Source organism: Symphalangus syndactylus, chromosome 20, assembly GCF_028878055.3.
Source record: "Symphalangus syndactylus isolate Jambi chromosome 20, NHGRI_mSymSyn1-v2.1_pri, whole genome shotgun sequence".
NCBI classification, from domain to species: domain Eukaryota; kingdom Metazoa; phylum Chordata; class Mammalia; order Primates; family Hylobatidae; genus Symphalangus; species Symphalangus syndactylus.
Window position 1 is genome coordinate 14875591 of NC_072442.2, and position 114359 is coordinate 14989949.

Consider the following 114359-nt stretch of genomic DNA (forward strand, 5'->3'; position numbering starts at 1 on the left):
TTTAATGTGCATAGAAGTCACCTGAAGAGCTTGTTAAAATGCAAATTCTGATCCAGTGAGGCTGGGGCAGAGCCTGAGATTCTGTTTCTAACAAGCTCCCGGTAATAATGAATGTTGCTGGTCCATAGACCGAGCTGTGAGTAGTCAGATTGTGGAACTGTGGTTCTCAAATTTGAGCATGTATCAGAATGATCTGAAGGGCTTGTTAAAATGCACGCCAGTTTCAGATTCAGATCTGGAATGGGGCCTGATAATATGCATTCCTAACAAGCTCGCAGGGGATGGCGATGCTGCTGGTCCACAGAGCACACTTTGAGCAGCAGGGGTGTAGAGGAGGCAACACAAGTTTTGGAGTCAGGCAGCCCTCGGCCTCCTTTTCTGGCCTCATGACATTCTAGCTCTGTGATCTTGGATAAGTTACTTAACCTCTCTGAACTGTAATTGTACTATCTGTAAAGTGATCATTATTGGGCAAGATCAAATGGGCTAAAACACCTAACACATTGCCAAGTGGGCTGGTCCTCAAGCTTGACGGCAAATTTAATTACTTAGGAGCTTTTAAAAAAAAAACAAAAAACCCATAGTTGATTTAATTGGTCTAGGGTACTGAACATCAGGACTTTTTTTCTTTAATAGAGATGAGGTCTTGCTCTGTCACCCAGGCTGGAGTGCGGTGGCTCAATTATAGCTCACTGTAATGTCAAATTCCTGACCTCAAACAATCCTCCCACTTTGGCCTCCCAAAATGCTGGGATTACAGGCATGAACCACAAGGGCTGGCCAAGATCTATTTTTTTAATTGAGACAGGGTCTTGCTTTGTCACCCAGGCTGGAGTGCAGTGGCATGATCACAGCTCACTGCAGCCTTGACCTCCTGGGCTCAAGCGATCCTCCCACCTCAGCCTCCCGTGTAGCTTGGATTACATGTGTGCCACCAACCCAGCTATTTTTTTTTTTTTTTTTTTTTTTTTTTGTAGAGATGCGGGGGTTTGGGGTATGGGTCTCACTTCGTTGCCCAGGCTGGTCTTGAACTCCTGCGCTCAAGCGATCCTGCTGCCTCGACCTGTCAAAGTGCTGGGATTATAAGTGTGAGCCACCGAGCCTGGTCTTGGCCAGGATTTTTTTGAAGCTACTCAAGTAATTCTGTGCAGCCAGTGCTAGGTACTAGCCTGGTACCATGGTTCCCAAACTGTGGTGTGCATCAGAATCACAGGTTGCTGGGCTGTACCTCCAGAGTTTCTGACTCAGTAGGTCTCGGATGGGACTAAGAATTGGCATTTGGAACAGCTTCCCAGGCAATGAATACCATGCAGAGAACCAGGGCTGGAGGATAATCCTGGTTTGCTCAGGACAGCTCATGTGGAGCGTCACCCTGTCCCAGGTGTGCCACTTTACAAGCCCCCCTGGGTCTGACTGGGAGTGGGGCCAGACCTTGATGGGTGGGGAGGCCCCTGCAGGGAGTGCAGGAGGCACAGGAGTTGTCAGGGAAGAGAGACGGTGAGGTCACTGAGCTGAAACATGGCATCAGGGGCAAGAGAGGCAGCCTTGGCAACAGTGACCCGGAGCCCAGGAGCAAGATGTGTGGTTGGAAGCCCTAGGAGGCCGTTGGCTCAACACAAGGAAAAACTTCGACCTTGAGAACTGCCCTGTCTGGAAACGGCACCAGCTTCCTCTTCTGGCAGCAAGGGCCCTGTCCCTGTGGCGGAGGGCGGGGGAAGGGTGTGGGTGGGGGGAGAGGTAGTCCGGCTGAGCTGGAGGAGGAGGAGGAAAGAGAGATGTATTAACTGGGGCGATCTCTGAGTTCCCTTTGAAGTCTGAAATTGTACTTCCCTGCAACCTCCAGTCTGCCTTTAATCCAGAAGCTGTTTATTTAGGGAGGTGGCGGTCTGGAGCTTTCGCAACAGACTGGCTTTCCCATGGTGTTTCCCTTGCCTATCAGCAAGCGGTTTACCGTCCTGGGCCAAACAGGAAGGCGACAGCGCTAGACACAGCCGGCAGGTCCGCAAGGTTGCGGTGCAGCGGTGCCGCAGGTGTCACGTCGAGAGTGCAGTCGGAGAGCGCTGCGGGTGAATGGGCCAGGCTAGGCAGGGGTACCCTAGGGATGCGACGCGGGGCTCCTGGGAACAAACCCTGCCCCAGGCCGGGAGGGAGGAGGGAGCAGAAGGGTCCGTCCCACGCCGCTGGCCACATCAGAGCACCAAGAGAACACCAACTCTTTATTACAGGAATTCCTATGAAACAGCTCCAAGAAAAAACCCACACATAGGAGGAAAAAAGATAACAAAGCAACACTCACAGACGTGGGGCTGGGGCTTCCCCGACGGTGCGCCCGGTCCTGGCGCGGGGAAGCCTCAGAGACCCGTCGGGAACTCGAGCTGGGGGACTGAGGCACTCCTCGGAGACCTCCCCCTCCCTCCAGGGCCCCAGGCCTGGCGCGGGGAGCAGCGGAGGGGGCGGCCGCTCCTTGACAGGCCCCCCGAGCCAGTGTCCCGGCCCCGCGCGCGTTTCCAAACTTGGTCACGCTCGGCGGCGGCGGCGGCGGCGCGTCCCGGCCCTCCCCAGCGAGGGGAAGCTCGGCGTCGGGAGTCCGGGCAGGGTGGGCGGGACGAGGTGCGATCGCCGGCTCGCCTTCGCTACGCCCTTGTGATGTTGGGGCCACGGAGGCCACCAGGGCCCGGCCAAGGCTCAGATGCCACTCCCAACCTCCCAAAGCCGCGCCGAAGCCTCGTGCCTGCCCAGGCTTCCCGGCTCTCCGGAAGGTCTGCACGCTCCCATGTCCAGGGCGGGGCCACGGGCTGGGCAGCCTCCCTCCCCGTGGCAGTGATCAGTGCCATGTAAGCGTTCCTAGAATCAGAGTTCTCCTGAGATCACCCCCTCTTCTCAGGGGCACCCAGCAAGCCCTTCTGCCCTAGGCGCTCCCACCCAGGCTGGCGGCCTTTCCGCCTTGCTCTTCAGCCCTGCACCTGCTCAAAGGGGTCACTCCAGGGCCCACCGCTGCCCACCCTCGGACAGCAGGGCTTCCAGTCCAGCTGGGGAGTCAGAGCCCCTGTGAGCCCCCACTGTGGTGTGACTCCAGAACTGGCTTTTGTCTGCTGCCAAATGAAAGACCCTGCCTCCCCAAAGTCCTCCAGCTCCGGGGTGGCCACCCTCTCCATCCCTGCTGGGTGATGGGGAGCTGCTGGGAGTGAGCCCATCCCTAACAGCAGCAGCCTGATGAGGCCAGACGGGGCAGCGGGCAGATGCTCTTTGCAGTAGCCCATAGCTCCTCAGAGTGCCTGGAGGACTGGCCAGGGACCTCCCACCCAGGCTGGGTGCAGGGCTTGTGTGCTGGGCCAGCAGCCCCAGGGGAAGGCTGAGATACAGGAGGCCATGGAAAGGAAGGGCACAAGTGCCCAGAGGGAGCTGAGGAAGGGGGACCAGAAGGGAGCTGAGGAAGGAGGGTCAGGCAGAGTCTGTGACAGGAGAGATAGGGAACAGAGGGAGGCAGGGACTCCACCTTCAGGCCAAAGAGCCTCGGGTGGGGTCATCATGCCCTTTTCCATATTCCAACTTTCATCTGCTTTCTGGAATTTTTTTTTTTTAAAGGGAGATTGGTTCCTGCATTTCCACTCTTTGACCATAGGAACGCCTGGCTACAAAAGGGGCTGTAACTGGCTGCTGCCTATAGGGGCCTCAGGTCCTTCCTCCAATTGCAAGGCAGCAACTCCGAAGTTCTAAGTCCCATGGAAAGTGGCAGTGGTTGGGCTGGACTGTGGCTGGAGGATCACTGGGCCTCGGTTCTCAAGCACCATCTGTCCGGCTGCAGCTGGGCCCTTCAGCTGGGGCCAGTGTTGCTTTCCAGCTGCCCCCACTGGGTCAGATCATCTCTGGCAAGGAAGAGCTGCTGGCATCTGGTAGGGGAAAAAAGGGGGTGGGAGGAGTCTTTTTCAAAGGAGCCCGGTGGTCTTTCCTGGTCACTGGTTCCTGGAGAGACAGTTTTGGGAGAAGTTACCAAAGACCTAAGCCCTCTCCTTTCTCCAGGGACTCGAGGTCAGCCATAGAACTCTGCTTGGGTCATCCCCCCAAATTCCTAGAACCATTCCAGCTTGCCCAGCTGCAGGGACTCTGGCAGCAGGAGATGGAATGGAGGAATGGAATCCCGGGGGGAAGCAGCTGTAGGGGAGGGCTTCAAGGTGGGAGGGTACCTGGCCCATTCTAATATGTCATAGCTCAGGGGAGCTAGGCCACAGAGACCTGTTGTAGGTGGAGAAAAGTAAACTGGGGGCAGAACTTGGTAGGAGTCAGACACCAGGCTGAAGACTTTACTCAGAAGACTAATTCAGGCCGGGCGCTGTGGCTCACGCCTGTAATCTCAGCACTTTGGGAGGCTGAGGCGGGCCGAGGTCAGGGGTTCAAGACCAGCCTAACCAGCATGGTGAAACCCCGTCTCTACTAAAAATACAAAAATTAGCGGGGCGGGGTGGCACGTGCCTGTAATCCCAGCTACTCGGGAGGCTGAGGCAGGAGAATGGCTTGAACTTGGGAGGGGGAGGTTGCAGTGAGCAGAGTTTGCACCACTGCACTCCAGCCTGGGCAACAGAGCGAGACTCCATCTCAAAAAAAAAAAAAAAAAAAAAGAGAAAAAAAAGATTCATTCAAAGAGCACAGGAGAAATGGAACTAAAGTGGTGTTTTGGTGGTGGGATAATCAGAGTAGGTAGGGGCAGTGAAGAGAACAGGGCTGTGACCTAGGTGATGAGCATCTATCAGGGTGGTAATGGAAGGAACAGAAAAGAGAATGAAAGGGGGCAGTCAGGAGGAGAGACTGAGTTGCCATCCAAGGCTGAAAAGAAAATCTTGGGTGCAGCTGGGGACACGAAGCAGCTCTGGAAGCCTAACTGCGATGGAGATTCAGATGTAGGAGCCAGATGCGCAGAAGTGTTGCTGGTGCTATAAAAGTGGGCAGAGGCACTGCCAGAGTGGGCAGCAAGAAGACTTCGAAGAGGGTCAAGGGCAGAGCAACAAGGAGAGCCAGTATTTAGGGAGTGGGTGGAGCAACAGGAGCCGGGAGAGAGTAAGGAGAACCAGGCTTCCTGGGGTCACAGGAGCCAAGGGAGGGCAGCTTCAGGAGAGATCAGGGGAGTCCGTGTGGAAGAACAGCAGAAGAATGCAGAAGAGGCTAAGGCCCCGAGCTGCTGGGTGACCTCTGAGTCAATCTGGGTGATGGGAGGGGCTGTCAGCCTGTAGTGGATGAAGGAGGATGGCAAGGAAGACTCAAGGACCCTTGGTGTTTAAGGGGAGGAGGAGGAGGATGTCAGCTTGCAGAAGGAGCTGGAAAGGGATAAGCTGGAAGTCACAGGACAGAAGTAAATGATGAGGTGTGGGTGCGGTGGCCCACACCTGTAATCCTAGCACTTTGGGAGGTCCAGGCGGGCAGGTCACCTGGGGTCAGATGTTCGAAACCAGCCTGGCCAACATGGCAAAAATCCATCTCTACTAAAAATACAAAAACAAATTAGCCAGGCACGATAGTGGGTGCCTATAATCCCGGCTACTCGGGAGGCTGAGGCAGGAGAATCACTTGAACCTGAGAGGTGGAGGTTGCAATGAGCCGAGATTGTGCCACTGCACTCCAGCCTGGGCAACAGAGAGAGACTGTCTCAAAATAAATAAATGAATGCATGAATGAATGATGAGCAAGGTTCTGATATAGGGGTGGTTTGGACAGGACCCGTTTTCCCTGGGGTCCAGTAGGAAGGAGAAGGGCGTGGAGACAGTAGCAGCATGGGGTGACAGTGGAGGCGATTCCCTGGCAGGCTCTATCTGGGCATTCCAGGACAGTGGGAAGTGGGCTGCAGCTCTGTGTTTGAGGAAAGCCTGAGGGGAATGGAAGGGACTGCAGTGCCTGGTGGGAGATGTGGTAGGGAGTCAGGTGAAGCAGGTGTGGGGGCCAGCTGCCCAGGCAGAGGGGAGAGCGCACTTGTGTTTACTTGTTCCCGGTTTCCCTCCATTGTGACTCTTCTGAGGCAGGCGAGTATTTCTCCATGGTCTCACACAGGGCCATACCTGGCACACCATCAACTCAAGAAAGCCTTGTAGATGCTGCCCACTGGGACCAGACCAGTGTCTGGGGAAGGCCAGGCAGCTTCCCCTCTCCTATGGGAAAGGGGGGCTGGAAAAGGGACAGCTGTCTTGGCCAAGTCCTGGAGGAGGCCTTGGTATTTTCTCTTTCTCCCCAAGGGGTGCACAGGAAGCGAGGAGGAGAAATGGCTTGGAGGCCCGGGGCTTCAGCCAGAAACCGCTGCCTCAGGAGGGTTTCCTCATCCTGGTGTGGCAGATCCCAGCCCACCCAACCCAGGCAGGGGGCTGGAGAGAGCTCTGTGTGTGCACAGCCGGGTTGAGACCACCTCAGTTTTCCTTTGGCTTTTTTTTTTTTTTTTTTTTTTGAGATGAAGTTTCACTCCTGTCGCCCAGGCTGGTGTGCAATGGTGTGATCTCTGCTCACTGCCACCTCTGCCTCCCAGATTCAAGTGATTCTCCTGCCTCAGCCTCCCAAGTAGCTGGGATTACAGGCGCTTGCCACCACGCCAGGCTAATTTTTGTATTTTTAGCAGAGACAGGGTTTCACCATGTTGGCCAAGCTGGTCTCGAACTCCTGACCTCAGGTGATCCACCCACCTTGGCCTCCCAAAGTGCTGGGATTACAGGCATGGGACACCGTGCCCAGCCAGTTTTTCTTAAATCGTCCTCTCAGTGTGCTATGTGTGTCCTGGACTGTCTTCTCAACTGGACTGTAAACTCTTCAAGGTCAAAGCTGATTTTGTTTTCCTGTTCTCAGCATCTGTCATAGGCAGGTGTGCTTATCTTTTGTCAAATGAATAAATAACCAAAAAAGACATGCAATGGACTAGTTCCCACGCCCGTGTCCCTGCCGCAACTATGAGGGAAGACACGCGGGGCCTGTGCTACCCAGATGCCTGAGCCCAGCGCCTCTGGACACCTGGGAGGACACACGGGGTGCACAGTGTTGGGGGCCCAGGCCTTGGGCAGTCCCTGGGTAACTATGGCTCCAGGCCTTACCTCTTACTGTCCTTCTCGAAGGCCTTCCTCCACCTTGGGCACCTCCTGACGCCTGCCCCGGAAGTCTTCATCTGAAAAGGAGAGGGAAGCTGCCTCATCCTCTACCCTGCAGGGCCTCGCTCAGGCACGGCCCCCAGACTGGGCAAGAGAGCTGACCCGACTCTCTCTGCCCCCTTCATTTGGGGCCCATGCAGATCCCCCCAGGTGGACGATGCATGGGTCCAGGGAGAGCGGCAGCAGGACCCTCAGGTGCTGGCCAGGGTCCACCACTCAGCTCTGAGACCTTGGACAAGTTCTCCCCTCGTCTTTGGGCCTCAATTTCCTCATCTATAAAATGGGATGGAAAAGCTGGACTATCTAGATGGCCTCTGAGGCCCTTCCAATCCTTGTTTCTGGATGCCTCCTGACCCTCAAATGTGGCATGAAGATCAGGGTTCAGCTGCGGGCCCAGTAGGGTCTGAGGCAGAGTCTTCTGGCCCACGTGGCCTTTGGAAGGGACTGGGTGAAGTTGAGAAGCCTCTGGGCCCACAGACTGAAGCTGCCCAGTGCTTGGTTCTCAGGCCGAGGGTCCCCCATGGGGGTAGGCCTCTCTGCCACCTCACACCCAAAAGAATATTCCCCAGAAACAGTACCTGGCACTTCATGCTACAGGTACACATCTAGGTGGAAGCAAGGCTAGGGCCCCCTTTCAGGGGTTGCAGGAAGGGGGAGGCAATGGTGGCCAAGTCAGGGGGATCCATTTCTTTGAGTCACCTGCCCACCAACCCTCAGTGTGTTCCTCCAGGGACAGGGCGGGTGCTCCCATGAAACACCCAGCAACTCCGCTGGGAGATCACCGATCATAGAGAAGTTGGAGCTTACGGCTCCCCTCCAGCCTCACCACACGCGTGGCCCTCCACATCATCCAGGAGGTTGGCTGTTGACGCGGCAGCCCCCAGCCTGCCAGGCCATTCAGGAAAACCATCCCAGGGATGAGGTGACACTGCCCTAGTCCTCCCAGTCCCACTGACTCTCTGCCCCACCCCTCAAAGCTCTGGAGGTATCTGACACACCCACCTGACCCCCCACACCCCTAGTACTATCCCCCAGGCTCCTTTTCCTGAGGTCAGTGGTGTGGCCAGGCCCTGACACTCTCACCCCGCTTACATCTCTGGGGATGGAGAAACAGCTTCCTCCCTGTTTCCCTCTGGCTGCTGAGCCTCTGCTATCCTAGGCCCTGTTTGAGAAGCATGAATAGGAGTTCGGATAAAACTGTGGAAAGCCGTATTTCTACTCGAGGAAGGGAGGGCCAACATGCTTGGAGTGAGAAGGACTCGTGCACCGGTTCAACTACAGAAATGAGGGGAAGCTTTGATTTTGATGGAAGAACCACTTTTTCTCCCAAGAAGTACATGACCTCAGACCAAAAAAAAAGTTATAGGACAACTTCTGGGCCTACAGAAGGGAGATAGGAGCTGCTGCCCTGCTCTCTAGGCCTTGTCCCCGGTTGGCAACGAGAGATGGGCAGTAGACTGGTGGCCAAGCTCATGGAGGAGAGGGGAGGAGGAAGGGAAGGCCACAGAGCCCAGTTCCACTCCCAGGGGAGGGCACAGCTGCAGGGAGTCCAGCAGGGGTCTTGCTCCGTGGCCCTTGGCTTCCACCACCCCCACCAGTGCCAGGCTGGAAAGGATACGACTGATGCTTCAACAAGTGTTTCCTCTTTGACTTCCTCATTTTGGTCTTCTCTGAGAAGGCTCGGGCAAGTTCAAACAGTTTCCTCCGGGTGGCTGGGGGCAGAGAGACCTGTGAGTCATTCTCTCAGCCGCCAGCACACCACATGGCCTCCTCCCAGGTGTGGGAAAGGCCAGGGGAGGACCAAGACCCCCCGGAGTGGGAGCAGGGGGCAGGCAAGGGTAGGAGCTGGGGAGGGAGAGGTGACAGGAATCGCAGACCCCTGAGGACGCCACCCCAGGAGCGAGAGGCTGCATCCTGGGCCAGCCTGCAGGGGCAGCACAGGACACCCTGAGCCAGGCCCAGGGACCGCAGGCGGCTCAAGATCTGAGTATTCCCTCCCCGGCTGCAACACACTGCAACGCATCTTGGCTTGCTTTCCCACCGCCACCGCCTTCCCGCCCCTCCCCTAGCCACCTCCAAAGTTGGTTCTGGGATTTCCATGACTAATCCGAGATTTTCCCTGAAATGGAGCCTGAAAGGATCGCAGCCTCATTCACACATGGCTGTGGGTCTGTGTGGCGGGGAGGTGAGGGGGAGGGAAGGGGCATTCAAGGCTGGTAGGACTTTGTGGAAAGAGGTCCCCCACGCCAAAAGAGGCTTAGCAAGGGCCTCTCTGTGCAGTCAGCTCCGGCCAAGCCTCCTCAAGCCACAGAGAACGTGAACACGAGGATTGCGGTGAGGGCATGTGTTGCACGTTATTTTTCTGCAGACATCTGGCTCAAGAGGATTTAAAACTTAATTTGTATCTAGACTCAGCTGTAGAGGGAAGTGAGGCAGGAAGGCTGAGGGAGCCAGCCTGCGATGAAAATGTCACTGGTTCACCAAGAGTCAGCTGCATCACACATGCTGAGGGGCTCCCTCGCTCCTGGGAGGCCACAGGGCCTGTCTCAGAAAAGCCTGGGAGGGAAGGGGCCGGAGCAGGACTCACACTTTCCCATGTGTTTCAGCTTGTCCCTGAATAAGGCATCTTCAGACACAGCGGGGTTAGCGTCGCCAGTTCCTGGAAGGAGACACCTGCTGAAGGCTGGCCACTGTGGCCAGCCATGGCCACTGTCCCAGCCCTACCCACCCATCTGAGGACAAATGCAAAGAAAGTGCAGGCTGCTTCCCTGGCCAGGAGGGAGTTTAAAGCAAGGAGGATGTGGAGTTCCAGGAGCTCCTCCTTCCTCTTGTGGACTTTGTTTCCTCCTCTGTAAAAATGGGGAGGGTTCAGTGGTCTATGGTGTGTGCGGACAGCCAGCTCGTGTGTGCGCCCAACTGTCCACGCCTCTGACCAACTCCATGTTTCATGACATCACCTTGGTAGCCTGGGAGTATTTCCACCACGGAGGTCACCAAGCACTACATATCAGGCTCCCGCTGCACCCAGAGTTGGCTGTGAAACATTCACCAGCACACCAAGGGCCTCCTGCACCCCAACATTCATGTGACAGTCAAATGAGGTGCTGGCTCAGAGCCGGCATTCACCTGTAGCAAGTCCCTTGTCCTTCCTGCCAGGTAAGCCCATCCATTGCTCCCTCCCAGCCACAGGGTTTCTGGCTATTAGACAATGAGTAGGAATAGAATGGGACTAGTCCTGGAGTCAGAACCCCACCGGCCACCCAGAGTCTCCCGGGCTCGCTCAGCATCCACTTGGGTCTTTTGCTGCCTTTCTGAAGCCCCTGCTCCCTGTCCTGCAACTTGGTTAATCCCCAGTCACCTTGCCTGCTAAGTCCCCTTTGAGTCACTCTGATCCATCTCAGCAGCCCTGGTATCTCTAGTTAATTCAGGATCAAGGACAAGAGGCTCCTGCTTAAAACTCCCAGCTGCACATCTGCTGAGCCCTAAGCTCCCAGCCTGCTGCTTATGAGTCAGTTCCACAGGATTGTCTCCCTTCAAGCTGGGATCAGCTCAGCTCCCCATCCCTCTGCTCCTCCACCCCCAACTCCACTGCATGATGCAAGGTCTATTCCAGGCAAGAGCCTTTCTCCGAGGCGGGCAGTTTGTGTACGTGTGGGGCAGGGGGCACTGACTGATGAGGGGCCACTGTTCGCACACAGGCACCAGGTCATCGTTCCCAGCTGTGGCTCAACCCAGTAGTCTGTGCATCCCAGGAGCACTGCTGCCCCCTCACCCCCATCCAACCCTCCTTCAGCCATTAGAGCTGCGGAGCAGAAGGGCCTGGCCCTCTTGACAGGCAATTCCTACTTCCCAACACCTTGAACACAAAGCTAGAAATTCCTCTTCCTCCAACACCTAGGGCAGGGCCCAACAGAAGGCAGATATTCTCCAGCTATGTCATGAATGAATGAGTCAACTCCCCAGATTAATCCTGCCCTCCTTTTTTTCCATGCATTTGCTAAAATCAGTAAGTCCTCAGCTTTGCTAGTTTGTTCTACCTGGGCATTTTTCCTTACAAGGAAAAATGGGCATTTCTCCTTACAAGGAAAAATGGGCATTTCTCCTTACAAGGAAAAATGGGCATTTCTCCTTACAAGGAAAAATGGGCATTTCTCCTTACAAGACCATAAGCTTCCCCAGGACACAGACCAAGACTTATTAGTCTCTGAGTCCCACCATGGGGCATTTTGGGGTCCTTTTCTTCCTCTTCTTTTTTTTTTTTTTTTTTTGGAGACAGGGTCTCACTCTGTCACCCAAGCTGGAGTGCAGTGGCATAATCACAGCTCACTGCAGCCTCAACCTCCTGGGCTCAAGTGATCCTCCCACCTCAGCCTCCTGAGTAGCTGGGACTACAAGTACATGCCAATGTGCCCAGCTAATTTTTGGTACTTTTTTGGTAGAGATAGGGGGTCTCATTTTGTTACCCAGGCTGGTCTTGAACTCTTGGGCTCAAGCAATCCACTCGCCTCGGCCTCTCAAAGTGCTGGGATTACAGGCGTGAGCCACCGCACCTGGCCATGTGTCCTTGACTAGCCTACACTCGAGGCATGGGTTGAGAGTTCAGCCAGCCTATGTTACTTGATCACAACTGTGGGCTCTGAAGCCCAGCAGTGGCTGGATTGGAAGACCCCAGAGCTGCTAAATGGAGTGGATATGGAGGTGGGGACAGAAGTGGCCCCGTCAGCCTGCTGAGGAGGCCCAGGCCCCCTCCCATAATCTGTTTTTTCACCCTCCTCCCAAACTCCAAATATGCAAAGCAAAGTTGGGTGTGAGCACCCCCATGCCTCTAGGTTTTCTTCCCCGGAAGGCAAAGTTACCTGGGACAGGAGAGGGAAAGCCAAAGTCGTTTCCGACAGCCACGCTGCTGGATTTAGATTTCTGGGATTCGTATTTCAATCGATCTGGAAAAGGACCATATTCACAGGTCAGGGAGGTTAGCTCCTGGGCTCCCAGGAGCAGGCTGGGCTGGGACATGGTAGTTTGCTAGAGGCTGAGTCCCCAGAATCACACCTGAGCACACACGGGCACCCAAAATATGAGTGCACGCAACATTTACCAGCTCTCAAAGAACCAGCAGTAAAAGAAACTACCTCCTGACGGCCATCTCAAATGTCAGAATTAAAAGGACTCAGAGAGATTGTAGAGTCCAAACCCCCTCATTTAAAAAGAAAGGCACGGCCAGGGATGGTGGCTCATGCCTGTAATTCCAGCACACCGGAAGGCTAAGGCAGGCAGATCACCTGAGGTCAGGAGTTCGAGACCAGCCTGGCCAACATGGTGAAACCCCGTCTCTACTAAAAATATAAAAAATCAGCCAGGTGCGGTGGCGTGTGCCTATAATCCCAGCTACTTGAAAGACTGAGGCAGGAGAAACACTTGAATCTGGGAGGCGGAAGTTGCAGTGAGCCGAGATTGAGCCACTGCACTTCAACCTGGGTGACAAGAGCGAGACTATGTCTCAAAAAATAAAAAATAAATGGAAAGGCCTTGAGGCTTCCAGCACCTTTGCTGCAGAGCTGGGGCTAACCTTGGGCTTCAGCCCAGCCTTCTCCCTCCACAACTTGCTCCTCCCCCACCAACACATCATCGGTTACACACACAAGCTCTCATGCTGTGGCCGTCACAGGGACAGAGCTCCACAGCCCTCTCATCTCCTCTACCCCAAACGCACTCCCACCCTGCAGGGGAAAGGCAGCCAGGCTGGGGAGCAGGGTCTCCCACCCAGAGACAACCCAAATACCTCAAAGTTCCAGAGCCCCTGCTCTAAGGTCTTCCACTCAAGAGCCTCCCCTGCCCTGGTATTCACGAACCCAGTCGTTCTGTTTCCAGAGCTCGACACATCACGCCTGCTTTGCAGCTGGGGCTCTGTGAGGAGGGGCAGTGCTCTTCTCCCTGCTGCCTTGTGCCAAGGCCAGTGAAGGCACAGAGCAGGTGTGCAAAGGGAAGAAGGCCTAAGAGTGCACACCCTTCTTCCTCTGAGTCCCAAGGGAGAAAGGGGTGGGCTAGTGACCCAGGTCCCCATAGGCAGAATTCTGAGGCTCCCATGGGATAACTTGGTGGGAGTCATGCCTCAGTAGGACAGAAAGCACCTGGCCCCCTCAGCCCCCAGCTCAGTGTCTTCCTGAGCCCGAAGGCTAAAGCCAGCATCGCCTCCCTTCTTCAGCCAGGGAGAAGTGGCTGCAGGCACTGCCCACCTCTCTCCAGAGCGAGGAGGAAGTCGCGGTTCCGTTGCAGCTCCTTCATGAACTCCTCATTCTGCAGGAAAAGCGCGATCCTCTCGTCCTCCAGGTACTGCTTCCAGCGACTCTCCTGGTCTCGGGGCCCTGGCCCAGCCATGGCAGGTGGACCTCCCTCTCCACTCCCAGGCTTGGGGCCCCCAGCATTACCCTGAGGAGGAGAGCGAGCATGTCGAATGTGTACACACAAGGGTACATGTTGCACAAACGTCCACATCCCTCGGGTTGCACACACGCCCTGTCCAACATCCTCCAGCCCTCACCTGAGGCTCACGCCTCCTAATGGAACCTGGTTGTGAGTCAAAATCCAGCGGACAGGTCAGAGCCATTGCTGCAGGGGACACAGCAGTAGCCTAAAAACTATTTTTCCTCCACGCCACGGACCACCTCATACCTTCATCTACAACCTGAACAGTCCTGAAAAGAAATCTGCAAACTGTGGAACAGCCTATACGTCGATTCCCAAACTCAACCCTCTCCCTGCACCAGCAGCCTCAGGGTGGACCTGCCCCGCTGTAGGGCACATTGGGGCATGCCAACATCCAGCAAGAAGCAGCCTCTGGCCCTTTCCCAAGGGAGGAAGGGGGTGCTCTGGCCCTCCACCATTGGCCACCCCATGCCCGCCTCTCTCCAGCCTGAGGTGACTGCTGCAGCAGACAGCCTCCTTAGGCTGTCACCTTCCCTGGACAGGACAGGAAACCTCCAGGCCCAGGCAGGAAGTGAGGCTTTCAGTTCAGCATTCCTGCCCTACGAACCCAGGGCAACAGAAATAGCTCAGCCTGGGTTTAAACATCAGGAAGTAAAACTGGCTGGCACAAATTGTGTGGGCAAAGAGAGATGCTGGACAAGCAGGTGGGAGTGGAAGTCAGGGGCGGCCCCCGTTACCTGTATGCTGTCCAGCTGCTGGGGCAGGATTCGGAGAAAGTCATCCGGGAGGTTGCCCAGCAGTGGTGGGTTCCAGTTCCGATAGCGTCTCTGGCTTGTAGGGGCTCCAGAGCCCAGTGCATCGGTACTAGGGGATGGGAGGTGACAGGGAAGAGGGAGTCATTAAGCCCAACCCCAGGTGTCCTGGCCCCATCACACCAGGTCCTCAGGCAGGTCGGATCCTGCTCAGAGATTCCCATGGCCTCCACTGCCTCCAGAACAAAGGCCCGTCACTCTGTCTCATCACTGAAGATGTCTCCACCAGCCTCAGCGAACCCCCCAGCCATTCATGCTCTGCAGTCACTCAGTGCCCTTCAAGGTCTCTGGACCTACAGAGCTGTCTGTCCACGGTGCACATGTGGAACTCTGTGGATTTAGCCACAGATGTTTACAAATGTCCCCTAAAGACGACAGGGATCGTATCCTTTCATGCTTCTATCCTAGCACCTACACAGTGCCAGGCTCATGGTGCTGACTGACAGGTATGGTCCAAAGGAACAGACGCATAAGCCACCAACAGCACAGCCTGCTGCATGTTGGTTTGCTGAGGAGGGGGCATATGGGGACGCCAGGATCCCTACAGAGGGTAACGCAGATCCGAGCTCCAGTTCTGGCTCAACCACCAGCCGGCAGGGTAGTCAGGTGGGCCCCTGTTCCCTCTAGGGCTCGGTTTCCTTATCTAGAAACTGCTGCCTCCCTGCCCAGGTGCTGGGGAGCCCCTCAGGAGGTTGTGTCCTAGCAGTGTTCTGAAAAGGTGCGTGGAGATGTGAGTGTGGAAGGGATCTCGCTCTCAGGGTGCTCTGGGGCCGCTCTTTCCAGGCCCCTTGTGTGTGTGGCAGGAGCTCTGTGCCATGGCAGAGCCAACAGCTGGGCAAGGCAGTAGAGGAAGAGGGGGTGGCACACACCCTCGCTGACCCCCAGGCTCCCGCCCTACCGCCCTGGGCCTGAGGGCAGCTCGGAGCCTGGCCAGGAGCTCCCCACAGCTCCATGGCAGCCTGCAGCGTGGCAACCGCAGGACACGTGTTCCGCTGAATCAGGGAAACGGCACACTGAGAAGGCAGCCGAGGGCCGGGCGGTGGGGGCCGCTCTCGCTCTGGGCCTGGCTTTGATTTGGTCTCCAGCTCTAGGAATCCCGCCCGCCCCCTCACTGGAGGGGAGCTTTTCCGGGCTGCCGCTGACTGTGGAAATAACTTCCTTTCCTTTTCTATTTTGGGCGGGTGGCCGGCGGCGGGGGCGAGGGGAAGGGGCGGGGGCGGCAGCAGACGGGATAACCAGCTGCTAAGTGCCTGGTGGGAGCTCAGCTCTTGCAGACTGGAGCCAAGGGAACCCCAGCACGCCTCGTCCACCCTCTCGCTGCACAGACACGGGGAGAGGGAATGGTCTGGAGAGCAGCTTGCATCACAACCCGGGACTCCCATTCCTAGGCCAAATTCTTTTCTACATCACTGCCACCTTCTGTCACTGTTGGAGGCTTCATTTTTCTCCAAAGGCCAGAGATGGGGAGAGAGGAAGCCTCATCCCTCAGGGACTCGCAGACCACCCCAGGCTACAGCAGAGAGGGACCCTCGCCAGGGGTATTACCCGTTCTTGGGGTCTCAGGGTCTTCATCTGGGACATGGGTGCCCACCCCCAACTTAACCACACCTCGGAGCCACCCAGGAGAGCAGCGGAGGGAGAACCTCAGAGGTGCATCTGGACCCCTCTAGCCATGAAGACTCCAAGTGGAGAAGGGGACAGGTGGAGGAGGCCCCTGTTCTCAGCTGAGTTTCCTTGCTGCTGGGCCTGTGGTCCTGAAGGAAGGCCAGGCCCAGCCCCCTCCTGGCCCCTTGGCTGGCACTGGTAGAGATGAGGTCAGCCCACAGCTGCGTGAGCCAGGGGGCCCTGAGCACAGGCAGCCCAGGCAACTCCATTGTGGTCGGAAAGGAATGTCAGAAATGAGCTGAGACGCAAATCAAAAAAAAACTTCCAAGGCTGTAATTTTAACGGAAAAACAGCAGGCGGCCTGTGTGGAAGGGTCCCCTGGGTTTCAGAGACTGTCTTTCTTTCAGACAGATGGAGGGAAGGACAGACTGGGGGAGGGGAAGGACAGAGATGCTGGGGAGGATTTCCCAGCCCAGAGCCTCTGCCTCTGGACCCCAAAACTGCAACTTCAAGCCCCATCGGACCCCCAGGTTTACCCATGGAACATCAGACCTGATGGAAATGGATTTCAGAGACAGGACTTCCAGGTAAAATTTTTGGTAAGAATTGGACATTGCGGTCCAGAGGGGGTTCAAGCCATGTCCCAGGACACACACATCATCCAGGCAAAACTTGGGCCCAGGGATTGTGACATTTGAAGCATGCTCCCCAGGGTGGCCCTGCCTCTCTGTGCCCTAGCAGGCCAATACCCACACTCCCAAGCTCTGCCCCATCTGCAGGTTCTCAGCACCCCAGTGACTGGAGGTAGCAGAAGGGGGCCAGGCCATTCCCCCGCTCAAATCTGATCTCCCTCAGCAGCCAAAGGAAGTTTCCTACAACACGAACTTGATGGAACCTGATCGTGTTGCTCTCCAGCTTAAGGCCCTTGAATGGCTCCCCGCTGGCTGCAAGAGATGAAGCTCCCTGGAGGGCCACAGGGCCTTTGATCTGCTTGCCTCTCCAGCCCCACCCGCCATTAGATACTTCCAGGAGGTCCCCAGATGAGCCCTCTTTCCTGCCTCCCGGCCTCTGCAAGTGCTCCTTCCTTTGAGCGCCTCCCTGTCCTCTGCTTCTCCACATTACTGCTAATGTGGCCTTCAGGTCACAGCCTGGACATCAGTTTCTCCTGGCAGCCTTCCCTGCCCCCGTGTCTTCAGCTTCCCTAGACCCTGATCTCCTTGGCAGTGTGTGGGCAAACAGGCAGCACCGTATTCACCTCCACATCACACACACGGCTCAGCACATGTTCACACACATGGTTCAGCAGTGCCGTATTCACCTCCACATCACACACACAGCTCAGCACATGTTCACACACATGGTTCAGGAGTGCCGTGTTCACCTCCACATCACACACACGGCTCAGCACATGTTCACACACATGGTTCAGCAGTGCTGTACTCACCACCTCATCATACACATGGCTCAGCACCTGCATACGGCAGGCAACTCAGTAAATGCTGGAAATGAATGTTCTGGATGGAGGGACTGGACAAGGCACTGGAGATGGCCTAGAGGCCCAGGTCTAGCAGAGCCATCCTGGGACAAAGGGACCTGTGCCTCTACTAACACTGGCCTCTGGGGGAAGCCTCGCCCCTGGTCTCAATGTTCAATGTTAGAGCTGAACTCAGAGGCCAGCCAGTGTAGCTGGGGGCAGGAAGGAGAGTAAACCACTGATTATAGGTCTGCTCTATACCTGGGTCTGTGCTAACTGCTCCACACACATCTCATTCAATCCTCCTAACAGTGCTAAGGTGGAAATTACTATTCCCGTTTCAGGTGAGGCATACGAAGCTCAGAGAGGTTAAGCAATGAGCCAGAGGCCACACTGCAAAGGTGCCTGAAGAATTCTAAGCTAGGCAGCTGAAGGAAGGGGTGGGGAGCACAGACCGCTTCTGTCTGACTCCACAAGTTGAGTTCTCCTCAGTGCATCCACTCCCAGCCCAGCAAAGCCTTCATTTCCTGAGTTAGGCTCCAGAACCTTAAGCAAGAGCAGTAACTTGTCTAAAGCCCACAGGGTCTCCTGAGCCTTGGTGTAGTGCTGAGGTTACCTTGCCCCCAAGTGGGGCTCCCATCACCACCCTGGCCCCCACCCACAGCAGGCTGAACGCCCAGCCAGAGTATGGAGGGAGGATGTGGCATGGATATCCATACCACATTTCTACTGGGATTTTCAGCCAAGCATGATGGTATGCCCTGTAGTCCCAGCTATTTGGGAGGCTGAAGTGGGAGGACTGCTAGAGCCCAGGAGTTCAAATTCACCATGGGCAACATAGTGAGACCCTGTTTCTATTTAAAGAAAAAAAAAATCCTTTCTCTTATGGCCTCAGTTTTCCCTTCTGAAAAATAGGTGGAACCACTCTGCCTAGCAGAAACTGAACTTTTTGCAAAAGTGTATTGGAATATTAAAAAAAAAAAGGTGGGGGTGGGGGTAGGCCCAGTGGCTTACATCTGCAATCCCAGCACTTTGGGAGGCCAAGGTGGGCGAATCACCTGAGATCAGGAATTCGAGACCACCCTGGCAACATGGTGAAACCCCATCTCTACTAAAAATACAAAAGTTAGCCGGGGGTGGTGGCACACATCTGTAATCCCAGCTACTCGGGAGGCTGAGGCAGGAGAATCGCTTGAACCTGGGAGGTGGAGGTTGCAGTGAACAGAGATCATGCCAATGCACTCCAGCCTGGATGACAGAGTGAGACTCCGACTCCAAAAAAAAAAAAAAAAGTCAAAGAAAGGAAAATCATTTAGCCCGGGGCTCTGTGATCCATCCCAGGCTGCAAGTCCTGCCTAGGTCTCACCCAGACCCACCCACTCATTCCCCACCTCCCACTCCAGTACAGCCTGCCAGCTCCTGGTACCACTCGTGACAAAGATCCCAGCTGTGTTCCTGCCCCTGACTCAAAACACTTCCCTCCCTCCTCCCCTCAGTAACTTTCTAGGACTCTATGAGCTCCATAAGCTTCAATCACAGAGATTTTTCTCATTCGGGAGGTGACAGGACACAGCAGTGATGAGTGATTAGCTTTAAGTCAGAATGACCTGGATTCGAACTCCAGCTCTTAGTCTTGGGGAAGTTATGAAATCTCTCAAGGCTCAGTTTCCTCGTCCATAAATAGGGGTGATGACCACAGTGCCCGCCTCTGCATTCAGTGTCATGTTGTAGATAAAGAACCTGCTCGGTTTCTGGCATTGGAAGGGTGCTTAGTCAATCCCAGCTATACCTGTATGATAACAGAGTTCACCACTGCTCTGGGGCTGTTCTGGGGAGAAGGGAAGACCTAACCGGGGCAGGTGCCCTGTCCCATCATCTCCCCACCCCCTCACCACTCCAGGCCTGAGCCAGTCTAAGAAACAGCAGCTCTAGGGCAAAGAGGCCACACCCCAGCTCCAGCAGCCCCAGCACAAATGTGGAGCCCAGAGAAACAAGCACCCCAGAGACCCGTGGGACCTTGTTGGCAACTAGCTTGATTATTTATTTATTTATTTATTTATTTATTTATTTATTGAGACAGAGTCTCACTCTGTTGCCCAGGCTGGAGTGCAGTGGCACCATCTCGGCTCACTGCAACCTCCGCCTCCGGGGTTCAAGTTGTTCTCCTGCCTCAGCCTCCCAAGTAGATGGAATTACAGGCATGCGCCACCACCCCTGGCTAATCTTTGTATTTTTAGTAGAGACGGGGTTTCACCATGTTGGCCAGACTGGTCTTGATCTCCTGACCTCAAGTGATCCACCCACCTTGGCCTCCCAAAGTGCTGGGATTACAGATGTGAGCCACTGTGCCCAGCCTAGCTTCATTTTAAGCTTCCAAATTACAGCGTCTTTAACCTGGAAGAAGTTTCCAGGGACCTTGCAGTCTACCTCCCTGCCTCCAGTTATCAAACTACCTTAATGAAAGAGACTTGGTCTCGTTGCTTAAAAATCCTCACAATATTCCTAGCCCAAGGATGGCAGCTAGCCATTCCATGAATTACTGATGACTGGCTGGGAATGCTGTGTTCTGTGTTAAGGAGGATGTGAGGCTCTGTCGTGACGCAGCAGGAAAGAGCACAGTGATGAATCAGCCATGTTTGCTGTGGCCTTGGGAGGGGAAGTGTCAATACACATTCCCTGTTTGTCATTCCTACTCTGGCATCTCCCTTGACTATAAGCTCCCAGAAAGCAGAGGCTGAGCTTTACTTAACTCTGTGTCCCATATGGTACGAGACACACCAGCTAGCCTAGAGTAGGAATTTAGGAAATGTTTGCTCTTGAAATCCTTACATTTTGCAAGTTCTCCTTGGTATCTAGCTAAAATGTCTCTTGCTGCAGTAGAAGCCTGTTCTTTGAGAATATACTGAGGGGTCCAGCCAAGTTTCCTGTTGTTTGTACACAGCCCCAACCACTGATCCTCTTCCCTACCACCCTGTGCTCTGAGACACGACAGATTCTCACCGGGGAGGCGGAGTCGGGGGAGCCAGAGGGTAGGGCCGGTCGAACACGTGCATGTGGTAGGCTGGCGGGGAGTACACAGGCGGGGGCTCTTCATCCGAGCTATCGGGTTCCAAAGTCCTTTCCAAGATCTAAATCAGAGGAAACAGAGAAAGAAATATTAATCATCCCTCCTTGAATTTAAATACCATTCAGACCAAATCAAGTGTGGGAGGGCAGGTGTAATAAAGGAACTCTGTGTGTTGCTAGTGGGAGCGTAAATCGATCCAATCACCACTTTAGAAAACTGCCTTTTTGAAAAAGCTAAACACATGGCTACCTCTGACCCTCCAGTTCTGGCAACTCCACAGACATCAAAGTATATGTCCCCAAAAGAATGTTCACAGCAGCATTCTCCCTCCATGTGCAGTTCAAATACAGGCAGAAACAAACACACAGTGGTAAGGGTCAGGGCGGTGTGCCCTCTATGGAGCGGGTAAGGGTGGGAACGGATACCAGGGGCACTCCAGGTTCTGGGGATGATGGTTCTTGAGCTGGTGCTGATAATGTGGAATATTCGCACTGTGAAACTCCACCGAGCTGCACGCGTGTGACTCATGTGCTCCTGTACCCACGCTATTCTTTGATGATAACATCATTCATACCTTCTCTCAAAGTACCTCCACGTCTCTGATCTCATCTTAACCTCGAACAACCTGGCGCTGTAGGATATGTCTCATTACCCCATTTGACGCAGAAGGAAACTGAGGCCAAGGCTAAGTGACATGGCAAAAGCCACACGCTTTTTAGAACTGAGTCTTCAACTTGGACCACAAGGATCCCTCCTTCAGGCACACTGGCTGCACACTCAGGTTGGACTCTCAGGGCGGAGAATAGCAAGGGGAGTGCCCGGGATGCCTGCTCTCCTTCCCAAGCTCTTGTCTTTATCCAGGAGCCAAGAAGAGGGCCAGGGAGAGGCTGAGGACTGGGCAAAGTCTGGGGTCCTGCCCCACTGACCGACCTAGATTCTTCCCCAGAAGCCCAGAGAGGAGTTTGGGGCAGCTAAACACATGGCTACCTCTGACCCTCCAGTTCTGGCACACTCCACAAACATCAAAGTATATGTTCTCCTGCCTCAGCCTCCCAAGTAGATGGAATTACAGGCATGCGCCACCACCCCTGGCTCATCTTTGTATTTTTAGTAGAGATGGGGTTTCACCATGTTGGCCAGGCTGGTCTTGAACTCCTGACCTCAAGTGATCCACCATAGGAGACGGTCCCTGACTGGGAGATCCCTCAACACACAGCCCAACCTGGCCTACACCTTCACCTCCCACTCACTCCCCACAACTCTGTTCCCATCTCCTCCAAGATCAAAGAACATGGGAGGAGCTCAGAGGCTGTGAATCTCAGGTGCCCCAGAGCCCCCAGACCTCAAGTGAGTTTGCAGAAGTCACCATAATAATGCTGCCTGTATAAGCCTGGGCTGGGCCAGGCTGCACTGGTACATCTCTGCTCTGAGACCAGCCATGCCCAGCACATACAGCCTCCCAGGGGCACCTGGTGGGTAGGGAAGTGAGCCTGTGCATGTGAGCACACATACACACATACACACACGTGCACATGCACACACGCACTCTGCAGTGCTCTGCGCATACATAGCTAGCTTAACCCAAGGAGGCCTCCCGCCCTGGAATGCACTAACATTCTTTCCTTTGAGGCCAAAAGTATTTAAACAGATGCTTTTGCAGGAAAGGAAGAATGCAGCGCTTGGCAGGCCACTGCTCTGCTTACCCCAAATTTCCACAAGAAAGGAAAAAAGAGAGAGAACACTGTAAGCGCTGCTCCTGTTCCCTGGCCAATCTCTGGTGCCTGGCACAGGACAGTGACCCAGCAAGTACCTCATGCATTCTGAGAACTTGCTGCTGCTGTCCCCCAGCCCAGGCACCCTGTTTCCCAGACCCTTCTTCTCTGAGGGATAGGGCTCTGGGCTGCGGCCTTGAGGCCAGCAGTGGTGGGTCTCAGTGGCTGGCCTGGGCTGTTCCCACTGATGTGGGTCAGAGTGAGGTGGGTGAGGAGGGGAGGAGAGCTCAGTAGAAACTGTCCCCTAAAGGAAGCTGCTTGGGGTTTCCTCTGACCGTGGCCAGCAGCAGTCAGCCCCCCAGACTCAGGGCAATCAGGCCTCCCCAGCCACACCAGGAGGCCCCCTCCTGCTCCTCCGTGCAGCCTCCCAGGGCAGCAAGACCAGACAGACGTTCATCAGAGCCTCCTGGAGAGGACTTGGGAAACACAGAGAAGGCAGGCGGCCGGCCAGGCAAGCTCCAGCATGCAGGGCCCCAGTCCCAAGGAGAGTAACCCCAGCAGCGCTGCCGGCCTCCCTGGCCTCTCCCTCCCACTGCCACCAGCCACAAAGAGGTTGTTCTTCTGGCTGTGAAGGTGCTGGAGTTTTGGGCTCTGCAGGCTCCTGGCTTAACTCACTGTGGGTGATGGATGCCTGCCAGGTGCTCCAGGGGGCAGGGTCTAGGCCATTTATCTGACAGGAGATATTTCTCCATGGCCAGCCCACCATCCATCAGCCCCCAGAAAGGGTTTTTTTTCCAGTCAGCAGTTACTGTCATTCCAGCTGTGGCTCATAAATTTTCCGAAGCACTTTCCGCTGGCTCAGGAGCTGCCCGCCTATGGGCCCAGGCAGAGTTCCAAAGGTGGGAGGTTGGGGAGACTGCCAAGGGAGGGGAGGGGCACCAGGAGGGGGCTCAATTTGGAAAGCAAGATTCTTAGAACTACAGAAGTGCACACACAGCAAGGGCCTACCTAGGGCGTGGTGAAGCCTTGCAGAGGTTTATAGGACTGTGGGGGCCGTGGACAAAGAGGAAATACTACCCTACCTGCCAGACTGTCAGGGCAAATCAGACCGCAGAAAGGGTCAGAGCTTGCAGAGAGCTTTCTTTCCAGTTCACAATTAAAGCATACACAGTTGACTCTCGAATAACAAGAGTCTGAACTGCATAGGTCCACTTATAGGCAGATTTTCTTCCACCTCCACCACCCCTGAGACAGCAAGACCAACCCCTCCTCTCCCTCCTCCTCAGCCTACTCAATGTGAGAAGATGAGGATGAAGCCCTTTACGATGATCTACTTCCACTTAATGAATAGAAAATATATTTTGTCTTGCTTATGATTTTCTTAACATTTTCTTTTCTCTAGCTTACTTTATTGTAGGAATACAGTATATGATACATACAACACACAAAATATATGTTAATCGACTGTTTATGTTAACAGTTAAGGCTTGAGGTCAACAATAGGCTATTAGTAGTCAATTTCTGGGGAAATCAAAAGTTATATTAAAAAGTGGATTTTTGACTGCATGGGGGGATTCACTGCCCCTAACCCGTGCATTGTTCAATGGTCAACTGTATCTGCAGACACACACATACACACGTATACTCTCACTCTCTCTCTCTCTCCTTTCTACAAAGAGGATCCATATTTTCCAATATTCCTTCCACCACCTATGCCAAGTAGATCAAAGGAGTAGTCTCCCAAGGAGAGAGGCAATAGAAAACTGTACAAAGACAGCAGCAACATGTATTCATTCAACAAACACTCCCCGAGTGCTTGCTATGTGCGTGGATTGTCCTGGGTGCTGCAGATGACACAGGGATGAGCCAGATGTCTTTGCCAACAGAGCTTCTCCACCTCCAGGGGAAGTCTCAGCAGCACCCACTAAGGAGGAAAAGCAAGGAGACTTCGCCCTGCAGGATGGCTGATGAACAAGGGTAATAATAATGCCACAGCACAAAGTTTGTGAGGATTAGAAGAGATGACACATCGGGTCAGGTGCAGTGGCTCGTGCCTGTAATCCCAATACTTTGGGAGGCTGCGGCGGGCAGATCACCTGAGGTCAGGAGTTCGACACCAGCCTGGCCAACATGGTGAAACCCCGTCTCTACTAAAACTACAAAATTAGCTGGCCATGGTGGCACATGCATGTAGTCCCAGCTACTCGAGAGGCTGAGGCAGGAGAAGCGCTTGAACCTGGGAGGTGGAGGTTGCAGTGAGCCGAGATCACGCCATTGCACTCCAGCCTGGGCGACAGAGCAAGACTCTGTCTCAAAAAAACAAAAAAAGAAGAGATGATACATCTAAAGCACTTAGGATGATGCCTGGCACGGGTCGGGACTCAATAAAGAGTGGAGTTAAATCCTGCTGGGTCCGGGTCTTGTCCATGGCCGCATGTCCCAGATGGCCCTGTGGACAACACCCCTCTGATTAACAGGCTCTGTGTGCCTCACTCTTCTGCACCAAGCACCTCAGGCTCTGCTGATACTGGGGGGCCAGATGTCCACTGAACTCGAGTGGGACTGGGAAGGACTCACAACCTCCAGCAGGTGGGTACTGATGCAGTACGCAGGTCCCCTCTCTCCAGCCACTTCCCTGGAGAGACTGCTTGGCTACGGCTCACTACTGTTTCCATCAGGCCACAGTCAGAGGGATTTAACTGGCAAGTCTGATTCCTCACTCCCTTTCCATGGCTATGCTCCCAGGATACAGCCGCACTCTTTTTCTTTCTTTTTTTTTTTTTTTTTTTTGAGACGGAGCCTTGTTCTGTCACCCAGGCTGGAGTGCAGTGTCTCAGCTCACTGCAACCTCCACCTCCCGGGTTCAGGCAATTCTCCTGCCTCAGCCTCCCGAGTAGCTGGGACTACAGGTGTGCACCACCACGCCCAGCTAATTTTTGTATTTTCAGTAGAGATGGGGGTTTCACCATATCGGCCAGGCCGGTCTCGAACTCCTGACCTCGTGATCCACCCGCCTCGGCCTCCCAAAGTGCTGGGATTACAGGCATAAGCCACCTCGCCCGGCCCCAGCCGCACTCTTTTTCTCAGCGTCAGGGCTTTGTCAACCTCACTGATCTCCTCTCACTCTAGGACCCTGACAGATGGTCCTGCTGCCAGTTCCCTAGCCAGTCAGGCACTATTTCACCTCCCAGCCTCTGCACAAGCTGTTCCCTTTGCCTGCAGACGCTTCCCCCGGCTTCACTCTTCCTTTGGGTCTCAGCTTAGCCATCGCTTCCTCTGGGAAGCCACTCCTTTCTGCTGCTTCCACGTCTCCATCGAGCACTTACCACTCTGGCTGTTAGTACCCAACTCGCGCTTCTAGTCCACACTGGACTATGAGCTCCAGGAGGGCAGAAATTTGGTCTGACTTGGCCACTAGTGGACTTTATGCCTGGAAGGGGCGTTCAGTATGTTGGAGTGGGGCCCAGGCACCTGCATTTTTAACAAGCACCTTGATTCTGATGCCTCCTGACTCAGGGTCTAGTGCCACGTCTCGCACACCACTGAGTGGGTGCTCAGTGTTTGTTGAATGACTGCATGATTTCTGCCCATAAAATAAGGTGACTGACGGATGGTACTTTTCCCTAGGGGAAGTAAGGCTGCTTGCTAATGAGAACCCAGACAGCGGAGTAACCCAGGTCCTCTTAGGGGTTCCAATGGTGGTTGGAATTACTCGGGCCGCGCCCCTACCTCCGGGGGGATGCTGTCCTCCGAGTCGGAGCTGTCCTCATAGACGCCGCCGCCGCCGCCGCCACCGCCCTCCAGGTTCATCTGCAGCAGCTGGTCGATGGTGGCGTCCACAGCGCCGCTGTTGGCGCGCAGCACGCATTCGATGATGTCGTAATCCATGTTGGGGAACATGGTCTTGAAGTCATCCATGGCCTGGTTGAACTCCAGGCGGCGCACCTGGCGGGCAGGCCGGCTGTTGTTGAGCTCCTGGGGGGCGGCCGTGCCTCCCCCGCCCCCGCGCGCGCCGGCGGTGCCACCCCCGCCGCTGCCGCTGCTGCTCCGGCGGAACAGGCTGGTCATTTTGCGGAGCCTCTTGGGGAAAATGTTTCTAGCCGGCCGCAAAGCCCCTTCCCCAGGGTCTTTCCGCCGTCAGCCGCTTGCTTGCCCTGTGGTCTCGGGCAGCTCACTCCTGCGCCTCCTCCGCCCCGGGTGGCCAGGCAGGAATGGGCTGCCGAGGGCTCCGGCTTAGGAGAGTACGGGCGCGGGGCCCCAGGCGGCCCTTGGAGAGCGGTCCTCGCGGGGCGGTGGCATGCGGGACCGGGCCGTGCTGGGGCTGGGCGGCCAGTCATCCACACCCCCGGTGCATCCTGGCACCGGCTTCACGGATGGTCCCACCTGAAACTGAAGGAGATGGAGTCAGGGCCGAGGCTAACAAAACATGAGCTCAGGGTGGCGGCCAAGGGCTATTAAGAAATGAGGGCAGGGAGGCGCGACCCCTACCACGGCCAAGGGAGGCTTGCTTCTTCCTCCTGCTTTCTCTCCAGCTTCAATAATGAAACCCCCACAGTTCTTTACTAGCACAGGACAGCTACCAGTTAGCAAGGGCTTCCTCCGACCCAGGTACCATCCTAAGTGCTCTATGTGGGCCAACTCATGACAATACTGTAGGGTATGTACTAGTATCCCCATGTTGCAGATGGGAAAAGTGAGGTATTGACACTGAGTTAGTGGAGGAGCCAGGATTTGAATCTGGGATATATGGCCCCCAAGCCACTGGTCTCCACCATTACACATACTGCCAAAGACCCCTGAAGACCTGAGTGAGGCAGGAGGGGCTCTTTAAAGATGTCCTGCCTCTCTGATCTCTAGTCCCTGTTCTCCTCATCTTCCCACATCACTGCCCCAACATCGTGGTCCCACCACCAGGGCAGGCATCTTGTGCAGAGCTCCATCGAACCGGGGGGACAGCAGTGATGAGAAACGGGACCCTCCAGTGTCACCGGCAGCTTCCAGCCTGAGAGAGGAAACAGGGTTCCATCCTTGCAGAGCCTCGGGCTAATAGGGGAGGCCCAGTTCCCACTCTTGGAAAAGTCATGTCAGGCCCTAAAACTCAGTCCACTCCCCTGAGAAGCACCAGCCCAAAAGAGAGATGCAAAGCCATTGTCAACTCCTGGACTTCATTTTCCTTACCCCGATGTCAGGCTGACGTGTTTTATTTATATCACAGACACGTTTGTTCTTATGGAACAATCAGTGTCCTTACATATTTTTAAAAATTCTAGAAGTTTTTTCTCAAAGTTGTCTTGAGAAACCATATACATCATAAATTCTGTTCTTTTTTTTTTGAGACGGAGTCTCGCTCCGTCACCCAGGCTGGAGTGCAGTGCTGCGATCTTGGCTCACTGCAAACTCCGCCTCCCGGGTTCACGCCATTCTCCTGCCTCAGCCTCCCGAGTAGCTGGGACTACAGGCGCCCGCCACCACGCCCAGCTAATTTTTTTTTTTTTTTTTTTTTTTGTATTTTTAGTAGAGACAGGTTTCACCGTGTTAGCCAGGATGGTCTCGATCTCCTGACCTCGTGATCTGCCCGCCTCGGCCTCCCAAAGTGCTGGGATTACAGGTGTGAGCCACCGTGCCCGGCCATAAATTCTGTTTTTATCCCCACCAAGCCCAGTTCCCCTGCCCCAGCCAATGTGTGTCCCTCAGCCCCCAGGGTCAGCACAGTGTCCTGACAACATGTATGGGTGGAACTGAAAATCAAGCACAATGAGGGACCTTAATCTGCCACAGAAAACCGCCCGGCCCACTCAAACCCAGGCATGTAAATCGCTGCCAAAGTTGCATTTCTGTTAGCACAGACCACTGGGAATGGAATGCGCCTAAAAACACCAACTTCTGACAGTGGCAGCTTTATTTTAAGGGACAATTCCATCAAATAATATCCTTGAGTTTGATGAAACAGGTGCAAACTTGTTTTCACTTTTCTAGGACTTGGAGTCACAATCTTAACAGCTGATATAGAAATGTTTTTTTTTTTCTTTTTTTAGTCTCGCTTTGTCGCCCAGGCTGGAGTGCAGTGCTGTGATCTTGGTTCACTGCAACCTCTGCCTCCCACGTTCAAGCAATTCTCTCCTGCCTCAGCCTCTCGAGTAGCTGGGACTACAGGTGCACGCCACCACGCCTGGCTTTTTTTTTTTTTTTTTTTTTTTTTTGTATTTTTAATACAGATGGGGTTTTGCCATGTTGGTCAGGCTGTTCTCGAACTCCTGACGTCAGGTGATCTGCCCACCTTGGTCTCCCAAAGTGCTGGGATTACAGGCGTGAGCTTCAACGCCTGGCCAAGATGTTTTTGTGAGCACATCAACCCCTGAGAAGTTCACACTCTAGTGTGTCTACATCTCGATTTTTTCTTTTCTTTTTATTTTATTTTATTTTTTTTTTTTGAGACAGAGTCTGGCTCTAGCCCAGGCCGGAGTGCGGTGATCTTGGCTCACCGCAACCTCCACCTTCCAGGTTCAAGCAATTCTCCCATCTCAGCCTCCTGAGTAGCTGGGACTACAGGCACGTGCCACCACACCTGGGGCAAATTTTTGTATTTTTAATGGAAACAGGGTTTTACCATGTTGGCCAGGCTGGTCTCAACCTCCTGGCCTCAAGTGATCCACCTGCCTTGGCCTCCCAAAGTGCTGGGATTACAGGCGTGAGCCACTGCGCCCGGCATTATTTTTTCTTTGCATATACCACCATAAATGAATTTATTTTACTAAAATGTAATCAAACCATAAATTCTATGCAACCAGTTTTTTCCACATAATAAGATATTGTGGCCATCTTCCCATGTCGGAATACGTAGGGCTATGCCATCATTTTTAGTGCCTGAGTAGCATTCTGTTGACTGAGTGAAGCATGATTTATAATCCAACTCCCTCTACCCCATCTCTTCCCAGATGAGCAAATCAGAGCCCAGAGATGCCCAAGCCATTTCACAAGGAGACACAGAGGGGTGACTTCAAATGATCAGTCCAAGAGTTTTGCTGTGAGAAAGTGGCCAAGTATGACATGGCTTCCCATAGCTGGCTTTAGACACCCCAACACCCCTACACCCATATCTCCCACCAACCCACACACATCAGAAGAGTATGCAGCTTCACCTTGGCCAAAATGCCCTCCGAGGCAGGGCTCCACCCTGACAGCTGCCTTTGTCCTGGGCTCTGGGGACCTGCCCTCAAGCCTCTAACACAGACCTCAGGGCCAGGAGGCCCCAGAAGCTGATGCCTTGGGCTACTGTCTGCTGCCCTAGTGTCATCACACACAGGGGTCAGTGACTTGTGTTAAGGCCTTCTGGAGTAAAGCCATCATCTCTCTGCCCCTCCGGTAATTTACTAAGAGAGATGGAGGGACCCAGGTCTCACTCTGCCAAAGGCAGTGCCTCGGAGAAAGACGACCTGGGCCACCCCCAGGGGAGGAAGAAGGAAGATGGCAAGACCGACATTTTCCCCATTAGCAGCTCTCTGGACAGCTCCCTCGGGTTCTGGGCCTCCCCTGAGTGTTGAGAAGCTCCAGAAGCCTTCTCACACTCTTGCCACTTATAGGAAGCACGCACTGGTTCAGACAGGGCCTCTGCACTCCCCAGCTCTGGGGCCTCAGACAGGTCTCCCATCCTCTCCGTGGCCCTATGCCCTCATCTGGATATACCCCTTAGGGGGTTTCAGTGGGAATGAAATAAGATAATCCTCAAATAAGATAATCCTCAGCACACTCCCTAGAACGTGGCTATGCTGCATTCGAGTTATCACTGCCCCAGGAGGCTGGTAAAGAGCCAGGAGCAGTGGGTAAACTGACCAAGCTGCCCCCGCAGGGGGATGGGGTAGGGAGATTCTAGAGGAGTCTTCCCCAGCACCTGGATGTCAATCCCTGGAATTCTTTCAGCCCTCTGTAAGGAAATATTGATCCTCATGGCCCCAGGGGAGGCTGGGCTGGCCTGGGCAACTGGAGACACAGCAGCTCAAGCAGCCGCTTCCATTTGGCCCAAGTGCAAAGCCTTGAAAGCATCCTTGTGGGGACCACAAAATGTAAAGGACTGACAACTCCAGCCCAGCCCCACACCCTGCCTCACATTACAGGTGAAGAGCCTGAGACCCCAGTCTAGGAGGGAGTTTTCCGAGGACACACAGTGAGTAAAGGCAAAGTCTAGACTGTTCTATCAAAGGGTGGTTCTGTGGATGAGGAGAGTGGCTCAGAAACAGTAATGGGAAACACAAGGAAGCAGTAATGGGAAGCATTTTGATTCACAGAAGTACCATTTCCACAGGACTCTATAAGGTCTCAGAGACTCCCAGGCTGCCTATAGTTAGAACCAGGTGGCTATAGAGGCACCCAATTCTCAGAGCACTGTCCCTCTCACCCCCTGGCTAAGCTCAGGGCAGAGTCTGAGGCCATGGCTGTGGTGTGCCTGGGAGCAGGGTCAGAGTTGTCCATGCCAGGCTGCCTTTTGCAACTAGCACTGCTCAAATGAAAAGCACTTTAAAATACGCGAAAGGATTAAAGCAAGTAGGCGACAGGTTTACGAGCCTGTGCCAGGTGCTTTCACATTTAATCTTTATTACAACTCCATGAGACAGGTGTTGCTGTCTCCATTTCATAACTGTGGGAACCAGTTCAGAGAGGTTAGGTAAATTGCCCAAAGTCACACAGCCAGTATGTGGGAGGCCAGAATTAGGAACCCACTTCCTAAGAGGCAAAAAATGCCAAGTAAGGCTCACAGGGCTATGAGCCAAGGAGCATAAGAAATTCAGCCATGTGTGCCCCAGGCTCAGGAGACTGGGCACAGCCCAGAGGACATTTCAGCAGAGGAAACATGACCCAGACAGCATGGTAGCAAGGTCTCTTGGCTCTGCTCCAGAGTTGGCTCTGTGACCTTGGAGAAACCATACCACCTCTCAGAACCCCAGCTGCTGAGCACTGGCAGGGAAACAGAGGGACATAACCCCTGACTGGCTTCTGAAAAAGGAAGCAAACAACCCACTGGGCTCATCAGACCTCTCGGAGGCTGACTCAAAGGCTCCCCTGAACTCATGGTTGTGGATGACGTGGGGAATGGGAAGCAGAAACCCCACACCTGTCCTCCTCCAGGTCCCAGGGAGCCAGGATCAGAGTGGACCTCCACCTCCCCTGTGAAGGAATCCAGGCCTGGCAGGGGGCGGCAAACAGCCAACCTCCTCTCCTAGCGTGAGCACGCAGCCAAGGCCTGAGTCACTCCCGGCTTGGCCCACGGAGGTGGGCAAGCTGCCCCAGTGCAGTTCATCTGGCCTTGCCCAAGGTCATCCCAGCCAGCCTCCTGCCTGGTACATCAGGGCCAGCGAGGGTCTGCATGGGGGCTGTGAGAGCTGGGGAGCCAGAGTCCTGGGTGCACTTTGTGACCTTAGTAAGGCTGTGTGACTTGGGGAAATTGTTTCATTTCTTTGAACCTCAGCTCCCTCATTTGTAGACATAGGGAAGGAGTATTAATAGAACGTACATGGGTACCTGGCGCATAATAAGCACCAGTGACACAGGCTGCTGTGGCTTGGGGCACAGGCCTGGGACCTTTTCCCAGGCTAGACTCACTCCCTGAGCAATCTCATCCAGCGCCATGGCTTGGAATACCATCTGTATACTGAACACTGGCTCTCATGTGCTCCGACCTCTCCCATGGGCACTCCCCTCAACTCCACACTCATACAGCCTTCCTGCTGCCTCCACTTGGACATCCAACAGCAGCTCCAACAACATGGATCCATCCGACCTGTGATTCCCTCCAACCCCAACCTGCTCCTTCCCTGCCTTCTCCATCTCTGTTAATGGCAACTCTCCCTGGCTCCGGCCAAAACCTTCGGAGTCATCTTGGAGTGCTCTCATTCTCTTATACTCTATGTCCAATCTCTGGCGAAGCCTGTCTTCCCCGTCTTCCAAATGATTTCTGCATCTGGCCACTCCTCACCACCTCCACAGCTACCACGCCTTCCCTAGCTCCCTGCCTCCCACGTGTTGGCCTAGAGACCCCTCATCACAGGGGTCATGCCCTTCCTCTGCTCCACGCCTCCCAATGGCTCCCATGTCCCCAGAATACCCAGAGCTTTACTGTGGCCAACCCACATGGTCTTGCCCATGACACCTTGCTGTCAAATGTGCACGCACACATACAGACAGAGCCTCACTCTCTGCGGCCACCTGGATCCTTGCTAGTCCACCACCGAGCCAAGCACACTCCCACCCAGGGGCCTCTGAACTTACTTTTTCCACCAACTGCTATGTTCTGCTCCCACATATCTGCATGGCTCCCTTCCTTCTGGTTCCTACTCAACCATCACCTTGAGGGGGACCAGAGTGGCAAGTCCACCCCTCAACATCCCAGTGTTCCTAACCCTTTAGGCTTCCCTGTTCTTCTTCATGAAACAGACCACCTTGAATATTATACATTTGTCACTGATATCTTCTCCACTAGAATGTAAGCTCCATGAGGGCAGGGGCTTTGATATACTCACTGTGGTATCCCCAGTGCCCGAATTGGTGCCTGGCATGGTCAATAGACATTTATTAGGTGAATGAGTAAAGAAGGGAAGGAAAGATGGAGGAGTGCAATAACTGTGGATTTCTCTCCCTTTCCTTCCTCCTCTGGCTCACAGCAATGGTGGGAGGGGGCCTTTTCAGTTTCCAAAGCCCTCTCTCCCCTACACACTTATTTACTCCTCACAACAAACCTAGAAGATATATAAGGGAATGTGTTATTATTCTCACTTCACAGACAAGGGGTCTGAGGCCAAGGCAGCCCAGTGACGTGGACACAAGGCTGATGGCAGGCTGCCCCTTTCCAAGCCAGTGCTAGCACCAGGGGGCAGGAGGCTGACCCCCTCCTAGATCTGACTTGACCTTCCATTCTGCCCCCCAGGAGGACCAGGGCCCAACCCTGAAAGGTGGGAGTTAGAACAGGAAGCCACAGGTCCCAATTGTCAGCACCTTCCCGTGCCCCACCCGAAGGTCACTCTTCTGGAAGGAGGGTAGGACTCCTCAGACCAGCTCTGTCTCTGCGCACCCCAGGCTCTCTCCTCTGAAAATCACCAAGGAGCAGACCCTACGTCCATCTGTGACTGCCGTGATGCCTACCTGCAGAGGGATTTGCTTCTTGCCTAAGATCTGGGCCCAGCCCAGTGGCACTGCCAAGCCAGGCCACTAGGTGGTGTCCCAGAGCTCAGGCCCGGGCAGCTCCCAGGGAAAGGGCCAGAGTGGCTTTTCTCTCAGAACCCAAGAATGTGCCCCACCCCCACCCTTGGACTGATTAAAAGAGAGAAGAACCACCCAGTTGCCTCAGGGGTCTTAGTACCCAAGACCCGCAGAGTTGTCAAATCGTTTAGTCCTAGGCGGGAAATCTTTGGCACAGGTGCCGCCACCTTCTAGCCCTCATCCTTGGCAGACATCACTAATCCATCCAGGTATTACTGTCCTACAGAACACGCACAACCTCAGAACCCTCTGCAACACGGCCTCTGTGCAGCCACAACCAAGCGATTAGAACTGGCATGCAAGACAAGCCACTTGCCAGCGCTCTCATTTCCCGTATGGGGAGACGCAGGCCAGGCTCACTCTGTCTCATTAGGAATCCAGGCTGCAAAAGCCAGTGGGGACAGAATGAGGTCATATGACCCTGGGAGGCTTGTGTAACCATGGTCGAGTCCTGCGGAAACCTCAAGTGGGTAATGGCAGAGGCTGCTGGGCTGGGGCAGCTGCATCCTCGGCCAATTGTCACCTCAGAGCGGGTGGGGTGCAGGGAAATCTGTCTGAGCTTCTTGGCTTCAGAGTTAAAGAGGCCCCAAAAGGGGGCGAAAGGAAGGGGAGAGGAGAGCAAGAGACAGAGGCTCTCGGTGTGTGTGTGTGTGTGTGTGTGTGTGTGTGTGTTTCAGGCAGCCCTGACAGAGACGCCTTGTCCTCCTGCCCCTGCACAGGCTTGTTTTCTTCCCAAGCTATTAATGTCGCTGCAGCTTCAAAAGCCGGGTGACCTTTAAACGCTGAGCCTCCTGCTCCTGCCCAAGGCTCGGAAAAGGCTTAATGGAAACTCGACCCAAATGGCCACAGCTGCCGGGGCAACAAAGCCAGCCTCATTCCCGAGGCCCCCAGAGCTGCTGGGCAGCCACACCTGTGCCCGCCCCCAGGCAGCCAGGAAGGGCAAAGAGGACCCTCGGGCACAGCCATTGGAGAAAAGAGGCCACTGGACCTTAGGGGAGGAGGAGGAGGAGCAGGGGAGAGACAGACAATGCTGTCATGCGCTGCTGTGTGACCTTGGGTACCTCTCCGGACCACTCATCTCTTCTACATCTGTAAAACATGAGAATTTGGCAGGGTGCGGTGGCTCACACCTGTAATCCCAGCACTTTGGGAGGCCAAGGCAGGTGGATCACGAGATCAGGAGTTCAAGACCAGCCTGGCCAAAATGGTGAAACACCGTCTCTACTAAAAATACAAAAATTAGCCAGGCATGGTGGCAGGCGCCTGTAATTCCAGCTACTCGGGAGGCTGAGGCAGATAATTGCTTGAACCCAGGAGGTGGAGGTTGCAGTGAGCCAAGATCGTGCCACTGCACCCCAGCCTGGGTGACAGAGCAAGACTCCGTCTCAAAAACAAAACAAAACCATGAGGATTTGATAAAAGGACTCCTAAACCTCTTTGCCAGGAAGAAGCCCCACTGCCACCCAGAGAAGCAGGACACCTGGTTTCCATGCCCACCCAGCAGAGCTGCCGGCAGGGGTGAGGCTGGGGGCAGCCCCTGCCTGCCAAAGGTTACTCCATGAGCTGTGCAGGCTGGGCATGCCATGACGCCTTGGCCACCCCCACCCCTACCACTTAGATCTGTAAGGGTGGGGCATTCCTTTAAAAACTGTTTTTAATCTTTAAAAATCAGAAGAAAGGCCAGGCTTGGTGGCTCATGCCTATAATCCCAGCACTTTGAGAGTTCGAGGCAGGCAGATCATCTGAGGTCAGGAGTTTGAGACCAGCCTGGCCAACATGGTAAAACCCTGTCTCTACTGAAAATACAAAAATTAGCCCAGCGTGGTTGTGCATGCCTGTAATCCCAGCTACTTGGGAGGCTGAGGCACGAGAATCACTTGAACCAGGAGGCAGAGTTTGCAGTGAGCCAAGGTCACACCACTGTACTCCAGCCTGGGCAATGGAGTGAGACTCTGTCTCAAAAAAAATCAGAAGAAAAAACACGATTCAAAAAAGACCTTTTCTTTTCTAATTTTTCTCTCTCATGCTTCAACACTTGTGGCCAAGTCTGTAGCCAATGGGAGATGTGAGGCAGGGACGAGGGCAAGAGGTTTCAGAGGAGGTGAATGAGGTCCCTTATGGACAAATTGGTCCCAGAGCCTCAGTGCTAAGGACATCATCACTCATCTCTGCTCCTGAGGCCCAAATATCAGGTGTAGCTGCCACAAAAGGCACCATCAAGAAGCCAACACTGCCTGCCAGCGAAAAAGATCCAAGATGAGGCTTCTCAGCAGAGAAACATGTCATTTGTTTGGTTCATCTTAGCAAGATAATGGTCATAATAGTCATAATGAGAATAGATAACAGTTATTGCCTGCTTCCTTATATGCTAGCCACTACTCGAAGTGCCTTATTGCATGTTAACTCTCTTCATCCTCTCTACAGCTCTACGAGGTGCATATTACTACTGCTATTTCCACTTTATAGTAGAAAAATGAGGCGTAGAAGGGTTGAGTAACTTGTTCAAGGTCACACAGCTAGGTGGCCAAGCTGAGCCAAGCACAGAGCTGGGCACACAGCAAGAACTCAATAACTGTGAGTTAAATTGAATTCTAAAGGGCAGGGTTGCCCCTAGAGGGGCTGGGGGTGCCTGGGTGCCACTGGAGGTATAAGGGACGGTGCTTATGTCCAGGAAGCAAGGGAGAAGACAAAACTGTAGCAGTTTCCTCACAAAACCTTTTTCCCACCCTACTGAAGTTGTCAAGTTGCCTGAGCAACCAACTGTTTTCCACCACAACCTGGGCTGGCTGGGGACTATTTCCACAACAGTCCCTCACTCCATAAACAAAAGCCACCAGCTCAGCCAAGATATTCAACTCAGGTGCCTGGGAAGAGATCAAACCTCAGTGGACGAAGGAGCCTACTGTCCCCCCCACCCCTCCCAGGTGCCACAGCTCTAGGGGACCCCACTGGGCTGGCAGGAACATGCACGTTCATGCTACCAAGTCAAAGGGCCCACGCTGGAGGAAGGAGGCCACTGGTAACTCAGGTGCAGGGCCAAGGAAGCTGGGCTGGCTCCCGACATGAGCTCATACTGGACCAGGCCCAGCTTCTTGGGAAAAGGGGTCAGCTGCTCCTCCCTAGGCTTCTCCTATAGGCAGTCAGGCTGAAGGTCCCCCAACAGGCTGAGTTCTGAGGTCTGGACAGCTGCAGCAGACACCTCTGGGCCCCCTGGGACAAGCAGCAATCCATGCCCCACAATTTAGCATCTGAACATGCCCAGGTAATCCAGGTCAAGGAACCCATGATTAGAAAGGAGTGCTCGGGATGGGCAGAGGAGGGTCCTGCAAACAGAACTCCCAACCCCTGCCCCTACCCTCCACACTAAGGCACACTTTGCACCTACCTTCTGATTTCAGGAATTCCACTTCTGTGAAATTTACCTACAGATGATATGTTTGCAACTGTGTTGAGTATGGGCATAAGGATATTCCTTGTAATAGTGTAACAGCAGAAGACTGGAAACACTCTACAAGTCTACCGGTAGCAGGCTGATGAAAATATGATACATTATCAGCATCCTCCTCTCTCTATATAATGCTATTCAATAACAAACAAAAATGAGGGATTTCAATATGTCTCTTTAGCCCAAGACCTAAGGGAACAATGCAGGGTATAAAACAATGAGTATAGTCACTCTACTCTAGTGCATTGTGGTGTGTGTGTGTGCGTGTGTGTGTGTGTGTGTGTGTGTGTATGAAATCCAGAAAGATTCCCAAGAAACTGATAATATGTTTCCCCTGGGGAGAACTGGGTCATAAGAGATAGATCAAGGAAATTTTTCCACTATAGATTCTTGTATACCTCTAAAATTTTGATTGATACTCATTTATTAATTTAAAAATAAAATATGCAAATAATCCATTATTATTGGATTACTAAGAACATTAAAGTAATAGCATTGCCAGTGATTTTTATATCTTTTGCTTTTTTTTTTTTTGAGATGGAGTCTCTGTCATCCAGGCTGGAGTGCAGTGGCATGATCTCAGCTTACGCAACCTCTGCCTCCCGGGTTCAAGTGATTCTCCTGCCTCAGCCTCCAGAGTAGCTGAGACTACAGGTGCGTGCCACCATGCCAAACTAATTTTTTGTATTTTTAGTAAAGATGGGGTTTCACCATGTTGGCCAGGCTGGTCTCGAACTCCTGACCTCTGATAATCTGCCTGCCTAGGCCTCCCAAAGTGCTGGGATTACAGGCATGAGCCACCGCACCTGGCCATGTCTTTTGCATATTATATTATCTACAGCAGACATAAGTTGCTATTTAATAATAATTATAGCAAACGTCTATGAGCACTTGGTAGGTACATGCATTTTCTATATACTTGGCATGCATTATCTCATCAAATCCCCACAGTACAGCAATGAATACATTCATTTCACAGGAAAGAAAACTAAGGCTCAGAGAGATAAAATAACTTACACAGGGTCACATAGTCAGTGGCAGAGCCAGATTTGGAATCCAAACAGTCGGCCCTGGAGTCCATGATATTCTTCACTTCCAACCTATAGTGTCTCTAATTAAAAGGCAGGTGGATCACGAGGTCGGGAGATCGAGACCATTCTGGCTAACACGGTGAAACCCCATCTCTACTAAAAATACAAAAAATTAGCCGGGTGTGGTGGCAGGCACCTGTAGTCCCAGCTACTTGGGAGGCTGAGGCAGAAGAATGGCGTGAACCCAGGAGGCGGAGATTGCAGTGAGCCGAGACTGCGCCACTGCACTCCAGCCTGGTCTCAACGAAAAAAAGTTTTTCTAGAATGTCTTTACTCTCTAATTAAAACAAAATTTTTAAAAACCTGAATTATGGCCGGGCGTGGTAGCTCACGCCAGTAATCCCAGCACTTTGGGAGGCTGAGGCAGGCGAATCACGAGGTCAGGAGTTCGAGACCAGCCTGGCCAACATGGTGAAACCCCGTCTCTACTAAAAATATAAAACTTAGCTGGGCGTGGTGGCAGGTGCCTGTAATCCCAGCTACTCGGGAGGCTGGAGCAGGAGAATCGCTTGAAACCGGGAGGCAGAGGTTGCAATGAGCCGAGATTGCACCACTGCACTCCAGCCTGGGCGACAGTGCGAGACTAGGTGTAAAAAAATAAAAACTGAATTATGGTAGAAAAAAATCTTAAGAAAGCAAACCCCAGAGCCTCCAGGGCTTTAAAACCTTTTCAATCCTAAGAATCCCAAACCAATCCTTCCTGCTCTGATCATTTAGGCAGGCTTTCTTCAGTCACTTCACCCCCATGGTGCACCCTCCAACCTTGGTCAGGGACTCACCTGCCTCCTGCTGGGGATGCAGGGAAGGAATGAGGGCCGAGTGGGCAAAGTGCAAGCTCATAGCATAGCTGTTTCAGAGGTAGAACCACGGTGTGGAGGGCCTGTTGGGGCACAGCAGGGCTGGGGGTCTGGCCAGGAAGCTGCCGGTGGAGGGGAGACCACAAGTTGTTTACTGGTGCTATGTCTGGGGTAGGAAGCCATGGAGCAGAGTGGTCAGGAGTGGGGCTTTAGCCTGAGTGGTCAGGAGTTGGGCAGTCCTCTGCTTACCTCCTGATCCTGCAGCTTATGGGGCAAGCAGGACTGCTCTGAGCAATCCGTAATATGGGGATACCTATACCTTCTCAGATGGGGCTCCTGCAGGGGGTTCACTGTGGTGGGCATGCACAGCACCCCACAAGGGAAGCTGTCAGTCAGGGGCAGCTGTTAGTAAGACTATGAGCATGGGCCATTCACACCCCAAGGCCACATAGTTCCAAGGGGCCGATTCTAGAGTCTGGCCCAGGCGTCTGGCCTGGAAACATGACCTTGAATCCAGCCCTGAAGGGAGCGAATGTGGAGCGCAAAGGCCTTCCTACTCAGGGACCTCCAGGACCTCAGGCTGAGAGAGCTCAGCGACCATAAGGGAGGAGCAGGGAGCTGGGCCAGCAGCCCTGTGCCCATTCCTGCCCATACCCTGCCCTCCAGCTAAGCTTCTAAGGGTAGGAAAAGTGATTGGAATAATGCAGGGTGCCCACTCCTACCCAGGGGAAGGAGGTGGCTTGAAGGGGCCTGTCCCCCAAGGGAAGGGCTCCATGGGCCCTGGGCAGCAGAAGCACAGGCAGAGTGGCCCTCTCAGAAATGCCTTCTCCGGCAGCTGAGGAATGTAGGCCCAGGGCAGAGGAACAGAGGCTGGGAGGGAGGGGTGGCTGGCCCAGGGCTGAGCTTCAAAAGAGCAGGCAGCAGCTGCGGCTGCGAGGCCGCCCGCCTCAGGCAGCCGGGACACCATCAGAAATTCCACCCAGAGTGAGAAGGGCCCAGCCCAGACTGCAGATGGGATAATTTAGAGCCACTTACTGCTGGGCCAGCTGCACCCCCCAACCACAGACTGCTCCCTCCACCCGGCCTCAGCCCCTGCTCTGCCTGTGTAGCAGCAGAGATCCCCTTGCACAGTCAGGGGCGCCCAGAACCCAGCTGCCTAGGTCCCCTCTCCTGCCCATCCACATACCCACGTGCCCACCCATATACTCTGGAGCTGCCACGGTTAGGGAGGCAGGAGAAACCTCGTGTTTTCATTTCCAGATGGTATATGTTGCCAAAGGTCACAGAGCTTAGTGGCTGCAGCACTGGGATTCGAACCCAGATCGTGAGACTCCTGGCCAGTGCTCTCTCCTTGTATGGGCACATACAGCAGCACATGCCAGCACACAGCTCACATGCCTGCATGTGCTAACAGGCTCCCACTCACTGCCACACACACCAGCTCACTCAACCCCATTCACTTGCACAGTGCCACATGCTCCTCCCAGGCCCTCGCAGCCATAGGACACAGACAACACTTTAGGATTTTTTTTTAACCACCCCACACAGCCCAGGCACTCAATGTACTACTCCCCTCTTCGCCCAACTCTGAAGCTATGTTTTTTAAATTACAGTCACTCTTCTATACACACTCGCTAGTGCGCGCTGACAGCACCCTCAGCCCTCCCACAGCCCACCCTCCAAGCCACCCCCTTCATTAGGCTGATAGCAGGGCCAGATGAGGCCCTGGGATCCCTCTCTTCCCCCATCTGCACCCAGAATGGGTTTTACAGCATCAGTAAGGTCAGGCTGACCTGACTTGCAGCAAAACTGGCCAGAACCAGGAAGTGGCACACCCTGGCCAAGACACCAGCTTCCTGGTTCCCTGCAGGCCCAGCTCCTAGAAGGCAGTGCAGGGAAGGACCTCAGGTCAGCTGGGACTGGTAGCCTCAGCCTCAAATCTAACAATCAGGGGAAGGGGACAAGAGCTTTTAGGGGGTCCCATAACCAGCCTCCTTTGCCTCCCGAGGGCCTCAATCTCTACTTCTAGAAAATGGAGAGAAACAGTCCCTGTTTGGTCTGATCATTGAAATCTTCCAAGGATATAGGTGGGGGCTGGGGAGTGGGTCAGGACCAGAGAAAGGCACCACTGTTCTAGGTACAAACCAGGATGAGTCCTCTGTAGAAACAGCCTGCTGCATCCTAGTCCCCCAGGGAGAAGGGTCTGTACTCTTTCTTTAGCTACAGAACCAGAACCCCGTTCTTCAAATGAAACCCTCAGCAGAAGTCCATTATGTAAAGGCATTAAACAGAAACCTGCCCTCATCCACCCCCAGCAATTATGCATAATCAGAGAAGCTGCCATTTACCAAGTGCTAGGCAAAGTGCTTCTCATGTATCACATCATTTAATTCTCATGACAATGTAGTACTGTAGGTTATTACCTTCCACCATCATCATGACCATTTTATAGATAGATACACTGGGTCATGTGTGACCTAGAGGTTGTCCAGGACTGCGCCACATTGAAATTGCATGTACATGTCAAGTCTCCTGACATACCAGTTACTTGCAATGCATTTTAAAGCCTGGGTTTAATCCCTCATGCTCTCATCTCTCAAGCTCTTTGCATCTCTGCCTGTTCTGCTCACTGCTACTGATGAGGCTTCAGGAAATGCAATGAGCTTTTCCATCAGTCTAAGAAGTCAAACGTTCTTTGCCCTATAGCGGTGTATCTCAGAGGGTGGTGGCGACCACATTCGTCAGACTCCCCTGAAGTGTTTGCTAAGAACCCATATTCTCTAACCCACTATTAAATCAGAATCTCTGAGAACGCGCTCTGGGGATGTGCTTTCTAACAAGCTCCCTGGGTCATTCTGGTACACGGTAAAGTGTGAGGACCACTCTCTTGCAAGGTGATACAGTTCAGAGACCTGGATGCTGGTTTTGGTCCCATCACTAACTAGCCAAGTGACCTCGGACACATCATTTTACCTCCTGGGCCTCCAGGTTTCCATCTGGAAAATGGGAGGGTAGGACTAAATAATCTCCAAGACTCTTTTCACCTCCAACATCCTCTGTGTCCACTCTAGGTTCCCAGGTGGTCCACAGGTATATAAACTGAGTTTCACAGACTGCTCGGTCCCTGTAGCAGCCAGCACACACTGTAGGCACTCATGACAAACAGTTCCTGTCTGGTTGATTTAAGGAAACCTGCAAAAATACCTTACCTCTGGCTCTAGGCCCTAAACAGATGGCTTTTGGATCATCCATGCCACCTACCCCTCCCCTGAATATTTATTTTCTTCATTCCAGCCCCAGCCGTGAGCCAACCAGGACTCTGTAAACACTGAGTCTGCACACCTGGGCTTAGTCAACAGTTATCAAACAAAGGCACTGCCAAATCACCCCACAAGCCCAAACTTGCACCTACTGTGTCTGTCACAGGGAAGCAGCCACCTGGGAGGTGTGAATGGTGTGCTCCCCTCTCCCAACACAGAATGGGCATGAGGGACTGAGCTGTATAGAGGATGTAGCCGGAATGGCCCCAGCCTACAAACGGATTGCAAGTTTAATCAGACTTAAGGGATACGAGAAAACAGCATGAAAAGCAGCCAGCAGTTGCTAGAATCTTCCAGAAGCAGCTAGACATTTCTCAGTCCCTTGGCTCCTTTGATAATCATCATTAAAACATGATGCACTGGCCGGGCATGGTGGCTCACACCTGTAATCCCAGCATTTTGGGAAGCCAAGGCAGGCTAATCACCTGAGGTCAGGAGTTCAAGACCAGCCTGGTCAACATGGTGAAACCCCATCTCTACTAAAAATACAAAAATTAGCCAGGCGTGGTGGCAGGCACCTGTAATCCCAGCTACTCGGGAGGCTGAGGCAGGAGAATTGCTTGAACCCGGGAGGCAGAGGTTGCAGGGAGGCAGAGGTTGCAGTGAGCCGAGATCACGCCATTGCACTCCAGGCTGGGAGACAAGAGCAAGACTCCACCTCAAAACAACAACAACAACAAAAAAAAAAACATGATGCATTCAGTGCTTGAACCCAGGAGGCGGAGGTTGCAGTGAGCTGAGATCACACCACTGCACTCCAGCCTGGACAACACAGCGAGACTCCATCTCAAAAAGAGAAACCATGATGCATTCAGGTAGTGCTTGAACACTGCTTGCTGGTGGCAAACATATGACTGCCTCGTCCTTCAAGGTCTGTGGATCCCTAACAGTAGAGTTGTGGGGATTAGCAGACCCACAGCCCAGACACGGGATGAATTGAGATTCATGCTACCTTTGTGTATGGTGAACCTGTGTGCATGTGCAAAATAACTAAAGAGGAAGGATGAACAGGAAAGGCAAGGATGAAAACCCAGCTTCCACAGGGGAAACATCTGTGAATTGCAGCCAGGATCTGCTGATACTAGTCATTTGAGAACCCCAAGATAGATCATCCTCTCATTCTGACCACACTGACTGTCCACAATGATTGTGCTTTACGTGTGCACAGCACTCAACAGCTTAAGATGCTGCGGGAAAGTCCCCGAACCCTTTGGAGCCCAGCCAGGCTCCAGGTTGGGCACAAACCCTATAGCAGAGAGCTGGCCCGGGTGCCATGCCATCCTCACAACAATCTTATGAAGTAGGGACTGTTATTCTGCAGAGGAGGGAATTGAGGTACAGAGGAGTTAGATACCTTGCCCCAAGTCTCGCAGCCAGGAGTAACCAGGTCAGGATTCTACCCCAGAGCCCACACTCCAACCCCTCACCACGCTGTCACCCCACTTACAATAATGAACCTCTGCACCTCTGCATGGGACAAAGAGAGAAACTGAGTCTTCCAGGAGGGCTGGGCACATGAGGCCATCCTGTCAATGGTCCCACCTCCAGCCATCCTGGAGCAGGAGCGAAGCCACTGTGTTGAGTGCGTAGGTACAGTGGGCCAGCCAGGGGGCAGGGAGGTAAAAAACCAAGGGGGCACCTCAGCTCTGAGCTGGGCAGGCCAGGCCCCACCACAGGCTTCCTCTGCCACAGCAGTCCCAGGCCAGGAGGGCACCTTGCCAGGCTCCACTGCCACCCACAGCATGGCCTCCCTGTCCCGGTCTGGGCTCTCCTCGAGTTGTATTTCCATGGCAGCCACAACGGGCAGCAGCCAGGGTGAGTCAGGCCAGGCAAGAGGAAGTGGCCACACTTGAAAATTATTAACATGCAGGGCTGAGCTTGAGGCCTTTGTTCTTGAGCAAAGACTGTAGCATTTCACTTTCAGGAAGGAGCTAGGAGGGTGGGGCAGGCTCAGAATTGCACAACCAAAGCACAGGCTCAAACACACACAGGTCCCAGGTGGAAGTCAGCTTAGACAGGCCACCTGCAGAACAGTGCAGGCCAACCCACGGCCCCATACAGCAGGTCCACAGAGAAAGTACAGGCCAACTCATCTCCACCATTTTTTAAATCAGAGGCTGGGCACAGTATATGAAAACCTATATAATCCCAGTGCTTTGGGAGGCTGAGGTGAGAGGACCACTTGAGGCCAGGAGCTTGAGACCAGCTTGAGCAACATAGAGACCCTTTCTCTACACAAAAGGAAAAATTAGCCAGGCATGGTGGTGCGCACCTGTAGTCCTGGCTCTTCAGGAGGGTGAGATGGGAGGATTACTTGAGCCCAAGCGTTCAAGGCTGCAGTGAGCTATGATGGCTCCACTGCACTCCAGCCTGGGTGACAGAGAGAGACCAAAAAAAAAAAAATCAGAGAGGGTTTCCAACAGGGATAAAATCAGGGCTTTGTGGTCAAAAGTGTTCCAAGTCAGGGAGACCAAGCAAAGGAGGCACAAGGCCGGCCACAGAGAGAAGGATGGCACTCTGGGCAGCCAGACCCCAGTGGGAGCCCTGCGTCTGGGAGAGATGAAAGACACCCCCTCGCCCCAGCTGGCAGGGGGCAGCCCCAGCTCTAGGAAGACTGCCTTCCTGCACCCCCTTGCCAAAAGATGGCATCTCTCCTCCAACCATGCAGGTGTCCTGGCCCCCCCACCCCATCACGTCTCCTAGGCGAGAAAAACACCCATAACCGTCCTCACGGGCACCCAGCAACCCTGAAACACTGTGTCTCGGGCAACTTTTCAAGCTGCAGCTGTTCCCTGAAAAAGTCACACATCAGCCACCAGGAGTGGTGGGAAAGGCTGAATTCTGGAGAAGAGGGACGAAGGTTGGAGAGGTGGGAGGGAGGGAAGGGAATATGGTCACCAGAGGAAAAATGTCAGTCAACGAGGAAAAATCTATTTCTAAAAATGTAATGCAAACAGCAAAAAAACAGGCTTTGAGCAAGCCTCACAAGCCCTGGGGCCCAGGCCTGTCCTTAGTTCCCCGGGAATGGGCCTCTGCTCCCCATCCCATTTCACAGGGGTCATCAAGAGGCTAAGATTTCACTCTGCTCCCCTCCTGCACTTCAGGAGAGCTTAACCTTGAGGCCTTTAAGGAAATTGGGAGAAATGGGACCCCTGTCCTTTGGCAATTACAAAGTAAATGGCCCTAGGGGCCAGGTGTGGGGGGGATCGCCCTACCGTGGGGGAGTGGGGGGGCCTCGTTCCCACCCTTCCTCGGCTCTGCAGGGGTGGCTGCAGCAGAGGTGGCTTGTTTAGGGAAGCTGCCTGCTCCATCCGTGCTGGGACCACAGGGGCAGGCCACCTATCCGGTCCAACTCATCCCCCTACCAAAGCAGCTCTTTTTGTAAAGGGCTTTCGGGGACAGGAAGCAATAAACAGAGTCAAGCGGCCAAGATGCAGGGGCTGATTATACAGTTTATGGATTTTCCAGGCCTTTTTGTACTCTCCCACCAGCTGCCCGGGGCTCTGCAGAAAAAGGTGCTGGAGAAAGACCGGCTGGTCCCTGGCTTTACAGGTGGCCTTTTGCCAGGCCTAACTGGGCCTTCCTGAGCGAGTGAGGGGGCTGTACACCTCGAAGGCCCTGCAAGTCACCACGAAGAACACTGCCACCCGGTATCACTAGAGACCAGCAGGCTAATGGCTACAGCTTCTCTCTCTCTCTCTCTGACACACACAAACACACACACACACACACACACACACACACACACACACACTCCAGCCTGCTGCTCAACTCTCCACCCAGCTCTAAGTCACTCCGGTATTCCAGAGGGGAGGGGATGCCTGGCTGCGCTGCCTGCGTGCTGAGGCCAGGTGGGTGGCCCTCCTTCACAAGGAAGCTCACAGCTCAGCTCAGTTTAGCTGCACTGGGGGTGGCAAGCAACTTGGGAAAGACTGAGGCTGGCGGGGATGATGGCTCTGGGCTGGAGGGCCTCCCCAGTGCGTGTTCAGCTCACATTCCCCAAACAGGCTGTGATCTGGTGAAACGTAGGCCCACGCGTGCAAAGCCGTAAATGCAGAGCTAAAATGGGGAACCACCCACTTGTCTCTCAATACCCCATATGCAACAAAAACACAGGGCACATCCGCATGCAGCCGACACATTCCAGTGCCAAATAGAATCGCATGAAAAAAACCAAGTGGCCAGGCCATGTGTACACTATACCATTTTTGTTCAAATGTCTGGATGTCCATGTGTATACTTGGGTACACACAGGAAGACGTCTGGGTGGATATGCACCAAATCCAAAGCAGCAGTTACCTAAGAGGAAGAGTTGCGTGGGGGCAACTCCTGCTCTTTGCTTCATGTACCTCTGCAACCTTTGGTGTTCTTACAAGAAATATGCATTGTTTCTACAGTTTAAAATAAGATATTAAACAAAATAAAGTTCATTGCTGGTGGCAGTGTAAAATGGTGCAGCCACTATGAAAAAGATAGTGAAACACAGTGAAAAACCACAGTTTGGTGGTTCCTCAAAGTTAAACACAGAATTACCATATGCTCCAGTGATTCCATTCATGGGTATATACCCCAACGAATTGGAAACAGGACTCAAATAGGTAATTGTACATCAATGTTCATAGTGGCGTTATTCACAATAGTCCACAGCTGGAAACAATCCAAGTGTCCATCAATAGAAAAATGGATAAACAAAATGTACTCTACATATTTAGAACAATGGAATATTACTCAGCCACAAAAAGGAATGAAATGCTGACATATGCTACAATGTGGATGAACCTTGAAAACATTATACTAAGTGACAGAAGCCAGACATAGAAGTACAAATATGGTATAATTCCACTTATATGAGGAACCTAGAACAGGTAAATTCATGGAGACAGAAAGTAGAATAGAGGTTTCCAAGGACTCAGGGAAGGGGGAGAATTGGGGAGTTATTACTTAATGGGCATAGAGTTTTTGTTTGGGACGGTAAACAAGTTCTGGAAATGGATAGTGGTGATGGTGGCACAATAATGTGGATCTACTAAATGCCACTGAATTATATGCTTAAAAATGGTTAAAATGGTAAGTTTTATATTCAGTATGTTTTACCACAAGAAAGAGAGAGACAAATAAGGCACCAGATTGTAGAAGACACCATGAGTCAGGCCAGGTGCGGTGGCTCATGCCTGTAATCCCAGAACTTTGGGAGGCCAAGATGGGTGGATCACCTGAGGTAGGGAGTTCCGAGACCAGCCTGGCCAACATAGTGAAATCTCGTCTCTACTAAAAATATAAAAATTAGTCGGGCGTGATGGCGGGCGCCTGTAATCCCAGCTACTCGGGAGGCTGAGGCAGGAGAATCACTTGAACCCAGGAGGTGGAGGTTGCAATGAGCCAAGATCGTGCCATTGCACTCCAGCCTGGGCAATAAGAGTGAAACTCTGCCTCACACACAAAAAAAGAAGACACCATGAATCACCATCACCAGGCAGAAGGGGGCACTACTTGGGCTATTTAGAGAGACGGCAGCCAGCACACAGGAAATCCTGGCCTGCACAGAGGGGCTCTGTCCCCATCTGCATGGAGTGGGCTGGGAGACAATGACACCCCTGTTGACGAGGGCTGTTCAGATGGCCTGCAGAGTCACGCATGCCACAAGGCTGGGGGAGACGGCACTGCAGGGATACCTTCTGGACATTTGAAATCCTTGGGTTATGATATGCTAGGAAACAGTATTTTAAAAGGTTAGTGTGCTGGAAAATGAAGCATGCATCAGGGAACCTTGGACAGGAGGGGACTGGGGAAGAGAGATACTGGAGGAAGTGGGCAGGAGAGGCTAGGAGAAGAGGATCAGCAGACAGTCTGTGCTAGAGGGCCCTCAGCCAGGCTGGATCACTCACTCCACAGACAGCAGCATGCTCCCAGGTTCAGGGTAGTGGGAAAGTGGGGGTAAGGGATAAGAGGACGCTATTTACATCTAGTAAATACCTCTGTACATCTTCAGTACCCCCACAAATCTTGTTCAAAAATACATACTGGGCCGGGCGCGGTGGCTCATGCCTGCAATCCCAGAACTTTGGGAGGCCAAGGCAGGCGGATCGCTTGAGGTCAGGAGTTCGATATCAGCTTGGCCAACATGGTGAAACCCTGTCTCTACTAAAAATACAAAAATTAGCTGGGCGTGGAGACAAGCGCCTGTAATCCCAGCTATTCAGGAGGCTGAGGCAGGAAAATCGCTTGAACCTGGGAGGTGAAGCTTGCAGTGAGCCGAGATCACGCCACTGCACTCCAGCCTGGGCAAGAGTGAGACTCTGTCTCAAAAAAAAAAAAAAAAAAAAAAAAAAAATACTGTACCTATCTAAAATGAGAAAGAAAAAGCTGCCAGTGCACCCCACCCCCCCATTCTTGCAGAAGGCCCAAATTCCTGTGACTTGAGGCCAAGCCATAGGATCCAGAATAGGGAATAAGATGAAAACTGCCAGGGTGAGCTGAACACCGTTGTGACTGGAACTTGTTCACACACGCATGCCCACAGGCCAGCCACCAGGCATCGTGTTCTTTTTGAGATGAAATCTCGCTCTGTTTCCCAGGCTGGAGTGCAGTGGCATGATCTCCGCTCACTGCATTCTCCACCTCCCAGGTTCGTGATTCTTCTGCCTCAGCCTCCTGAGCAGCTGGGACTACAGGTGCTCACCACCACACCTGGCAAATTTTTGTATTTTTGGTAGAGACGAGGTTTTGTCATGTTGGCCAGCCTGGTCTCGAACTCCTGACCTCAGGTAATCTGCCTGCCTAGGCCTCCTAAAGTACTGGGATTACAGGTGTGAGCCACCGCACCTGGTCATCAGGTTCTTCTTGAAGGAGAGAAGCACAGAGGAGCTTGGGCGCACCCAAGTAGGACCCCGCATGCTGAGAACTGTGATGCCAAGACAGGCTTCCCAGGGGCACGGTTTCCTGAGGTTTAGCCACTTATCTCCAATCAAGCAAGGACTAAGAGAAGCCTTGTGTGGGGCACATGTGTGGTCAGCGGCAGCTCTGCCTCACTTGAGATAAGGATATTTAAAGAGGAGATTTTTTAATAAAAGGATGTTGTATCCAGGGGCTTCCTGAAACATGCCAGGTATTATTTGTGGCTGTGTGTGTGCATTTGTGTGTGTGCACGCATTAGAAAGAAGACAGGCAGCTTTGAAAGATCATGATGTGACCAGGTGCGGTGACTCACGCCTGTAATCCCAGGACTTTGGGAGGCCGAGGCAGGTGGATCACAAGGTCAGGAGATCGAGACCATCCTGGCTAACACAGTGAAACCCCGTCTCTACTAAAAATAGAAAAAATCAACTGGGTGTGGTGGCTTGCACCTCTATTCCCAGCTACTTGAGAGGCTGAGGCAGGAGAATCGCTTGAACCCAGGAAGCAGAGGTTGCAGTGAGCCAAGATCACGCTACTGCACTCCAGCCTGGGTGACAGAGCGAGACTGTCTCAAAAAAAAAAAAGGAAGATAATAATATAGCCACTACATCTGTCTCAGAGACCTACTTCTTCTAGAACCTACCATCCAATAACGTAGCCGCTGGTCACGTATGACAATAAAATTTTTAATTTTAACTAAAATTAAATAAAATGTATTTATTTGTTAATTTTTTTTTGAGACGAAATCTCGTTCTGTCATGGCGAGACGGGGTTTCACCACGTTGGCCAGGCTGGTCTCGAATTCCTGACCTCAATCTGCCCACCTCAGCCTCCCAAAGTGCTGGGATTACAGGCGTGAGCCACCGCACCTGGCCTAAAATTAAATAAAATTTAAAATGCGGTTCTTTGATCATACCATCACATTTCAAGTGTTCATCAGCCATTATGGTTAATGGCCATCATATTGAACAGGATGTATTTTAGAACATAAGCCCTGATTCACTATAACTGGAAGGGCTTTATTATGACTTTCTGGGGGAGACCGAGGACTATGGATGGTCAATCCCCAGCAGAGGAGCCCTTCCACATCTCCTGGGCAGACACAGCTGGGGTGAGCTCTGTGTCCTCTCATCACTGAGTCCTCAGCCTCATCCAAGATCAAAGCGCTGGCTGTTTCCTGTGAAACTTGACACCCAGGCAGAGAGAAGCAGGGGTCCAGCTGGGAGCCTAAATTCTGATGCTCACACTAGCAGGGCCCAGGCCTCAGAGGACCAGGCTCAGAAAGGCCCTCCCAGTTTGCCTCACCAGGAGGAAGGATGTCTTAGCATCCCCAGGCTCCTCCCCCGTTCCCTGTCCTGGGTGTGCAAATGCAAAACTGCCTCCTTGGGCTTCTCCAGAGCAATGGGGAGGAGTTAGAGAAAAAGGGCAGCTGAGGCGGGGGTATGCATGTGTGTGAGGGTAGACAGCAGGTAAGTGCATATTAAAGAGAACCCAACGGTCAGGCTAAGGAAATAACCGAAAGAGGTTCTAGCAACACAATGACTGGGTGTTTGGTTCTGGTTTTGTTTCGTTTGTTTTGTTTTGTTTTAGAGATGGGGTCTCTCTCTTCTGTTGCCCAGGCTGGAGTGCAGTTGCAGGACCATAGCTCACTGCAGTCTCAAACTCCTGGGCTCAAGCAATCCCCCTGCCTCAGCCTCTTGAGTAGCTGGGATCACAGGCACACGCCACCATGGCTGGCTCCCTCCATCCCTTTCTTTTCCTTACAATTTCTGTGTTGAAGACCACAGGCCATTCAACGGTAGCCTTCTCCATAGACTGGAGTCATGGAGTAAGTTTTTTTTTTCTTGCTAAACCTCAGTGACCCTGCTCAACCCTGCTCAACCCATGGGGCTTGACCCTGCTCAACCCTTGGGGCTTCCGTGACAATAAGAAGAAAAAGTACACCTGAAAGCACATAGGGAAATGCTTACGATAGTTTAAGCAAAGAACACAAGATGCAAACGAGCACAGAATACAAATTAACATACATATGTTATGTTTTCAACTACAGAAAAAAAATGCATAGAAAAAAGGATCAAAAATATATATGCCTAGGGCAGGGCACAGTGGCTCACACCTGTAATCCCAGCACTTTGGGAGGCCGGGGCAGGAGGATCGCTTGAGCCCAGGTGTCTGAGACCACCCTGGGCAACATGATGAGATCCTGTCTCTTAAAAAAAGAAAAGAAAGGAAAGCAAAAGAAAAGGGAAAGGGAAAGAAAGGAAAGGAAAAAGAGAGAAGAAAAGAAAAAAGAAAAGAAATATGCCAAATATATCAATAACTGTCCTGGATGGTGCAACTCTGTGAGCACCCCCTTTTTCTTCCTTTCTTATATTTTTCCACAATTAGCATATCATAATGTGATCATGAGGTGACAAGTCTTCTTTAAAACCTTTCAAAGAAGAGTGCCCTTAAAGTATGGCATGAAGTCTTCTTTAAAACATTTCAAAGAAGAGTGCCCTTAAAGTATGGCATGAGACCCGGTGTGTCACCAGGCCTTCACAGTACCCCCTGGCTTTGCTCTGTTACCATGGCCACCACCAATCCAGCTGAGACCCTCAGTCTCCCAAGCCCACTTCGCTGATGCCTTCAAGCTCCCCTCGCCATCTCCCTCCCATTTTCTCTCTGTGCCACCAACGGAAGAGCAGGCCAGGTCCCTTCCGAACTCCTCAGTCTCTTATGTAAAGATCACATCCCTCCCTCTGCATCAGAGGTCCTCATGCTCAGCGAGCATCACTGTCACCTGGAGGGCTGGTTACACACACATTGCTGGCCTCCACCCCCAGAGTTCCTGATTCCTTGGGTCTGGGGTGAGGTCCAAGAATCTGCTATCTAACAAGTTGTTAGGCGATGCTGACAACCACTGGTCCAGGGACCACACCTATCTCCCTAAATAAGCCCTGTCCATCCTTCAAGATCTTGCTCAAGTTCCCCTGTCCCATGAGGCAATCTCTGAGAACTTCAGCCAATATTGATCTCTCTCTGCCCATCCAGAGCACCTGTTCCTCTTAAGGGTGGTTTGGTAGATGGGGAGAGCACTTAGCGGCCATAATCGGGGCAGTGTAGCACTTCATCATCTGCTGTCTTGTGTGGCTGGCTCTCCTTCATCCTACCAGCTCTCTTTTTTCTTTTCTTTTTTTTTTTTTTTTTCCTTTTTTGAGATGGGGTCTCGCTCTGTCGCCCAGGCTGGAGTGCAGTGGTGCGATCTCAGCTCACTGCAAGCTCTGCCTCCTGGGTTCAAGCAATTCTCCTGCCTCAACCTCCCAAGTAGATGGGATTACAGGCGCACGCCACCACGCCTGGCTAATTTTTGTATTTTCAGTAGAGATGGGATTTCACCACGTTGGCCAGGCCTGACTCAAGTGATCTCCTGATCTCAAGTGATCCGCCCTCCTCGGCCTCCCAAAGTGTTGGGATTACAGGCATGAGCCACCGTGCCCATCCCTATCAGCTCTTAAGGGCAGACTGGGACAGACATTTCTTTAGTGACTCCTCATTACCCAGGAGGCATTCCTTATGTCCCAGGTGAACTGAATCTGTCTCATTCTCAGGCACCCCAGTGACATTCACAAACAGACTTCTAATTATTCACTCGCTCATTCACTGGCAGTCAAAAAAACACTTACTGAGCACCTACTGTATGTCAGGATGCGCAAGATAAAAACCTCTTTTCTTCACAGAGGCCAAGAATTACAACAGCATGAATGGCAGAAGCCTACAGAAGGTGCTCTGTGAGGATCCCTCCCAACTGCAGCCCAACACCCCCACCCCGGCCCTGGAGACCGCTACACACACACAACCTTGGCCCCAGTTGCAGGTGCTGGTGCCTGCCAACAAGCAAACACAGTTGCAGTCACACCCTCACGTAACCATGGTGAGGATTTGGCTGCCCGTCATAGGCTCCATTGTTCCCCGGCTAAGCCACCCTGGACTGGGGGACAGGATTTATGGGCAGACATTGTTAGGAGAACAGATGTTTGGGCAGGTGGGCCTGGGACCCGCTGGAGGGAGTCAAGAAGACACTACTTCCTAATTAATAGGCGGTAAATGTCTGAGGAACAGACTCTTGTTCCATTTCTTCAAACATCTGGGGTTCCGGACACTTAGGCCCTCTGCCAGGTGAGACATTTGGAGCAGGCTGAGGAGATCATAGATTCTGGAAGGTAGATGTTGGTTTCTCTGTGATCTTGGACAACTTTTTACTTCTTTGTGCCTTAGTTTCACTATCTACTAATATTTACTACTCAAAAAAATGTAGTAAAGCCAAAAAAAAAAAAAAAAGATGACAAAGACACCGTTTGGAAGAATAAAGGGAGAGTAAAAAACAAACAGTAATAACGCCACTGTGTAAAAATAAACTGCAAAAAGACCACTCGGGGAAGCTCCATCAATGCCTTGGCAGGAAAATTCTAAATGTATACAGGCCTCCCTGGCGCACTGATTCTCAACTGGAGGGGCGCATCAGAATCTCTGGGGAGCCTTTTTCTTTTTCTTTTTTCAGAGACAGGGTCTCACTCTGTCACCTAGGCTGTATGTAGTACAGTGGTGCGGTCATAGCTTATCGTAGCCTCAACCTCCTGGGCTCAAAAGCGAGCCTCCCACCTCAGCCTCCAGAGTAGCTAGGACTACAGGCTCACATCACCAGGCCCAGCTGATAACGTTAAACAAATTTTTTTGTAGAAACTGGTGTCTCCGGGCACAGTGGCTCACACCTGTAATCCCAGCACTTTGAGAGGCCAAGGCGGGCGGATTACCTGAGGTCAGGGGTTCAAGACCAGCCTGGCCAACATGGTAAAACCCCGCCTCTACTAAAAATACAAAAAAATTAGCTGGGCGTGGTGGCAGGTGCCTGTAATCCCAGCTACTTGGCAGGCTGAGGCAGAAGAATCTCTTGAACCCGGGAAGCGGGGGTTGCAGTGAGCCGAGATCACGCCATTGCACGCCAGCCTGGGCAACAAGACCGAGACTCCATCTCAAAAAAAAAAAAAAAGAAAAGAAACTGGTTCTCACTATGTTGCCCAGACTGATCTCCATCTCCTGGGTTCAAGCACTCCTGCCTCATCCTCCCAAAGTGCTAGGATTACAGGCATGAACCACTGTGCCAGCCTCTGGGGAGCTTTTTAAAGAAAAAGGCCCAGGTGTCTTTGTCAATTCTACTGAATCAGAATTTCCTGAGGTGTACCCAAACCCCATCCCCAAGACCCCAAGCAAGTCAAAAAGGAGTGCAGGGAGGAGCAGAGGCTACAGGGGCTGTAAAGCAGGGACAGGGCCCAGGGAGGAGAGGTCAACATTGAGGAACCCCTCATTTCTGCCCCCAATCCCTGAGATTTCTAGCGAGGAAATATCATCCTTCTCGTCTGAACTGACCAGTCCTCCGGGGACCTGCTGATTCACACAATGCATGGCTGAGTCCTGGGCCACTCCTCCTTCTGGCCACCACTGGCCAGCACCCCACCCCAGCATACTCTCCTGACCCTGGGTTCTAACTCCTTGGCCCCAGAAGGCTCACCCTGGCCAACTGCAACTCTTTATTTCAAGGATTCAGGTTGTAGATCCCCTCCTCCACAAAGTCTTCTCACATGCACTTCTTGGCTCACTCCCACACGGCTTTGGCCTGTTGAACCCTCTCTCTCCTCCACCATCAATGTGGCAGCACTAGTCACATGTTCTCACGATTGCCACTGTGCCCGTTGGTGGCCCCAACAGATGGTGCCCACCTGGAAGGCAGGATTTTTTGGATCTCATTCAGTTCTCGGTCCCTAACACCTTGCTCAGTGCCCAGCATAGCACAGGCAAGGAATATGTCTACTTATGCTGATCAGGAGAAAGGGAGGGGAGGAGATTTTAAATCAAACAGTTATCCTAGGTACATTTTTCAAAACTGTAGGAAAACTATAGCAAATACTTGTATTAGCATGTCCTGTGTGCCAGAGAGAGAAGCCTGAGACACAGCGGGTAAATAAGTCCACAGGGTATCTCTGCTTCAAAGAGAAAAAGAGTTCAACCTTGAGGGGTCGGGAGGAGCTACCTCTGAAGTCCTTGCTCCCTGTGCCTTAGAGGTCACAGTGACTCTATAACGTCACCCTTTGGATAAAGCACATGTTCAGGTTGCTGTGCACAGGGAGGAGCAATTTATCTCTGCAGGAGGTCTCTCTCAGTGAGGTACCAGGGATGCTGTTGCGTCCATTTGGGAGGGTCTGGGAGTCAGCAGTCCCAACTGGGAGCACCTGGAGCTCGATTTAGAAAAGGGACAGGGATAAAGCTATCTGGGGCCTTGGCATGAAAGGGCTTTTCTTTCCCATGTCCAGACTCCCAGGGGAGAGAGAAGGGTTCCAAGTCTCCTAGCCTGATGGTTTGAGAGAAACAGAGGGGTGTGGCCCACACCTGCCCTACCTGGCTTCTCTGGGTCCAGGATCAGGCCGGGGAGGAGGAGGCCCACTAATCCTGGGTGCATTACTCAAGAGAGACTGTGAAGAAAAGCAGGAACTCTGAGTGGCATTAAAGTAGGCAGGAAATAAAATTTATTCAGAGTCAGCTAGTGTAATTGAAAATGAACCATATGCCAGGCACTTGGCAAGGTATGTCCCCACAGTCTTGATTTAATTTTCACACCAACTCAATGAGGCAGCTACTATTCTCCTTGTTTTACCAACAGGAAACTCAGGCATTGTTCTGCTGGAAGGAGAGAAGGCCAGGAGGCAACCCTCAAAACCTGGGTGTGTTTGGCCAAGGCCAAGTAGAGATTTAACAGTCTTCAAGTAAAGCATTAAGGATTCTTACTCTTTATTTGCTATCTTTCTTAAAGACAGAACAAAATAAAATGGGATTTAGGTTGGATTCCAAAAAAAACTTCCTGACTATAAAGAGGTATTAGAAAGTTCATTTCCTAGGACAGATCCCTGAAAGATGCAACCACATCAAATGCCCATTCTGCAGGCAGGAGACTGGACAATTTGACATTTACTACCACAGGCACGCTCAGAGGTCCCCTCAGGCAACTGGGCTCTAGCTCTCATCTCAAGTGAGGCTTGTGGACAACGCAAAATCTAAAGTCAAACACATCCTTTGCTAAATTTAACAAGCAGATAGGCATAGCGTTCAGGCATTAAAATGAAGTCTTTTTTTAATGAATGGGCAGGGTTTGGAGTTTGCCAATGTCATCAATGAGGTTAATGTGGCTATGTTAAAGTTAGCACATGAGTGTCGGATGATGCAGTTTATCAAACCAGCAGGGACTGAGCAACAGCTCAGGCAGAAAGCTGGCGCCTGGCCTTAGGGAGCCCTGTCCTGCCTGGGCACCCTTGCCCACGTGCCACAGCTAAAATGCTGGTAGGACCTCGGGGACTCAAGGCAGGGTTGCTGCTACCCCCGGCTGTTTGGGCCAACACGTGAGCTCCGGCCTGGAACAGAAGGCTCCCTAATAGGTTGTTATGAGCCTGGGAAGGCGGAACAAGCTGGGCAGGGAGGAGGGGCCTCAGGGGGCTGTTATGATAAGCAAGAGCTCAGCCTAAAGACATGCTCCTAAGCTGAAGGTTTCATTTCCTGCCAGGCAACTCACCAGTTTGAATCAAACACAGAATTTAGTATTCACCATAGAACAATCATATGACAAAAACTTTGCAGAGTTTACCCAGATGTAGGTTTTCCTTAAGGTAAAAGAGGAGTCATATTACCGAAGCCTCATCTCACGAGTTCAAAATCTCTCCAACCTCTCAGGAGAAACCAAGGCCCTGAAAGGTTAAAGGCCTCACCCTCAAGGTCCCACCAAAGAATCTGAGCTGGTGCCAGCTCTCCAACTCCTACCCAGCAACCCGCCCCAGGTGGCCAGCAGCTGCCTCTGAGAATGCAGAAGGCCAAGGGGGCTGAGAGTGTTTATAAATCACAGCACACTTGCTCCATCCTGATGGCCTTGTGATGCCCGAGGCATGAGGGCAGGCCAGGACAGGAGCCATGCAGCGGGGTCTCCCACCCCAGGCCCTCCAGACCCCCAAAAGGCTTCCTGTCAGGCCCTGCACTGCCCCCTCCTCCCACTTTGATCCCAGAGAGGGGAGGAGGTGGAGAGTCCAGAGAAGTCCCCACTTGGCATCGATTTGCCCAAAGCAAAGGCAACACAAAGGCTGCACCTGTTTCCATGGAGATGTGACGGGGAAGCAAGGGAACAAAACAGGGAGAAACACAAACCCGTCACCACCTTCCAGGCCAGTGTGATCGATGCTGGCGGACCAGAGCCCTGACAGGAAGACAGGGGAAGGATGAAAGGTAATCAGTGGATCTAGAAGCCACACTGGGAGCCCTTTCAGGCCACAGAGAGGAGGCCAGCAGCCTCCCCCACCCCCAGGCTTGCAAACTCACCTGGGCCCCGCTCTTGAGAACCAGTCCAAGCAAAAAGTCCCAGACAGAAATCCACAGCGAGCACTTACTTTACAAAAGGATTCCTTGCTTGACTAAGAGATTCCTTCAAGCAGCAAAATCCCACCTGGAGTGCACTGTCTGTTTTGTTTCATTATTCACTTCTCTGAGCAGAAGGAGGAGGGGGTCAAGGGAGTAACTTCCAGGGGAAAGTTTGTGAGAAGAGATGAGGGGATGGAGGGGTGGGGACTGGACTCTGTCCATAAAACATCTCCTAGGAGAGGCCCACAAGAAAATGGAGACGTGGCGGCTTTAGAAGGGAAAGGTGAGCAGGCTGAGCGCCTGAGGCCTGTCCAATAGGGAGGACGGGGGACCCTGAACAGCGGAGAAGGATGGGCGGCAAAAGGTGTCCCACTAGGTCCCTGAGGTTGCCACAGGTCCCACCAGGGCACACAGGTGCTCTCAAAACCATTGGGCTATGGGGAAATGTGGGGGTAGCCTCATCTCCCCAAGGGCAACAAGAAGGCCAGTGGCTTGATGCCTCCCAGGTGAATGTTGGAGGAAGATGCCAACAGGAGGCCCAGCAGATGGCAGGGGCTCAGAGGCTGTCATGAGGGCCTCTTGACTGGCACTCATCGTTCATCAGGTGACATATACTAAGTGCCACTTAGCACATGTGGTCATCCTGGGACGAAGGGGCAAGGCCATGCACCAATGCAATCCTGCCCTTGGAGAGTCTCAACCAGGCCTTCACTCCACTGAGTCTCTTCCTGACTATAATTCTTACAGGGAACAAAAACCAAGGATAACAATAATACTTACTGAGCATGCCGTTAGGCCTGACACTAACACTTGCCTCATTGATCCTCTCAACCACCCCTTAAGAGAGAGGCCTTTCTTCTCCCCATTGACTGATGTGGAGACAGGCCCAGAGAGGTAAATAACTCGCCCAAGGTCACACGGCGAGTAAGTGGCAAAGTTAGGATTCAAAAATAGGTCTGCCCAACTTCAGAGCCTGTGAACAGCAGGCTCAACACCGGCCACATCAGCCTCATTTAACAGGCGGAGACACTGAGGCTGAGAGAACGCAGGTGGCGTGCACTGAGCAGAGGCAGAGGCTGAACTCTGAAGGCCACTCCTCCTGACCCACCCCAAGGTGTTTTTGCCTTGTGATGCCTCCTCTAGGAATGCCAGCTGGCCTTCTTGGTGGGGAACGTGGACCGCTCTGTGTAGTCACTCTCCTGTTCTGGACCTCAGTTTACCCCCTGCGACAAGGTGGCATCGTTACAGTGTGATCCCCTGCCGTCTCACTGAGAGGAGCTGAGAAGAAACACGGGGTGTGCATTCAAGGTGTCACCAGGGAGCTGGTGGGAGAAGCAGGCTCAGTCTCAGAGATCCACAAGCTCTGTAATGTCCACAGAGCAAAAACCCTAGGTAGGATCTCCAGGCCGCTACTCAACAGTCTTCCCACCAGAGTACATATGCAAAACCCTCAGGGAACCTGGGGACTTCCCAGGGGTAGTCAGACATGGACGGTTTCCAGGGAATCAACGTCTGAAAGCTCCACTTCCTGTGCTTCTTCCTAAAACTGATCAGCTGGGAACCCTCTGGGTCTGCCAGTTCTCCCCTCACCAAGGCCCTCCTAAACACTTCCCAAAAGAAAGGCCTACCCCCAGTCATCCCAGCCTCACCCTGGTATCCCACCCTGGGTTATAAAAGCCACCAAACAAAGAGACAACGGAAGAATGCAGCCCTCATGGGAGGAGTTCCAGCGGGACAAAGAACTTCCTTCAGACGCTGAGAAGGGGCCTTATCTATCTTACCTACCCATCTGTTTATTTTAGGATTACAATTAGGAAGCTGACACAGGGACACCTGTTTAACCTGTTTAATAAATATTTGAATTAAAAAGAGGAGTCAGAGTTTTCCCGACACAAAGTACGATTTGGCTGGCTGGTCTAACCACAACATCCAGCCTGGCCAATTAGGAATTACGGTGGACATTCTCCACAACTGCCTGGCCTGGGTTTGCTGTTCTAAGGCTTTAACAAAAATAAATTTGAAGCAAGTATATGGCATACAATAGGCCTGGAAATACATTCCACTGAAAGTATGATAAAACATTTTATACGTCAATTTTTATTTTTATTTTTATTTTTCTGAGATGGAGTCTCACTCTGTCACCCAGGCTGGAGTGCAGTGGCATGATCTTGGCTCACCGCAGCCTCCACCTCCCGGGATGAAGCGATTCTTCTGCCTCAGCCTCCCCAGTAGCTGGGATTACAGGCGCCCGCCACCACGCCCAGCTAATTTTTGTATTTTAGTAGAGACAGGGTTTCTCCATGTTGGCCAGGCTGGTCTCGAACTCCTGACCCCAAGTGATCCTCCTGTCCTGGCCTCCCAAACTGCTGAGATTACAGGTGTGAGCCCCTGCACCTGGGAATATATGTCAATTTTTATTTTTTCTTAATTAATTTTTATTTTGTGAGACAGAGTTCTGCTCTTGTCATCCAGGCTGGAGTGCAATGGCGTGATCTTGGCTCACTGCAACCTCCGCTTCCCGGGTTCAAGCAATTCTCCTGCCTCAGCCTCCCAAGTAGCTGGGATTACAGGCATGCACCACCATGCCCGGCTAATTTTTGTATTTTTAGTAGAGACAGGGTTTCACCACGTTGGCCAAGCTGGTCTTGAACTCCTGACTTCAAGTGATCTTCCCTCCCTGGCCTCCCAAAGTGCTGGGATTACAGGCGTGTGCCCGGCAATATATGTCAATTTTTTAATATATGAGGGGACACACAGTTGTTCAAAATTCTTTTGAGGTGTAAAAATGAAAGAAGTTTGAAGCCTGTTGCTTTCCTTCCCTGGAGCCATGACCAAAGGCTTAAGCTCTCACACCGACAAACCCACTAAGCATGCACATAATAAGTTTTCAAGAGAAGGCAGCTACAATGTATACAACAAGCACTAGACCTGAAACCTGGGTGTAACTTCATTTCTGCTACTTCTTAGCTGTGTGGCTCAGAAGGTTAAGCCACCCAGCCTCCTTGAGCCTCATTTGCTCCCTAGGTACATGGAGATAATACCATACAAGATATACTCAAAATCCTGATGACGAGGAGGACATTAAATGAACAAGGGAAAAGTGCATCAGCACAAACAGCCCCCAGTAACAGCCAACCAGCAAGCGTTTTCTGTTTGGCTTGGACAAATTGATGGTATTTGTCTCTAGACAATATTGATAACTAACATTTATCGAGCGCTCACTATGTGCCAGGCACTGGACTAAGTGCTTCAGAGGTCCCGGCTCATTTTGTTTTCACAACAACCCTGCAGGAAAGGTGCCATTCTTATTCCTGATCCACAGGCACGGAAAGCTTAAAGACTTGCTCAACTCACTCGGCTAGCAATTAAGGGCCCGGTAGGTCTTTTTGATTCCAGTGACTGTGCTCTAAAAACCCTCCCTACTCAAAGTGCAGCCCGAGACCAGCAGCATCAACAGAGACTGGTACCTTATTAGCAACGCAGGATCCCAGGAGCTACTCCAAACAAACTGAATCAGTATCTGCATTTTAGCAAAATCTATGAGGGATTCATATGCACATCCAAGTTTGAGAATCACTGCTTTAAACCTCTAGTCTGCCTGATTTTACCATCCTGGTTTTATCTTGCTGAAGGTAATATTACTATGTTTGCTTTCTCCATGCACACACAGCTGGCAATTAAAGCAAGCAAGATGGTTAGGGATTATAATAATCCATCAGCAACACATGCAAAATGCATTTTTAGAAAAGGGCTAGGAGGATCCACATCAGACTGTCATCAGTGGTTACCTCTGAGAAATGGGATGGGATGGGGGAGTTAGGAGGAGCCAAAGAAGGCTTTTTATTATCTGAATTTTCTTTTTCTTTCTTTTTTTTTTTTTTTTTTTTTTTTGAGATGGAGTCTTGCTCTGCCGCCCAGGCTGGAGTGTAGTGGTGCAATCTTGGCTCATTGCAAACTCCACCTCCTGGGTTTGAGTGATTCTCCTGCCTTAGCCTCCCCTAGTAGCTGGGATTACAGGCGACCACCACCACCATGCCGAGTTAATTTTTGTGTTTTTAGTAGAGAACAGAGTTTCACCATGTTGGCCAGGCCAGTCTTGAATTCCTGACCTCAGGTGATCTGCCCGCCTCAGCCTCCCAAAGTGTTGGGATTACAGGTGTGAGCCACCATGCCCAGCTGAAATATTTAATAAACAGAGTATAGTTGTATATAGGTTATACAATTTAAAAGGAAAGTATGTTTTTTTTTCTTTCTTTTTTTTTTTTTTTTTTTGAGACAGAGTCTCTCTCTGTCCCCCAGGTTGGAGTGCAGTGGCGCGAGGAAAGTGTGTTTTAAAACACATGAACAGATCACTGAGAATTAGTTGTACTTTCTGAGCTCTGTCTCCCCGAGGTTATTGTCAGCTATCCAGCCTCTGACCGCGGAAAGCCAAGGCAGGGAGTTAATAGGGAGGTATTGGTGGAACAAAAGGAGTGCCGTGCTCGGAGCTGGAAGACAACAGTCCAGGCTCTGCCCCTGATTTGCTGTGTGATCTTGAGGCTCTCCTCCACGGGCCTGTGTTTCCTCTGCTATAAAATGGGGGAACCCCCTTCCCCTTTCAGGGACCAACAATGCAGTGAAAGGCATAAAATTTCCTTGTGAACTGCAAGGTGCTTGGCAACGCAAGGGCCGAGTGTTTTCTTGAAAAGAGATGAAAAAAAAAAGCAGCGAAACATTCACCCTCACTCATTCCATTCCCCAAACACAGATATCCCATGACTTTATAAGGAAGATATACAGAGTAACCTGGATTTAGATTCCGTGGGAGCCTCAGGCTGATTTTCAAATCCTTATTCGAACTTAGAAGTTAGGCTTGGACGTGGTTCAAAACATGAAAAGAAAGGGCTATTTCTCAATGTCTGGCCCATTTGCTTTGTGCTTCTCTCCCAGTTTCTCTGCAGGCTCACGAGTGCTGCGGAGTTTCTGTCCCAGGGTTCTGTGTGCTTCCTGTCTGGGCGCAGTGGCTGCCCTCTCCTTTGCTGTCATGGCTTTCTACCAGCACCTGTCTCCAGCGCTACCTCTCAGCTGCTCTTAGAGCAAAAGACCTGGGGTCTGTGGTTCGGCTCAATTCTCACCACTGCCTCTGTTTTCCGCTTTTTATCTTAGAAGTCAGATTTGGCCAGGCACAGTGGCTCACACCTGTAATACCAGCACTTTAGGAGGCCAAGATGGACGTATCATTGAGGTCAGGAGTTCAAAACCAGCCTGGCCAACATGGTGAAACCCTGTCTCTACTAAAGATACAAAAATTAGCCAGGCATGGTGGCATGTGCCTGTAGTTCCAGCTATTCGGGAGGCTGAGACAGGAGAATCACTTGAACCCAGGAGGTGGAGGTTGCAGTGAGCCAAGATCACGCCACTGCACTCCAGCCTGGGCAATAGAGAGAGACTCCATCTCAAAAAAACAAAAAGAAATCAGATCTGCAGAAAAAGCAGCAAATGTTACCCCTGGCTCATCTGGAGGGTGTGGAGTTTGGATATGGAGGGATAAAGTGACTTGCTCAAACTCATACAGCTGGCTTAAAACAAACACAGTTGGGTGGGGTTCTGTGGCCCAAAAGTCCAGGCTTCTTTATCCCTGTTTCCTCTATGCCCTTTGGAAATAACCTCCTTTCCTTAAGACTTGTCTATCATTCATTTGCAACTTGTCTGTCACTGACCTCACCCCTCTGTTCATTCTAGGATACATGAATCCGGGGATTAAAAGTTTCTGTGCTTTTCTTCAAACAGAACAATCCTAAAACCACATACTCTGAAAGTATCATTGAAACTGACCCAGAAGAGAATCCCCAGCCAGATTTTCCATGGAGAACCAGACCTGTCTAAATCAGTATGAGCTTTCATTACAGTAAAGTAATGGCAAAAGAAGCCTCAGGGCAGACAATTCCAGACTCACTATTTAAGTGGCCTTAGGTGACTGGATTCACCTCTCTGAGCCTCCATTTTTCTCATATGCAGGAAGAGTGCTACCACTTTTCAGTTTAAAATGAAGATTACAAATAAGGATAAAGCTCTTCATACATAGTAGGAGCTCAATAAACAGCAACTATTACCATCATGATCACTGTCATTCCAGACCATCCATCCCAAAGACAGGGGTCTAAATCAGTTCTCCAATCCAGCTGCACATTAGAATCACCTAGGGAATTTCTCCCTCTCTCTCTCTCTCTCTTTTTTTTTTAAAAATAGGGTCTTGCTCTGCTGCCCAGGCTGGAGTGCAGTGGCATGAACATGGCTCACTGCAGCCTTGACCTCCAGGGCTCAAGCGATTTTCCCACCTCATTTTTTGATTTTTTGTAGAGATGGGGCCTTGCCATGTTGCCCAGGCTGGTCTCAAGCTCCTGAGCTCAAGCAATCCATCCACCTCGGCCTCCCAAAGTGCTAGGATTACAGGCATGAGCCTCTGCATCTGGCTGTGAATTTTATTTTTTGTTTACAATTTCCAACTAGCTCCCAGGTGATGCCAATGCCACTGGTCCATGGCACCCAAAACTCAAGGTGTTGGGCAGATGGCTGGAAAGGTTACATGAATCTCTGTCCAGCAAGGCTAGAGTGCACTGCCTCCTGGAAGCAGACAGTCAACTATATGACCTCAGATTAGGGCATGAAGACTCAGAACCAAAGCTTGTCCTCAGGTGACTCTCTCTCTCTCTTTGGCTTCCTGTTGGCTTTTTGGGTTATACCAAGAGCTGCAGACAAGTGTGGCCACAAGGATGCACTAGCAAATTAACCATGGTGCCACACCCTGCATTCACATAGAGTTGCCGTCTCAAGATCATCCAAGGGAGAGTCAGAAGGCAAGGGCCCTGGTCACTTTCACTCGAATAAGCAGCGTATAGGAGAGCGTGGCCTGCCTTGGCTGGATGTCCCAGCCAGAAGGAGCTGAAACAATGGCAACTCTGGTCAACCAGACTCCTCTGATCAGCCAACCAGGGAAAGCTTCCCACCAGGAGCTGGCAAAGTAAAGGCACAGTTGATGGGCTCCCGTGAAACAAGAGCTGGTGGGGAGCTGGGTGGCAGGCCCTTCTGGCTTTGAGGCTGGTGCATTTTGTGACCCTGAACATCAACAAAACAATACTCACTGGACACCTACTATGTGCCAGGCAACGTTACACAAATATTTTCATTCGATCATCACATCAACTTTGCAAGGCGGGCATTAACATCTTTATTGTACACATCAGGAAACAGGCTCGATGGATAAGCAACGATGGAACTTACACAGGACAGAGTCAGAAATGTAACTCCAGCCTGTCCAGTACTTCCTACTTCTACTCTTTTTTTGAGATGAGGTCTTGCTATATTGCCCAGGCTGGGCTCCTGGGCTCAATCAATCCTCCTGCCTCAGCCTCCCAAGTATCTGGTACTACAGGCACACATCACTGTGCTCCAATTCTACCTGCATTTTGTTTTTGAGACAGCGTCTCACTCTGTTGCCAGGCTGGAGTGCAGTGGCACGATCTCAGCTCACTGCAACCTCCGCCTCCCAGGTTCAAGCGATTTTTATGCCTCAGCCTCCCAAGTAGCTGGGACTACAGGCGGACACCACCAGGCCCAGCTAATCTTTGTATTTTTAGTAGAGACAGGGTTTCACCATGTTGGCCAGGATGGTCTTGATCTCTTGACCTCGTGATCTGCCCGCCTCGGCCTCCCAAAGTGCTGGGATTATAGGCGTGAGCCACCATGCCGGGCCTCTTCCTGCTTCTTTACATTGCTGCTCAAAACTCTGAAGAATCTCTGCGACTCATTTTACCCTTTCATTTGGGGCAGAGAAGAAAGGGAAAAGTGTGTAAATCAATAGAACTGGAAGTGGTGTCTATCCCATGTGTTGCATGGCTAAGCAAGGCACCCAGACCCAGGCCCAGGGAATGAGACTCTATCAATGCACTGATGGGCACCGAGAGCCAATCTGAGCCTGGGTCCCATCACCCCACCCCTGAATAAGCCACAGGAAGCTTCCTGAAGCTGTCAAAGGGCGCTCAAATGAGTGTCCCACTTCTATGGAGCCGAGGGCTGAAGAGGCCATGCTAGAAGCCGCTGTCCCATCAAGGCCCCAGACCTGTACCACAGCCAGGTCCCTCCTGCTAGCAGTTTGGCAAGAAGGGGCCTTGGCAGAGGCCCCACCTCTGGATTAATATTACACCAAAAGAACCCAAACAAATGGCTCCTGACTTTCACGCTCCATAAAGTTCTGAGGCTTAAAATAAAGATGAGTTTGGAAGGGAGGGGGTGTCAACAATAGTCAGCAATGGTAGAGTCACAGGATGAAACACTGTACAGCCACTTAAAAGAGTGTTTTAAAACCACACCATTCCATTAAAAATTCTCATTATGTAGTGTTACACCAAAAAGCTAGATTCAAAGGTATGTAAATCAGTAAGATCACAACTAGTTTTTAAAGCCTGTGCACATTAAAAAAAAAAAAAAAAGAACAGAGGGAAATACAACCAAATGTTTTCATCCATAGTACTGAAATTATCAGAATGATCAACTTTACTAGAAATTAAACATTTTCCAGTTTTTCTTTAACGAGCATGTAAACTACCCAGAGGGCAAGAGGAACACATTCTGTCTAAAATCCATGTGTCTGAGAAGTCAGGATGCAGAGCTGCTGGGATGGAATAAACCCCTCCAGGCAGCCCCCAGCAATGAGATGGGACAGGCACAGCTGTAATCTAGAGGCCCTCGGGCTCTGCTGTGGTCACACCTAAACAAGCAAGCCAGTGGGGTACCCTTCCCAAGGGGCAGAAATTCTCCAGGGAACATAACCAAAAGCCCATTAGCCCTTGGAGTGCTCCAAAGGAGTTTGGCAAAGACACTGCAATGAAACACAGCCTGCTCAGGTGCTCTGCCCCAGGCAAAGAGACAGAAGACAGCTGCCGCTGCAGGGTCCAGTGTCCCTGAGAGACCCCCAGCAGACGAAGATCCCTGCCAGCGCCACCACCCCCAAGCATGAGGATATAAAAGAGATAAGCTTCACCATCTGGGGCACAGGAGCCTCCTGGGAATGCCTGCCTGAATGAGGGAGAATGGCAGGTCCCTAAGCCATGTGCAAATGTGAAGGAGGAAGAGGGTCAAAAGAGAAGGAGCCGCAGCAGCTGTCTCTAAAAGAACACTAATTACAGGGCTGTCCTCCCTTACCCAGGCCTGATACTGCCAGGAAAGATGCTCTCGAGCTCAGCGTTCACCTGGCCGCCTGTCCTCTGCCACCTGTGGTTGGCCCAGGGTGGCAAGGGTGGTCTGGCTGGGGCTGCAGGCCTGATGGCTCCCCAAGCTGGGTGGGGAGGCCCACTTACTGGGAAGCCCTCATCCTAGGGTCAGAGGCCCTGTGCCAGGAGACCCTGGAACATGGGGATAACTAGAGAACTTCCTTCTCTGGAAATGTTAGAGACCCACCAATACTGGAATGGAAAAAGTGACGTATTCATCCCTCAAAGTTGCGGGAGGGGCAGAGTCAAGTGCAGAGGTGAGAAATGCCAGTTCTCCAGGGGTCCCTCACCTGCCACTCATAGCAAGGAGCTCAAGTTCACCATCACCAAAGGTGCCTCTGCATGGCCTCCTGTTGCTGGCATTTTGCTGAGACACTGGAGGGGACCGAAAAAGGCCCGCACCAAGCCAAAAAGGTGGGCAGGAGGAAAGAGCACTGGCCTAGCAATCAGACTAGCCAGATCTTTTCCCCATTCAAGCCCCTTCACCCCCTGAAATAGGTGTGATTCCCATCCTAGATACTACATCAAAACATTTACAGATCGGTGAGAAATGTATGGGATGGGACTTCTAAAAACAACCAAATTCTGGCCGGGTGCAGTGGCTCACAGCTGTGTAATGCCAGCAATTTGGGAGGCTGAGGTGAGTGGATCACTTGAGGCCAAGAGTTCAAGACCAGCCTGGACAACATAGTAAGACCCTGTCTCTATTTACAAATTTTAAAATAAAAAATAAATTTAAAGCTGTCAAATTCTAAACAAATGGAAAGTGTGGTTAAGATGCATGGGAAGTCATTATAAAGTGAAGGCATTTTGCTTCTCTTTCAGGACAATATGCAAATTAGAGGCAAAAATATAACCACATTGTTTTACTTTTCAAAACCACTCATGTATCCACCATAAAACAGAGTTATGCGGCTGCTTCTGGAACATAGGAAATGGGGCTCAGCGGCTGGTGCCACACCGGGCCTCCTGGACCAAAGCGAGAAAGGAATGACTCAGACAGGGAAGGGAAGAGACAAAACCAATGAAACAGGAGGAAAAGCAGGGAGGTTGGAGCCCGGCATCTCTGGGAAGGAGGCCCAGATTAAAGGGAGGCGCAGCTGGGGGGAAACAGGCCGGCAATTGTTCGTAGGGATGGCCGGCCCTGCTGCTTTGTGTGTTAATATAATTAAGGGCTCGATGGGGGCCAATGTTTAGAATCCTTTAACTCCCTGCCATTCTCACAGAATGGCTGGGACAGAGAGTGGGGCTGTTATGGAGGGTGTCAATGGGTTTCTGGGCAGCTCACTTAAAAGGGCATCCAGGGGCAGGAGGGCCTGGGCAGCAGGAGGCGAAGCCCTCATTCCAGGGTGCCTGAGAGGCACTTCCTCCTCCTCCCCACTGCCCCCGGGAGTCTCCAGAAGCCCTGCCACTGCCCTGACCCCGGTTAACACTCCTGGTAATTGCTGGGGCTGCCGCAGAAAGCCCAGGGAGAAAGAAAAAAAAAAAAAAAAAAAAGCCAGAGTTAATTAGAGAGAAAAAAAAGTCTGCTTCTCCAGTGTTCATTGAGGCTTCCCTCCTGCCCACACCCTATGGGTTGGAGCATCCAGTTTTAAGGAAGCTCCCAAGGCAGGGCTCTCCATGCCTGAAGCCAAAATCAACAATAGCACATGGAAATTACTGAATAGGAGCAGCTGGGTTTAGCAGGCTTCTAGGAGCTCTGCTCCAAAGCTCCCAACCCCTCAAATTTCCAAGAGGTATGTCAGGGGATCTAACCCCCAACCCCACTCATCCAAAGAAAACCTCACATTAACCCATAGCCCAATAACCTGTTGCTCTGCAACAAAGACAGTGCAAGTTCTTGCTACCAACATCAGATTCCTCTGGATGGCAATGGACATTCTGTAGGCAAAACAATTCATGCAATGTAAGCATTTAAAAATATTTTCCCATCTAACTTCACAACTACCCTGTGAGGTCAGTACTGTTCTTTCCTCCACTTTATAGATGGGGAAACTGAGGCTTAGAGAGGCTAAATAGCTGTACCCAAGGTCGACAAGCCCACAAGTAGCAAAGGAAGGATTCAAACCCTGGCACCCTGACTCCAAAGCCTGTGTATTTAACCCCTAGTCTATGCCACGGGGCACTCAGGTAGTCACTGGGCAGTGGAAACATGCCTTGTGAAGCTTACAGCCTGGCACAAGGTTCTTAGCGAAGGCTCTGTGAGGTTTCTGTGAGGTCTATGGACCCCCTCGTCCCCAAAATCGAATGCACAGTTTAATGTGTTTGTGTGTGCCTATGCTTTTGGGGAGGGGTGTCAAAGTTCTCTTTAGATTATCCACGGGATCTGGGACCAGAAGAAAGCTTAAGAACCCAGGGCCGCCGGGCGTGGTGGCTCACGCCTATAATCCCAGCACTTTGGGAGGCCGAGGCAGGCGGATCACGAGGTCAGGAGATCGAGACCATCCTGGCTAATACAGTGAAACCCCGTCTCTACTAAAAATGCAAATAATTAGCCAGGCGTGGTGGTGGGCGCCTATAGTCCCAGCTACTCGGGAGGCTGAGGCAGGAGAATGGCATGAACCCGGAAGGCGGAGCTTGCAGTGAGCCGAGATCATGCCACTACACTCCAGCCTGGGCAACAGAGTGAGACCCTGTCTCAAAAAAAAAAAAAAAAAAAAAGAACATAGGGCCAATAAGGTAACAACCCTCCGATGCCTTGTGAAGTACATTCTAGAACACAGATCTTCCAATTTGAGTCCTCTACATTTTCACACCACCTCTTTGCTATCAAGAAATAGTGAAGAGGGCAACTTGAGTTTCTCCAGAAAGGGAGAATATACTGGCATTCGAGAATTAGAGGTACCTGGCACTGGAAGTCCACCCAGCCTGCCTGGGAGAGAGTATCCAGGATATAAACTTGGGGTAGGGGGCGGGAGGGAAAGCGTTAACAGTCAGGTCCTGTGGGATTAAAGGATTTCCTACACTGTGTTTATTACTTCTTTCCATCACTTAAAAACAAGTTCCAACATTGTCCCAATTCTGATCCTGGGTTTTACTTGGATCCACACTGAGAAAAATAATTCATTACGGCAGCCCCAAACTATCAGAAATTAGCAGGCGGGGAAAAAAGTTTCCATTCCATACTAATTTGCTACAGTTTTAAAGGCCGCTGTCTGTCTAAAAACAAGGGTGTTCCTTAACTGAGGCCATTGTCCTCATTTCCAGATGCTCCAAGACAGCAAACAATGACAATGATGCTGCTGCCAACATTTGACACCCAATATTATCCAGCCCAAATTCTGTGTGCTGGGCTCTTAACAATAAGCTTTACCCAAACTTATCTCATTTAATCCTCACCCCAGCCCTGTGAGGCAGGGGCATTATCATCTCCAATTTAGAGATGACAAAATTAGGCCCCAGAGAGGTTAAACAGCTGCCCAAGAACACACCGCAAGTCAGTGACAGTGCCAGGATTCAAACCTGGATCTATCTGACCCCAAAGACAGGGCTCTAGACCAGGGCCACTAAAAGTATGTCCACAGACCACCTACAAACTGTTAGTTGTGGGTCCTTACCAAATAAGTACAGAAAAAGAAAGGAAGGAAGGATTTTAAAACGTTTCTAGAAATCTGACCTTAGCACAATATCCAAGCATGTGATCTGTGGACTTCCCTCTTAGAACAGGGTATAGACCAGTCTGGATGTTCTCAGACTGGCTCAGACTGGTCATGCTCATCGGTCCCTGAACTAAGGAATAGAGCTTGTCCTTCACCTCAGATACTTTGAGAAGCACTATTTTAAAGCACTGCAAAGACGGGGCATACAAGACACTCAAACAAGGTTCAGCATGTCCCCAGCTGTCCCTGCAGCATCCAAAGTCTTCTAGCACAGCGCTTCTCAGTCTGTCTCTCTCTCTCTCTTTCTTTTTCTTTTTTGAGATGGAGTTTCGCTCTTGTTGCCCAGGCTGGAGTGTAGTGGCGCCATCTCGGCTCACTGCAACCTCCGCCTCCCAGGTTCAAGCAATTCTCCTGCCTCAGCCTCCCGAGTAGCTGGGATTACAGGCAGGCGCCACCACGCCCTGCAAATTTTTTTTTTTGTATTTAGTAGAGACAGGGTTTCACCATGTTTGTCGAGCTGGTATCGAACTCCTGGCCTCAGGTGATCCACCCAGCTCAGCCTCCCCAAGTGCTGGGATTACAGGCGTGAGCCACTGCGCCCGGCCACTTCTCAGACTTTAATGTGCACACGAACCACTGGGGACCTTGTTAAAACGTAGATAGATTCAGGAAGTTCAAGGTGGGGCCCGTGATTCTCCATTTCTAACCAGGTGATGTCAGCGCTGCTGGTCTGGGGACCTGACTTTGGGTAGCAAGTCTCCAGCTGCACAAGCAGAACAGAGCCAATGAGGCTGATGCTGTGAACTCCACCTGGCAAACAAATCGGACTCCAGCAAAGGCTCACCAGTTAGCACTGGCTGTGAGGAGGCCAGAAGGTAGCCCCTACAGACACCCTTCCCCAACTCCAGGCTGAGTCTGGGATGCCCAGGGGCCCTTTTATCCCAAGTCAGAAACCAAAGCCCTTTCTGTCCCAGGGGTTTAACAGAAGGCAGAGAAAAGCAGCTCAGAAGCATTTGCAAACATTGCAAGGAACGCTACCCACAACCACAGCCAAGAGGAGGGAACATTTTGAGAAAACTGCCCACTTCTTTGGTTCTGCTCAAGCCAGACTGAAGCTGGGTCTCAGACAGTGATGGCCTGGGAGAATCACGACACACATGTGTTTAGACAGCACTTTCTACTTCTTAAAAAGAAGATATCCATATCTATCGTGAGAGCTGAGAAATCTAAGAGCTGGAAGCCTCAGGGGAAGGGATGTGCTGTGGTCAACACAGGAGGGCAGAAATGACCCCTCTGTGACCACTCCTGTAGCCAGAAAGAGCCACAAACAGTCCAACTCCAAAGGGGGAATGGTCCCCATTTCCTGCAGGTAACCTTCTCATGACCTGCTCTACTCCCTGGAAATTCTTGACACTAAAGACCTTCTTCCTTAGTGCCAACCTCAGTCTCTCCTAGTTCCATTTCTGGCACAAGGACTGAATGACTTATTAAAGGGGCTGGCTGGGTGTGGTGACTCATGTCTGTAATCCTAGCACTTTAGGAAGCCAAGACAGGCAGATTACTCGAGCTCAGGAGTTCGAGACCAGTCTGGGCAACGTGGCAAAAACGTGTCTCTACAAAAAATACAAAAATTAGCTGGAGGTGGTGGCACACACCTATAGTCTCAGCTACTTGGGAGCTAAAGTGTGGGATTGTCTGAGCCTGGGAAGTCGAGGCAGCAGTGAGCTGTGTTCACACTCCAGCCTGGGTAACTAAGTGAGAGCCTGTCTCAAAAAAAAAAAAAAAAAAAAAGAGAAAGAAAGAAAAAAGAAACAAACAAAAAAAGGGGGAGAGGTACAATTCGCAGGAAAAACCCCAGATCTCCCATTCATTCCGGGCAGTCGCTCATTCATTCAAAAACACTGATGAAGCCACTGCCACTTGCCGGGCACTGTCAGGAAGTGGGCATAGAGGCACAGGCTGCGGCCTTCGCCTTACCCTCCTCTAAAGAAGTGGGGAATAAGCAAAAAAGGGGTCACGAGGGCATTAACTAAGTCAAAGGGCACTGCTGTTCCTGCAGTGGTGGGGAAAGAGAGTTCCTGGGCAGAAGCTCTCACATATGCATGGACTCAGGGAAAGCCAGCCCGAGGGTGGGACTGGGTATTGAAGTTGATGGTGGCTGACAGATCTCCTTTGCTTTACTCACACAGGGCCAAGAAAGGCCTGAGGGCTAGTAACACACAAAGGAACACAGTCAGAGGGGCTTCATGTCCCAACCAAAGGTGTCTCAACAAGACACAATCCCGAATCCAGGGAGGATCCGGCTGAAAAGCCTCCTCTGGATTGCAGAGGACTCCCGTGAAACCACGAGCCTCTTTCTCCTTTGCAAAAATCAAATCGTATTCTCCTACCTCCAAACCCTGCCATGTGCTGCTTCCCTACACGATGCCCCCACCCTGCTCCTCTCACCCGCATGTGTCCTTCCCTGTCTCAGAATTCTGCTTAAAACGTATCTCTAGGCTGGGAGTGGTAGCTCACGCCTGTAATCCCAGCACTTTGGCAGGCCGAGGCAGGCACATCGCCTGAGGTTAGGAGTTCGAAACCAGCCTGGCCAACATGGTGAAATCCTGTCTCCACTAAAAATACACACACACACACAAATAGCTGGGTGTTGTGGCGCATGCCTGTAATCCCAGCTACTCGGGAGGCTGAGGCACGAGAATCTCTTGAACCCGGGAGGTGGAGGTTGCAGTGAGCTGAGATCGTGCGACAGCACTCCAGCCTGGGCAACAAAGTGACACTGTGTCTCAAAAAAAAAAAAGGCCAGGCGTGGTGGCTCATGCCTGTAATCCCAGCACTTTGGGAGGCCGAGATGGGCGAATCACAAGGTCAGGAGATTGAGACCATCCTGGCTAACAAGGTGAAACCCCATCTCTACTAAAAATACAAAAAAAATTAGCCGGGCATGGTAGTGGGTGCTGTAGTCCTAGCTACTCGGGAGGCTGAGGCAGAAGAATGGCGTGAACACAGGAGGCGGAGCTTGCAGTGAGCAGAGATCGCACCACTGCACTCCAGCCTGGGCGACAGAGCAAGACTCTGTCTCAAAAAAAAAAAAAAAAAAAGAAGTCTGTTGGAGGGCCAAGGTGGGTGGATCATTTGAGGTCAGGAGTTCCAGATCAGCCTGGCCAACATGGTGAAACCTCATCTCTACTAAAAATACAAAAATTAGCTGCGCATGGTGGCAGGCACCTGTAATCCCAGCTACTTGGGAGGCTGAGGCAGGAGAATTGCTTGAACCCAGGAGGCAGAGTTTGCAGTGAGCCGAGATTGTGCCACTGCACTCTGGCCTGGGCAACAAGAGCGAAACTCTGTCTTAAAAAAAAAAAAAAAAAAAAAAAAAGGCTGGTCCAGGCACTAGAGCAAGGGTTCTCAACCTTAGGCACTACTGACATTTGGGGCTAGAGAGTAAGGGGCTGTCCTGTATATTGGAAGATGTTTAGCAGCATCCCTGGCCTCTACCCACAAATGCCAGTAGCAACATCACCCCCAGTTGTAACACTGCCAATGTCTCCTGGGGGGCCAAATCATCCCCACTTGTGAACCACTGCACTAGATAGATGGTTCTCAACCCTGGCTGCCCAATAGAAACACCTGGGCAACGTATAAAATTGACCCCTGCTTGGGCCCCACCCAGCACTAGCAGAATCAGACAGCCTCACAGGCAGCAAGGTGGAGAACCACTGAACAGAGCTGCTCTGGACATTTCGGATCTCTTAGCCAGTCTAAGATTCTACAAGTAAACAGCAATGTCTGTAACTTTATATAGCCTTGATGTCCTAATGTATTGGTCGGTTCCCCCATTAGACCAAATCTCTCCAGAAGCAAAAAACGTATCTTCTTTTTCCCTGTCTCCACAAAGCTGTATGCAGTGCCTCTTATTTTATACTAATCAAAAAAGCTGGGCAAGTTCATGAGCCCCCCTCCACCCCAACTTCAGATGAAGAAGCCACTTTCATCTCCCCCAGTTCAACAGCATATGACAAGGGAGAATTTGCAAAGGGAGGAAGGGACGGAAGAGATGGGAATCCAGGAGGACCCAGCCACCTGATCTAGCCTTGGAACGAGACTGCTCTCTGCCAGCTGTGGGGAAAGCTTGCTGAGTTGCCGGGATGCAGAGCTAGGTATACTCATACCTCCTCAGCCCCACCTTTCCTGGCCAGACTGGAAGGCACGAAGCTGGGGTCTTCAGCAGTAAACTCTAGTCTACCAGATCGGATGCTGCATTCCCCAGGCCGACAGTGACTCGAGAACAAATGAACGCAGGCTCAGAACAGCTCTATTTGGAGCCCGACTTATGGGCTGGGATCTTTCTCCCTACACCTCCTTCAAGAATCCCCAGGAGCATCTGGGGACCTGGCTGAGAGAGGCCAGCCCAGTGTTAACAGATGCAGTCATGTCTGCCTCCTGCTCCCCTCCCCATCCTGCTCACCACCTCTTCAGACAAGGCAAAGAGGAATGCAGTGTCAAGAAAGAATATTTAAAGCCAAGGTGGGAGGACTGCTTGAGCCCACGAGTTTGAGACCAGCCTGGCCTGGGCAACATAGTGAGACCTCTTCTCTACAATATAAAAATAAAGGCCAGGTGCGGTGGCTCACACCTGTAATCCCAACACTTTGGGAGGCCGAGGCGAGCGGATTATGAGGTCAGGAGTTCAAGACCAGCCTGGCTAGTATGGTGAAAGACCGTCTCTACTAAAAATACAAAAATTAGCCGGGCGTGGTGACACGTGCCTATAGTCCCAGCTACTCGGGAGGCTGAGACAGGAGAATTGCTTGAACCCAGGAGTCGGAGGTTGCAGTGAGCCAAGATCACACCACTGCACTCCAGCCTGGGAAACAGAGCAAGACTCCGTCTCAAAAATAAAAATAAAAATAAAAATAGCCAGGCATGGTGGTGCACACCTGTAGTCTCAGCTACTTGGGAGGCTGAGGCAGGGGTATAGCTTGAGCCCACGAATTCCAGGTTATAGTGAGCCATTATTGTGACACTGTACTCCAGCCTAGGCAATATAGCAAGACCCTGTCTCTCTAAAAAAAAAAAAAAAAAAAAAAGTAAGAAAGACAATATTTGGATATGAACCCCTATCTTTTTTAAGAAGTGGAAGTGCATTTGTTATCTACTCATTCCTTAACAGATACATAGAGAATACTTAGAGAGGCAGACATGCCATCCTTCCCGATTGTTTTTTTTGAGACAGAATCTCACTCTGTTGCCCAGGCTGGCATGCAGTGGTGCGATTTCGGCTCACTGCAGCCTCTGCCTCCCAGATTCAAACAATTCTCATGCCTCAGCCTCCGAGTAGCTGGGATTACAGGCATGCCCCACCATGCCCGGCTAATTTTTGTATTTTTAACAGAGACAGGGTTTCGTCATGTTGGTCAGGCTAGTCTCGAACTCCTGAGCTCAGGTGATCCACCTGCCTCGGCCTCCCAAAGTGCTGGGATTACAGGCCTGAGCCACCACGCCCAGCTCGTTCCCCATTTTTATACTTGGGTTAAGCTTGCAGACAAAATGATGGGGATAGAATCCAAGGACCAAGCTCCCCAAGACAGCAAAGGCTATTCAAGTGCCCGCGATCAGCTTTCTTACTCAAACTCACTGGCTAATACACAAGAATGCAAATTACCAATGTGTTTACCTTACATTTAATGAATGGTTTAGCGTTTTCTCTGAGATTTTACTTATTTGTTATTCCATGACAACAGGATGAGCAATCCTTACAGATCTGCTTCAGGCAGCCCTGGCTGGCTTACTGAAATCAGTGTAGGGCAGTAAAGCCTTCCATCCTGAGTGACCAGCGTGACAGTGCCTTTTTTTTAAGCTTCCCTCCCTTCCATTAGACACACACACACACACACACACCCTGTTGCCTAGAGACTGGACACATTCCTGGTGCTTACTCTTCTTTTCATTCTCCAGAAGCAGGAGCTTTAGAAACTGGGGCCTCCAGGAAATATGCCTGGGGCCGGGGTGAAGGGGGTCCAGGAGTGACATTTCCTCATAGCCAGGCCCGCCCCATCCCCGCTGCCCTCCCTTTCCTCCCGAGGTTTGAAAAGCCCCAGCAGGCTGGAACTGAAAGGCTTCCACAGGGAACAAAACAAGGCCCCCTTTGAAAGCCTGTGTTTACCCCGGGTGCAGCCAGGGGTTGCCATGGCCACGGTCCACCTTGGCCAGCCAGGTCTGCCTGGAGCAGCCTCAGCGCCTGGCCGTCCCACCCCAACTCCTTCCTAGGGGACCCTACTGGCACCCCTCTCCTGGGCCCCCTTGACTGCTGGAAGCATGGATTTTCATCAAGTCCCCCAAGCTGAAAACATAATCCTGGAGAGACTGAAAGAGGATTAAGCCTCCTTCTGGGGCTCCTGAGAGAAAGACCAGGAGACTTGACCAGCCCTGTCCACACCCACCTCCGCTGCTGCTGTCCTGTCTCCTGGGCCAGTGACCCACCCGCTGCTAATGAAAATGACTTATTTATGTCATTCATTATCGCTATGTCCTGGAGCCAAGCAGCATCAGGGGAGGCCAGACCCGGAGCGGGGCAAAGAGGAAAGGGAGGGTCTCTCCTCTCAGCCTCAACCTGAACCTGTCAGGCCCTGTGGGCTACGGGAAACCACGGGGGCCTTGTGACCCAAGGACAAAAGCGGCTGAGGACACGGTGGGACAGTGTGGACTCCCAGGGCCCCTGAGTGCACAAGCTTGGCCAGGGAAGCTCAGCCCTCCCCGGCTCCACATTCCTCCTTTGGCCCTTCCCCAGGAGAAGCCAGAGGGAGCAGAGGCTCTAAATAATTCAGCCCTCAAATTGCTCTGTGGTCAGAGCTTCTTCATTTATTTTTTAACTCTCCAGGCTCCACAGTTTCACAATGGAAGCACTCTAATCCCAGCCCTCACAACCAGGTGCCTCTCAAGCCCCCAGCCCAGGATGGGCAGGGAAGGAGGCACCCAACTTCTAGGATTCTGCAGACTCATCCCTACAGTTCAACACATCTTGAGGCCTCAGGGACAGTGGCTGGTATGCAGATGGGCAGCGGGAGGAGAGGAGGCAGTGCTGGCTCCAGGGCTGTTTCCACAGAGCATGGCACCACTGCGCTGGCAGAACTGGATTAATAGAAAGACCTGAGCCACAACCTGGGTGAGGTTCAGATCCACCTCTGTCAGCAGCTCCACTCTCCTGTGCACTGCTCCTCCAGCCTCCTATCTATCCTTTCTCAGGGCTTCTTCCTGCACCCCCAGCCCATCCCGCCCCCACACAGCCCTCTGTGTTCATTCACACTTTTTTTTTTTTTTTTTTGAAATGGAATCTCGCTGTGTCACCACGCTGGAGTGCAGTGGCGTGGTCTTGGCTCACTGCAACCTCCGCCTTCTAGGTTCAAGCAATTCTCCTGCCTCAGCCTCCCAAGTAGCTGGAACTACAGACACGTGCCACCACGCCCAGCTAATTTTTGTATTTTTAGTAGAAACAGGGTTTCACCATGTTGGCCAGGATGGTCTCCATCTTTTGACCTCGTGATCTGCCCACCTCGGCCTCCCAAAGTGCTGGGATTACAGGCGTGAGCCACTGCACCCAGCCCTCATTCATACTCTTAAAGGGCCTGGGCACCCTGCCATGGGCGCCTGGAATCAGCCTGGCCTCAGCTTCTATTAATAATATTAGTGAACATTTGATTGCACATTCATTTCATATAATCCTCACAATAACCACACAAAGCAGGTACTATGGATATCCTCATTTCACAAATGAGGAAACTGAAACTCAGGGAGGTTTAGAAATCTGCCCAGAGGCCGGGCGCGGTGGCTCACACCTGTCATCCCAACACTTTGGGAAGCCGAGGTGGGAGGATCACTTGAGACCAGGGGTTCAAGACAAGCCTGGGAAACATGGTGAAATCTCATCTCTACAAAAAAATACAAAAATTAGTGAGGTGTGGCAGCATGTACCGGTAGTCCCAGCTACTCAGGAGGCTGAGGCAGGAGGATGCTTGAACCTGGGAGGTCTAGGTTGCAGTAAGCTGAGATTGTGCCACTGCACTCCAGCCTGGGTGACAAAGTGAGACCCTGTCCCAAAAAAAGAAAAAGAAAAAGAAAAAAATCTGCCTAGAGGCTGAGCACAGTGGCTCCTGCCTGTAATCTCAACACTTTAGGAGATTGGTAGGATCACCAGCCTGGGCAACATAGCAAGACCCTGTCTCTACAGATAATTTTTAAAATTAGTCAGGCATGGTGGTGAATGCCTGTAGTCCCAGCTACTCAGGGAAGCTGAGGTGGGAAAACCCCTTGAGCCCAGGCGGTCCAGGCTGCAGTGAGCTGTGGTGGTGCTACTGCACTCCAGCTGGGACGACAGAGAGAGACCTTGTCTCAAGAAAAACTAAAAAATAAATCTAAAAATCTGCCTAGGTAGGAAATAAGCATGAGAAGCCAAAAAATAAAATAAAATAATTGTAATAAAAAATTTGTTATAATCTGCCTAGGTCACACAGAGAGTGAAGAACAAGACTCAAAGCCAGCTGCCTAATCCCAGTCTTCAGGCCTTAACCCCCATGCTATATGGACACAGGCTGCACACACAGGATCCTCAAGCCCAGAGTCACAGGCATACAGCCAGTTGAGACAGTCTGGGGACAAGGACTTTGGTCTAGGGACCAAAGTGCCATATCCGGGCTAACATCCTTTCTCCATTACACAGTTTCAAGTGTAGAAGCATCTGTATTTACACAGGTGATAAATACACATTTACTCTCTGGTTTATGATGTCATGGCCTAACACCCTATAAACCTAGCCTAACCCCAGCAATGCCCTGTGCTGGCCCCGGCCCTGACCACTCCCTCCCATCCCTGCTCCATGGCCTTCCAACAAACAGCTCGTCTGCCTCCACCAAGACTTTTAAATTCTCCCTCACAGCATTATAATCCTTCTCATTCCCCTTTAGGGCAGTACAATCTCCATGATTCCTCATGAGAGAGTTGGCACCACCATACCAGAGCACACGTATGCAATACATGATAGTTCTCAGTGTTCTTACAGACATTACCCAGCCAGCTCAGCAACCCTGAACCAGCTAAACATGGACAACAGCTTTTTATTTTATTTTTTAATTTTATTATGTATTTATTTATTTATTTATTTATTTATTTTTAAGATGGAGTTTTGCTCTTGTTGCACAGGCTGGAGTGCAGCGGTGCCATCTCAGCTCAGCGCAACCTCTGCCTCCTGGGTTCAAGCGATTCTCCTGCCTCAGCCTCCTGAGTAGCTGGGATTACAGGCATGTGCCACCACGCCCGGCTAATTTTATATTTTTAGTAGAGATGGGGTTTCTCCATGTTGGTCAGGCTGGTCTTGAACTTCTGACCTCAGGTGCTCTGCCTGCCTCAGCCTCCCAAAATGCTGGGATTACAGGCATGAGCCACCGTGCCTGGCCTTTTTTTTTTTTTTTTTTGAGAGGGAGTCTCACTCTGTCACCCAAGCAGGAGTGCAGTGGCATGATCTTGGCTCACTGCAACCTCCACATTTTGGGTTCAAGCAATTCTCCTGCCTCAGCCTCCAGAGTAGCTGGGACTACAGGAGTGTGACACCACGCCTGGCTAATTTCTGTATTTTAGTAGAGATAGGCTTTCACCTTGTTGGCCAGGCTGATCTGGAACTCCTGACCTCAAGTGATCTGCCTGCCTTGGCCCCCAAAGTGCTGGGATTGCAGGCGTGAGCCACCACACCCGGCCTAGCTTTTTATTTTTTTGAGACAAGATCTCAGTCTGGGTGAAGACTGGAGTGCAGTGGAGCAATCCCAGCTCACGGCAGCCTTGAACTCCTGGGCTCAGGTGATCCTCCCACCTCAGCCTCCCAAGTAGCTGGGACTACAGGCACACACCACCACATCCAGCTAATTTTTCAAATTATATGTAGAGATGGGGGTCTCACTATGTTGCCCAGGCTGGTCTCAAACTCCTGACCTCAAGTGATCCTCCCACCTTGGCCCCCCAGAGTGCTGACATTACAGGTGTGAACCACTTCGCCTGACCTGAGCAGCTTTTGGAGATGTCTGGTCAGCTCATATCCCTCCTGTGAGGACCGCCTCTACTCCCATTCACAGGGGAAAGCTCCTTCCCCATGGTGCTGCGTGATCATGCCCTCCTGGCCCCAGCTGACTGACCCAGTGGTAGACAGCTGATCCACACGAGCCCATCAGACTCTCTCCTCAGGATTTCACATCAAGGTTCAGACACTATTCAGTAACTAAGGGTTACTGGAAAGCGGATGGGTGTATTTGGGAGCTGAGGGGCCCCACCACCTGGTGCACATCCACAGCAGCAGCGGCGTCCTGCAGGTGCACCATGCAGACTCACTGAGAACAGCTGCGTCAGCCACCCCCACCACCCCCACACGCACACCCGGCACTTGGGAGACCAGGCACTTCCTCCTTTGAGTCTTCAATTCCCCCATGGCTTCAAATAGCTCGAGCTGGTTTCTGTTACTTGCCTTCAGTGGAGTCTGAACTGAGAGACAATCTGGCATTACTATCCTCCCTGTACAGATGAGGAAAGAGGCTCTAGAGGTGACTAAATGAACATAATATAGTCAACATGAATAAAGGAGCCGTTAAAAACTCTGCCATGTGACTCTTCTTCAGTGCCATCCCATGCCTCCTTCCCTGGATTAAAGGAAGTGGCAGGTATCCATTTCTGTCAGTGTTAAAAAAAAAAAAAAAAAAAAAAAAAAAATGGTGGCATAGTAAGCGATTCAGCCAGAGGCACTCCAATGGACTGAAGCTGGAAACAAGAAATTCAAAATCCTCTCCTTTAGGTCTGCAAAGACGGCTCTTCTCTCCTCTACATTCGCCAGCCTTCCTTGCAGTGAGGTTGGCCCCATGTGACCAGCTCTGGACAATGTGAATGGAATTAACAGGTGTCAGTTTCCTCCATCTCTCTCCTCCCCTCCCGCAGTAACCTTGAAGGCCCTATATTCCAGATGATGTGGCTACAGATGGAGGTGGACTGCCTGACCCGCAAGACTTTCCATGAGCAAAAAATAAACCCAGATGGTGTCAAGCCCCTGGGATGTCAGGATTTGATTATTCCTGCAGCATAATCCAGCCTCTCCTGACTAAAGCACAGGAATTTTTCAGCCTGGGCCCTTCAGCAGGATGCTGCATTCATTTATTTAACATTCATCTGTTTAACAAATATTTCTGGAACACCAGTGCCAGGTGCTGTCATGGGTATAATCAAGGGCACAGTAGTTTTTAAAAAAATACAATAGCTACCCTTAGGAAGCACCCTATCTGGTGACTCATAAGCCCCACTTGGGACTAAAAGAAACAGTTCTACAGGTGCAAAGCAGAACTCCCACGCAGCCCCTGGCTTCCCTGAGCCCCAGAGAAGCTAAGCTGCCAGGAGGCAAAGACAGCTTGTCCTAGTGACTCCAGGAGAGTGGCAGCCAAGAGTGAGTTCACACCAGGCTTTCACACCCAAGGGTCTACCAACTCTACTCCTGCCAGCCTTGTGGCTACAGACAAGTGCTTCCCTTGCTCTGGGCACAGACACAGGGGAGAAGGCATCAAGGAGGAGTCATCAAGAGAGCAGCTGGCTGATGGAAAACAGAAGCAGCAAAAGACACCGCTCATCTTCCCCATCCTCCTCTGCAGCAGAAATGTCTCCTCTGGGAATCATCTCCCTGTTTCATTTTAACTGGAAAAGTCCCCCATGACTGAGCCTTTCTCCCCCTAGCCCACATAGCTGAGGACTGAGCAGAGAAGTCATTATTCTGTCAGGAACTGGTGTCTGGGTATAGTCTCCTTTCTTTATGCCAAAAGCTAGATAAGAAGTTAGGTAGACAAGATTGCCATATACAGTTATGCAGGCTGTTCACTACAATGCGCCCATCCACAGGGGCAAATGGAGCTGGAATCCAGCCTACACTCTGCCTACCAAGTTGTGTGCCCTAGAGGAAGGGCACCTTCTTCTGATTCCCAAAGGTGTCTGCTGTATGCCACAGAAGAACTGGAGCCAGGGCTTCTCCATAACAGCAAAGGGAAGTTACTATACTAACCTCTCTACTTTTGTAGATGTTTGGCATTTTTCACAGTAAAACGTTAAAACCGAAACCAAATAAACCCCTCACCAAGTGAGTGGGTGTGTTACTTGGCCAGGTTACTTAACCCTCAGCCTCAGTTCCCACAACCAAAAAGACAATAATCGCTGGCTCCCAGGGTCAGCATAAGGACTAAATTAAATTACATAAGTAGCATGTTTGACATGGAGCAAGTCCTCTTACAAATGGGAACTATTAACAGTGGCCACTGCTGATGGCTGGGGCCAGGAAGGAAAACGAGGTGAATGGGGACAGAAGGACATTGTCTAAAAAAACAAGCCTTTGGGAAATGTGTGCAGAGAAGCCAGAGTCCGAAAATAAGACCACCCTATTCATGTTCCTAAATTGAGCTTGGGGGGCAGGGTTGGTCTGAAGGAGTTCTCATGCAACCCCTGCTTTGTTGGCAGCCTTTACACTTCCCTGGGGACCCCAGGCTCGGCTTAGAATCCAAATTAAGGTCAGTGATCCACAGAAAGGCCACAAAGAGTGGCTTAGAAAAGGATGTGCTCCCAGCCTCCTGGCAAACTCAGAGAAGGGCCCGGCAGCTGGGAGGTGGGGCTGGCTGGGCTGGGAGTGCTCACATCTGAAGTCCTGAAAGAGAACAGGACTTTTCCTAAGATGTTCCAGGAGGTCAGCCATTAGCACAGAGAGGACACCTGCCACCTTCATGGGGTGCGAATGGCCCACTCACATCCCTGTAGGTCAAAAACTATTTTTGAATTGTCTAGTATTTTTGTTTGTTTGGTTTGATTTATTTTTGAGACAGAGTCTCGCTTTGTCGCCCAGGCTGGAGTACAGTGGTGTGCTCTCAGCTCACTGCAACCTCCACCTCCTGGGTTCAAGTGATTCTCCTGCCTCAGCCTCCCAAGTAGCTGACACTACAAGCATGCACCACCACACCCAGCTAATTTTTGTATTTTTACTAGAGATGGGCTTTCACCATGTTGGCCAGGCTGGTCTTGAACTCCTGACCTCAGGTGATCCACCCACCTTGGCCTCCCAAAGTGCTGGTATTACAGGCGTGAGCCACCACACCCAGCCAAATTGTCTAGTTTTATGAGATGAATTTTTATGTTAACGTCTTCAAAATAATCACTGCTGCCGGGCGCGGTGGCTCACGCCTGTAATCCCAGCACTTTGGGAGGCCAAGGTGGGTGGATCACAAGGTCAGGAGATCGAGACCATCCTGGCTAACATGGCGAAACCCCGTCTCTACTAAAAATACAAAAAATTAGCCGGGCGTGGTGGCAGGTGCCTGTACTCCCAGCTACTCGGGAGGCTGAGGCAGGAGAATGGCATGAACCTGGGAGGCGGAGCTTGCCGTGAGCCGAGACCGCACCACTGCACTCCAGCCTGGGTGACAGAGCGAGACTCCGTCTCAAAACAAAACAAAAACAAAAATGATCACTGCTATATGTGAATTTTACCAGTAGTCTATTTTTAACGACATGCCCCCCTATTCATTTCCCTTCAAGGCCTTAGCTTCCAGAGCCTCACTACGATGACAGGGCTGATGGTGATAGTGGCAGTGATGGAAAGCTGGGAGCCCTTCCCAAAGCCCCTGGAGGGAACTCACCACTAGCATGAACCACCAAGGCCCTGGGTGTCAGCCTAGTGCCCGCCCTAGGAGACTGACGTGGAAGGCTTCTGGCTTCAGTCAAATGCCATCTCATTCATTTGCCTCTCCTTTCTTTCTTTTCCAGAATTAAAGCTCATAGGATGATTCATTCTCTTATTAAATCAGCTCATGAGAAAAAGGGAAGGCACCCGAGTTCCCATCCCTCTCTCCACCAAACATAAGCCACCCCGTGGCTCATTCCCCATATGCATTTAATAGAAATGCTACCACAAGGAAGAAATTCCACTAAGAAACCCACCCTTCACCTTTCCTTTCATGTCTCAAGAATTCACCATCCATGGCAGTTTTCTAAGTTTCTTTTTTTTTTTTTTTTTTTTTTTTGAGGCAGAGTCTCGCTCTGTCGCCCAGGCTGGAGTGCAGTGGCGCAATCTCGGCTCACTGCAAGCTCCTCCTCCCGGGTTCACGCCATTCTCCTGCCTCAGCCTCTCCGAGTAGCTGGGACTACAGGCGCCCGCCACCACGCCCGGCTAATTTTTTGTATTTTTAGTAGAGACGGGGTTTCACTGTGGTCTCAATCTCCTGACCTCGTGATCCGCCCACCTCGGCCTCCCAAAGTGCTGGGATTACAAGCGTGAGCCACCGCGCCCGGCCAGTTTTCTAACTTTCTAAGGCTGCCAGTGGGAGAGGTGAGTTGGAATTTAAAGATAAGTTCCCAAATAAAATGGGATAGGAGGGGAAAGAGTCACATGGCTCTTAAATCCACATACATGCAACCCTCAAAGCAGAAAGTAAAAATCCACCCAAAAGAAAATCCTTCTCTATCTCTGCCAGATCTCCTCAGCTCTGCCCCACACTTAGAAACAACTGTTTCCCCAGAACTCCAAAAAAAACTCTCATATACTCCATCCCTCATTCTTTCCAACACTGTGATCTGTACACTTAATCTACCTCTAGGCTCAGTTTATCCCTCCCTGGGATTGTCAAACAAGAACAGTAACAGTCAAAGAATAAGAATCCTAACACTACAATGTTATAAAGCACTTTTGTAAATACATCTATGGACTCAGCCTCTTGGCTTTGGAGCTCAGATCCTGCCTCCTCAGCTAACCAGCAGTGTGACCTTATGCAAGTTAACTTAACCTCTCTGTGCCTCGGTCTCCTTCTGCATAAAGTGATGATACTACTCTCTCATCTAGGATTGATTACATAAATTAATATTCCCAAGATGCTTAGAAAGCTTACTGGCATATGCAGTAAGCATGCAATAAATGTTAGCTATTATTATTTTTTTATATATATATATATATATATATATATTTTGAGACGGAGCTTCGCTCTTGTTGCACAGGCTGGAGTGCAATGGTGTGATCTCGGCTCACTGCAACCTCCGCCTCCCAGGTTCAAGCGATTCTCCTGCCTCAGCCTCCCGAGTAGCTGGGATTACAGGCATGCGCCACCATGTCCTGCTAATTTTGTATTTTTAGTAGAGACAGGGTTTCTCCATATTGGTCAGGCTGGTCTCGAACTCCCGACCTCAGGTGATCTGCCTGCCTTGGCCTCCCAAAGTGCTGAGATTACAGGCGTGAGCCACTGTGCCCAGCCTATTATTTATTTATTTATTTATTTATTTATTTTTTATTTTGAGACAGACTCTCGCTCTGTCACCCAGGCTAGAGTGCAGTGGCATGATCTCACTGCAACCTCCACCTCCCGGGTTCAAGTGATTCTCCTGCTTCAGCCTCCTGAGTAGCTAGGATCACAGGCGCCCACCACCATGCCAGGCTAAGTTTTGTAATTTTAGTAGAGATGGGTTTTCACCATGTTGGCCAGGCTGGTCTCAAACTCCTGCCTTGGCCTCCCAAAGTGCTGGGATTACAGGCGTGAGCCACTGCGCCTGGCCATTAGCTATTATTAGACTATTACAAGAATCTTGTGCCACAGAGATTATTCTTACCAGCTCTATTTAACACATGTAGTCAATAGCCATGTGTTGTTGTGGAGTATAATAATAGATTAGCCTCAAGAATACTACAAATTAACAAGCTAAGTGACCTGCTCAGAATGACACAGCCCACACATGGCAGAGCTAAGGCTGGAACTCCAGTCATCAACTCCAATTTGCACACTCACACATTTCACACTTTAACACACTGTCTCCCTCAGGCATGGAAATTTGAGAAGTCCCACGGATCAGCATCAAAAACAGATTTCAATTCCATAATCTCTACAGAGCGACAGTATCTCCAGGAAGTATTTCAGGATTCACCAAACAAAATTCATTTCCATTCGTCTTCATATTCCACGAAAACACACCAAAGCTGCCTCAGGGAGAGGGTGTCACCCCATCAAAGGTGTCAAGGACCATGCAAGGCCAGGGGTCACACTGGCCTCAACAATGTTTCAGACAAAAACGGCTCCCCTGGGAGGCTCTGAGGCTGTCATCGATCTGCCAAAGGTCAGTACAGATCATTTGGGAATGGATTTGTGTAGGCATGGCCTAAGACACATGGACTTCTGCCAAGCCCGTATATTTTTTCAAAACATCTGCACTGTCTTCACCCTTGATAAATAGCAGCCAGGCTACAGAAATATTTCCATTACACACAAAAGCCTGCTTTGCCACCACAACTCACTGAAATGGATGTTTCCAACTTGAGAAGAACTCTTCAATGAAAACATCTAAAAACACTCCAATCTTCCAGCAGAGGCAACCAATCTGGCATTCAGGAAAACTTTAAACACTAGTAAATAATATTTGTGGAAACAAATTCTTTGGTAGACATATGCCCTCATGCCCAAAGTCTAACGATATCTAATAAATAGGTTAAGCCCATTTCTTCTAGCTGTATTATGAACATTCATTAGAGACATCTGCATAAACATTTTCGTAAAGGCCTTCTCATATTTCCAGACTGTGGCGAAATCTCCTTATGGCCATGCTGAAAAGAATTGGAATAAAAAGAATTTAACATTGTAGCCCTGGCTTTACCACTAAGTAGCTGTATGATTTCACAAAATGAAAATAATAACAATAACAGCAGCAGCTAACATTTAATGAGGACTTATAATACGTAAAACATTGTGCTAGGGGCTTAATAAGTATTTGGTACTAATTAACAATCATTATGTAATATTTTGGCCGGGCGTGGTGGCTCATACCTATAATCCCAGCACTTTGGGAGGCTGAGGTGGGTGGATCAGTTGAGGCCAGGAGTTCGAGACCAGCCTGGCCAACATGGTGAAACACTGTCTCTACTAAAAATACAAAAATTAGCTGGGCATGGGGTAGTGGAGGGTGCCTGTAATCCCAGCTACTCAGGAGGCTGAGACAGGAGAAGTACTTGAACCCCTGCGGGTGGAGGCTGTGGGTGACAGAGCAAGACTCCACCTCAAAAATAAAAAAAAAAAAACCACCACCAAAAAACCATTTGGTAATATTATTACTCCCACTGTATGGATCAGGAAACTAAGACCCAGAGAGATTGAGTAACTTGCCCCAAGAACACGGCAGCAACCAGCAGAGGCTGGGATGAAGCACAGGCATTCTGATTCAGTATTTTTAATTACATACCATCGGTCTTTTCAAAGCACTTAATGACCCACAACCTCAGATTCCTCCAGCAGCCGACCAAGCAAGCCGTCTTCAGAATCCTTTCCAGCTGTAAAATTCAGTGATTCTCTCTTTTCAAAATAAAATGAATTTATAACTTTGAGAAATAAAATGTAATGATGCTCTAGTATTGCTAAGAGGGAAGGAAACATCTGTGTATGTCTCACCCAGAACCAGTCAGGGGAGGAAAACTGCTGATTTTCTAGGGTAATGATGCCCTGTGAACCAACCAGACTGGCTTCAAGCCGTCTCAGGAAAAATGACAACTTGAAGTTCTTAGAGGATCCACCAACATGCAAAGGTCTGCAAGTTCACAACTATCAGTTCTCAAACTTTAATTTGACTTTTTTTTTTTTTTTAAAGGAAACTCATATGCAAGAAAATGCTGCACCGTAGAGGCTGATCTTAAGAATGCCAGTACAAGATGTATGTTGACTCTGTGGCATGCTTACACTTGCTTTCCTCTCAGGTGTACACCTGCTCAGGGAAAATCCACCCGGCCCAGGCAATCTGTTTTAAGACTTCCCTAGCCCGAGGCTCAGTGGTCCTATAATTGGGGGGGGCTTTTGTCCTTTACACATCTGAGATCTTCATATGCTCCCTCCTGCTCATCATCACCAGCCTGGTCTCTGGACACACAAACACACACGTGCTGCCTTCCCCAACTCCATCTCAGACGCATCTTCTTCCTCTCTCTGCTCAGCACAGTTCCCTGTTCACGCACCTTGCCATCGGCTAACACAGCCAATGGTGAAACTCCCCCAGCTGACCCTCCCTGGAGCTCACTAGCCCTCTCCCAGCTGTGGGTACAGCCTGAAACCGAAACTAATCTCAGACCAGAGCAAAGTGAAATCATTTCAGGAGCCTGATCACCCTACATGACCACAGAGAGGCTTCCCCTCAACAGAGCTCCAAAGCCAGCTTGCTGGTCACCAGCAGGAAAAAAAAAAAAAAAAAAAAAAAAAAAAAAAAAAAAGCTTTGCAGTGCCCTCCTAACATCAAATACTTTCTTAATGAATAGGGAATCATGGGATTAGAGGAAGAAGCAAAAGTTCTTGCCATCGTGTTTGCTGATGCTACTTCTCTCTTATTTGCACAAGTCTATTTCAGTTCACCCCGTGAGCTAAAGTTCACCACCCAGTATTATTTTTAAACTCATTGTCCAGCATCCGTTCATATCACTCTTAATCAGATTATCTTCCAAGAGCAAGCTTTGTTCTCTTCTGAGGTCCCTGTAACCATCTTGCTCTAATGTGGCTGAGACTGTTATACCACATGTTTTTCCTAAATTTGAAAAATGAAGCGTTTTACTTTTGTGCTCAGGCCAGGCACGGTGGCTCACGCCTGGTAATCCCAAAGTAATCCCAGTACTTTGGGAGGCTAAGACAAGTGGATCTCTTGAGCTCAGGAGTTCGAGACCAGCCAGGCCAACATGGTGAAACCCCATCTTTACTAAAAACACAAAAAAATTAGCTGTTTATGATGGCGTATGTCTGTAATCCCAGCTACTCAGGAGGCTGAGACACAAGAATTGTTTGAAACTGGGAGGCAGAGGTTGCAGTGAGCTGAGATCATACCACACTGCACTCCAGCCTGGGTGAAAGAGCGAGACCCTGTCTCATAAATAAATAAATAATAAAAAATAAAAACACTTTTGTGCTTGAAAAAAGAAAAAAGAAAAAAAGCAAAAGCCATTATGACTGAACATAATATCAGGCTTTGATGATCCTTCGAAGAAGTATAAATGTTGAGAAGGATCCTAAACTGTGTTTTCTCTTCTTACCCTTGCCCCCAGCATACTTGTGGGCACCTTTCTTTGTGGCTAGGCAGTATTATGAAGAAAAGCCTACCGTCAGCTTAAGTAAAACAGAATAAGAAGGGTTAAGTGCACTGGCCCAACAAGGGTATGGTCAAAGAGAGATTAAGTCTTGGATTATCTGTTATTTACTCATTCATCCAACAAAGTTTACTGAGGGCCCCATATATATGCCTAAAACTCTTCTAAGTGCATCTAGGAGATAACCCAGTAGCTCCAACTGAGAGTGCCATTCTCAGAAACACTGTGTGTATGGGGGCTGATGCTTTCTGTATTCCAATACCAAGACAAATGCTCCACTACTTCCAGGTTTCCTGAGTTCTCCTCACAAAGCTTGGACTCCATCCCCAAGAGCTGTAGGTCCCTCCCAGTGCGCACCCCCGGGTGATGCTGACCGGGAACATTGCGGGCCAGGGTCCCAGCTGTTGGGCAGACTCTGTTTGTGCCTTGGTTCACTCATTAATGGATGAGCTGCTCAATGTTATCGGGCATTATTCAATCACTCCAACAGTCAAAGGAGGGGTTAGGCCAGATTTAAGTAATCTAGCTCAAAAATTCCAGCTCCTTTTATCCTCCGATCACTGAGCTGACATGGACCTCTAGGGGCCTCTACTTCATCTTCCTGTCTCCAGACGAAACCTCTTAAACCACAAAGACAAATGAAACTTGTTCCCATTTCTGAAGACCTTCAGGGGAGGCCATTCTCCTCCGTGCCTATGAGTCACTTTTCTTACATCTCACATCCTATCTGGAATGTCTTCCTCATACCTTACTTGAATCCTCCCTCCGTAGTTTAAACTCATTTGCCTCTGGTTCTAAGCGCAGAGAGACAAGAGTGAATCACTGTGTTCTGAGCAATGACTCTTAAGAGACTTTTATGTCTTCACCATGTTCACTGCAGGCACTGCAAGAGATCGTAGTGTTTCTCAGCTATTAAAAACCACAAAGGCATCAGGAAAGCTGACCACACTGCCCAGTTCCTGCCTCACCCTGGCAAGGGTGCTACAGAATCCAGAAAACTTGACCCTTCTCTGAAACCCACACCGCCACTTAGCTCTACTCAGAGTTCACCAAGGGGGAGAAAAATGTGCTCCCATGCCAGATCAAAAGCCCAGGAGGCAGCAGCCACTTTATCTTGTCCTCACTCAGCTCAAGCGGCCCCTCCTCCAGAAAGCCTTCCCTGCCCCAACTCCTCTTCTGGCTGGCAAAGTGCCCCCTTCCTCAGTGCTTTGTCTTATCGCAGCACTTGCCACAGCAACTGAAACTCCAGGCTAACACGTTTGTCTCCCTTACTAGACAGGAGGCATCTTGAAGGCAGGGGCCATGGCTTGATGACCTTTGTGCTCCAGGATGGGCCCCAGCAGAGTATCTGGCACTTGGCCAGTGGTTCTCAGCAGACTCTGTTAAGCTGAACCCTCCAGGCATGTTCCAACGATGCCTGGACATTGCACTGGCAGCCCTTCAAGCAGGACACAAATCCCACAACCCCCCAGCTCCACCTTCCCCCATCACGACCACCCCCTGAGCTCCACAGGGGTCTCTCTGACATACATTCTTTTTTTTTTTTTTTTTTTTTTTGAGGCAGGATCTGGCTCTGACACCCAGGCTGGAGTGCAATGGTGCAATTTCAGCTCACTGCAACCTCGGCCCCCCAGGCTCAAGCGATCCTCCCACCTCAGCCTCCTGAGTAGCTGGGACTACAGATACATGCCACCACACCCAGCTAATTTTTGTAGAGATGAGGTTTCACCACGTTGACCAGGCCGGTTTAGAACTCTTGAGCTCAAGTGATCTGCCGGCCTCAGTCTCTCAAAGTGCTAGGATTACAGGCATGAACTACCATCCCCAGCCCTCACAGTTTCTCTAAGGGTGTGGGCCTGCAGCCAGACTTCCTGAATTCAAATCCTGGCTCTGCCACTTTCTAGCCATGTGATCTTCGGCAAGTTATTTAAACTCTTGATGTCTCTTACGTCTCTATTTCTTCACCTGAAAAATTGGTATAATATCTCATAGGTCCTGTGAGGATTCCACAAGCTAATCCATGTGAAGTACTTGGAAAGGGTCCGACCCCTCTGTGAGTGCCACAATGATTATTTCCCAAGCCTATTCCTTCACAGAAACCCTTGGCCCCCATAGCTTCCACTCTTTTTTTTTTTTGAGACGGAGTCTCACTCTGTCACCCAGGCTGGAGTGTAGTGGCGCGATCTCGGCTCACTGCAACCTCCGCCTCCTGGGCTCAAGCGATTCTCTTGCCTCAGCCTCCCAAGTAGCTGGGACTATAGGCACCTGCCGCCAAACCTGGATAATTTTTTGTACTTTGGTAGAGATGGGGGTTTCACCATGTTGCCCAGGTTGGTCTTGAACTCATGAGCTCAGGCAATCCGCCTGCCTCGGCCTCCTAAAGTGCTAGGATTACAGATATGAGCCACCGTGTCCAGCCTCTTTTTTTTTTGAGACAGAGTCTCGCTCTGTCGCCCAGGCTGGAGTGTAACGGCATGATCTCAGCTCACTGAAACCTCTGCCTCCTGGGTTCAAGCAATTCTCCTGCCTCAGCCTCCTGGGTAGCTGAGATTACAGGCACCCACCACCACGCCTGGCTAATTTTTGTATTTTTAGTAGAGACAGGGTTTCACCATGTTGGCCAGGCTGGTCTCGAACTCCTGACCTTAGGTGATCCGCCCGCCTCGGCCTCCCAAAGTGCTGGGATTACAGGCGTGAGCCACTGCACCCTTCGAGTTTGCACTCTTGACTGCCTATTGGACCTGCCCCCATCTCCTCACTAGGTTCCCTTCCTCCAGGGAACTCTGCCCTGTTCCTCTGGACCAGTGTTAGCATTAATTTTATGCCATTCAACCCTCCTCACTGGTTATACCTCCTCACCCCTCCCCCAGCTTACAGGGCAAATTCTTCAAGAAAAGGAAAAAGAGTTGGTTCCACAGCAGGGCTACAGATGCTGAGTCATTCTACCCCCAAATATGCTTAGCTGTCACCCATGACATTTCAGTCTCCCCACCCCCGCCTCCACTGTGCGGTCCTCTCTGCTCATCATTCAAGAGCCTCACCCCAACCCCTCCCACTCTTCCAAAAACCACCCTCAGCCTCTACAGTTTTTACCAAAGATTTTCCTTCATAATGAGCCTCAGAATTTGTGTACCGCTGTGCAGAAATGGTAATAATAATAGCTTCGATGTAATGAACACTTCCTCTTTGTCTGGCATACAAGTGAGATCTCTTTTAACTCTTTCTAAATATAGGAAACTCAGGCACTTATAAAGTCTTAGAGTAAGATGGAGAGCTGGGATTCTACCTGGAGATGCCTAACTTCAGATCTTACACTCTAAACAACTAAGCTATGATGAAAATATGCACAACTCAGTTGCTTCCTGGGGGTGGAAGTTAGGCCAGTGGAGTTGGAACTTTTTTTTTTTTTTTTTTTGAGACAGAGTCTCACTCTGTTGTCCAGGCTAGAGTCCAGTGGCGGAATCTCAGCTCACTGCAACCTCCGCCTCCCGAGTTCAAGTGATTCTCCTGCCTCAGCCTCCCAAGTAGCTGGGGTTACAGGTACGCACCACCATGCCCTGCTAATTTTTTGTAGTTTTAGTAGACACAGGTTTCACCATGTTGGCCAGGCTGGTCTCGAACTCCTGACCTCAGGTGATCCACCTGCCTCAGCCTCCCAAAGTGCTGGGATTACAGGCAGGAGCCACCACGCCCAGCCTAAACATTTTTATCCTACCAAGAATTCCTTGCCGGGCGCGGTGGCTCACGCTTGTAATCCCAGCACTTTGGGCGGCCGAGGCGGGCGGATCACCAGGTCAGGAGATCGAGACCACGGTGAAACCCCGTCTCTACTAAAAATGCAAAAAAATTAGCCGGGCGGGGTGGCGGGCGCCTGTAGTCCCAGCTACTCGGAGAGGCTGAGGCAGGAGAATGGCATGAACCCGGGAGGCAGAGCTTGCAGTGAGCCGAGATCGCGCCACTGCACTCCAGCCTGGGCGACAGAGCCAGACTCCGTCTCAAAAAAAAAAAAAAAGAATTCCTCAAAGACCCTTGGTGCTGCCACAATGGAAATGAAATGGTCACATTTATAAGAAGGGAGTTTATGTTTACAAGGACTGTTATCACATTTATCATTTATGACGTGCTTTAGAGACAAGACATTTAGCTGCATCATCAAGAGTCTGTGATAATGCGCTGACACATCAGAGGTTCTGGGAGCCTGGAAGCCACGGGGATCAGAGAAACACTGAGTGAGCCAACACAGCCAGCATACTGAACTCACCAACCCATGGTAGCCAGGGCCATAGCATGACTGAGAAGTCATGGCCACTGGGGAAGGTGAATCCTCAGTCACTGCAACAAGGACCTTTGCATGCCACCAAGACACTTCCAATTCCCAAGTCAAGGACCACTGGACCACAGCGCTTTAGGGTCTCCAATGCCCTTCATTTTATTTTATTTTATTTTTTTGTTTGTTTGTTTGTTTTGTTTTTTTTTTTGAGACGGAGTCTTGCTCTGTTGCCCAGGCTGGAGTGCAGTGGCGCGATCTCGGTTCACTGCAAGCTCCGCCTCCCAGGTTCACGCCATTCTCCTGCCTCAGCCTCTCCGAGTAGCTGGGACTACAGGCGCCCGCCACCACGCCTGGCTAATTTTTTTGTATTTTTAGTAGAGACGGGGTTTCACCATGGTCTCGATCTCCTGACCTCGTGATTCGCCCGCCTCGGCCTCCCAAAGTGCTGGGATTACAAGCGTGAGCCACCGCGCCCGGCCTATTTTATTTTATTTTATTTATTTATTTTTTTGGAGACAAAGTTTTGCTCTTGTCATCCAGGTTGGAGTGCAATGGCACAATTTCGGCTCACTGCAACCTCCACCTCCCAGGTTCAAGCGATTCTCCTGCCTCAGTCTCCTGAGTAGCTGGGATTACAGGCACACGCCACCACACCCAGCAAATTTTTGTATTTTTAGTAGAGACAGAGTTTCACCATGTTGGCCAGGCTAGTCTTGAACTCCTGACCTCAGGTGATCCACCCCCCTTGGCCTCCCAAAGTGGTGGGATTACAGGCATGAGCCACCGCGTCCGGCCTCCAATGCCCTTTATAGCTCTTACTTCCTGTAAGTGCAAGAGCCAGCAAAACAGAAGCACCACCTCCTCCAGCTCACCTTGGATAGTCAGAGGTGACCCCTGTCAGACACCCAGCTTCCTGTGCCCAAGGCTCTAGAATGCTCCTGCCTCTGCTGCTTATTACCAGAGCAAATGTAGGAAGCTCTAAAGGAAGAATACCAGTGTGAGTGGTGCCATATGCCAAACACTGTGCTCTCTAGTTAAACAAAGAAAAATCGCCTACAGCTCTCTGTGGGGGACTTGAGCCTAAGGAAGTCTTCACAATCCCAAGGTAGAGAAGTCACGAATGGCAGATCCTCCTAAAGCTCTTCCAGATCCTTAGCAAGTGTAGACGCCACAAACACCTATGCAGCAGCCCAGGGCCCAGTGAGCCAAGAAAGGAAAGGCAGGTCAGGCCTCCTCTGGGCTGCACTGGGGATAGTGACAGCAGCCCTCTGGCCCCCACTTGCCTTCAAGAGTCTGAAGGGATCTAAGGAACCGACAATACCCAGATCATAGCCTTGGACAATTCTGCCCCAAGACCTCCTTCAGAGGCGTCTTTCACACGTAACACTCTCTACTAAAGCACCTCAACCCCATTTCCCCAAGAACAAGCTGGAGCTCTTAAAGGCCTGGATCTCACACCCAGCTGAAACACCAGAATATCCACCTCCACCCAAATCCCTTTATTTATCTCTAATTCAATAGACCAGTGGGCCTAGCCCAGTGCCCAGGGCCTTCCCACCACACAGACAGCAAAATGAGCCCCTGGAAAAGGGCCACCTCATCTGCCCCCATCCTCTAGCTAGCTGTAGGGAGCTGGGATCTGTCCAGACACTCCAGGTCTCCATGGCCACAAGCCCAAAGTTGCATAGGGAGGTCATGAGAAAAGACCTTAGAAGCAGTCTGCTCTTTGAACCCTGGGATTATTCACTGACCAGCCAAAAAGGTGACAACTGTTCTGATGGCCCAGGTCAGACCAGCAACTCTAGGGCAGGGGTCTCAATGGAGGTCCTAGTTCCAAGGGGGTATATTAACCGTCTGGTGTTGAATACAAGTGTCTCCCTACACACATGCATTTTGGAAGGAGAGGAGTTAGAGCTTTCGCCAGATTCTCAAAGGGGCCCATGACTCCAACCTCTGGCCCTAGTTGGCCTGGCCCAGGAGCTGGGGATACAGCCCTAGTCATATCAACATCCCTGGGCCATCCTCGCTGTCCAGGGTCTCTCTTCTATTCAAGGATGTGCCCAGGTCGGTAGCAGTATCCTGTTGGCCTTGTCCTGACCCTTCCAGCTGCAGAAAGTGGACAGGGGGTTTCACACCCAGCCCTCCTGCACACGCTCCAGCTTCCTGGAGACCCGAGCCAGATTTCTCCCAGCAGCACCTCTCCATCCTAGAGATGGCACCCTCCATTCAAATTGAGGTACCAGTGGCACTGACCCCCAACAACAGAGAGGACCCAGCTTCACACTTGATCCAGCAGGGGCCCAACCGCATGGTGAGATGACTTCCTCCATGAGAGAATTCCTGGGGTCCCTCACCTCCTTCAGGCATGGCTGGCTATAAAGAAAAGGGGTTAAAGGCCCAGAACATCTCCCTGAGTCCTTTCTCCTGGGCCAGGTGGCTCAGGTGCTGCGGGATCACCCAGGGAAGGCTCATTCCTCTCGCTACGAGACGCTGACTGCGGATCAGGTGGGGAGCACGGTGGATGGTCTTCTTGTATCCTCTATCGCCTCCAGAACATCTTGTTTCTAAACTCCCAGAGAGTCCCCTCACCTTCTACTCCACCAAAAAAAGGAAAATCTAAACCCTCCCTCCCCTTAAAACACATTCCTTCTCAGGAATTTAATTTCAGTGTACGTTTCTTGGAGCTAAAACTTTTTTTAAGGGGAAAAGAAATGGGCAGGGCAGTGCTGGGTGTAAGGCGACCATGCGACCGAGAAAAGGAAGAGGGCGGAATGAATAAACGCCGACACCAGCCCCCCTTGGAGCTCAGAGCCCGGGACAGAGGATCCGGCGGGGCGGGGGAGCAGGGGCGGGGACAGCGCATTCCCAACTTTCCCTGGCCGGGTTGACGGGAGATACAGCTCCCAGGGGACCGGGAGGGACCAAAAAAGGCTGAGCCGACCTGTGACATCGGCGGGGGGCAGGAAGCGAAGCTCCCCTCCCCCTGAAAGGCGCTCGGCTCCCAGCAGGCGCCCCCGCCTGCCGTCGCCTCCCAGCCTGCGCCCCCAGGCCCGGGCACCGCGGGGAGGGGCGCCCACACAAAAGGGGGAGCGGCGGGAGAGGGGACTCGGGCGGAGCCGGCTCCGGGAGGCCTCGTCTCCCTTCCCTGCGGCGCCGGCCCGCGCCCCCCGGTCTAATCGCGCGCCCCACTCCCGGCCCCCCAGATGCCCGCACGTCCCCCGCGCCCGGGGCCCGGGATGAAGTGGGGGCTCGGGAAGGAAGGGCGGGCGGGGACCTGCCGCACGCGGAGCTCCCGGGGAGCCGCGCCGACAGCCCCGGGAATCAAACTCGCGACGGCCGGGCCCTCCCGGCGGTGCCTGGGCAACGGGTCCCGAGAAGGTGGGGCCGCCGGGCCGGGGCCGGGGCCGGGATTGCGCGCGGGGCGCCGGCGAGGACCGCGCCCGGGGCCGGGCGGGAGCCGCGGGAGCGCGGGGGGTCTTACCGGGCAGCGCCACGCGCGTCCGCTCCGCGCGGGCCGCAGGGGCCGGGCCGCGGGCCGGGCGGGGGAGGGGCTGCAATCCGCAGCGGCGGCGGCAGCAGGGCCGGGCTCGGCGGCGGCGGCGCGGCTGGGGCGCGGGGAGGCGGAGAAAGTGAGGCGAGGCCGGCTTCCTAGCGGCGGGCGGCGAGAAATGCAGTTGTCCCTGCGCGGCTGCCGGCAGGGCCACAAGTGGGGCCGCGCGGGGAGGAGCGGGGCTGCGGGCGGGGCGGGGGCCAGGCTGCGGCGCCCCCGGGCCCTTTCCCGATGGCCGACCCCTTTCCAGAGAGGAGGGAAGCGGACCTGGGGGTCCGGAAACCTACATGGTTGCCGGGGGTGGAGGAGAGGGGAGCACCCGGTGAAAGCTGGAAAAATGCCTTCCGTGTACCTCCCTCCCCGGCCGCAGTGACTCCCTAGCTTGCGGGCAGGAGGGCGTGAGCGGGGTGCCTCGACCTCCTGCGCAGAGCGGGGTGCGGGGCATCCTGCCCCTCCCAGCCGCGGAGAGGGTGGGCAGAGGAGACCTGAGACCTCCGAGACTCCGCGGGGAGCTAAGAGCAGGGCTGCCCGACTGGTTCCAGGTTAGTGCCAGGAACCCAGGGTGAGGACGCACAGCTGGGGCTTGGGACACAGGTGTGGAGGAGGGGCAGCTCCCTCGAATTAGGGCCCCGGAAAGGAAACCAAGTCAAATGCTGAGGCCACAGGAGATGGTGGGAAGGGGGAACAAATCAATCACTCGTCCACACCGACAGATACCACCTGCCGTCTCCCATTTTCTCCTCCCCCCAACCTCCCCAGCATCCCTGATCACTTCAAGGGCTGCTGAGCCCTGGGAAGATTTTCCACGGAAGAACTTGTTTAATAAATGGGAAACTGACCTTTGCTATACTTTTCCCACGTGCTTTCGTTTCAGACTCCAATTTGGGAGTGGGTAGCCTAGGTCAGGTGGCGACCACCAAGCACCCTGCTACCTAGGGGATCTGAGGAGGGTGAAGAGGGCCAGATGCAATCTAAGCTCTGTCCCCAAACAACTTGCAAAGGGTCTGCACCCTCCTCCTGGAAAACTGCCTTACAGACCCATTTGCCCATCTGGGCCCAGAACCCCAGGAATAGCCCCCTCTCCCCTCCTCTGAGCGCTTGCAGTTTGCTAGCCTTGCTGAGACAGATCGACACGCTCAGCCTCAGAGACAGCTGATGGTAAAAACCACAAACCAAAGTGCCCCAGACACCAATGTGTTTCCATCATTTGCATGTCAAGGGCAAGTTTCTTCAGCAAGTTGGGAAACTGGAAGGGGGAGAAACCTCAGAACCACACCCTCCTGGGGGAGGCCCAACATTAGGTTAGCATGTTGAACGGAACTCCAGGACTGGGTTTCCAAACCCCTCTGAGGATCTCCTCTCTCCTGCTCCCCTCTCCCGCTCCCCTCTCCCCACACTTCTTCACTCCCTGGTGCATTCAATTTCCGGGGGAGGCAGGGTGCTTGAAATCCCAGAAGATGATCTTCAGGCCCCAGGTTAAAGATTCTTAATCCGGAGGGACAGACCCATGCCTTTATACTGACTCCTGGCTCCTTTCCCAGGTTGTAACTGAGAGCTCAGGATTTGTCCGCCTGGCCAACATAGTCTAGATTATGTTATCAAGTGTATTACCTTACACTTACCCATAGTGCAGTTCATTTGTCACTTTTCTGCTTACTTGCAAGATCCCTCTGCAGTTCATCCCTGTCACCTGGGCATTTCAGGAGCAGAAAAATGCGTCTGCAAACTTGGAGATTTCCATTTGCACTCGCCTGTGGATTGCTCGTAAATTTTTTTTTTTTTTTTTTTTTTTTTTGAGACGGAGTTTCGCTCTGTCGCCCAGGCTGGAGTGCAGTGGCAAGATCTCGGCTCACTGCAGCCTCTGCCTCCCAGCTTCAAGCAATTCTCCTGCCTACACCTCCTGAGTAGCTGGGGTTACAGGCGGGTGCCACCACACCCGGCTAGTAAAATTTGTAAATACATTATTATTATAGTATTAATAAAACCAGTTGCTCTAATGGACATTCTTCCTTGAAGCACACTTTTCTTGGGCTTTGCTTTTGGGTCTGTCCTTCTGGAAGCTTTTTCTCAGACCCCTTCCCTGCCTCTCACAACCTCCCCAGCCCCAGACACCTCCACCCACTCCCACCACTGCCTCTGAGCCCCCAGGGCTCCAGCCCCTCACACCAGCCACCTACAGAGGGCCACCTGTGGGTCTCCCAGACACCTAAAACTCAAGGAGGCTAAAGGCGACTGAGACCTCTTCCCTACCTAAGCCACCTCCTCCTACTCTCCTGAATCCACCTCTGGCTCAGAGGCTGGAAGCCTCAGTCTCCTGTGCATCTTCCCTGGCACTCTACTGGTTATCAGATCCTGTTCATTTCTCCTTCTCTCCCCACCTCACTCCACTTCTGCCTGGTTCAGGCCCTATTGTCTCTGCTCTTCCAAAGATGAGATGTCCCTTTTGCTTTCCAGCCCAACCTCCTATGTACTTCAGGAGACTCTGTTAGTTCTTCTTTCTCCTCCCCTCTCCTTCAAAACTACAAACACTTCAGGATACCCCCTTCTAAGGGAACCTGGCCCCAACCCTGCTCTGCCCTCAAGTCATTGCCCTGTTTCTGTCTTCAGCATTCATCAGTAGGCCTCCCCTAAGAAGAAACCAGACCCACTGTCTGCTTCTTCAAGCCCCATTCAATCCTCAACTTCCTACTATCTGACTTTCTTCCCCTTCATCCTAGGGGAAGATGATTTTTACAGGGAGGCACCAGCATCATTCTAGGGGAAGATGCCTTTCCAAGGGAGGCACCCTTGGGCTCCTCATTGTTTCAACCCATGGGCCTCCTCCCTATCCCACTCCTTCACTCCACTGGAGCCCTGGATGTTGCTAATGCCTCCTTGAAATCATTCCCATCCTCATGGCTTCCTAGCCTCTGCGTCTTTCTATCCACTCCCTCATTTCTTCAGCTCTGCCTGCCCCAGGGATTTCTCCAAGGCTGAGTCCTCTAACTTTCTAACCAACCCCTCTTTCCAGATGTTCTCACAGGGGGAATAGAGTGGGGCAGGTACCAACCCCTCATGGCTCCACTTGCAGACTGCTTATATATATATATATATATATATATATTTTTTTTTTTTTTTCTTTTAAGACAGAGTCTCGCTCTTGTTGTCCAGCTTGGAGTGCAGTGGCACAATCTCGGCTCACGGCAACCTCTGCCTCACAGGTTCAAGCGATTCTTCCAACTCAGCCTCCTGAGTAGCTAGAACTACAGGTGCACGCCACCATGCCCAGCTAATTTTTTTATTTTTAGTAGAAACGCGATTTTACCATGTTGGCCAGGCTGGTCTCAAACTCCTGACCTCCACCCGCCTTGGCCTACCGAAGTGCTGGAATTACAGGCGTGAGCCACCGCACCTGGCTGTTTTGTTGTTGTTGTTGTTGTTGTTGTTTTGTTTGTTTCTTTTTTTTTTTTTTTGAGATGTAGTTTCGCTCTTGTTGCCCAGGCTGGAGTGCAATGGCACAATCTTGGCTCACCGCAACCTCTACCTCCCAGATTCAAGCGATTCTCCTGTCTCAGCCTCCTGAGTAGCTGGGATTACAGGCATGCACCACCACGCCCAGCTAATTTTGTATTTTTCGTAGAGATGGGGTTTCTCCATGTTGGTCAGGCTGATCTCAAACTCCCGACCTCAGGTGATCTGCCCACCTCGGCCTCCCAAAGTGCTGGGATTACAGGCGTGAGCTACCATGCCCAGCCAAATTTTATTAATAACATTACCCCCTCTGCTCCTAGTGGAGTGTGCTGATGACCCCTCTGAGCACCCCACTCCCTCTCTGAAGTCCCTGACTGGCATGTGTTACTGCCATTGGACAAGCTGTCCCACAGCCACTGCACTTTTAGCATGGGGAGCCTGGAGCCCATCATCTCCACATCCTTTGCAAGAATTCTCTGTCCTGGATAAGGAGCACCTCCCATTCACTCAAGCTGCAGATGTTACATGCTGCCTTCCTCCCCTCCCACATTCAACCCCCTCAGTAAACTCAGGGCTTTCTGCTTCTGAGTTTCTCTGGAATCTGCCCCCTCTCCTCTGCCCTGGCTCAGGCCCTGCTGCCAGGGCCCTGCCTTTCAATCCATCCTCTTCAGTGCCAGCAGTTACTTTTGTAATGTACAAACTGGTCATGTCTCTGCACTGCTGAACAGGGTGGATGACTTCCCATTGTTTGGAGAATGAAATTTAAACTCTTGAGAGAAACTCTTCCCAGGCTGCCCTTAACTTCCATTCCAGCTCCTCCCATTTTCTGTCCTCAGGCCACCCACCCACTCCCAGGCTAGAACCAGCCAAGAACAGGGCAGGCACCGTGGCTCACATCTGTAGTCCCAGCACTTTGGGAGGCCGAGGCGGGTGAATCACTTGAGGCCAGGGGTTCGAGACCAGCCTGGCCAACATGGTAAAACCCTATCTCTACTAAAAATACAAAAATTAGCCAGGCGTGGTGGCAGGCGCCTGTGGTCCCAGCTACTTGGGAGGCTAAGGCAGGAAAATTGCTTGAACCTGGGAGGTGGAGGTTGCAGTGAGCCAAGATCTGCTTGACTCCAGCGTGGGTGACAGAGCGAGACTCAATCTCAAACAAACAAACAGAACCAGCCAAGAACACTTGCTGTTTCCACAGACTGAATGTGAAGGTGATGGAAGCCTTTTGCTAAGTCTGTGGCTGTATGAAGCTCAGATCGCTGGAGCATATGGCATTATCTACTGTGAGAATGAGGCTGATGGAGAGCCACTGGGCTCAGGCTTGGAAATGGTGAGCTCTGATCGGACCGTGGGGAAAACAGGACATTTCCCTTCTGAAGTTCCCCCAGCCCAGGGCATGAATGGTTGATAAGGAGAGTAGATGGTTGTGGCTTTGCAACAAACCACATTGTCCCTGCCATCATGAGACCCACTCCTCCTCCTAGGACTACCAAAGACAGCTTAAGAAGGCTGGAGGTAGGGCCGGGCACGGTGGCTCACGCCTGTAATCCCAGCACTTTGGGAGGCAGAGGCGGGTGGATCACGAGGTCAGGAGATCAAGACCATCCTGGCTAACGTGGTGAAACCCCGTCTCTACTAAAAATACAAAAAAAATTAGCCAGGCACGGTGGCGGGTGCCTGTAGTCCCAGCTACTCGGGAGGCTGAAGGAGGAGAATGGTGTGAACCTGGGAGGCGGAGCATGCAGTGAGCCGAGATAGCACTCCAGCCTGGGCGACAGAGCAAGACTCCGCCTCAAAACAAACAAACAAAAAAACAACAACAACAAAAGAAGGCTGGAGGTAGAATAGCAAGTTGTGTAAACATCCAAATAATTTGGATAATCCTGACCCTTTCTCCTCCGACCAATTTAATCAAGGAACTCAGAGGAAACTTGCCACCTTGAACTCCTGGGCTCAAGAGATTCTCATGTCTCAGTTTCCTGAGTAGCTGGGGCTACAAGCCTGTACCACGGCACCAGGCTATTTAAAGAAAAAACCTTTTTTGTAAAGGTGAGGTTTTGCCATCTTGCCCAGGCTGGTCTCGAGCTCCCGGGCTCAAGCCATCCTTTTGCCTCGGCCTCCCAAAGTGCTGGGATTACAGGCATGAGCCACCGCGCCCGGCCCAGCCCAGGAAACTTTTAAGGAACTGGTAACATCACTTGGGGATTTGAAAGAACACACAGGTGAACCGTGGAAGCAGTCGCAAAAAAATAAAAATAAATAAAAATAAAATAAATAAATAAATAAATAAATAAATAAATAAATAAATAAATAAGCAAACAACTCCCTTGTGAGTTAATAGCTAGATGGATGATGCCTGTGGGCTTGCCAATTTGATGGCTATCTGAAAGGATTCCTGGGGACTTTCACCCCTTCCCCAGGGTACCAGCACCAACATCATGTCTGTGAGCCCTTCTTCCTTTGCATAAGGAATTGCTCCCTTGCAGTCCCTGTGTCCATCCCGCCAGCCTATAGAGAGAGACAGTGCGTGCCATTATAGTTGGTCTCGTCATGAACTCCTGGCAGGTAAGGGGTGTTTTCCATCTATCTCAGTGTCTGCACCCCGCGAGATTGAGTAAATATTTGCCAAAGGCCTGAATTCTAACAACTGAGTGAGACATGCCCTGTTTGCCTTTATAAAAACCACTATCTTCCCCTTGATTGGTAACAGTTTGTGAGGCTCCAGAGATCTTACCCCCCTTGTACAGAGGCTGCCAGCTTGTCCTCTACAAGGCCTTGGGGTGGAGAGTAGACCTAGATAAATGGAATCCTGTGTAATAATTAAAATTGTTCTTAAAGAATAGTGAGGCCGGGTGCGGTGGCTCACGCCTGTAATCCCAGCACTTTGGGAGGCCGAGGCGGGTGGATCACGAGGTCAGGAGTTCAAGACCAGCCTGGCCAACATGGGAAACTCTGTCTCTACTAAAAATACAAAAATTAGCCGGGCATGGTGACCCGTGTCTGTAGTCCTAGCTACTCGGGAGGCTGAGGCAGGAGAATTGCTTGAATCCAGGAGACAGAGGTTTCAGTGAGCCGAGATTGTGCCACTGCACTCCAGTCTGGGTGACAGAGCAAGACTCTGTCTCCAAAAAAAAGAAAGAAAAATGAAAGGAACTGTTAATGAATGTAAAAAATGTTCATGATACGGCCAGGCGCGGTGGCTCACGCTTGTAATCCCAGCACTTTGGGAGGCCGAGGCGGGCGGATCACGAGGTCAGGAGATCGAGACCAAGGAGAAACCCCGTCTCTACTAAAAACACAAAAAAATTAGCCAGGCGTGGTGGCGGGCGCCTGTAGTCCCAGCTACTCGGGAGGCTGAGGCAGGAGAATGGTGTGAACCCGGGAGGCGGAGCTTGCAGTGAGCCGAGATTGCGCCACTGCACTCCAGCCTGGGCGACAGAGCGAGACTCCGTCTCAAAAAAAAAAAAAAGTTCACGATACAATGTTGGGGGAAAGGAATGCTACAAAACAAAATGCAATGATCCCGTTTATTTTTATTTGGTAAAAATAAAAATTTTTTTGTAAAAATAAAAATATAAACATAAAAGAAAAGACTTGAAGAAAATATACCAAAATGTTAACATCATTAGATGACGGTTTAAAGATAACTTTTATTTTGTTATTAGTATTTTTCTGGATTTTCTGAATTTCCTACATTGTACATCCATTGCTTTATAATCGATTATGTATATATGTCTATATTTAGCCTTCAAAATCATTATAATTGGAAGGAGGAAAGTTAAACATAAATGACTTTCCTCCATAATTATTCTTAACTTAAGCTATTTCTTTTTTTTTTTTTTTTTTAGACGGAGTCTCACTCTGTCACCCAGGCTGGAGTGCAGTGGCACAATCTTGGCTCACTGCAACCTCCGCCTCCTGTTGCCCAGACTGGCCTCAAATTCCTGGGCTCAAGTGATTCCCCCTGCCTCAGCCTCCCAAGTAGCTGGGGCTACAAGTGTGCACCAGCATCGCCTTGACTTGTTCGTCATCACTCTAATACTCAATGAATGATGCCTGTTTTTCTTATTGTCATTCTTCCAATTCCAAGAAGGGATACCTGAGATAAATTTGGTCTAGATGCTCAGATGTGGTTCTTCCCAGAAATGAAGCTCCCTAGAGGAGGTTGTGGGGTGGAGCAGGATAAATATTTCTGTGTGGGACTTGGGGAGCAGGTGCTGCAGGTGGAGGAGCCACATGGCCCTGGTGTCCTGGGGAAGGATCCTCCCTTCTTGGAGGGAGGGAACCTCTGCTGGGCCAGCAAATGGTCAGGGAAGGAGGAGAGAGGAAGCTGGCACTAAATCATTGACCCCTGAACAGGGTTCTGGGCACTAGCTGAAATGTCAAAAATGTTTTACTCTTTGGAGGAAGAGCCTCACTTGGGTTGCACAGCAAAGTGGTGGGTGGAGGACCCTATAGAGGGCTGACTGATGTCTTCAGAGTGGCTTGTTTCTTAAAAAGAGAAAAGAGAAACCTCCTCCTGGAGGCAGGGCTGAGCCTCTGGGGCAAGAGGACCCTGAAGCTATGGCAGGACTGAGTTGCTAGAAGCCAGACCCTCAGCCTCAGGCCTCACACTCCAGTCTATAGAGCCTGCTCCCTTTGGGGTAGGGAAGGTAGAGCCCAGCGCTCAGTTTGGCTCCATTCTACAGTCAGGAAAGCGTCACATTATTGTGGCAGGTTGAGAAGCACAGCAGGAGATGGTAGCATAGAGGGGCACATCTACCACTGAGGCACAAGAAGCCTGAATTGAGATTTAAGGGAGCAGGAGGATGTAGTCACCCATTTCTTTACGAATTCATGGATTACTATTTTCCTTCGATTGTGTATAATTTGTTATTATCATTATCTATTTTGGCTTAGATTGTTTCAGACTTGGCCATGTGCCAACTCCTGGAATTCTGCTGCTGCAATCTCATCTTCTTTGAGCACTTCCATACTTTCTTGTGCAAAGAGACATTTCAACCATCATGGTAAAGATTTAATTAGATCATCAACGAATGCTAAATCTAAGATGAAATTTTGTTGAGGAGTAGGATATATAGACGGTCTTCAAATGTCTCCCCACAGACTGCTTATTAGTTGCAAGGGCAGGGGAAAGTAATTATGTGATAGAGAAAATGGGTAACACCTTGCCCAGTGATCAACGTTAACATCATGTATGAAGGACAGAGGGACATTGTGTGTCTCCAGATGTGATATCCTGAGGACACGTGGCCTATGCAGTATTCCCGCTGAAAATGTAGAACTTCATCTCTCTCTCTCTCTCTCTTTTTTTTTTTTTTTTTTGAGACATTCTCACTCTGTCACCAGGCTGGAGTGCAGTGGCACAATCTCAGCTCACTGCAACCTCTGCCTCCTGGGTTCAAGTGATTCCCCTGCCTCAGCCTCCCGAGTAGCTGGGACGACAGGCACATGCCACCACGCCTGGCCAGAACTTCATCTTAATCATGAGGAAAAGCCAGACAAATACAAAATGGAGAATGTTCCATTAAAAAAAAAAGGCGGGGTCTGTATTTTTTTTAATGCCAGCTATGAACATGTTCCAGATTTCTGGAGGCTAGAGAGGCATGACAACTCAAGAGTGAGCAGTCTAGAAGGATTTGAACTTCTCTCCCTCATCCTACTGGGTAGGTGGTAGTGCCCCTTTTCTTCTTAGGAAGGAAAGAGGAGGTCAGGCCTGTGCGAGGCTTGCAGCTAGAGAAGAATGAAATCTTTGATTGTTGGGATGATGAGATTATACGGGGAAGCTGTACAGATGCCTTCTCTGGATGTAGTGAATATGGGAAATGAAGGAGATGGAAAAACCTGACCCAAGACTAGATCTTTTACTGGAATGGAGAAAATGCTGTAAAAGACATAATTAGGGCCAGGCTCAGTGGCTCATACCTGTAATCCCAGCACTTTGGGAGGCCAAGGCGGGAGGATCATGAGGTCAAGAGATCAAGACCATCCTGGCTCACATGGTGAAACCCTGTCTCTACTAAAAATACAAAAATTGGCTGGGCATGGTGGTGCACGCCTGTAATCCCAGCTACTCGGGAGGTTGAGGCAAGAGAATAGCTTGAACACAGGAGGTGGAGGTTGCAGTGAGCCGAGATCGTGCCACTGCACTGCAGCCTGGGCGACAGAGCGAGACTCCGTTTCAAAAAAAAAAAGAAAAAGAACATAACTACATCAACTAACAACTGGAATAAGGATGGTAGATTAAATAAAAGTATTATACAAATGTAAGTGTATAAAGTTAATAACTGTGCTATGGTGTAATCGCATATCTCTATTTTTAGGAAATACACGCAGAAATATTTAGGGGTAACAGCTATGATGTATGAAACCCTGGAATGGTTCAGAAAAAAAAAATTGGATAGAGCCCCATACGGTGATTAAGCAAGGGATAAAATGTTAATAATAGGTGAATTTGGGTAAAGGGTATATAGGTATTTCTTGGACTGTTTTCACTTTTGCAACTTTTTGTAAGTTTGTAATTGTTTCCAAATATATATCCAATGTTCCAGGCTCACTCTGCTGTTTTCCCTGCCCAAGCCCTGCAATCGGCATTTTCTCCAGGAGTCCTAGTGAGCAGGAACTTTAGCCACATTTTAAAAGTAGGTGAATGAGAAGAAGGCTTTCCTAGTATATGGAACAGCAGGATTAAAGACAAAGAAATATGAAATACAAGTGTAAATGGTAGAAAGGACTGCCGGTGAAGTGGGTGAAAGCCTAACCCAGCAAAAGGTCTCGCCGGATAAAATCATGGCCTCGCCAGGCTTGGTGGCTCACACCTGTAATCCCAGCACTTTGGGAGGCCGAGGCAAGCAGATCACGAGGTCAAGAGATCAAGACCATCCCTGCCAACATGGGGAAACCCCGTCCTACTAAAAATACAAAAATTAGCTAGGGATGGTGGCACACGCCTGTAGTTCCAGCTACTCAGGAGGCTGAAGCAGGAGAATCGCTTGAACCCGGGAGGCGGAGGTTGCCGTCAGTCGAGATCACGCCACTGCACTCCAGCCTGGTGACAGAGCAAGACTCCGTCTAAAAAACAAAACAAAACAAACCGTGGCCTCACCTGGGTATGCAAAACGCAGCCCCCACAGTTCCCGTAAGCCTGATCCCATTCACTCGTACAGCTGTGATTTGGATATGGGATACAATAAACGGACAGATTGAGCCATCCCTGAGGGGCCAACACCGCATCTGGGGGCACGTCATCTGCGGAAACCATAGAACTGAATTGTATCTATTTACATCAAATGAGTACAGCTACTGTGCAGAGTGCGGAAAGTGAAGCAGCATTCGAGGTCCAAAGCTCCAGCAGGAGAGAAGCAATGCTTTCTGTGAATGAGATACAGGCCGCCGCCCGCCCAATCAGAACCCCGGAGATATCAGCCAATCCCGGCCCGCCGATGCTCTAGTATCGGGCGGGGCCCACACGCCCAAGAGTTGTTTGTCTGCCTCGGGTCCCCTCCAGCCCTACCCTTGGAGGAAAGAGGCGGAGAGGAGGCCAGGAAGCCGGCAGGGTAGATCAGGCCAAATGGTGGGGGGCGCCAAATGCCAGGCCAATGTGGAGCCAGTTTGGGCTGGTTCCTCTCTCGGATCAGTGAGTCCCTGACGCCTTTGGGAGGGGAGGTGGAGCTGTGAGGGCTGACTCTGGACTGAGCGGGCTAGAAGGATCTGGGCTTCTCTCCCTCATCCCACCTGGCTAGGTGGTGGTGTTCCTTTTCTTCTTAGGAAGGAAAGAGGAGGTCTGGCCTATGCTGAGCTTGCAGCTAGAGAAGGACGAACGGACTCTTTGTCAGGACGGTGAGATTGCCCGGGGGAAGCTGTACAGGTGCCTTCTCTGGATATAGTGAATGTGGAGAATGAAGGAGATGGAATGACCTCTCTGAAGCAGGACGCACCATCTCCAGATAGGCACGTATTGGATCTCCCAGCCTGGTGACTCTTCCGTGGTCTAATCTGAACACCTCTGACCTGCCACACCTCTGGCCAGCCTCCAGTTAGCTGCTTTTCAGGAGATGTGCCATCCATCTCTTTTTCTCATTCCTCAGATGAAGCTCGTTCCCCATGCTGGATGCCAACCCCCAAAATCTGAGGCGAGAAAGCAATGCAGGAAGGCGATTCAGCTCCTTTGCAGATCTGTCAGAGGATGCAATTGGTGCCTTTGAGCAAAGTGATGCTGCCATGACCTGAACTGGAAATAGGAGGACCAGATAGAGATGGGCTACATTGAATTCGAGGCTCCATCCTCTGTACCAGGCCCTGGGCTAAGCACTTTACATGCTTCAGATTAAAACTTTACTAGGACCGCGTGCGGTGGCTTATATCTGTAATCCCAGCACTTTGGGAGGCCGAGGTGGGTGGATCACCTGAGGTCAGGAGTTCAAGACCAGGATGACCAACATGGTGAAATCCTGTCTCAACCAAAAATACAAAAATTAGCTGGACGTGGTGGCACGTGCCTGTAATTCCAGCTACTCTGGAGGCTGAGGCAGGAGAATCATTTGAACCCAGGAGGCGGAGGTTGCAGTGAGCCAAGATTGCACCATTACACTCCAGCCTGGGCAACGAGAGTGAAACTCCATCTCAAAACAAAACAACGAAACTTTACTAGGTTGGATTTATTGTCATGCTTATTTTACAGCTTAGGAAACAGAGGGCAGAGAGGCTACATATCTTGCTGAAGGTTACATAGCTTCACGTGGCACAGCTTGGATTTGTACCCAGGCCTCTCAGATTCCAAGTCTCTGCTCTTGATCATAACCCTAAACTACAGCACCTCCCAGCTGTTCCTTACGCCAAATCGCCCTCTGCTCTGGATCCCCTGTGGGCCCTCCTAACTTACCTTGGTGCTTACTCCTGTTTCTGGCCTTGGTACTTGGTTCCTTGTTGTGTTTCAAATCTCCTGGACGTTGGGATTCATCAATACAGGGCAAAATCAGCAACAATCACAGGCTGCCATGAACCCACTAATTTGGAATCAGAGATTTAGGAATGTAACAAAACTTTTGGAAGCTATGGTCCAATTTGGAAACTAGCCTCCCTTCTGGGGGTGCTAAACTGCCTCCACCTTTATTTTGATATCTCCCACCTATTCCTGTTATACCAAGGAAGAATAAACTAACTGCCTGACGTTAGTTCAGGCAGGGGAAGGTTTCAGAGGAAGCAACATTTAAATTACACTTTCTGCATGTCTAGAGGTTCACAGTGGAGAAAGAATGTTGGAGGGCTGGTTATGGGGAGTGCATTCTAGGCCTAGAAAACAGCAAAAGCAATGACTCTGTCTCCTTTCTCTCTCTCTTCCCAAAGACTCCCCCTTCCCCATTCTTCTCCCTCAGAGGTGCCTGATAGCCACAGAGTCTCTGGTGTTGACAAAGTGACAGAACTTCCCTTACGTTGACAGGGCCACCCTGGAATCAGGACCTACTCTTTTGAGACAGAGCTCTGGGATTTCAGGAAAGAGTGGGACCCCACTTCTTCCAGCAAGAAGTGGTTCACAGGTCCCCAGTCTTAATTACTTGAATCTTGCCTGTTTCTTCAGCTACTGATTTTTCTCCCTTTTTTTTTTCTTTTTTCTTTTAAGACGGAGTCTTATTCTGTTGCCCAGGCTGGAGTACAATGGTACGATTTTGGCTCACCACAACCTCTGCCTCCCGGGTTCAAGGGATTCTCCTGCCTCAGCCTCCCGAGTAGCTGGGATTACAGGCATGTGCCACCATGCCCAGCTAATTTGTGTATTTTTAGTAGAGATGGGGTTTCACTATGTTGGCCAGGCTGGTCTCGAACTCCTGACCTCATGATCCACCTGCGTTGGGCTCCCAAAGTGCTGGGATTACAGGCATGAGCCACTGCACCCCGCCTTTTCTCCTTTATCTGGTGAAGAAAAGCACGTCTTCTTTCCTGCCTATTGGCTGAAACAAATCATCACAGCTGGCTTAGACTAGCAGCCTGTCTCCAAGTTCCCCAAGTAATTATGTCTAGCCCAGGGCAGGTGCATGGAGAGGGTGGTCAGGGTGGGAGTGATGCCCCAGGTAGCACAAGAACATTTCCTCCAAAATGTCTCTTTTCCCTTCTTTAACCTCTTCCTAACCTCCAAGACTTTTCTTCCTCCATATACATGCAAGACTGATTTCTCTCTAGCTCTTTTCCTGCCACTAACAAAGGTAAGAATTCCTTGGCTCATGGGCAAGGGCCTTGGGGATCCAAGCTCCTTCAAAACAGATCTGTCCGGCTGACTCTGTAGGGATAATAAGCCTCTGGCAGTCCCTAGTTGTCCCTAAGATTGGCAAAGACCTGGCTTCCCATCCTAGTCTTTGAGGATGGCTCTCTTCTCCATGGGCAGCCTCTAGAATTGGTGCATCTGTCCCAGCCTAGCCTGAGCACTGACTGCCAGAGAGAGCTGTTAGACCAGTCATTGGAAGGGCACAGCGCTCCCTTTCATTCCCCTTGATCTCCTCATCCTCTCAGCTGTCATGCCAAAAGGATAGCCCACTGGCAGAACAGAATATTTTCCTCAAATGTCCTGCTTTAGTTTCTGACACAGCCAGATGCAGGTGGACCTCACTTTAAGGAAACTCCATTAATGAGAGTTCTTCCTACATGGTTAGCAGTTACATACATTACAAAGGAGTCGTGATTTTAAGTTCTTATTTTATGTAATCTTGAAAGAGATATTTAGGGGTTGGGAGGGAGGTGGGATGTCAGTTTAAGATAGAGATGAAGAGGACTTCTGAAATTATGATGCATGTCAGTAGTGATAGAGAATCTTTTTTTTTTTTTTTTGAGACAGAGTCTGGCTCTGTCGCCCAGGTGACAGGCAGAAGCTGAGACATAAGGATTGCTTGAACCTGGGAGGCAGAGGTTGCAGTGAGCTGCGATTGTGCCACTGCACTCCAGCCTAGGCGACAGAGCAAGACGCTGTCTTAAACAAATGGGCCGGGCGCAGTGGCTCACGCCTGTAATCCCAGCACTTTGGGAGGCCAAGACGGGTGGATCACAAGATCAGGAGATCGAGATCATCCTGGCTAACATGGTGAAACCCCGTCTCTACTAAAAATACAAAAAATTAGCTGGGCGTGGTGGCGGGTGCCTGTAGTCCCAGCTACTTGGGAGGCTGAGGCAGGAGAATGGCGTGAACCCGGGAGGCGGAGCTTGCAGTGAGCCGAGATTGCGCCACTGCACTCCAGCCTGGGCGACAGAGCCAGACTCCGTCTCAAAAAAAAAAAAAAAAAAAAAAAAAAAGAACAAAACACCACCCTGATAGTTTTTGTTGTTGTTGTTGTTTGTTTTTGAGATGGTGTTTCACTCTTGTTGCCCAGGCTGTAGTGCAGTGGTGCAATCTTGGCTCACTTCAAGCTCCGCCTCCCGGGTTCACGCCATTCTCCTGCCTCAGCCTCCCGAGTAGCTGGGACTACAGGCGCCCGCCACCAGGCCCGGCTAATTTTTCTATTTTTAGTAGAGACGGGGTTTCACCGTGTTAGCCAGGATGGTCTCGATCTCCTGACCTTGTGATCCGCCCGCCTCGGCCTTCCAAAGTGCTGGGATTACAGGCGTGAGCCACCGCACCGGACTGGTGGAGAATCTTAAGTAAAAAACTTCCTTGTCTTATCATGTCATGATAAAAACTATAAGGGCAGGTCAGGGCTGGGCACGGCGGCTCACACCTGTAATCCCAACAGTTTGGGAGGCCGAGGCGGGTGGATCACCTGAGGTCGGGAGTTCGAGACCAGCCTGACCAACATGGAGAAAACCTTCTCTACTAAAAATACAAAATTAGTTGGGCGTGGTGGCGCATGCCTGTAATCCCAGCTACTCGGGAGCCTGACACAGGAGAATCACTTGAACTCAGGAGGCGGAGGTTCCGGTGAGCCGAGATGGCACCATTGCACTACAGCCTGGGCAACAAGAGTGAAACACCATATCAAAGACAAACAAACAACAACAACAAAAACTAACAGGGCGGTTTTTTTGTTCATTTAGCATCTTGCTCTGTCGCCTACGCTGGAGTGCAGTGGCACAATCTCAGCTCACTGCAACCTCTGCCTCCCAGGTTCAAGCAATCCTTATGTCTCAGCCTCCTGAGTAGCTGGGACTATAGGCTTGCACCACCACGCCTAGCTAATTTTTGTATTTTTAGTAGACACGGGGTTTTGCCATGTTGGCCAGGCTGGTCTTGAACTCCTGGCCTCAAGTGATCCAGGGTGGATTTTGTAAAGTGATGTGTACTTGACCTTCATGGTCCAGGGCCAAGATCTGGGTTACGTGCCTATCTTGGGAAGAGGAAGGCTAACTAGCCAACCCCTAATGGGTAGGTCTAAGGAGAGGGCTACCTCATGCAAAGATCCAAAGGAAAGCCCGCGACCCTTCATTCCTTTTTTGGGTACTACATGGGCCTTAGATTGCTCAAAGGTGGGCAGCCAAGAGAAGCTGGAATCTGGACTAACACACAAACTCAGTCAGTATTCTGCCCTGGATCATTACACACTAACCTGCCAGCCCCCTAATTTTTTTTTTTTTTTTTTTTTTGAGACAGAGTCTTGCTGACACCCAGGCTGGAGTGCAGCAGCGCCATCTCCGCTCACTGCAACCTCTGCCTCCCGGGTTCACCCATTCTCCTGCCTCAGCCTCCCGAGTAGCTGGGACTACAGGCTCCTGTCACTACGCCAGGCTAATTTTTTGTATTTTTAGTAGAGACGGGGTTTCACTGTGTTAGCCAGGAGGGTCTCGATCTCCTGACCTTGTGATCTGCTCACCTCGGCCTCCCAAAGTGCTGGGATTACAGACGTGAGCCACCGTGCCCGGTCTAGCCCCCTATTTTTACAAGGGGAGATTTTCCAGTAATCTGCCAATGTCAGGCCAGCTGTGGGGGAGATTTACAGACCCAAACCAGGGACAAAAGGCATTCTTTCAGGATACAAGACTCTTTAAGGAGGAATAGGAAAAAGTGCAAGACTGATGGCCAGACCTATTAGGGCAGGGAGGAAAAATTGATTACTGTCCCATGAACAGATTGGACTTTTTGGTCCAATGATCCTTGAGGATACTGAAGTGAAAACTTCCACTATCCCCTCTACATCCTAAACCCAGGTCTATTCAGAGAGGACCAAACTACAGGCCCCCTTGAGAAGAGTGGAGACACCTAAACAGCCAGGACTGGAATGATTAACTAGCAACTCAGTGAAGTAACAAACACTACCCTTGTTCCCAGGACAAAAACAGCACGAAGAACACTTTCCTCCAGCTGTGTTCACTGAGTCACTAAAGGCCTAAGGCCATTATCACAGGAAGTTTGGAAAGCCTCAGTTCCATATAACACAGATGTAGGTATCCAGAACTTCTTCATTGAATGGTCACATTCATCCTGATTTGCTGTTTGATGACACCATCACTCATCATATCTCCCTTAACAGCCTCCTTGGAGGCAGCAACCATATCTTAATCAACCTTTCATGCCCCTTAGTGCCTAACAGTGCATGGCACATTGTTGGTCCTCAGTGGACATCTAATAAACCTAGTTGAACACAAATGGGCAAGGGACCCAGCTTAAAGCCCCTTTCAACTAAGGAAATTGGGTCCTAGAGCAGGAGAAGAAATGTTTTTAAATCCATCTTCTCTTTTGGGTAGGACAGGGACCTAA

At 51.2% G+C, this 114359-nt stretch overlaps 1 protein-coding gene and 1 long non-coding RNA gene across 4 annotated transcripts; one reads left to right on the forward strand and one right to left on the reverse strand.

Annotated features, from left to right (window-relative positions):
• Positions 1-2196: 2196 nt before the first annotated feature.
• CUEDC1 (CUE domain containing 1) lies at positions 2197-98062 on the reverse strand. Of its 3 annotated transcripts, none has more exons than XM_063628453.1 (11): positions 97169-98062; positions 25935-26588; positions 20427-20554; positions 14273-14399; positions 13346-13538; positions 11969-12052; positions 9700-9771; positions 8731-8824; positions 7939-7997; positions 7059-7129; positions 2197-3963 (listed from the first exon to the last, which is right to left on the reverse strand). In XM_063628453.1, exons 2-10 carry the CDS (start codon positions 26271-26273, stop codon positions 7062-7064), a joined length of 1164 nt encoding a protein of 387 aa, XP_063484523.1. In that variant the 5' UTR covers positions 26274-26588; positions 97169-98062; the 3' UTR covers positions 2197-3963; positions 7059-7061. The 3 variants fall into 3 exon arrangements, with proteins under 3 accessions (XP_063484523.1, XP_055114818.1, XP_055114816.1); XM_055258843.2 differs by having other exon boundaries at positions 25935-26594; XM_055258841.2 differs by having other exon boundaries at positions 3854-3890; positions 25935-26594.
• A 10091-nt stretch (positions 98063-108153) lies between these two features.
• Positions 108154-109030, forward strand: LOC129470735 (uncharacterized). Its single transcript, XR_008653287.2, has 2 exons — positions 108154-108323; positions 108455-109030. It is a non-coding gene; the product is annotated as an uncharacterized lncRNA (long non-coding RNA).
• The last annotated feature ends 5329 nt before the right edge of the window (positions 109031-114359 follow it).

Coding starts and splice junctions, on each gene's coding strand:
- CUEDC1 (XM_063628453.1), bottom strand. CDS start 26,273: ATGACCAGCCTGTTCCGCCGGAGCAGCAGCGGCAGCGGCGGGGGTGGC. Junction 12,053..13,345: donor CCTCCTCGCTCTGGAGAGAG/GTGGGCAGTGCC, acceptor GTCCTTTTCCAG/ATCGATTGAAATACGAATCC. Junction 8,825..9,699: donor GCTGAAACACATGGGAAAGT/GTGAGTCCTGCT, acceptor CTCTGCCCCCAG/CCACCCGGAGGAAACTGTTT.